The 124,337-nt window shown below is 42.3% G+C and overlaps 2 protein-coding genes across 4 annotated transcripts; one reads left to right on the forward strand and one right to left on the reverse strand.

The window, feature by feature from the left end:
* Positions 1–10,130: 10,130 nt before the first annotated feature.
* On the reverse strand, positions 10,131–30,067 carry si:ch1073-456m8.1 (leucine-rich repeat flightless-interacting protein 2). Of its 2 annotated transcripts, XM_017450159.3 has the most exons (6): positions 29,825–30,063; positions 27,700–27,780; positions 24,718–24,750; positions 22,535–22,696; positions 17,886–17,969; positions 10,131–13,699 (listed from the first exon to the last, which is right to left on the reverse strand). In XM_017450159.3, the coding sequence occupies exons 1-6, from the start codon at positions 29,918–29,920 to the stop codon at positions 13,202–13,204; spliced, it is 954 nt and encodes a 317-aa protein (XP_017305648.2). In that variant the 5' UTR covers positions 29,921–30,063; the 3' UTR covers positions 10,131–13,201. The 2 variants fall into 2 exon arrangements, with proteins under 2 accessions (XP_017305648.2, XP_053530177.1); XM_053674202.1 differs by lacking the exon at positions 27,700–27,780 and having other exon boundaries at positions 29,825–30,067.
* Positions 30,068–32,883: 2,816 nt separating this feature from the next.
* On the forward strand, positions 32,884–113,783 carry iars1 (isoleucyl-tRNA synthetase 1). 2 transcript variants are annotated; one of them, XM_053674201.1, is made up of 34 exons: positions 32,884–33,032; positions 34,085–34,208; positions 34,770–34,926; positions 37,969–38,088; positions 40,307–40,389; positions 40,605–40,722; positions 41,365–41,512; positions 44,824–44,911; positions 48,229–48,289; positions 49,822–49,917; positions 51,187–51,309; positions 52,899–52,990; positions 57,222–57,320; positions 62,229–62,355; positions 63,796–63,869; positions 67,524–67,718; positions 69,080–69,166; positions 69,334–69,417; positions 73,468–73,612; positions 74,717–74,837; positions 75,977–76,068; positions 76,853–76,930; positions 77,092–77,213; positions 80,854–80,956; positions 81,119–81,202; positions 86,948–87,122; positions 93,382–93,494; positions 95,004–95,099; positions 96,560–96,736; positions 97,356–97,476; positions 97,819–97,941; positions 103,569–103,712; positions 106,231–106,383; positions 113,114–113,783. In XM_053674201.1, exons 2-34 carry the CDS (start codon positions 34,090–34,092, stop codon positions 113,191–113,193), a joined length of 3,798 nt encoding a protein of 1,265 aa, XP_053530176.1. In that variant the 5' UTR covers positions 32,884–33,032; positions 34,085–34,089; the 3' UTR covers positions 113,194–113,783. The 2 variants fall into 2 exon arrangements, with proteins under 2 accessions (XP_053530176.1, XP_017305645.1); XM_017450156.3 differs by having other exon boundaries at positions 32,885–33,032; positions 97,816–97,941.
* Positions 113,784–124,337: the final 10,554 nt, after the last annotated feature.

Here is a 124,337-nt window from a genome sequence, read left to right on the forward strand (position 1 = left end):
ATGGATTAGTTGTAGGTGTACTTGATCGGTTGTGGGTGTACTGGATCAGTTGTGGGTGTACTGGATCAGTTGTGGGTGTACTTGAACAGTTGTGGGTGTACTGGATCAGTCGTGGGTGTACTGGATCAGTTGTGGGTGTACTGGATCAGTTGTGGGTGTACTGGATCGGTCGTGGGTGTACTGGATCGGTCGTGGGTATACTTGATCAGTTGTGGGTGTACTGGATCAGTCGTGGGTGTACTGGATCAGTCGTGGGTGTACTGGATCAGTCGTGGGTGTACTGGATCAGTTGTAGGTGTACTTGATCAGTTGTGGGTGTACTGGATCAGTCGTGGGTGTACTGGATCAGTTGTGGGTGTACTGGATCAGGTTTTTGTATACTAGTTCAGTTGTAGTTGATCTGATACAGTAGTTACTGTACTGTAGATGTAGGTGTGTGTGTGTGTATGTGTGTGTGTGTGTGTGTGTGTGTGTGTGTGTGTGTTTTAACAATGTTAGTTTATTTAAAATCTGTCCAGTGACCATTCAAAACCAGCTCAGTGATCAACGAAACCTGTCCAGTTCCAAAGCTCACCATATATTTCAAACATATCACATATTTATAATGAAACAGTTTTAATACTATAGGTTTCCTAAACAGTAATTTAATTGTTGTCATTCAATTTCATATTATTATTTACAGGTGTCTTAGGTTTTGAGCAAATATGATCAACCAGTACAACGGTGTCAGTGTGCCTTGACATAATTTCTACAAGTCTCTGGAACGGTACTGGAGGGATTCTTTCCAAAGATATATACACTGATGATGGTGAGCACTTTTTTAATACATCAGTCCAAAACCTCCCATAGGTGTTCAGTTGGGTTGAGATCTGCTGACTGCGAAGGCCATAGCATAGCATAGACATCGGATTTATATTCTCCTACATCAGACCATTCAGTGTATGGGGTAGAGTTATTCTGGAAGAATAAAAACCATGGACAGAAATTTTTCATCATAGGTAAAGGTGTGCAGTCAGAAGAACTTTTGATTTGCAGTGACTTTTCACTCTAAGGAGATAAGTGGACTCAAACCATGCAAAATGCCCTCTGCAGTATAACAGAACCAGTAAATCCCTGCACTCTAGGGGTCAAGCATTCAAGCCTGTACGGTTCTCTTGGTGTAGCCACACATGCACTCACCCACTTGTTGAGACGAATACATGGATTAAAATGTTTGCAGCCATGGGCTCTGCATCATTGGTCTGAGGGGCTTGCAGCTTGATACTACTACTACTACTAGTAGTAATAGCCCTGATCTCAGTTGTGATAAAGTGCTTAGAAAGGCTGGTCAGAGATTTCAGCACTTCTCCATTACCTGACACCATGGAGCCATTGCAATTCACATACCGTTACGATCGATCTACCGATGACGCCATTACACACCTCCTACACACAACCCTGATCCATCTGGACACCAAGAAGGGAAATTATATTAAAATGCTGTTTGTTGACTACAGCTCAGCATTTAACCCTATAATTCCCTCCAAACTCACCACCAAGTTGGAGGACCTGGGACTCTGTGTCAGTGAATCTCCAACTTCCTCACAGGCAGACCACAAGCAGTATGGGTGGGCAGACGTCTCACCCTCCCTCACCCAGGGTTGTGTCCGGAACCTGCTGCTGTACTCATTGTACACTTATGACTGTGTGGCCACGTCCAACTATACCACTATTGTCAAGTTTGCTGATGATACTTTTGTGTTGGGAACTGATCTCTGATAATGACGAGAAGGTCTGAGCTCTCTGACCTGCAGGCTATTTACAGCAAGTGGTGCTGGACCAAGGCCAGGAAGATAGTAAAAGACCTCAGCCGTCCAAACAATGGATGCTTACACTTCCTGAAGGCCAACACAGAGAGAATGATGAGCAGTGTCTTCCCACCAGGAGAACACCTAGGACTAGACCTTGGATTTGTTTGCACAACACCCACACCACCTACATTCCTCTTAATATACATGTATTACCCTCATATTTATAAATATTTATTATATAGTTAGCAATTTATTGCACAGCATTGTAAAAGTATATAAAATTGCACATATCTGCACTTTATTCCAAATATAGTCCAGATTGTTGGTGCCATCTATCTTTTAGATCCTTTCTATTATATTTTTGTATTTTTCCTTTTTCTAATTGTATACAAGTAAATTCCTGGTTATGTCAATTCTACTTTTATGTCATGGACAGCCGTAAAAAGCATTCCACTGCATGTCGAACTGTGTATGGTTTTGTGTGTGACCAATAAAAGTAAGCATAATTAAATTTGATGGCTGCAACACGTCTCAAAAAAGACGTGGGACCGGGGCAACAAAAAGCTGGAAAAGTAAGTGTCAGTAAAAAGAAACAGCTGGAGGTTAATTGGGAACAGGTCAGTAATATGTTTTGGTATAAAAAGAGAATCTTAGAGAGGCAGAGTCTCTCAGAAGTAAAGATGGGCAGAGGTTCACCAATCTGCGAAAAACTGCGTCTACAATTTGTGGAACAATTTCAGAATAATGTTCCTCAACGTAAAATTGTGAAGACTATGAATATCTCATCATCTACAGTACATAATAACATCAATATATTCAGAGAATCTGGAGAAATCTCTGTGTACAAGGGACAAGGGTGAAAATCAGTCTTGCATGCCCGTGATCTTCGGGCCCTCAGACGGCACTGCATTAAAAACAGGTGTGATTCTGTAATGGAAATCACTGCATGGGCTCAGAAACACCTCCAGAACTCACTGTCTGTGAACGCAGTTCGCCGTGTCATCCACAAATGCTGGTTAAAGTTCTGTCATGCAAAGAAGAAGCCGTGTGTGAACATGATCCAGAAACACCGCCGTCTTCTCTGGGCCAAAGCTCATTGAAAATGGACCGAGGCAAAGTGAAAACTGTTCTGTGGTCAGACGAATCGAAATTTGAAATTCTTTTTGGAAACCATGGACACCGCGTCCTCTAAACTATAGAGGAGTAAAGAGGAGAGGGACCATCCGGCTTTTTATCAGCACTCAGTTCAAAAGCCTGCATCTCTGATGGTATGGGGTGCATTGGTGCCTATGGAATGGGCAGCTTGTACATCTGGAAAGGCACCATCCATGCTGAACGGTATATACAGGTTTTAGAGCAACATATTCTTCCATCCAGATTCCATCCCATCTTTACTTCTGAGAGACTCTGCCTCTCTAAGATACTCTTTTTATACCCAATCATCTTACTGACCTGTTGCCAAGTAACCTCCAGATGTTTCTTTTTACTAACGCTTACTTTTCCAGCCTATGTTGCCCCCGTCCCAACTTTTTTGAGACGTGTTGCTGCCATCAAATTCAAAATTACCAAATTTTTTCCTTAAAACGGAACATTTCCTCAATTTAAACATTTAATATGTTTTCTATGTTCTATTGTGAATAACATATGGGTTTTTATGAGATTTGCAAATCGCCGCGTTCTGTTTTTATTGACATTTTACACAGTGTCCCAGCTTTTTTTGAATCGGGGTTGTACTATAATGAATAAGGTATGCATGTATGTACACATATTGCTATTACACGTTAGTTTAAAAAACAAAACCCGTCTTACCCTTCATTATATCATCACATTTCAACTGCAGAATTAAGGTCAATAAACCCCGAAGGATTTTGATAAAGCCTGAAAACAGAATGGCCCAGCGGTGTGAAGTGTTTGCTGAGCATCTCCTGTGCTGTGGCTCCACCTAGTGTTAACAGTTCCTGCTGGTTTGACCTGTGCCAAGCTGGGCAACCGTGCTAAATCTACATGTGCTGCAAATGAAAGTGAATCATAAATTACTGCATGTGATTGTCATGGAACTGAAAGACAAACCTGCACACCTAAGGTAAAAAAAAAAAAGAGGTTTTATTCAATTACATTTGTATTCAATTTTATTTATGTAGTTCTTCATATTTTTATTTATATAGTGCTTTTAATAATGAACAAAGCAGCTTTACAGAAATCTTCATACATATTTCTTTCTTTTTCTTTTTTTTCCGCGTTAAGCATGCCAATCCTAGTTTATTGGTGTTTTTTCATGTTTTTATCCAGGCATAAATTTCATGAGTTTTCAGTCTGAGCCATGTTGTAAAACAGCCGAGTCCCCATCTGATGTCTGGAATAGAGGCTATTATTTCCTAATACAATAAATATACTTTGGGGGAAACTAAGGAACTGTTAGTGGAATTAGGGACACTTGCACGCCTGTAATTCAAGTTCCCTTTCCTCATGAAGCCTCAGCAATCAAGCAAGGGATACTGAACATTTTCTTTTACTTACCAGTCCATCCATTAATTAATATAATAGAAATATGTTTTGATGTTATTTGTGATTAACATTATAGCAGGTGGCAGCATGGTTTAGTGAAAGTCTGCAGTGGGAGGGTGGGATTTGGGGGATGAGCTGGAAGGGTGATGCATGATGTGACACACCTCTATTTCGGAAGTCTACCAGAAGCAATCTGTCTGCCAACTTACAGAAAAATGCATCCAATCTGATTGGGAGAAACTTCATCAGACAGCAAGAAAATGACCAAAAACACACTGCCAACACAACAAGGTGTGGGGGTGGGGGTGAGATTTTAGACTGGCCAAGTCAATCACCAGACCTTAGCCCAGTTGAGCATGCAGAGGAGACTGAAGGGAGAAACCTCCCAAAAACAAACAACACCTGATACAAGCCTGGAAAAGTATCACAAAAGATGAATGAAAGAGTTTGGTGATGTCAGTGGGGTGCTGGTTTGGTACAAACAATGGATATGCAACCAAATATTATGTGTTATTTACTTTCATTTACTTTTAGGCCGTCTGTCCCTATACCTTTGCTCACCTAAAAACCGGGTGATGTGCCTGTTCTAAGTTGTTTAACACATCTAGATGTAAATATCAGGACATGAAAGCTGAAAGCTCTTGTCTCGTATTCGTCTTTTGATCTCAAGCTCAAATGTCATCAGTGTATGCCAAAAACAAACGCCTTGTTGTTCCAATACTTTCGGATGGAACTTTATATTTATATTTGTACTGTTTCAAAGCACTGCGGTTGGAGTCTTTAATCAATATATATTGCTTTAAGGTCTTTAACACTGCATTCTACATTATTACATCATAAATCAAGTTGCTGGCGAGTCATATTGTATCAAATGTCTTTCTGTCAGAAATGATATTGGAATGTCGTTGGGTGCACGGTGGTTTAGTGGTTAGCACGTTGGCCTCACACTGCGTGTGCGGAGTTTGCGTGTTCTCCCCGTGCTGCGCGGGTTTCCTCCGGGTACTCCGGTTTCCTCCCCCAGTCCTACATGCATAGTAGGCTTATTGGCGTGTCTAAAATGTCTGTAGTGTGTGAATGTGTGTGTGATTGTGCCTTAAGAAGGATTAGCGCCCTGTCCAGGGTGTACCCCGCCTTGTGCCCCATGCTCCCTGGGATAGACTCCAGGTTCCCCCGTGACCCTGAGAGATAAGCGCTATAGAAAATGGATGGATGGATGGAATGTTCTTTTATTAAGATGTGCATTTTACAGTCACCAAAATTACAACCTGATGTTGACTGAAATACCCTCATATTCGAAATAGAACCGTAGCCTGCTCTCATCACACATCACCTTCAGGACAGATACATCTATTAACACACACACACACACACAATTTATGTTCAGGATTTTAGCATTAAAACATGCTACTCATGCTACACAGATGCTATTCCGATCCAAACAGCTCAGATCCCATACCTTGCTTGACAGGATCTTTCCAAAGGTGGAGACGGTGTCGTAAAGGACCACGTTGTCAATGGACCTGTCCAAATTTTGAATAAAAACTATTTCCCGCTCTGCTGTTCTGCACTGACGGGTCCCTCTGGGTCCACATAATGTGCGCAGGCCATCCCATAATCATATCAGAATTGAACTTTGCAAAGCTTGCCCAGCTGAGGGAGTCACAGTTCATTGACTTCATTAAAAAGGCTGTTAGTGTCTGCTGCAATATACATAACAGTACTATATATACAGTACCCTTCAGAATTATTGACACCGTTTATAAAAAAAAAAAGACCATATATTATTGTATATAATAAACATTACACACAATAATTCAAATTTTGCACTGGAACAATAGGAGAAAGTAATTATGTTTGTTTTAATAGAAAATTAATTATCACTAAAACTGCTTTTTTAAAAAAAATTGTAGTATTCCATCCATCCATCTTCTATACCGCTTATCCTTTTCAGCATCACGGGGAACCTGGAGCCTATCCCATGGGGCACAAGGCGGGGTACACCCTGGACAGGGTGCCAATCCATCGCAGGGCACAATCACATACACACTCACACACCCATTCATACACTACGGACACTTTGGACACGCCAATCAGACTACCATGCATGTGTTTGGACTGGAGGAGTTGAACCCCGGACCCTGTAGGTGTGGGGCGAACGTGCTAACCACTAAGCCACCGTGCGCCCCCATTGTAGTATCGTCTCGCAAAAATATATATTATAATATTCTTTTGTCATCTATTACCGCTGGAAAAAATCAAAGAATATTCAACGTTCTTGAACGATATTAAAAACATACATAAGCATAAGTACACTGTTACATCCAGAGATGTATTCTTTATCGTTAGGGTCCATCAGAAGAGTCGTGTTTTCTTTAATGGTGTTTTTGTGTGGGTTTTATTTCTGTGTTTCCCTCTCTGTTTCTCCTTTGGCTCCTCCTACTCAATCGGTCTGGCGTGTAGCTGATTTCCCCAGCTGTACCTGCTTACCAGTCAAGAGTGAGCCAGCATAAAATCAGAGAAGAAACGGCCAAAGTTGGAGAAATGTTCCACCAAGAGCGTGTATCCCCAGAGCGCTATTATATTAATTTTTTATTGATTGTTGTGAGTGTCTCTAACATTTTATTCCTGTAGTTTAAGTGTGGAGGTTAATGCTATATCCATCCATCCATCCATCCATCCATCTTCTATACCGCTGATCCTTTTCAGGGTCACGGGGAACCTGGAGTCTATCCCAGGGAGCATGGGCACAAGGCGGGGTACACCCTGGACAGGGTAGGTTAATGCTATAATTTATTTTTATTAGTCCTTTCTATTTTTTGTTTTGTTTTGTTTTATTGCTGTGGCTGTTAATACCAAGTTTAGTTACCTAATAGTTGTTGTTTATTTGGAAGTTATAGGGAGGCGGGTGCCATTAAAAAAAACAAACTGTTTTCTCCTGTTTTGGGGTTAGGAAGGGAGTTGGGGTACAATTGTTTTACTTTTCTTTGGTAGTTTAATTATCGGGTTAAATTCCCCAGTAAGACTGTTCTTGTTATTTTGGCTTTGCTCTCTTCTGAATCCATTACGTGCCTTTAATTTTTTAATTGCAATGATTTGTCTTTGTTCCATGACGTAAATAAAAATTGTCACGGTAATTCGTTTGCTTGTGGTGCTGCGTCAGGGCTCAGTCCAATGCTCTTAAACCTTGTTGTGTCTGGCTATCCCCCTAGATTTACGGGGGGGGGGCGTAACCAACTGGGGGCTCGTCCGGGATTTAGTTCAATCATTTTGTGGATTATTTATTTATTTTTTGACAGCCTGACTTGTCATAGTTATCATAAGCTTCTTGGCAGCTTTGAACTTGTGTGGGTGAGGAAGTGTACACTTTATAATTGAGTATGGAATTTGACTTGGACAGAGTTTACTGTCTCTGACAGTGGAAGAGATTGACAGATGTAGAAAAAAAAAGATCTGATTGTGAGTTGCAGTTTCCTGTCAACAAGCAGGCAAAGAAACAACGCATCAAAGATGAGTTGTACCGAGAGCTTGTCCGAGCAGGTATGCTGAAAGGAGGCGATTCGAGTTCTGATCCTTTCGATTGCGCTTCATTTAAACGAATTAGATCTCGAACTCTAGGAGCATGAAACTCGGCTGTTGAAGTTGAGAGCTCTGGAAAGTGAGGCTCGAGATGTTAAGCTTCGAAAGCTACATACACTCCACAGTAGGCCAGTTCCATTGTCTAGGTCTCGTCCTCCGGTGTTTTTGCACCACTAGAGACAAATTCTGATGTGGGTAGGTATGTAAAATCGGTCCCTCCCTTAGTGACGGTGAAGTGGACGCATACTTTATTGCGTTTGAGCGTATCGCCACAAAATTGAACTGGCCAAGGGATTCGTGGGCTCTTTTGGTGCAGAGCGATATTGCCGGAAAAGCTCATCGGTGTTGCCAGTTGAGAGTTCGTTAGATTATGACACCGTTAAGTCTGCATATGAATCGCTCCCTGAAGCGTACAGGCAAAAGTTCCAAGCTGTGATTTGGAATGCTTCCCAATCACCACAGAAACTGTTCAACTGTTCATTCCTGGACCCTACTGAAAACCGGAATTGACTTGAAATACATTTATATCCTACTATCGTATAAGACGTTTTGAGGGTGTCCACTGCACATCATGTTGGATCAATAGCAACCGATTCTGATTTTATTCACAGCATTCCTTTATTGATTCGAACACAGTATTACAGCCGTTCCTATTATATCAAATTCTCATGATTTAAAAAGTCTGGCTGTGTCTGCTAAACAGACTAGAGGCTAGTGATATATATTTATATATATAATATATATATATATATATATATATATATATATATATATATATATATATATATATAAACAATCTTTCACTCCCATTGAGTATATGGATTAGTTGCTATTTAAAACTAACTGACTGCTATAGTTTGCCCATACCTTGAGGAGGGGGGGGGGGGGGGGGGGGGGGGACGACTGTTTGAGCTCAACAAACACATTACTCACTCATCTGAGTGATTCAGCTGTGAAAGCACACACACACACATTGCTAAGCGGTGTGAAGTCAGCTCAAGGACTCTGCCAGATACACAGGAAATAGATCACATGTTGACACCCAGAGCGCGCACCTACATATACACACATACACACACACACACACACACACACACACACACACACATTCTAAACAACGCTTAATTTTTAAAGGGAACGTTTCTTAAATTCTCCAGCAGAAGTTTGTCCTGGATGACATCACACTATAAAAACAAACTGTTCATTAAATAATTCTCCAGCCCAAAAAAGGCCTGACGTGTAATCCCCAGTAATTTGTCCAATCATGATCAGGAGCGTGCTGGCGTTTGGTTATTCGGCTGTTTTGTTTAACAGTTCTGAATATTTTTGGCTGTAGGTTACCAAAACAGGCCCCGACAGGCAATAGATCTAGTTCTCTGAGAACTAATCTGAGAAGCCAGCGAGCCGTCGTTATGCCGATCATGTGAGTTTGTCAGATATCATTTTTACAACTTTAAAAAATGATGTCGTAACTGTAGCTTCACACGCATCGCGAATAGGAATAGGATCCACTGCGACCCAGAGAGTGCTCAGAACTGTGAATCTTAAAAAATAAAGCTTCTTTAATGGGTCTCAACAGCACCATAGGTTCAGCAAAGAACCACCTTCTCGTCAAGAACCATTTTTCATTGTACAGGGTACCCGAGTTAAGCTATATGCTTCTTTGGAGATTAAACTCGTTTATTCATTATTCTTCATGGCTCATTATAGGCTCTTCAGAGCAGTGTATGGGTTCTTCAATGTATCATCCCTTAACAGGATATAGTGAACCCTATAAGGTTCTTTGAGGGTTCTTTGAGGTTCTCCTGGCATGTCTTTGGTTTCTTAAAGCACGGACTCATTTTTTTAATTAAAAGATCGAATGCTGACATAGTTTCTTGTGGCACTGCCATCAAGGACCATTTCTGGGTTTACCCAAAATAGGTGGTGAATAAATGGTTCTCTAGGAACTTAAGTTATTTTTTGTGTGACTTAAAAGGGTTCTCCTGTGGCATCAGTCTGAAAAACCCTTTCCGGTTCTAACCGGACCCTTTATTTTTAACGGTGTCTGCGTGAGTGTGTATGAACGTGAGTGAATGAATGAATATGTCCAGCGTGTAACAAATCCCAGATCTGACGAGCAATGAACGTAGCTTTCCAGCAAGCATTAGATTGCTCATAACTATCCTGTTTGTATTGAAACTGAACTTGATGAGCGATTGCAAGTAAACGGGTTTGTTTACGCTTAAAAATGCTGACCAATAAGGAAAGATTGCATGCTGTTTGTAGTATTTTTTAAAATTTTTATTTCAAATAGTGGTTTTATCATAAATCATGATAAAAGGATCAGCAAGTTATTGTGATTGAATAATAATCAACACGTCTGTCTTCTTGAGTAATGACGACCAGCAGAGAACGATACATGCAAGTAAAGACAGGATACAGAATACAAATTATTATTAAAATATATAGCAATAATCACTCGTTTAACAACAGTGAACGATGATTATTGGAAGGCTAATGACGAATATGCTTATGAGCTCGGGTGAATTCTGTATATGGCTCCGACCATGCTGTGGGAGCTCGGTGGTTGTGCTGAAAGTCCATGAGGCTGTGAGTTCAAATCCAAGCACCGAAGGTTCGAGTACACTTCCGTCTGAACAGGATTCTAGTGCCTTCAGAGCATTAAAGTTTCGCTCCGAGAAACATCCTGGTCGGAAATCTTACAGCATACACCCCGTCTTTAAACGCACTCCACGTCAAAGTTCGTAAGCTCCTCCTACTGTTCTGAAAGACTTATCAAAGTTCATCCCATAAGCAGTTTTATAAAATGCGCCAATAGAACCAAAATAAATAAATAAATCTTCCAAAAGGAATAAATGGAAATCGAACGATTCATATGAAATATCAGGACCTCGGCATGGCCGTAAAAATTCCACACACCAGTTTTTGCACTGCTTTTAGAAGACTATTATATAGCGATCCAGGCCTTTTTGTATTTACAAACAGCAGCTCCAAACAGCTCTTCACTGTAGATCTACATTAACGACTTCTCACCGACTCTGACACAGGAAAGAACTCGAATATACGAACTATATGACTTTTAGTGCAGCTTTAACTGTGCGTGCATGTTTCTTCATTTACGAGCGCCGACGTTTAAGCGGGAAATGACAGGCTACGTGTCGTGAGGCTCACCGAAATCGGTGTCCCTTCTCGTGTCAGACTTGCAAAGATAACGGTTTTACAAAATATGAAACGAATAGACGATGTGATCTGTAAAATAATGATGGTTTTAGATAATGTTTGATTCCGATTCCACACACACACGCGCGTGCGCGCGCTGCCACTGAGGAGATAAACTGATGTAAGCTAATGACGTATGAGGGAATCGATCTTGCGTGGCTACATTGAGAACAGTTTTCTGGAAATCCGTGTCTGTATCCACTCTGAGGAAAATACAAAACGCTTTTCGGGAATTGCATCAAGTATCAAGGCAGGAAAGCTGTGTGATATTGTGATCTTCAACGCAATATTATTATCGTGGATTCAAAATCTACCGTAGTCACTACCCCTGCTCTCCTTTCAGGAGGAATCTGCAGGTAGAAGTTTTCAGTAGTGTCCACTACAGCCACCAACTCCAGTTGGCGATCGTGAAAACCCCTGACAGATGCTCGTTAGTCTTTCAAAACAGATGTACGACTCGTTACTCGTTATATGGGACGCTGAATATATATATATATATATATATATATATTTTTTTTTCCATGTACAGAATAATCTCAGGAATGCAAAAACTTTTGACAGTTTGATACACATTTACATCTAGGGTGTATTCTCTCCTCACCTCACCGCGCCCGGTGTTCCTGGAACAGGTTCCGGATCCAGCACGAGCCTGATCAGGATGAACTGCTTACTGAAGATGAATGAGGTGCAACACCGCTATTCGATTGTGTTCAGTGCCGCTACTTTTTAATCCGAGTAGTGTGATGAACTGTTTTGGCATGGCACGCATGATTTTTCGTTTCTTGGTGTCAGCTGGCTAGTTAGAGATACTCGAGATAGACGATCATCTCCGAGTTATTTTCATCCTTTCCTTTTTATTTTATTTATTTATTTTTTTATTTATTCTGCCATGTTTCAACGTCAGCTTTCCACCTGACCTGCTCAGCACGGGGTTCAGTCTGATGGGCTGTATCTGGAGGTCGCTCACATTTCTGATGCCGCATCGAAGGAACGTTCATAAATACAGCGACTCGCAGTGAGAAAGTGACGCCGGAGACCGTTCACTTCCAGTGAAAGATTGCGAATTCCGCTGACCTGAGCGAAGGCGACCATTGGTGACCTAGATGTGGGCGTGTCCAGCGATGCGAAAAAGTTGCAACGTTTTATGCAAATTTGGAGCAACTCGGTGCAGGAGGAACGAGGACAGTGGAGCGCACGTGTTCCGCCATGCTGTCTACGGGTCCGAATTGTTTCGCGGACCCAGACTGCGGATAAATGTCAAAGAGCACACGCTGCTTCTCCGTCATCTCGTGGGATACAACGTATATACGCACTCGTGAATTTTATATACAAAATTGACTTGTTGTCAAAAGTGGAATGCTAGTTGTGCCACCTACTGATAAATGTTACTATGGCAACCAGTAGTATGAACACCTACAGGTGACTTTATAGTACAGGGACTGGCAACCCGCAGCCATAAAATCGCTATACGTCTGAGCGTACCTTTACACTCCTGAGATAAAGTATGTCCAATTAAGAAGGCAGTGTCAAGACGGCTGTCTTTTAAGATTCTTAAATAATGGACAAATCTGAACGCAGCATCAGATTCTTCTACATGATGATTGTGTTCACCAAATGAAACGTTCCACGAACAATAAAAAAGCGGACGGGAATGCTGCTCGCATACAAGATGGTGGTGATATTGAAAACCATGACCACGGCAGAAGTAATTATTGTGATCTGGATATTTCATATTTGCACATCTACTTGACAGTGATCAATGATAATTCATTGATCATGAAGGTTAGGTTTGAGGGGGTCCGGGGTCACTCCTCATCCAAATTCTTGAGAATGAGGTTCTAGTCATCTTTTTATTTCTGGTATCCAGCCCAAAAAGCTCTGATATATACTTCCCAGTGATATGTCGGGTTGTGATTTAAAAAAAAATATTTAAAAATAGAAACAGCCAGCCTTATACAGCAACATGTGCCAGTAAAAACGATAGGCACATACAGAGTGAATAGGAATATTAACGAATACAGTTTCACTAAAAGATTTCAGAAATCATGGAAAACTTGGCAGGAATTCATACTAAAATCAGTCTTGGACGGACTCCGCGTTTCTGCTCTTTAAGACAGAACGCAGGCGTCTGGATCTCTTACATTTCTGGCCTCATTGCTAGTCTTCAGTTCACGCTCCCCATCTTCTTGCAAAACTGCATCTAATGGCGCATCAGGAGTTGAAGATCCAGGTGAGAAATCTGATGGTGCATCTTCATAGCCACTGCTCTCGTCATAATCTTCGCCATCCTGAGCGTTTTGGCTGCTTGCCTCCGGCGTAGCCTGCTCAGAACCAACCACACGTGCTTCTTTGACCTCTTCTCCGTCCACCGGAGTTCCTTCGGCGGCATCGGGTTTGATTAGACCCGTGGCTATTTTTCTGTTCTTGAAAAGCAGATATGCTGTAGAAGCAAGATTGGCGAAAGCGTTTGTAGGGCCTGTCGGTTGTGAAGCCGTGTCTACTGGTTTCGGTGCCTCTTCAGATACGGGTCCATCCACTTCGACGGCAGGATTATCGGCTTCTTTCTGGTCTTGTGTTATACTTTCAGCTGAAACTGAAATTTTCTCCTGGTGACAGAAAAGAAAAGTGATGATCGAAAAGAAAATCCAGCACACAGTAGTTACACAATGAAGCTTATACTAACGTTCTAGCCGGACTGCGGCCTTTAATATTCTACGGGATTTCAATAATTTAGATAAACTACTGAAGGCTAAGAGTGACGAGCAAACTTGCTCCTTGTAGTGTAAAATATTAAAAATGTTTGTTCATTAAACATTCAACAAAAAAGATTAAAAACACATACACCTCAGCTTTGTCCTGTGGGTGTGGCTTCATTGTACCGAGCTTGAGTCAAACAGTACTGAGTGTATTGAAAGGATTGTCGGTATGACTATCAGACTTATTTTGATTTTGAAGCGTTAAGTCTGTATTATCCAAATTAAGTTATTCACTGAATGAGACTGGAGCGTATCCTGTTTCAGTAAGTGCAATCTTTAGGCTAGAGACAGACCACCTACAGCAATCTTTAGGACGTCCATTAGGGCTGCACAATTAATCGAATATCGATCTCCATGATGATTCTGACCGCCCACGATCACATGATCACGATCGACTGCGATATTGACGTTAAAGTCCGTCCTCCTCATGGAAAACTCCGCTGCAGATCAAATCGAGCGCCTCCTAAACTTACAGCCAATCGCCATAGAGCGGCGCGGGGATGACGTCACTTTATAACGCCGAAACACGGAAACGAGTTATCGCACTGCCAGCTCTGCTTCGTACTCCAGCGCGTGCGCGAGGGGAAACCATGACGCTAACAAGCTGCTAAACGGGATTACAGACGTTGTCTAAACGTCATCACGCCGGGAAAAAGTCTTTGCAGATAAACTGGTTCAGGTTTGCTGTGCACAACCCCCCCCCCCCAAAAAAAAAAAAAAAAAACGTGGATGAAGATTCGTATTCTGGAAAATGTTTTTATATTTTAAATAAAGTTTGGAAAAGTTGTGGGAAGCTCGGTGATGATGATGTTGAAGTGACCGTGGTGTAGTTCGTTTATAGCGCACGGTTAGTTGTTTTATTTCTGGCGATTGTATTTAGGCTTCAAACTTTTGTTGATCACAGAACGTTTTTTTTTTTTTTTTTTTTTTGCAATAATCCAAAAGCCTATGTGAAAATCCTATTGGGTTTCCCATCGAGGGAACCGGTGCGACGATGACGTCGTCCCTGCGTCAGCGCTCTATTGGGTGATCAGTCTGCGTCTGTCCTCCTGTAAACACTGTTACTGCCTTCTCTCCATTCGCCTGAACTGTTTTCATTTGGTTGCATATTGTAATAATTGACACATTTTAATTCAGTTGAGGGCATTTTTATTTTTTTACTTATCCTATATGTTGGATAGAATTTTATTTATATTTTGCTTCTACGAGATGATGCACTTTAAGGACCAGTCTAATTTGATGTAAGGATTTGTACATTAGCAGGAATGTAGCACGATGTGGAGGTGAAAGCGGCGGTCTGTTGATTTAAATGTGAAAGTGCAGTAAAAATGTCGTCCCTAAAAATCGATCGATAATCGAGATCTCAGTATTGATCGAGATAATCGTGATGATCATTATGACCACAACTGTGCAGCCCTAGTGTCCATGTGGTTCCATCCACAGCAATCTCACAGCAAACTTCAGGCTCTCCATGTGGGCCATTGCCAGCAGCAGTGAGTGATTCGCAGATAAAGTTAAATCTCAGTCAGCAATCTCTTCTCACATCAGGTTTCCCGCACTAGGTTAGCGTCCATTTGAAAGATTACACATTCCTCCTTTTGAAAGCATGAGCTTATAGACACCCACGATTGGTGGTGTCTCCATTTAGTTGTCCAGAAATGTATACCTTCTTCTTCAGTGTGTGTGTGCAATCTAAGAGCCCTAGACAACCGTCAAAAGGAGAACTGGAACCACTACTGGTACCTCAAAGGCCGTGGACTCACCTCTTGGTGGATTTGGTCAGGAGGCCAGACTTACATACTTGTAGTGGTAGAATTGTTCTCTAAAGGATGTTGTACAATCCCTCTCTGATCCCCAGGTCTCTCCACAACCTACCAGATGGGCAGGTGAAAAGACTCCAAATGCTCATGTAACTTGTTCTTTACATTTATTTTCCTTTTGCGTTTTTCATTCTGACTGATACGAGGCACTGTTTTAACGGTGTTAAAATGCTACATTAAAAGTGCTAATTGTTGTTAGGGATGTGAAAGTCAGTTGAAATCGTAACAGGAAAAACTCAAAGCATGCTCTCTGAGGCATAACACAGTAGTGAGATTTACCAGATCTATATTTATCACATAACAGGAACTTGTGTAACATTGTACATCAACATTTGATTATAGCTCCCTGAGTGGGCGGTGCAGTCTGACTGCTGTTTCATTGACGCTTCGTCTTCCAGCTAGGGCTTCTGAATACTGGCTGAATTCTGCATCGACATTACAGAAACTCAAAATCCAAACAAAGACAGCCATTTGCCATGATGTTACATCCTAAAAAAAAAAACCTTGTGTCTACTAGAATCTCCGAATGCTACCGTAAGAGGAGGAGCTTTCTGCATCGATGGGCAATATGAGACACCTCGACACCTTGTTCTGACTGGTTGGATGTTGGTGGTCCAACAGAATGTGAGATGAACTTACCGTGGCACTTGAAGGTTCGTTAACCCTTTAGAATTTTCTACATAAATATGACCTAAAACATCATGCGATTTTCACACAAGTCCTAAAATTATATAAAGGGAACCTGATTAGATGAATCCAACAAAAAATATTATACTTGGATATTTATTGAGGGGAAAATGATCCAATATTACATCTTACATCTGTGAGTGGGAAAAGTATGTGAACCTTTGCTTTCGGTATCTGGTGTGATTCCCTTGTGCAGCGATAACAGTAACTGTTAACCAGTCCTGCACAAGCCACCATGTTTTCACAGATGGGACAAGGTTCTTATACTGGAATGCAGTGTTTACCTTTCTCCAAACATAACGCTTCTCATTTAAACCAAAAAGTTCTATTTTATCTCAAACATCCACAAAAGATTTTTCCACTAGCCTTCTGGCTTGTCCAGGTGATCTTCAGCAAATGCAGATGGCAGCAATGTAATTTTTGGAGAGCAGGGGCTTTCTCCTCGCAACCCTGCCATGCACACCGCTGTTGTTCAGTGTTCTCCTGGGGGTGGACTCATGAACAGTAACCAATGTGAAAGAGGCCTTTAGTTGCTTAGAAGTTACCCTGAGTTCGTTAGTGACCTCGTAGACTCTTACACCTCCTGCTCTTGGAGTGATGTTTGTTGGTAGACCGCTCCTGGGAGGGTAATAACGGTCGTGAATTTCCTCCATTTGAACACATTCTGTCTGACTGTAGATTGGTGGAGTCCAAACTCTTTAGAAAGGGTTTTGTGACCTTTTCCACCCTGATGATCATCACGACCTCTTTTTCTGTGATCCTCAGAAATCTCCTTTGTTTGTGCCATGATACACGTGTTGTGAAGATCAGACTCTGATGCATCGCTGTACTTTAAATAAAACAGCACACCTGCTCGTCATCCCATTGATTGAAATCACCTGACTCTAATCTCACCTTCAAATTAACTGCTAATCCTGGAGGTTCTTATACTTTTGCTTCTCACAGAAATGTAATACTGGATCATTTTCCTCGATAAATAAATGACCAAGTATAATATTTGTCTCGTTTGTTTAATTGGGTTCTCCATGTCTACTTGTAGGTCTCGCGTGAAAATCTGATGTTTTAGGTGAAATTTATGTCGAAAATTCAGACTTTCGAGCACCACTGTAAACTCGCAGCTTATTATTTCAGTCATTCATCTTCAAGCTTATTAGTCTGTAACTACTAAATTGTAATAAACATGTCATTCTAATGAAACTAAAGCTATGTAGTAACTAAGGAATGTAAGTCTAGAACAACTGATGGACCAGTAAACTTTAGGGTTCGCTAATGATTTGTTTTCTTAATATTCTATATGAATTTTTGTAATCGTTTTCATTTTTCTGGTAATACTCCAGAAACTTCAATGTGCGTTGTCTATATATAACGTTTGTAACATACCATGGAACATGAAACGACACTTTGAAAAAAAACCGACCGTACTCCTTTTCTGTCATTAAAATAACTCCTTCACAGAGCCCTAAAATGTCATGCGAGCAGGCTGGCTTGCATACTGCTGTGTCTCATTGACGAGCATAGCATTCTCTCACCTCCTTTAACTGCTCCAACTTCTGCATCAGCAATGCAACAGTGTCCTCCAACTTCCTTCTCTTCTCCCTCTCTTGCTCCAGCTCCTGCAGGCAAACGGCGACAGAGAGAGACGGTATAGAGATAGGGACTTATCCATTGATCCAAACTTCATTTGTTTGCTAAATACAGTTCATAATCCAGCTCTTTTGACTCTACTATATTTGCTCATATTTACAACTGGAACAGTTGTATACATTGAAAGATCATCTACAACAGTCAAAACAGAGGTCAAAACAGATTCAATACTTTCTTGAATTTGGGACATTACCTCCTAATTGGTCCAGATTATCACAAGACCTTGTTTTCCCCATTCGTACGCTCCCTCAACTCGGATTTCCTATTCCTGAACTCGGAATGATCTCAATTCAACTCGCCTCAAAACCGTAGCCCTTCTTACCTTTTTAGATAACATATTACTTTGTTAAATCTATAACATTATACATTTTTGAAGAGGATAAACATTGAGGCGTTCGTGGTTTTTCCCCACTTTGTAGCTTGAATGCACAAAAGGTATAAAATGAAGTAATTCCAAGCTCCAAATTCCCACTTCCTAGATAATTCAAAGTCCAGGAGTCTAGCCCTGCATAGTCCAATGTGATGTACGTCATCTAGTAAGCCAGCCTCTGTTTAGACAAGGAGCTCTTTTTCGTATTGAATGCTGGTGGGGGTATGGCGGCTGGGGTGTGGTCAAGCACTGCGTTTGTGAATGGAGGGCAGAGTTCAAACGTGTGGTTTGGAGGAGCATGCACCTGTGGGTAATTGTACTAATAAGTGTTCTGTGCTGGAGTGAGCGGCGGGGGAGGAAATAAAAGCAGGGAGTGACACAAGATGTTCCAAACTTGCCTCCAGCTTCCTCATTTCCACTCAAACCAAAGAGTGTCACATCGAACAATGCAATGGATTTACACTCTTTGGTTACATTACCTTGGGTAGAAATCATAGACTCAACCACAAGGTCATCCCAGAGACACCAGGCAAGCAAAGCATGCAAAGCTTATCACTGGTGCATGTAGTTCTCAGACTCTCTGAACTCTAGGGCTAGGTGTGTGTGTTGGGGGATGGTGTGGTAAAGATTCTTTTGGTAAAGACTGCAGCACAAGGAAGAACTCTTGAGGAGCTGTGAACGATTTTTTTTTTTTTTTAGGAATAATTAACAGTTTAGAAAGGTTGTAATAAGTTTATAAGCCTCCAGAGAGATGCCATCCATGGTGCTGTGACGAGCTGCACTTCCTGCCATGTACACCTTTTATTGTAGATAGGAACTTCCTGTCTAGAAGACCCTGAAGAAAAGTTTTAGGATTCGGGTAATGCACTGCATCCAGTCGTTGAAGAGCACAACATTCGTGGACCTGCTTCCACCTAATGTCCATATAGCAGGGTCTCTGGCATTCAGGAGTGTTGGATAACTAGGTGAAAGTGCTCTGTTCGCAAATCAGTTCCATGAATCATTCTTTTGGAACAGCAGATCTGCACAGATGTTTTTATAAAGCAGTAGTAAAAACATATTGCCTGCTATGTCAAGGCCATGAGCAGGACTCATGGGAGCAGAGCACAGGAAGTATCGGTGGTAAAGGAGGAAAGGCTGATGATGTATTTTTACCTTTTAAATCGGAGATGAGAGCAACTCAGGCATGTCTCTTTCATACTTCTCTTTGTGAGCACTGGTGTAATGGGATTTAAATTCAAATCTTTCATCATGGAGTTCGTTCCCAAACGAACCAAACACATAGGTGCCCCCCCTTGAGCTCTGTAAAAGGATCATGTTTCCCATATTGATTGGAAAACATGATTTTCATTGTCAATGTTTTTCTTTTTCTTTGCTCATTTTAGTGAACGTTCACATCAGCGTGCACACGCACTCTCACTTAAAGCAGGATGAATCAAAATCCTACTACGCTGCAATCACGACGGGGATCGGCAGGTCTTTTAGAACTAGCGACCTCTCCTGGTTGGGGTTAATATTAACATCCTAATCTGAAAACGATCTTTCCATGACCCACTTTTAAAATGTATTAAAATCGATCATCGGAGTATATGGTCCAGCGGGCCGTATTTAAAGACGTTGCCGCTAGTTGACCATCCCTGCATTAGCGCCTTTGCATTCGTTGGGCAACATGCACCTAGATATGATGCTTCAGATATGACTATCGGATCTGACGGATTGTGATGCGTCACGTTTGCTATAACGTGTTCAAGCTGTCCTGTTCTCTAGTGTGACGTCCCTTGCACTAGATCACAATGGGCACTGTGTGAAAAAGTGCATTCGCTGTTCTGAGTTGTGTAGCACTATCCAGCTCCACTCAGACTACCAGCAGTATAAGAGTGGCCATCTTTGCTAGTTTAGAGCCTGTCGCAAAGGTCAACCCGGACCCTTTACAGTCAGGGCGGGTCTACATTGCAGTTCACAAGACCGTATGACCACTTATTATGATCGGTTCTCGCTCTAGGATGTGGCTGTAAACATAGCTTCCTCACACTCTGCTGATGATGAAGTGGAAGGGTGACTAATCAGTGGACTGTAAGGTGTGTTCCGCTGGAGGATATTTGTCTTTGAGTTGCGGTTTTGGCTCCTGAATCATCAATTTCAACTGAGCCATGTGTGCTACCAAGGCATTCATTTACTTAGAAAGAGACGCATTGTTTTCTGGGCAACTTGTTGTGCGAAGTGCGCATTTTCAAGTAGTGCGATACTTAAGCGTCCATGACTCTGAATCAGAATCTAAATCTGACAGCTAAGCTTGATACGTCGGCATCGGCATAGCCGCACACTCGGGACAGGTGACGTCCAAGTCCGGTAGTGGATCCTTAACATGGATAATGCAGAGGCAGTGTGCATGTAGCCGGTGCTGACTTCGGCTTCCAGGGGATTCAGACGCCAGGTGCGCAAGAACAAATCTTGCTGTATGACTCGGTTAACCACTTAGTGCTTCATGAAAGAGCATGGAGTTATAAGGAGAGAAAACCGACTCCAGCCCCAATGTTGCATATTAGCAGATAAGATAGCAGGCTCAGAAATTAAGCGTGTGGTATAGCACAGGAAAACCACTCAACTAAATAAGCAGTGCTTAGGCCTCATAGGCCTGCTGGTCGGTAGGCGTCGGAGGATACGTAATACCATGTAAGAACCCGACCTGGCTGGGAGAAAGGAATGTAAATGGAGGGAAACCCAACTCTTGTATTAACAGTATTTTGAGTTCGCTGAATCCAAGATCAGTAGTGAATGGGATGTGGGAGGAAATCACTCAAACCTGACAAACATACAGTCAAAGACACACTGGATGGTTAGATCGCAGCCCTGGTCAAAATGTTTACCCAGAATGGTGCGAAGAACAAAAAACTACAACCGGTGTGTGGAGGGTCTGCAGGCTGAAGCACCCTGTTGGAGAGAGATCAGAGGAGAATGACCTGACTGGTTTGAGCTGACAGGAAGTCTAACGTAACTCAAATAAGCACTCTTTACTACCGTGGTGAGCAGAAAAGCATCTCCGAATGCACAACACAACAAACCTTGAGGTGCATGGGCTACAACAGCAGAAGGTGGATGTGCTACCACAGCAGGTTCCACTCCTGTCAGCCAACAACAAGAATCTGTGGGGCACACACTCACCGAACTGGACAGTTCAAGACCGGGCGATATTTTTTTCCTAATGTTCTTGGCTGTCAGGAGAGGTTGTTGTGGCCTATCCACCGCAAGGCTTGATGTTTTGTGCATACTGAACTGTGTTTCTGCTCACCACAATTGTAAAGAGTGATTTACGAGTTACTATATCCTTCCTGCCAGCTCAAACCAATCTGACCATTTTCCTCTGACCTCTCTTATCAACAAGGCGTTTCCATCCACAGAACTGTCGCACCACTCTGTGTAAACTCAAGAGACTGTTGTGTGTGAAAATCCCAGGAGAGCAGCAGTTTCTGAAATACTCAAACCAGCCCATCAGGCACCAACATCCACGATCCAATCCTACTTTTTCTTCATTCTGTTTGATGTGAACATTACCTGGAGCTCTTGACCTGTATCTGGATGACATTTTTAAAATGTATTTATTTTTGCATTGTGCTGCTTCAGCACGATTGGCTGTTTTAGAGAACTGCATGAATGTGTACGGGTGTTCCTAATAAAGTGGCTGGCGAGTGCATGTTCTAACTGCCTTACTGCTGTTTTTTTTTTTTTTGAAAGAAAAACTTGTCTAGGATGTTGTCTATGAGGAAGTACCCAACTTGGCAGGGAGAATGTGAGAAAGCGAGTGCTACAAGCAACGATACAAACGTGTCCTGCGGTCTGCATTGACTTGACTTTAGTTTGAGTTTCTGTTTGTGTTGATGCGAGTAGTGAAAAGAACCAGTTGCAAAATTGTAAACATGCATCAACATGTCATTCCAGGACCGTGTCAAGTCCGGTATCCCTACTACAAAGCCTTCATGTTCTCACCCCTGCCCCTCTCCCAACCTAAATCTTCAAGGTTTGATTACCAAGAACATCATCATAATAATGTTTTTTTTTTGCACACCCAAATACATCCATTTGTGACCAGAAGTGTTGTGGTGTGAAAGTGTGAAATAGACCCATCCTTCTACACGTTCACTTAGAAAAACATGTTGGCGTACGTACCATGCTGATTTGATGAGCCTCCCTCTTGGTCTCGGAGAGCGCCTCCTCAGCTCCTTCCAGGGCATCCTGGAGACAATCTACCTGGAAAAGCAACACCCCCTGCTGCAGCTCGACGCTCTGGAGCTCTGCTAAACACATCTCGTAGTTCTGCTGTAGCTCCACCTGGAGAAAATAAAATTGGCGGCGATTTGTTGTCCTGTTTCGAAGTCCGATATGATCGCGTGCTAGGATTTCCTAACTTGATATAGCATGTGATAATCATGTGCAAACACATACAACATACTGTATGTAAAGTTTCTGATTGTTAAATCAGATTTAAAAGTCACGATTATTATTTTAGCATATTTAATGCATTATTAAACAAATGACCATTAGAATGGACCTCAGACTGCTGATGATTTAACAAGAACCACTAGGTTTCTACTAAAAGCTCCTGGTTTGAAGGACACGATAGAATAGATACCATAATGTTAGCTTAATCACTAATAAACCTAGCTAACTGTAATAAGCTAGACATCAAACTTCTCTGGCTACTCAATGTCACTTACTACCGGTGAGGTAATGCTAGCGTTAAGCGTGCTAAGTTACCTGGCCGTATCTGTCCTTCAGGTAATGTTGCTCAGCTGTACATGGCAGGGGTTGACGGGTCAATAAGTAAGAGTTTGGTAGGTGTAATTAACAGTTTGATAATAGTTGGCTTTTGACAGAGCTGTTACCAGCCTCTTTGCTTTTGTCTACCAACCAGAGAAAGAAAAGACACCCTATTGACTTTCACAAAGCAACTCTTTACTTGATGTGCATGTTTAAATGCAACATATTCCACTTTCTATATGTTTGATGGTGGAGCGACAGACTACTAGCGTAGTACACACCATATACTGGACTGCAAGACTCGCATCACTATACCACCCTTTTACTGCACTTTTACTACTGTTGAAATGCATGCATATTATTATTATTATTATTATTATTATTATTATTATTATTATTATTATTTTATTTATTTTAATAAACACAAAAAAAGCATCAAGTTAACTAAATGCATTTCCCGTGTCCTTTCCCCTTCAGTGAACTGGCTCTTCCACCAGCCGAGTTTTATTTATGTTAGGTCTGACCGCTGCGTTAGCTGAAAAATCATAAAATCGTAGTTTTCGGGTGTCTCCTGTAAGGGTAATCTGTACATTTTGGCACCTCTGCTTTTGGAGTGAATTACACTGTAGTTTCCAGGTGTCATGTAATCAGAGAAGGAACTCTGAAATACAGTTCCCAGCAGCCACTGCATCACAGTCACATGACCACCTGCACCTGAATCGACCCAGTGTCACAAACGACTCGTTAAATGATCCGTTCTAAAGGATTCGTTCCAAACTCCTCCTTTCAGAGAGCATACTCTGCTCTGATTGGTCAGATGTCCCGGTCTGTTGTGATTGGTCTATCGCTGTCAGCGTGTGTCGGAAAGGAAACGCCCACTACCGTAACGAGTTCCAGCTCCGTCTCTTCGCGCGCAGCCGATGAAGACCAGACGCGGCGTTTTTTTGTTATAAACCGACGTATGTTTGTACAGGAAGTAAGTCTGGAATCACTAACGACTCGATTCAGCTGTTCAGAATTGATTCCTTCTTTCAGGAGTCAGTAACTCGCGTTTGTCGTGTCGTGTTTTTACATTCACATACAGTTCTATAACACATTACATGAAAGGTAACATCTGAAAAACCATAATAGGTGCGCTTTAAGCTTCCACCCTTGGTGTCTTCCGGACTACTCGCATGCTGTACTCGCGCAGCAGACTGAGCGCAGATCTCACAAAACACACGTCCTTTTCATTTTCATGACTACGAGAAACACAAGAGGTGCAAACCAAGTGTTAGTTCAAAGTGCAAACGTTTCAGCTCTCTCAGTCACACTCTGAAATGCTTGCCACTTTACACTGGTACGTTCTGTTGCACCTTGAACAGTTTCTGTTTATCTTTCCATTTGATAGGCATTTGCTTTTCCTGCCATGTTTCTCCAGTGCTGAATACTTGCTACGGTCTGTATTTTAAAAGGTACTATAACGTACAAGTCACACATGGATACTTTTCCATCATCCTAGCATTTAAAGGCTGTTTACCCTGAAGCACGCAGGCTATGTTAGGAAACACTTCATGAATTATTCAGGTTAAGTAGAAGTGCAATATAAATACCATGGACGTGGTCTCTGCGGGCTCATCTTCACTCTGATGCAAAAAAAAAAAAAAAAAAAAAGGAAATGTAAGAATTAATTAACAGGTATGAATACAACAGGCTGAACAAGACAAATTATTATATATAATGAAAACACAATATACAACTGTAAGAAATCAGACGACACCTGCTTTCACTATATTGGGTTGTTCTTTATTTATGACTTATTTTGCCTAATTATGTAATTACCTCCATTACAGTCAGCCTCCGCCTCTTATGTCACTGTGCCCTGTGCAGCTATTCTGAAGTGATTACGCCTACTCGGGGGATTTTGAAAAGTGAACGCTCGTGGTAGTTTTTTGAGGTCATTCCTAACGGAAATGTTGGAAAAAGAATCATTTCAAAGACGTTTGCGATTTAAGAGACCAACCGATGGAGACTTCGCTGTCAAGATTCACTGTGGTGAACTGGGGTTTAAGCTACGTCCACGTCAATCCGGATCAATTTGAAAACGTATCTTTTTCTGGTGAATGGTCTGCACTTATATTAGCGGTTCTACAAAGCGCTTTATACTGGTTCTCATTCTCACACACACACACCAATGGTAGCAGAGCGCTAGCTTGCCATCGGGAGCAACTTGGAGTTCAGTGTCTCGCCCAAGGACGCTTCGGCATGTGGAGTCACGTGGGCCGGGAATCGAACCGCCAACCCTACGATTAGTAGACGACCCGCTCGACCACCTGATCCACAGCCGCCCGGTTTGTTTTCTATGTTTTGGCTTTGGATTTCTCTCCGGCGAAAACGGAGCTTTTTCGATAAACGCTCTCCCAAGAGGACAGATCTGAAAACGCTGTTTTTGCGTGAGAAAACGGCGATATTCAAAAACGATGAGGTATCTGAGTGACGTGACCCGTTCGACTCGAAACGAACAAGCTGCTGGGCGATGTTGTACTGCGGTTGTTGTGCCTGCGCTCCAGTCCGACGGCTTTGTTACAGATTAACGTCGCTTTGTAAAACCTTCCCGTTGCGTTTTGAAATAAACGCCGGACGGAAATGAAGCACGCCCAAAGCTGCTTACGTTTTTACGCATGCGCAGCACACGCTCTCGGGAAGGATGTGTTCATATCCGACACACTTCTGGTGTTATTACGATTTCGACACATTAAATTATTGTTTCTAAACGATTTATTATGTTAAATTATCCAATAAATATGTTTGAAAAGGAAACTATTTCACATGAGTGACCAACACAATGTTTTTAAATTATTGTCCATTATCATGTTGTGGACTGCGCTGCTGACGTCATCATCCAACTCTGAACTCTCCTCAAAGTGAATATCATTACTGCTTCCTCAGTGATGGCGTTACACTACCAGTGTCATGATGTTTATATTGGCTGTGAAATATGGACTGAGGTTATTCTATAATTCTCTGGGTCTGCATCGTCTCTGAGGCTCCGAGTTAGGGTTAGCTAGCTGGATGCTGTCACCAATCACAGTAGGGATGAGCGATGCTAACCTAGACACTCACCTGAGATGATAACATTACTTTAGCATACCGCTCGCGGTAATGATAGACATTCCCATGACCTTTTTGAGAGTTAACGATAACGTAGCATTACAGCTATTCACCATGATGTAATACAGAGAGTGGGTTAACGGTAACTACATTCAGCAAGTGTTTTGGACAAGGCAAGCTGTAGTAATTAGAATCAGGAGGATGGTTTAGGGCCGTGTTTCTTCATATATTCGGGGAATGTTAATGCTGGGTAACAGGTGCAGATAGTCAGTTTTGCACATAGAAATACACAGAGGCCATTTTGAGTGCTGTGCCTAAGCTGCTTTGAAAGAGATTCAAACTCAAATCCAATGTTTGTACGTTGATGGTGGATGACGGACGTGGGCATATCTGGTGTTACCGGGTCGGATGGAATCACGGACTGGGAAAACCTTTTTGATACGTCGGCAAACAGCCAAAAATGGGCCAAAACTAGGTTCTTCTACCTATTGCGTACTTTGAGATAACGTCTACTTTATAGGCTCGCCTGAGCCTCATGCAAAGATCATGTTTGGTAAGGAGCTAGCTTGGTATCGCTATCTTGAACGTGCTAAGTTAAGTTAAGTGTGCTTTAGTCACACAGTGAGCATAGTTAACTTCTGGATAGTTAGTTGTCATAACTGGAGGCTACAGACTGGAGATTGCTGAGGACGGTACCGCTTGAAGTACCATGAAATAGTTTTGGCCCTCAATTCCACATGGACGTTCTCGCTGTGGTTGCTGGGACTACGGTTGCAGCGATGGCCTCGGGACTGTAATTACAACGTGCAGTTTTACGCTCGGGTCTCCGTTAGTGAACAGTGGATTAGTTCAACAAACAGACTTCATATAAAAACCATAATGACCTTTCTTTTACTTTCACACTATCCGTTGTTACCCAGATGAGGACGGGTTCCCTTCTGAGTCCGGTTCCTCTCAAGGGTTCTTCCTCATATCGTCTTGGGGACTTTTTCCTCGCCACCGGCTTGCTCAATAGGGATAAATTCACACGCTGAAAATCTGTATCCTGTGTTTATATGTTTCCGTAAAGCTGCTTTCAGACAATGTCCATCGACAGGAAGGAATCCGCTGAATTAATCGACAACCGTTTCAGCACGGATTTAAAAAAAGGTCCAAATTTGAATACGTGAAAGGTTTTCCCAGGCTGCCACACACACAGAGTTGAACTGAATTATTTTTATATCATACAGCATTAAACTATGCTCTGTAAACCACTCTTCCATCTAAAACAGCGTGACCTAGTATCCATTCGGTTTGCTCTCATGACAGATACTGCAGAAACACGTCCAAGCCCGCTGTTGCACAACAGCAGTCACATAGTCAACACCCAATCATGACTCACACTAAACATGTCGCAGGAATTACACCCGATCTCTGATGGACAGCGGACATGAAGGCATAAAACGTGGTCATTTCAGCTACAATTCGACACCGATATCCGTTACCTGACTTCCTCTTGTGTCTCCCCTCCTGAGCGATCCATATCTGCTGTCTCTGCGAGTTAAGCGCTTGGGTGACTCTTCAGCCTGACACACAAACAACACAGAAATGCACATGAGAGTCACAACAGTAACACGGTATACTGCAATAGACTGTCAGGAGACTCAGATCACTTGCATCCAAAGCCTCATGATAAAGAACGAGCCAATCACCACACCTTAACCCAATCGAGCAGCATGTCACCTCCTTGAAGGGAGACCCCCCCGCCCCCGCCCCACAAAAAAACAACAAGAACTGAAAGAAGGTGCAGTACAAGCCCGGAAAAGCGTCACAAAAGAAGAATGTGACAGTGTGGTGATGTCAGTGGGTCGTCGGCTTGATGCGTTTAATGCATGCAAAGGATATGCAACCAAATATGAAGCGTTATTTACTTTAAGACTATCTGTTCTGTTTCTGTATATTTTCAGTGGTCTGCCACCAAAGACGTCACGCTTTAAGTTGTTTAACACGTTCCAGATTTAGCCCCACCCCCCTTTTTTTTCTAATATAATAACCTCCACTCTTCTGAGAAGGCTTTCCACTAGATTTTGGAGCATGACTGTGGGGATTTGTGCTTATTCAGCCACAAGAGCATTAGTGAGGCCAGGTGCTGATGTCGGTCGAGGACTGGGGAGCAGTCAGTGTTTCAGTTCATCCCAAAAGTATTCAGTGGGGTTGAGGTCAGGGCTCTGTGCAGGACACTTCAGTTCTCCCAGTCCAACTTTAGCAGATCATGTCTTCATGGACCTCACGTTGTGCACACTGTCATGCTGGAACAGTTCTGGGCTAAGTTCGAGTAAAAGGAAATCGTAATGCTACAGCATCCTATACAAATGCATGCTTCAAACTTTGTGGCGAGAGTTTGGGGAAGACGCACACGTGTGTGTTATGGTGAAGTGTCCACACTGTTCTGCTGTGTTTAGGTTTGTTGCATTATCTTGTACTCCAGTGGTTTCCATCCATCCATTTTCGATACCACCATCTTCTATCCAACAGGGTCGTGGGGGAAACTGGAGCCTATCCCAGGGAGCATGGGACACAAGGCGGGGTACACCCTGGACGGGGTGCCAATCCATCACAGGGCACACTCACATACACATACACATTCACACACCCATTCATACACTACGGACCTGCTAATCAGCCTACCATGCATGTCTTTGGATTGAGGTCAGAAACCCCCGCAGCACGGGGAGAACATGCAAACTCCGCACACACACGGGGTCGTGCCAGGAATCGAACCCCCAACCCTGGAGGTGTGAGGAAAATGTGCAAACCCTACTCTAATGGTTTAGTGACAGAAAGTTGCATTGAGTTGAATCTATGTAGATATGACTGGCTAAAGGAAAAATCAGACTTATAGTACTTGCTCTTTGGTGTGGCCTGTGTGTAAAAATGTAAATGAGTTAAACCCTTGTTTATGCATTGGCTGTTTGATGAAAGCCTGTGAGAGCTGAAGATCTTGTTGTGCTAATGAGCTGCTGACGTCATGACGCAATCGAGCGTCACCTGGAAACGCCTCAACGCCTGAGTAACTTTTCATCTCCCTGGAAAATACTGGCCAGCTAATCGTTCTGGTGTTCTTCTATTGACTCAGGGAGTCTTGTAGGAAAGAAAAATGACGCATTTTTCTTAGGAATGAAATCTCACACATGCTCGAATTTTCTGTGTAAATACAGTACAGTCCTACTAATATCCCAGCACTAAACCTGGGCGCGTTCAACTCTAGTCCTTGTGTTTAACACTTTAGGAACACATTAGGAACGCAGTAGTACTCTAACCCCTGGCTTCAGCATCCGTTAGTTGGTAAATAACAGAAACTAGGCATCTTTAAACAACGGGTATTTTTTAAAATTTATTTTTAATTAAGCGTTATTTTATTGCTTCGTTTTTAACAGGAGACGGATTCTGATTGGTGAGAAGGAACAATAACATCGTCACGCGCGCACACACACAAAAAGATTTCATAACCAACCAAACTCGCGATCATTTACCCCAGCCTTATTGAGAAACGGTCTAAAATCGGTTTACGGCTAGATTAGTCTATCTTAAACAAACGGAAAACAATGAGTATTTCTTTAAACAGCTAACCTCTATTATGTGTCGAAGAGACTCTTCTTCGCTCATCGCGCGCGAGACGATTCGTTTCCTCGGTGAGGCGGATTTCTCCACTGTGTCCGAGTGCATGATGGAAACAAAACGAACTACTTTACACCACGTTTTAATCAAATAGACCCTAGAAATGAACAGCGAAAAGTGTTCCCCAGCAGTTTTAGTGGGTGTTTGACAGAAGGGGGTGGCTATAGACTCGACTCCGGTTATAGGAGGGACTGGAGCAAACATAGTGAGGGGCGCGTCTCGATTCAATTGATCATTTACATCCCTTCCACCTTCTCTCCTCGCTGTAGCTTGTAGTGATGTGTCGTTCATTTTGAACGGATCTTTAATATGACTCGGGAACAACGAGTTGTCTCAGTGATTCATTCATTGCATTTTTGACCACGCGTGTTCTGTAACGTCCCCATAGGTTCTGTACAGGAAACTGAAACGATTCGTTTACGTCTCGAGTCTTCGGGTCCGAGTCGTTCGTTTTCATCACGTCACAGCCCCACTGCATTCAGCCTATGGGGCGGTCACGGGGTGAACGAACGACTCGATCCCGAAGACTCGAGGCGTAAACTAATCTTCAGACAGACGTGACAAAAGAAAGAATGACTCGGATCGGGAGGTGAGGCGGACTAACAGACTGCATAGTGTAAGGATCCGGCTAGATCCTCATGGGTTGCTCAGGAAAGTTAATATAACTCAGCCGGACACAGAGTGAAAGTGCTGTTCTCTGTTTATTATACGAAGGATACCATAGGCTTACGCATGGTTACAAGTCAGTCATTAGAGAGGATTACCCGAGTGAAACGTCCCAAAAATGGTACCTTACATGAGACGCATGTCAACACACAATGTCAGGGTCACAGAGAGAGAGAGAGCAGGGTATCGACGACGCCCCCTGACCCCACATGACATCCTCATAGCTGATCATTACAATAGCCTGAAGATCCAGCTAAGCAATTAATCATTTCTGTTTCTCATAATTTGGCCTCAGCTGCATTAGCCTGTAGTTTATTTTTTATTCCAAATGTGATCAACATTTGTGTAAGTACTAGATGTGCTGGGGAATTACATGTTTTCACTCCTACTGGCTGAAAAGGGGACTGCATCTCCAAAATGAATCACATTTTCATGTCTGTCTTTCAGAAGGACAAAGCTATTGTGAAAAGAAAGTTAATTTTGAACATGCAGTTCCATTTTCAGCCAGTAGGGGTGAAAAGAGCAGTTGTGAAATATGTCCGCTGTCTACCTCTACTGAATGACACTGGTTTCATGTCTCTGTCTCCCAGAAGAACAAAGCTATTGCATAAAGAAAGTTAATGTTGGACATACAATACCGTTTTCCACCAGTAGGGGTAAAAAAGGAGGTTGTGAAAGATATCCACATACTCCTCTACTGAATGACACTGGTCTCTATCTCCCTGATGAACAAAGCTATTTCAAAAAGAAAGTTAATGTTGGACATGCAGTTCCCTTTTCCACCAGTAGGAGTAAAAAGAGAGGTTGTGAAAGTTGTCCTTGTTGAAGTTGAGGTTGTGAAAGTGCAAAACAAAACACAAATATGAAAACAAAATAACAAATTATAAACACATGATCAAATCAGACGAAACGGAAAAGGTAGGTATATTTTGCGAATGGATTACTTACCGCTGACTGGACGACACATCTGTCGATCAAGATATACAGGAAGTAAGAAATTATAAACAACTTTTGTTTCTTGCACATTAATGGTCTTCTTTTTAAACCATTTTTGTCCATAGCGAAACTATAAAATGTTAGAAAATAAAAGTTTATGTTGAAATGAGAAAATGGAATTTATTAAGCGCTACTTTGATGAAGGACATTCATATGCTGTGATTTTGGATATGCTGTTAACATACCATGAAATACAGATTAGCTCATGCTCTCTAAAAACACACCTAAAGTATGCAGGTCTGTTTAGAGGAAAAAATGATTCCCCATTAAATGAAGCAAGGAATTCTATAAGGTCAGAGCTGCATGGTTCACGCGGTTAGCGCTTCAGCAGGAACACAAGTTGCATGTAAAACGTGATGGTGTTATGCGGCTGCTGCAAGATCTTAATCGACAGGAAACAGATCAGAGGACACGCCGTAGAATTGTTACATTTTTATTTTAACCGCAGTACGGACAGAACATATAAACACATGCGCACACGGATCGACTTTCCAGTACTGGCGCAGCACCACAGCCTGATGTACTTCCTGTACATCTTGATTGACAGATGTGTCGTCCAATCAGCGGTAAATAATCAATTCACAAAATATACCTACCTTTTCCGTTTTGTCTGATTTGTTAATGTGATTTCGGATTTACTCATATGTTTTCTGATTTGTTAATGTGTTTTCATGTTTTCTGATTTGTTCATGGGATTTTCAGATAACGTGTGTATATAATGTTATTTTGTTTTCATATGTGAGTTTTTTTTGTTTCGCGCTTCTCGGCCACCATACTCTACGCCCTTTAACAAAAACACTATTGCCAAAACGAAGAAAACGTGCACTTTCCCCACGGTCCCTTACTCGCAGCTCCTCCATGAGCGAGCCTAGCCGGTTTAACTCGCACTGCGACGGCTTTTTCGGTCCAGTGCTCATTATATCGAGCGAAAAATAATGAAAAGTGAGCTTGTGAAACATTATTAGCTTTGCCCTTTTAGCAGTAATACTGTTCAGATTTTTTTGGGGCCATTTTTTTTTATCGCCATGTACCACTGAATATGCGACAAATATCGAAACGAAAACTAATTTAACTCCACTTGAATGAACTGGCCTTGCTGTTCCAATACTTTAGGAGGGTGTGTATCTCCCTCTAGCCACTCTTTAATAGATTCAGCGACTCTAAACAAGGTTCACAACACCGCCAAGAGAATATCAGGGCTAGCAGGAGATATTAGTTCAGTATTCTCCAGCATGGCAGATTATAACACTTAATAATATAATATATTTCTCTCTGGATCTCTTACACACACTGTAACGACATTAAGACTGTAAACAGTTCCTCTCATAAAACATCCCTCTTCTCTGAACTGTGCAGATTGAAGCGCAGCTTTAATGTTATGAGTTTATACTTCCGTTTCCGGTCACGCTTTCTCTTCAGTTGCATCATTTCCGCATTGTGAATCGTGCTGCTTCTTCTTCTTCTGCTTCTTCTGCACTCCCGGCTTCGACCGCCGCGTGTAAGTAACATTTCTGGAAAGACTGGTGTTTGTGTCGCGGTTATGAGTTCAGAATGTCTTCTCTTGTTCACTATAACTTGAGAAATTACAGCGGCGGTGAAATGTGACCGAGCTGAAGGAGGACTTTAATCCTAAAGCTCAACTTTCAGTCAGAGAGTAAGAGCAAGCTAATGCTAATGCTAACGCTGTGTTAGACAGCGTCATATGAACCACGTCACTGAAAGCTTTAATAAATAATAATAATAATAATAATAATAATAATCTGTAATAACATAAAATATTAACTCAATAAAAACATCTGTTAAAATTTAATTAAATTTTTAGTTCCAAGTGATTTAACTTGTATATAGTTTACATTTTTGTGTGTATATATAATATATACTAGATAATTTTAATTTATATACCACATACATTTCGTAGTTTATTTTTTTTAAATATAAAATGTTAGCTAGTTTTGATTTATATATAATTACATTTTTGTGTATGTATTCTAGATTATTTTAATTGATATATATAAATTAAAAACTAATATATTTTATATATATAAACTTTTAAACTATCTAATATATTATAGTTTTAATTATACATGTGTATATTAGTTTAAATTCTTATATATAATATATATTATATAGTTTTGATTTGTGTGTGTGTGTGTGTGTATATATTTGTTTTTTCATTGAAAGTCTACACAATACGTTTCACATCTAATTCACAATTTTATGCTTTTTTTTTTTTATTATAGCCAAGTACATCGACAAAAACAGACCCCCTAAACACCAAGACAGTAATTAAGCTTGAATTAAACAATTAAGTCATTAAAATGATGTAAATTCATGCACCATCTGTGGGATAATTTTTAAAAAAATGTATTTCTACTAAAAACACGTACGAGCACGTGGTGATGCACGCAAGTCACGTGAAAAATTCCCCCAACCTGTTTGCGCAAGAAGCACTCCCAAAATGTCCAATAATGCCCTTTGATTCGGTGCGATAACTAATAAGTTGGAGTATTTGCGCACTTTCACGTGCACTCCGTTGTTGCTATGTTGTAGGCGCCATGGTGGAACCCGTGCCCGAGTCAATCCACTTTCCCTCAGCGGAGGAGCGCATTCTCCAATTGTGGACCGAAAACGACTGCTTCCAGGAGTGCTTGAAACAATCCAAAAACAGGCCCAGGTGAGAGAAAACACTGCAGCTCTCTGATTGCTTTAATAGTCTTATGTGTTGTCACTGGGAACGCCATCTTGGTTTTGTCCGTTAGGGTTGTCACGATACCATAAACACATCGTGCGATACTATACCAGCTGAAGTATCCCGATACCAGGTAGTGTCAGGGTACCACGCACTGTTGTGATAATTCACAATTCAAATCTGCAGAATGAACTAAATTTACGCAAATACATCCATTTAAATGACAAACCGAATTTCCCTAGAGCAATGGGGATGCACTTGGAAATTGTCTTCAGAAAACTAATGAACACAATATTAGGAATAAATAACTGACTTAAATATTAGCGAAAATGGTATCGACTGCTGCGCATACATTACTTATGGTACTACTGTATTGACGATAAATAATACAGTGGCATCGGTGGTAATTTAACGCTTTAGTATCACCATACTCCCGTAGTACCGGTATACCGTACGACCCTATCGTTCATATCCGTCGCACACGTGGGTGATTGGCTCGTGTTGGATTGTGATTGACGGATAACTGGTGTGCGTGTATGCTCGCAGGTACACATTCTACGATGGCCCGCCCTTTGCTACTGGTCTCCCGCATTACGGCCACATTCTGGCTGGCACGATAAAGGATATCGTCACAAGGTTCGCTCACCAGAGCGGTTTCCACGTGGACAGGAGGTTTGGCTGGGATTGCCACGGCTTGCCTGTGGTAAGAACACAAAATCCGTTGTGTATTTGTGACACCTGATGGTATCCAGGGTTTTCATCTCGGACAACGAGCCAGTAGCGCTAATATGCGTCAGTAATTCACTGTGACGGTTTTGATTGTAATCATTTCAGATCAGGCTCAGGCGGTAGGTGTGATGTACCATAGAAACGATTCCGATGATCATATCGTTCCAGTTTGATTTGTCAAAAATAAAACACAACAGGACATGCTGTTGTGAGAAAATAATTGATGATGGAGTGCTGTGATGCTGCCTGATGTGAATGTGTTACCGGGGTTACCCTGGAGTTCATTATTTTCAAATAACAGCATGTCCCGAAGCTTAAAATTTTTTATTTTTTTTAAATCTGCGACAGTGATTTACAAACTATAACAATTTCTCCATAATTCCTATCTATTTATAGTTGTTTTCGTTATTGAATATCATCTGAACAAGTTACTTCCTAGTATCACTTATGTTATAGCAGCTATAAACAGTTGTACCCCCCCACCAGCATAATTATTTTTTCCATTGAAGTTAATAAGGCTTATGTTACTAGGAAACTGGTATTTACATCTAGACGTGGTAAGCAACATAAAAGACAGCCCACACGAATTGTATCAGACCACACACTTTTTTTTTTTTTTTTTTTTTTTTTTCTTTTTTTTTTTTAGGTGGACAAAAGTATAGGAACAGATAAGTCTTGAAGTAAATTTAAAGTAATTGACGTTTAATATTTGGTTGCATATCCCTTGCTTGAAATAACTGCATCAAGCCTGCGACTCATCGACATCACCAAACTGTCGGTTTCTTCTTTTGTGATGCGTTTTCAGGCTTTTACTGCAGCTTCTTTCAGGGGTTGGTTGTTTTGGAGGGTTTCTCCACTGCTCTTCAGGAGGTGAAATGCATGCTCAACTGGGTTAAGGTCTGGTGATTGACTTGGCCAGTATAAAACCTTCCACTTCCCTCCCGATGAGTTGGCAGGGTGTTTTGGGTCTTTGTCGTGCTGCATGATAAAGTTCCTTCCAATAATATTGAATGCATTTCTTTGTAAGTTGGCAGACAATGTGTTTTTGTAGACTTCGGAATTCTTTCTGCCGCTACGGTCATGAGTCACATCAATAAAGATTAGTGAACCTGTTCCAGAACCAGTCGTGCAAGCCCAAGCAATGACACTACCTCCACCATGTTTCACAGATCAGCTTGTGTGTTTCGGATCATGAGCAGATCCTCCACACTTTGGTCTTTCCATCACTTTGGTAGATGTTCATCCTGGTTCCAGAACTTTTTTGACGCATCTCTGTATTTCTTTGCCTATTCCGATCGGACTTTCCAGAGCCATTTACTGTGTAAGCGGTCAACCTGACGAATAGACACACCCGGGGAAACAAGAAACACCTGTCAGTCACGTGTTCCAGTATTTTTGTTCACCTACAAATTGGGTGGTCGGATACAGAATGTTTCATGTTGTATGTCGTTTAACGCGTCACCATATAAATAAAAGCCGAAATTCTAAACTCTCTTTCTGTATTCATCTTTTGAACTAAACCCTTTCAACTTGGCTTTGTGCGTCTGGGGGAACAAGTTTTATAGGTCTAAAGGGTGGAGATGTTAAACGTACAGTTGATCTACTCCAAGCTATTCACGACAGGTTTTCTACGTTTTCTATAACACGACGATGCAAACGATCTTTAGCAAAGTCGAAATAATGTCGAATAATAATAATAATACAGAAATAATGTTATGGTGCGTGGTACATTTTGATTAAAAATGATTCGATGTCGTAAAATTGATAAAGGCAACTTGTGCGTCTGCCGCGAAACGTAAAGAGTCTCTGCAGAGCAAACGTGGGTGTTTGGTACGTTGAGGAATGTGTACGTGTATCCACCCTAGGGAGCTGTCAGCAGGAGCATTGAAGAATGTTTGTGTGTGTATATACAATACACAGCCCAGCCCCATGACATGCAAAAGCGCTAGTGAAAACCTATACAGTGTAAAATATTGCCGTTGATTTGGTATGATTAGACTGCAACAACCAGCCGATTTGATCTGAGAGCACACTCGATTGACATCCCTCTGTCTGAGACCCCCAGCCTTCAACAGCACTCCAGCACAAGAGGCAAGAATCAGGACTTTACACGTACCAACCTACCCGGTTCTAAAGTATCACAGAAGGCGAGGCTCGCTAGATTCTGTTTTGCTCAGTAGGTTGCGCAGGCTTTGGAGACTCGCGGATAATGCTATGCAAGCTTTACCCAAGATTAGCCCCTCCCACTTTGTATCAAAAGAGGGAAAATTCTGCTAGTGAAAATAATAATAATAATAATAATAATATTTGGTAAGTTATCCATACTTTGTACTGCATTGATGGTGAGTCTTGAGATTTGTGTGTGTGTTTGTGAAAAAATCCCAGGAGATACTCAAACCAGTCCATCTGCTACCAACAGCCATACCCTGGTTAACGTCACGGAGATCACGTTTTTTCTTTTTTTTTTCTCCACCCCGCCCGTTCTTTGCTGTGAATCTCTTGATCTGTATCTGTATGACATCTGTATTGCATTGTGCTGCTGCCACATGATCGGCTGATTAGATAACCGCATGAATGTACAGGTGTTTTTCATACATAACGACGCTTGGATAAAAAGCACACGTGTCCTCCTTTAAGAAACGATCAATAGTAAGCGTTGACAAGTTGCTACAGTGTAAGAGGAATGGGGGGGAAAAAATAATTCACGACGTGCTATTCTAGCTAAATATCACTTGAGGGTGATAACAGGTCCCCGCATCACAGCACCCCGTCGTTGATCATTCTGGGATTATTATAACAGCACGCCTCGTCGTGTTTTATTCCTTATTTTAACCCGTTTGTAATTAGCTTTACCGCAGCCCGCTGATCGATGTCATGTCGTTCACTCCCCACCGAGTAATACGTTTTCTCATCTAAGCGTCGTTAATTAAGGACTTTATTAGCTTATTTCTGCACAGGCTGCTTGTTTACGAATTTGAATACTTTTTCAGGTCTCTAACGTGACCCTGTTTTTTAGGAATATGAGATTGATAAGTCACTGGGAATTAAAGGACCAGAGGATGTTGCTAAGATGGGGATTGCAGAGTACAACAAGCAGTGCAGGAGTATCGTGATGAGATATGCCAAGGAGTGGGAGGTAAGTGTGTGTGTGTGTGTGTGAGAGGGTGTATGATCTTCAGTTCAGTTGCTCAGTGAATTAGAGATGTGCACTTGAATATAATTAGATGACGCGACTCAAATTGCAACAAAGAAAGCACCGCGCTGGTTTAATGTGCACATTCATGGGGATAGTTATAGAAATGCTGAGAGCAGGACTGGAATCATTTGCTAATTTCTCAATCGAATAATCCCACACTTGACTTTTATGGTTTTGGGAAGCCATTTTTATCTGCTTATAGCTTTATTGTTCTGTATAATACTAAGCAACAGCGTCGGTGTTCCTTAGCGTCGATTATTTGTTCTCAGAACAAGAAATCTCCCACAAAACTAAAAACAGGAGACGACGCAGTTACCCCCAGCTGCAATACTTTTCCCCAGCAACACCACAGTCACTGTCTGGTTTTCTACCAGAGTACAAAAATGTCGAGTATCTAAAGTCTAACCATTACAAAATGTAAAAGGTAGGTATAGCGCTAGTACAAGATGAGCTGAAAACCCCAAAACAGGCTCTGTTGGCGAGATTTAATGAGTTCAATCAAGTTTCCCCGAATTTGTCATTTTAATCAGTTAAAAAGAATCTGTGTAGAATAATAAATGACGTAAATTTTAAAAAAATGTCATCATGTCAAAACTACCGAAAGCTGCCGAAGCACGTCTGAATATGCACGATTATGCAATTTGGAAATTTCCTGTTATTCCAAATAGCTAGCTAACTGCGCTAGTGAATTAGCTGTCCTTTGTCACATATGTCCAAAATGAGCTCTTGACGTGTTGTGCAGGTTTTTTGCAGCTACGTTGTGGGTCACTGGCCATTTTCAGTACTTTGGTGGGCGTGGCTTTCAGCGTTCAGGGTATTCCCGTCACCTTAACTACGTTATCGACTCATCGTACGATAGACGGACGTGACCTCGATCGTTTTTCCCGGTCTCGGTATCACCCATCGTGTTTACGTGCGCGTTCGTTTATATAAGAACGAACGTCGCCGACATTTTAGCCGGTCGAGCCGCTTCTGTCCTCTCGTCTGCTCCAGGGCGCGTCGATTTAAAATCCCAACTTTGTCTATTCGTCGAATTTAAGATCGACTAGCACGGGTTTTAATTAAAAGGTACCGTCGAAACGCGAGATATTAACAACAATGTTTCCTGAAGATGAAAAATCAAGAAAGAGCGGTTGTAGTGTTTCAAATAATCCAGTCGTCGTCAATAACGTCGGGGATCGAGCCGCTCGAACGGAACAGCGGTAAGCTGAAGCGCTTTACACACGTGAGATTAATCAGGTGTATATACACACACGACGTAAACATAACTCTTCTGCACCAAATGACACGAATGCACACGTGAGCTTGAACGTAAGGAAGGCGCTAGGTGGAAGAGTGAATACACTCTTTCCATAACAACGCACTACCGGTAAATCACACACGCCGGATAACTAAAGCATAAAGAATTCGCAATATTGTATTACAGTCGGTTTTTTTTACGTTTCGTTTAGATTTTTTTTTCGATTCCCAGTCGAATGTTTAAATATTCTTAAGAATTAAAAGCGCGTTTCTCTTTCAAAGGTTGCACTTGTATTATACAGTGGCATAAAATGATCTTAAAATGGCTATCGTTTATCGCAGTTATTTCTGAGACGCTAAATCGTCCGAGGAAAGTAGTTGTCGTGATGGGCGTAGCTCAGGGGTACTTTGGGAAGTTTGCTCTATAATCAGCCATATAAACGGATTATCGTGTTAAACATCATATTATTGTGACGTAACTTTTGCCGAGGTGATTGATCTCGGATCCCCCGAACAGCTTGTAATTTCTCACCGACTCGAAGACTTAACGCAGGAAGTGAGGGTGAAATCGCTTGACCGACCTCATTAAAGAGCCCAGGAGACAGGCGTTTATTTTTTCCATGGATGATGTAATCGATAATAAGCTGTAGTCCATTACACAGGCAGCTCCTTTTTGTTTGCAGTGTAAGGTGTGGAAATGATGTTTCGTGACGGCGTAGGTGGCTCTGGTTTTCTTTGGTTATATGCCGGTTATTTTCTGAACTCCAGACCAACCAAATCGAATGTATTAACGATCATAATAAAGTGTAGCACTCTTTCATTAACTACCCAAACTAAAATGTGCTGTTGCTCTCTGCGTTGAAATCGAGCCCGTTAACACTGGCTGAGATGCAGAGTAACCGTGGCTCGTGTGATTCAGGTTTCAGTGACGAGGATGGGCCGTTGGATCGACTTTAAGAACGATTACAAGACCCTCTACCCATGGTTCATGGAGACTGTATGGTAAGTCTTCAAGATCAACCTATATGTGTGTGTGTCTATATATAATATACTGTATGTATTGAGTATTTTTTCTTTTTTTTTCTTTGACCTTCTTCTAGATGCTCATAGATGCCTTGTGTTGTGCAGCATTTTATTAGCAAGCACATGCCAAATTTTTCATATGTACCAACATCTGTAGCATTTACACATCGTTTATTGCTGTGTGTCCTTTCCAGGTGGGTGTTTAAGCAGCTGTATGATAAAGGTCTGGTGTACAGAGGAGTGAAGGTCATGCCGTTCTCCACAGCCTGTAACACGCCACTCTCCAACTTTGAATCCCACCAGAACTACAAGGTGCGAATCAGACACGGAGGTTTTAATTCAAGCTTAGACTCCTCTTGAATCTTATAGTTTGGTCGGAATACGAGCACATTTTAAAGATCTGATTCCAATTCCATTGAAAGACATTAAAATGGAAATTGTGTACTGTGACAGTGCCTTCTGCGTTCGATTCAGTGCCGACTGCGTTCGATTCAGTGCCTTCTGCGTTCGATTCAGTGCCTTCTGCGTTCGATTCAGTGCCGACTGCGTTCGATTCAGTGCCGACTGCGTGCGAGTCAGTGCCGACTGCGTGCGAGTCAGTGCCCACTGCGTCCGAGTCAGTGCCCACTGCGTCCGAGTCAGTGCCCGCTGCTCGGCTGTTGATGCAGTAGTGTGAGTATAATCCGTGCATGCTACATCTGCCATGTTGGCGTCGTCACATGACCGACAGCTTCAGTGTTGGGACAGGGTTCAGTTTGATCAGTAGAACCTTGAAAAGAAACTGGTCAAATAAACTGTGCTGCAAAATGACGAATGCACGTTTTTCAACATTTTAGCACGTCTAGAAACATCATCGTAGGTCTTCAAAATGAGAAGCTGCATCAACCTACGACGGCTGTATTCCAAGCGTCGTCCCATAACTGACCGCACCGTTTCCCTCCTTCTTTCTAACAGGACGTTCAGGATCCATCCGTCATTGTGAACTTCCCTTTGCTGGAGGACGAGAGCGTGTGCATGATCGCATGGACCACCACACCGTGGACTCTGCCGAGCAACCTGGCACTGTGCGTAAACCCTGAGCTCATCTACGTCAAGGTGAAAGGTCAGTGTCAGTCACCGGTGTCGGCTGTAACGCGTTCACAGTGAGAGAATACTCGAGAGAAGTTCTGCCTGGATGAACAAAAACCTACAGAAATTGTACTGTGGGTTATATAGACTTGCTGCTCTGGGTGGAAATAATTCTACTGGGTGTCGAAAAAGTCTCCATATAGTCTCACAGTCTCCTTTCGGATGTGTTAATAAGTTTGGCGAGTGTTGTGCGTGATGTGTGTGCAGTGTTTCCTGTTAAAATCCAGCTTCCTGATCCAGACATGAGAACGATTTCAATCTGTTCATTTGTTAGAGGCGTTGTTAAAGGAGATATACACACATACATACATACATACATACATACATACATACATACACACGCTCACTCTCTCTCTCTCTCTGCTGTAGTCTTGCTTCCCTGCGGTTGCTTATATGTACATCGCAAGTGGTGTTTATCTCCCCTTTTGAGACATCCAGTGATTCATTAATTCTGTATACAATTTAAAGCGGTTTATTTATTAATTTTTAAATCTCACACTCCATTACAGTAGGTTCGTTTTTTAATAACGCAACTCTCAAGGGTGCCGCAAAGGTGCCAACATTTACGCTTTGGCTGTAGCATCTTTGTTGCTTGATAGACCTGAAAACTCTGCGTTTATAATTTGAGCTAAAGCAGTAGTCAGACGAATGAAATTCACTCAACAGAAAAGCCAAATCGCTGAAGGACAAAGGAAGTGAAATTCAATTCAGTTCCTTAAAAACAAACAGTGAACATATTCAAATCGATCCTATAGGTGACCGGAAGCCAGCGTAGAGACGCCGTGACCTTTGAAATACTGTCTCCTTTTCATATCGAAGTAAGAAGTCTATAGCGGCAGCATTTTGGACAGGTTGCAGGCGTGAAAGCGTTGGTGTTCGATACGCACTGTATGTACTGAGATCAGTTCAACGAGTCAAATCTCCCCGATGCCGAACGCATGTTATAAAAAGCCGGCGCGTATGAGAACTTCAGCTGAAGTCCACAGCGTTCTTTGGCAAAGATTTGGGTCGAGACCATTCTCAAATCAGGTCACTTCCCAAAAAAAACCCCCTCTTTGTTCACATATAAAAATAGTCCCTGTTCTGCTTTTCTAGTCATCACTTTGCTCCCACAGTAAACGGTTGACCTAGTTTACCAGGCTGAGAGCTGTAACGTGCGTCCGTCAGCAGGGGGCGCTGTTATCCTGAGCGACAGAGCCGAGCCATGCTGCATCAGAGCGATGCCCAGAATACTAATGCAGACACAGGGCTTCATCTTCCTCCTAGACTCCTCAACGCCTGACAGTACCCATTTATTTTTTTATGACAGGTTGACCCCCCCCCCCTCCACAATGTACTAGCCCAGGCAGAGAAACAGGATGGTGTACGTACTGACTCATTTCCAGTTTTTGGATCTCGCGTTTGCGAATCGCAAAGTCACTTTTTGATGCGAAATCACTGAAAACTAGAGCTCATGTAATATGTAATATGATATAATGTATATGATGATCTAAATCCGGAAATGGAAATGAAAGCTGCTCGTAGAATGGTGTATATAAAGGGTTGATGGAATTAAATTGAGAGTATTTTGTTAACCACAAAATTGCTACCTACTTTGATCAATGCTGTTAGTCAGGTCAGGCCTGCGCAGTCATCCTTCACCCAGTGCCATCTTTTATTGATGCACTTCCTCTCCCTTCCCTCAATTTCTCCCTCTCTCTTTCGCTCGCTCGCTCGCTCACTCACCGTCCTTCCCGATGTCTCCTCCAGCTCTTCCGTTTATTCCTAGCTGATCATGTGCTCATGCCTTTGCTCACTGCTGCAATTCCTATTTTTAGTTTCCGCGTTAGACCCGGATCCCACCTGGTCATCTCATGTGTCTCAAGCGACAGCCAGCATTCGGTGTCGTCCCTCACTTCCAGTTGTTCCAATACAGGATGATTGCATCCTAAATTCTGTTTAGCAGTGATACTGATGGGGGCAGATCCTGCTATAGACCATAATGACTAATAAAAAATAAACAATGTACTCCAAGTCGTTTGGTTAACAGAACAACTAAGACGATGTAGATGGCAACGATAGAACTGAGGTTTGTGCTTTGTTTCATGAAAGAGAAGGGAGGGCTTAGCCCCTATATCCCATTTATACCAGCCAGCCATGCGGTACTGGGAGAGGTTTGGGTCATCACACGTGGAATGGCACGCCAGCCTCCAGAAATGAGACGACCAGGACTAAATGGAGTGTAGGTAATAGAATGGTACCTGTGCTTTAGACTGCAGCTGCGGTCACCAGTCTGACTCCCGGAGATCTCCTGGAGAACTCTGCAGGGTGGATGAGCATTCCCAGTCGCAATGGTTCATTCAAGAACTTGTTTGGTGATCGTGGAGGTTCTTCCTGCCAAGTCTTAACAGCATAATCGATATATTTTTTTGGATCGCTTTAGTTATTGAATCGAATATGTTGCTTTAAGGTAAAGTGTCAACGTTTTAGGACAACATATCATGTAACTGTGTCCCATTTGCAGACAAAGCAGATACAGACATCACACTGATGGACATCACGCGCCTGCTAGCAGTCCGGGTGGCAAAGGCCAGCACATGCTGCCTCTCGAATACCTTGAAAGCAGTCACGGCGTCCTTTTGGACAACCGCATCAAGAGTGCTCAAAGCCCTGTTCTGTTCATGAGTCATCCTCACTTGTGTAACGTTAATCTGATTTACAGACTGGAGAAGAATATTGTCCTTTCCACCCACAGAGCAGGATAGTTATGTTCTCTCGGATGGCTGCGGTATTGTCAGGATCTGAACGTCCAACGGTAATTCCAGTGAGTTATGACTTTAAGTGCAGCACGATTAATGCACATCATTACCCAGAAGGAACACTGTCGGCTCTGTCCCGTGTGTGTTGTGGCGTGAAAACATTTATGATGTCGGGGGTTGTGTGGACGGCTTTGCCGTGGAAACGCAAAGGGTTTCCGGAAATGTAAAAGACCGATTTCAAATGGAATTTTGACGCCAAAGTGTTCTCCAGAACGGCTCGTCGAACGTCGCGTCTACTTTGTTTGATCTAATTAGCACCCGATTTCAGGGTCGCGAAAATTTGTAAGAAATGACACTAGCCCATTACTGTTATAAACTGAGATTAGTTGCTGTAGGGTCTCTTTCTGCTCCGATTTGATTTATTCTCTTTACTCCTCATTCATACTCCAGCATAAATTTTAAGTCTGCGATTATTTAGCCTGTGTTTGACTTTGCTCGCTAAGCTTCCTGCACCTGCAATTCATTCTCTTCTTGTTTTCCTTTTTAGACAATACCACGGATAAAGTGTACATCATGATGGAGGCCAGGCTCGGGGCGCTGTTCAAATCTGAGAGTGAATACGCCATCCTGGAAAAGTAAGGGTCCGAAACTTAAGTGTTAGGGACACAAATAAGGCTCTTGGCAGTAAATGCAAGATTAATCCTGACTAGGCAAGTTCAGTTTTTTTTTTTTTTTTCTTCCCCCTTCCATGAGTTATATACTCATTTATCACAGTTCACAATATTATTACAATTACAGTGTTGGTGTTATTTCTCAGTGAGTGTGATTTATACTCTAACAGAGCAGACTCGGATAGATCCAAATAAAGTCCAAAATAATGTGTCTTTCACCCGTGAATGGTAATTTAATGGCAGGTAATCAGGGTTGGGTTAAGCGTAATAGAGGTGGACCGATACCTATAGCGAAGCTGGGCGGTACCTGCCGATAACCGATTCATCAACCGATAACTGACTGAAAACATAACACTCAAATAGAATATTGCTGAACTTTACAAAAGTACTCGCTACTGACTGTACCATGAAAATGTACTGTACTTTTTAAAATGAAATAATTATTAATGTATATGAACCATTTAATAAATGTTAAAGTAAATAAAAGCTAAACATCCAAACAGAACCAAAACGTTATACTGCATATAGCAAATGAAACTAGAGACATCCAAAATGAATCAAAAAACACTTCAAATAACACAACGAAATTTGTCCATGATGGTTTTTTATTTCACCACAGGAGGCCGCTCTCGTACGGAGACCGTACGGGACGCAACCATCGGTGGGGATTTTTGCTGATAAACGATAATTTCGGCATTCAGTCATTGGTGCTGATTAATCGGTCGACCTCTAAAGCGTCACCACTAGCCAGGGTTGATAACCACCAATAATCAGTGCTACAAATCTAACAAGGTGTGAACTAGTAAAATTCCCATGAAATTATTCAGGAAGCTCTTGTGTGAACTGAAGCCGCTGCATTACGGGGGGAAAAAACGCCGGCGTGTTAATGACCGATCGTCTCATGATGGGGTTACGTCTTTTGAGACAGCCGATTCACAGTAAAAGAACAAGTGAAATGGAAGAAAATAGGTGGAATCGCCACCATGCCGAAATCAATTCCGCCGTATGTGGGATTTGTTTGTATGACATTCTGTGTAACGAGACGTGCGTGGCGAACACGAAGGCCTGCATCCTGATCAAATACCGTTTGAAATCTATACACCGTTTCTCGGTGGTGTATAATTTTCTACCTTGCTACTCTTTCATCACCAAATGAATCCAAAGTGAAATGATCTTCGATTTAATCCCCTCTGGCATTGAACCAGGGACAAATCAAAGTCCTTTTCAGATAGAGTGCTATCTCTTTGACGGGCTTCTGACAGAATTCTGCTTTCGCAGCACGTACAGTAGGATCAGTCCCGCAGGATTTTTTCACACCAGATCGTCCGTCGATAATGAAAACCCCGTCCTGTTTGCTCTCAATTCCTATGGAAATATCTTAGCGAAAATGTGCCGATAGTCAGGAAAAGGTCGTTCACGCACGTTCTTCTAAACATCACGCAGGTCTGACCATTCTCCAAGTTTGATAGACGATGAACTAAAGTATAAAATAGAAATATCAGTCCCGATGGTTTAATCAGTTTATGTTTAATCAACCATTGTGGTTACATTTAAATCAGCTCATTATTAAATGTGTTTCTGTGGTGTTTGATTTTTACTGAGCAATGCGTTCGCTTCGAGGTGTTGGACCATTCCTCGTTTACTGGGACCGAGGAATGCACAGAGTCGAAGGAAATTCGTTTCATGTTCATTCGTAGTCGGACTTACTGTATTCCACATTGTATTTAGTTTTAAACGAACGTATGTGCAGTCCCTCTGGAAGTATTGCAATAGCAAGGTCAACTGGGAAGACATTTGGGTTTGAGATAAAAAGAAAAAAAAAAAAAGAATGACGCAATGAATCAGAATTTCAGCTTGATGTGTGCGTCTAGAACTTGTTACCTTTTGTTTGAAGCCACCTATTTTTCCCCCAAATGATCAAAAAATATTGGAACACATGACTGGCAGATGTTTCTTGTTGCCCAGATGTGTCCCGTCAGATTGATTGTTTAAACAGTTAAATGGCTTTGAACGTCTACTTTTGGTTTGAGACCTGGATTTTCACCTGTAAAGACTGCATTTGTTGTCGAAAAGGATAAACCGACATGAAGACCAGCGAGCTGTCTATGGGAGAAAAGCATGCCATTTCGAAGCTGAGATAAGAGGGAAAATTGTTCAATTGTACAAGCATTGGGCATGGCTAATACAACTATTGGAACGTCCTGAAAGAGAAAGAAATCATTTGTGTACGAACAACCAGACATTGAATGGGTAGGCCGAGGAAAACATCAGTAGTCGATGGTAGAAGCATCGTGAGAGATGTGAAGAAACCCAAAGCCGCGAAAGTTCTGGACCCAAGATCGGCCTCTACCGAAGCGATGGAAAGACAAAAAGTGTGGAGAAAGAAAGGATCTGCTCATGATCCAAAACATGCGAGCTCATCGGCCAAGCACTGTAGAAGTAGTGTCGTGGCTCGGGCTTGTACGGCTGCTTCTGGAACAGGTTCACTGATCTTTATTGATGATGTAACTCCTCACGAGAGCAGCAGAATGAATTCAGAAGTTTACAGAAGCATTTCGTCTGCCGATTTACAGACAAACGCATCCAAATTAATTGGGAGGAACTTCATCATGCAGCAAGACAATGATCCAGAACACACTGCCAACACAACAAAGGACTTCGTCGGGGCGTAAACGCAGAAGGTTTTGGACTGCTCAAAGTAATTCACCAGATGTCAAACCAACTGAGCAGCATTCCCTGATCTATTGTTTTTTGGATACTTTTGGAGGGGGCTGAGTGTATATACTATATATACCCTACCGACCTCAATGAATAACTGGCTGTGAGGAGATGTCGTCGCTGTTTCGGATTAAACACACCAACTCTTTTTATCTGGAGGGAAGATGGCTGCCATGTAACTGGACTTATCCTGCTGTGTGTCGATGCTTTTGGAAGAATATAAGCCAAGTTTAACGGCCAAAAGGGAAATGTACATAATGATCCTCATACCCTGACTGTAGTTGATTTAGTCAAGAGTCAAATTTTGCTTTGTCGGTTTTGCCGCGTAGGTTTAAGGTTGATCCGGCCGAGCTAGCATTACCATTAGCACTGTGCCTGGTAGATGAATATGAGCTATTCTTCAAAACAATGAATATACCTTTTCCCTCTAATTTATGGCAGTGCATTTTATTCCAGTTGGGCTCATTGTCCTGAAAATCTAGTAAAGTCTGTATTATAATCGTGCAGTAATTGTGCAGCTCCAGCCTTGCACTCATTTAAAAGCTCTCATTTGTCTTTTTCAGGTTTCCTGGCAAGAGTCTGAAGGGAAAACAATACAAACCTCTTTTTGAATACTTCATCAAGGTGAGCCTTATGAAAACGTTCGACTTTTTGATGATGCTTCAGCAGAAGCGTATGGTTAAACGCATACCGCGTGTATACACTGTACGTGTCTTGTTGATTGTCCACATCCGGGGAAAAAAATGTGACGCGTACTTTTCCAGCCCTTTGTTGCCCCCGTCCCAACTTTTTTGAGACGTTTGGCGGCCATCGAATTCAACATTACCTTGATTTTTTATTTTTTTTGTCCTTAAAACGGTACATTTCCTCAGTTTAAACATTTGATAGGTTTTCTATGTTCTGTCGTGAATAACGTGCGTTTATATGATTTTCAAATCATCGCGTTCTGTTTTTATTGACATTTTACACAGCGTCCCGGCTTTTTTGGAATTGGGGTTGTAGTACTACTCATGTAAATAGTGAGAGTAGTATGAAATGATGTCGGGGGGGAAAAAATGGGCTAGGGTGGTGGCGTTGTTGTTGTGTTTTATTTATTTATTTATTTAATTGTTTATTTATTTAATTAGTTTTACTCGTAGTCGAGTAAAATTGTTGACTTGTCTACCCACCTCTGCTCCCAGGCTTGGTGGGAATCACTTGGCTTCCTTCCGCACATGCCAAAACCTTCAGACCAAATCATATCGTGACGTATGACGCAGTATTTTCGATATATTCTGCCGTCAAGCAGCCATCTGTCTCTTTATTATTTTTGCCTCGTACACATTCCTCACTACATGTGTACACAATATGGAGCTGTCCGCTTAGCAGCTTGTGAACATGGCCTGAGGTGTAGATTTCCAAAGCTGGTGATCACCTCTTCTCGTTCTCGTCTACCTCAGCGAGTGTGTTTCTTGTATATTACGAGCAGTGCTCACTGATCACGCGGACGCCGTTCGACATTCCCCGAGTCACTGTGCGGCGATGCTGAATTCGACGCGCCGCCATTTCTTCGGCTGGAAGATTTAGACTCGGTTTCATAACTGAATGCATGTAGCCCAAGCTCTCAGGAGCTGTGGATGGCGCTACTCAACCCGCAGCGCTGAATGTTCTCTTTCGCACTATGCCACAGTGCACCGTATTGTATCCACGGGTTTAACGGGAGATTTGGGTAGACTCTCGGCTCACCCGTGCCCTAACGCTCCGGTGTGCATTCTGGCTGTATAGTGACTCACCATATGCCTGCAGCTGATGCACGTGTCTCGTCGCTAGGCAACCAAATAATCTGTTAGTAATCGTATCGATGGCTCAATCGGATAGAAAAGCCTCCGTGTAAACGCGTCAATCGATCCGACATATGGTTATTTGTATATAATTATAAATGCATAATTTCAGTTAATTTAATAAACTGTTCAAAGTGGCAATAAGAAAATATAGTTGGGGGCTTGGGGCCCGGAGTACAGATTAGCCAGGGTCCCAGAAACCCTTGCGGCGCCCCTTGACATGAACTTTTGAACTATTTAGCGTTGTTCCTTGTTTACTTCCCGTTGTTGTACATATATAAAAGTATACCACTTCATGCACGGCATCTTCTTTGTTCTGTTTTTTTTCCCCTCCAGTGTAAAGAGAACGGAGCCTTTTCTATCGTGCTGGATAACTACGTCCGTGAGGAGGAGGGTACAGGAGTGGTTCATCAGGCGCCCTACTTTGGAGCTGTAAGTTTGTGTCTCAAGGGCACAATTAGACACTTTGAATGTCTGTGATGTGCTGGGTGTAGCTTGTTTCAGTATGTTACTTCAGAGAGGGATTTACATTGGAAAAGAAAGATCTGCATCGTTATGGGTAGAAACACACCAGTCTGCTGACACGACAAGAAAGGCCGTAAAACACGAATAAACAACGGCGGCGCTTTTCCCAGACGGAGTAGTTTATTTCGGCATTAGCGGAAAAAGAATTAGCATCCAACTTCATCCCCTTCAAGTGTCCGTGTATAAACACATCCATACATCTGTATAACTAGTTGAATTGTTTGAATGGTGATTCCTAAGGTGGTGCTTTGGATGAACCAACTTGGAGGTGTATATAATACTAGTTGACTCCCGTGGAGCTAATAATGCTCATGATGCTAATTAGCCAACACCGGAGGTTATAGTTTAAAATCTCCTGAGGGCTCGTTAGCAAGAAAAACAGGACCGTGAAAGCTCTCTTGACCATTCTCATCGGTTAGTATGATTTAAAGTGATGTATAAATTGGCTTTCAAGCAGTTGACTGGCCGAGTGATCGGAAACACGCGGCGGTCAGGCTGAAACGCTAACACCACTATAACAGTGGTCTTATATAGCGCTTTTTTTAACATTAGCGGTTCTACAACGCGCTTTACACTGGTTCTCATTCACACACTCACACCAATGGTAGAAGAGCTGCCATGCAAGGCGCTAGCTTGCCATCGGGAGCAACTTGGGGTTCATCGTCTTGCCCAAGGACACTTCGTCACGTGGTGTCACGTGGGCCGGGAATAAATAACAACGATGACCGCCACTATAACCAGAGTATTTGTGTAGCATCGCTCGGAATAAGAGAAAGGAGTGAAATCATTTAAACGTTATTGAACTCTAGACCACTAGACAATACTAATCCTGACTAATTTTGGCTTGCCTAGCACTCATTTATAGTGCAGGAAGATAATGTGGGAACTGGCAGATCAGTGTGTGAAAACACACCACCTTTCTGATCTGCAGGGAAAATGGCTGCCCACATAGCAGTTTGCATTCCGAGGTTCAGAAACGTGTCGAAACTTTCCGCGTGGGTTTGGGACATACGGCAAAAGCGCGTTGTCCTCTTTGTGTGGGGAAATGTTTCTGTTTACTTGTGTTCAGCGGGGAAACCCATCCGAGATCGCAAAACCGCTATACTTTACTCACTTGTCTTTAGAAATGTATAAACGTAAGATAACGTGTACCAACAGTTGCGTCTGCCTTTATAGGACGATTACCGTGTGTGTATGGAGTATAATATCATCCAGCGCGACTCGGCACCCATCTGCCCTGTGGATTCGTCAGGCTGTTTCACCCCAGAGGTCACACACTTCTCCGGCCAGTACGTGAAGGTACGTACACGTGTGTGTGTGTGTGTGTGTGTGTGTGTGTGTCAGAGTGTCAGGAAGGTAAAGTAAAGGTGTCAGTGTCACAATAATACAGAATGAAGACACTAAGGTTTTAAATCTGTTGTCTTTAGACATGCTTTACTTTTTTGCACAGCCTTCCTAACGCATCCTTATATTCTGCAGTTGATGACTTTTATTTTATAATTTTTGAATATAATTTTATATAATTAGTTTGGTGTAATTTTATGTAATTATATAATTTTTTTTATTGAAAGAGGGCTAAAGCCCCTTTGTAGTCCAGTGCTAATTCCTGTTCCTTTTGTGGTTATTAACGAGAAAAAAGAAATGCTAAATGAGACCCTTGTTCGTCCTGAGCAGTTAAACTGCCCACTGTTCTTCAGAAAAATCCTCCAGGTCCGGCACATTCTTCACTTTTCCAGTCATCCGATGCGGCTGTACGATGTTGAGATCCATCTTTTCACACTGAGGACGACCGAGGGACTCGTACACGACTATTACATAAGGTCCAAACATTCACTGATGCTCAAGAAGGCAACACGCTACATTAAGAGCCAGGGGGGTGTAAACTTTTGAACAGGATGATCGGTCTAAAGTATTGTTTTGTTTAAAGATTTTTTTTTTCTTTTTCGTTTAGTACTGCCCTTAGATAGATCTACATGCATCACAAAAGACAAAGTACTAACGATTTACCTCGATCATCCTGTTCAAAAGTTTACACCCCCCGGCTCTTAACGTACATCGCGTCGCCTTAATGAGAATCGGTGAACGTTTGCAGTAGTTGCCTCAAGTCAGTAGTCTCTCGGACCAATAAGAACATTTTGCGGTGTTTTCACTGGCAGTGGAATATGGTGGTTTTCTGTATGTTTGTTACTCTTGCCTAGAGAATAAAAAAAACTTGAGTTGTGTTTAATAGAATACAGACAGTGTTAATACAGTTGAAAGATGGCTTCTAGGAGTTTCCTCGCTGCATGTCGCCTGCACAAATTTTCATCGGCTCCTGTCACGCTGACACGCACATTAATCCAAACAGTCTCTCTCCCACACACACACACACACACACACACACACACACACACACACACCCTGCATGAGTGTCTAAAATCTGCTGAAATCCAGGCAGTGCAGAAATCCTAAGTGCCTTTTATTTATTTTCAGATAAAGAATAAACAAGAGAATAAACCACACCGAGAATAAACAAGTAATTTAACAGTGTGAAAGGGGGCGAATGAAATTCTTCTAAAAGTAGACTTTAACATCCATTCAGCGTGTTACTGTGTGTATTACTGCAGCCAGCTGCTGTTATAGAAGTCCAGATAATGCTCGTGATATTCCCAGAAATTTGTATTGTGACTGATCGCAATATTTATATATCCTGATATCCCTTTGGTCATGATTTGGAATAATCCTTCAGTCCGTCCTGCCGTGAAAGGTTTGCGGTGATCCGTCCTCGCGTTCGATTGGTCAAAACCCCACCATCGCACAGCAAAGCGCCGTCGTATATATCGAAACCTTTTTATTCTCTTCTTTTCTGCACCGTTCACGGTTAAATGTTTGCTCTTTGCCCCTTTCAGGACGCAGATAAAAACATCATCAAGTGGCTGAAAGAGAAGGGGCGGCTGGTCAACGTGAGCTCTTTTAAACACAACTACCCTTTCTGCTGGAGGTGAGTGAGGGGGGATTAATCGTCTATATTGATTCAATTTCCAGCCTTAATAGAACGTTTATAAACAAACACGTATAGCAACGAATAATTCACGGGTTTATGGACCGCTAGGCGGTTATTATCTCTGATGATACCAGAGATATAATTCCTGTGTGAGCAAATGAAATGTGACCATGACGACGAGAACAGGCTAATTAACAGTAATTACGCCTGCGGAATGGCAATAAGAAAATAAGAGTGTGGATTTTGTATGGACACGTTGTAACAATGGTCACAAAGCAGCCTTATAGAAATCTTTTTAGAATTGTTCCCGCCCACTTTTCTGCAACTTCACTGCAAGGCGGTCCGGTTAAATCCTCTGCCTTAGGAATTTTGCTGAAAATCGAAGAAACACTTTAGAATTTCCGTGGGTGGTCGGTGGTCGTTTCTTGACGTAGTCCTTCCGAATTTGGAGAAGCGCAGCCGTATCCTCGTCCGTCCGTAACATCCCTCTCGCGGCAGTAGCAGCCCTGTTGAGCAGCGCCGTTTGTATGCGAACCCGCGAACGGAAAAATCAGCCGGGCTCCGAAGCGATCTGTGTTCGTAGTGCACGTTTTTGCCGTATCTGAAAGCAAACCCTACTCGGATTACCTCCCAAGATGGTCCAGGTCCGGTTCGCTTTAAAAGGGTCTGAGGTCGTTTGGAGTGTTCACTCATGGATCAGACCGCTGAGAAAAGGTGAAAACACACCCAGGTGGTAGGTTCGCCGCGGTCCGAATCCGAGTGCGATTGTTCCCGGTGCTGGGATGAGTCTTTGATTGTAGCAGCAGTTCTCAGGAACAAGTCTGCAGTATCCAGGTGGGATTATCCACTGGGTTTGGGAAGTGCCCATCTTTAGGATGTCTATGCAGGACCATGCTCAATAGCAGAGAGCGAGTCACAAGGGCAGAAACTCCATGCAGAAGTAGAGCATGTGGAGGAATCGTGCAGGTCCGGAGGGCAAGAAGAGTCCAGCCTCAGTGGAAACCTTGAACTTAACTTTTATTAAAAGGCGCAGTGGCGGCTTAGCAGTTAAGGTCGGGGGTTCAAGCCCCAGCACTGCCAAGCTGCCACTGTTGGGCCTTTTGAGCAAGGCCCTTAACCCTCTCTGCTCCAGGGGGCGCTGTATCATGGCTGACCTCAACTTCCTAACATGCTGGGATATACGAAGAAAAGAATTTCACTGTGCTGTACTGTACTGTATATGAGACCAATAAAGTCTCATTATCATTATTAGCAGTCGGCTTAGCATCGGGTCTCTCAAATAACAACGAGGAACGAACTCCAAGTTGATTCAAAATGGTTCTGAATATGAATATATATATATATATATATATATATATATATATATATATATATATATATATATATTTTTTTTTTTGTTCAGTGCAATTTCATCTGCAGATTTCTTCTATCGATGCTATTCATTAACATTGACATTTGCAGTCGACGTGTTAATCTAATGCGCATTACGAAGCAGGAAAGGATTCCAGTGCAGAGAAGTACAGAGCAGACACAGCAAGTTGGGCGGAGGGGTTCGGAAGTTAGCCAGATAGAACGATGAGTATATGAGTTTGCTGTTTTCATATCATGCAAGCATGGTAAAAGCGAAAGAATGCTTTAAGCTCCTGTGGATGGCCTCGCGTGGATGCCTAAAAGATTTGCAGACATCTTATACACAAGACCCTTAGTCTCTCCAGACCTGGGCTCAGTAGATCTGTGCTTAAGAACTGCTGCTGTGATCATAAAGACTATGATGCTCATACATAACGTCTTTGCAACACACTCAGTACTGTTTGAATTTATACTATACTATAAAATCCCAGAGTATGGGTTCCCTTTAGAGTCTGGTTTCTTCCTCACGTCGTCCGTGCCCAGATTTCTGTAAATCTGCTTCGTGACGATTGTTGAAAAGGCCAAAGAACTGAAATCGAATTGTATCGAAGTAACGGACCCGACGAAGGAGATCCCGATAATGAAGATGATCTTGTACATGGAGGAACGTTCTTGTCAGCCCAATGGATTACAGTCACACCCGTCGTACGGGGGGGGGGAAACGTCCCCACAGCGAAAAAGCGGCGAAAGAAAGAGCACCGAAGCACCTGAAACACCGTCTATTCGGTAAAAGCTCTTCCAAATAGGTTCTAAAACATTTTTTTTTAATACTACGTTCATCATTCAATTTCCAGGCAGTTCATCTCTACTTCATCAAATCTAAATGTTTCCCAGAAGTCTGTGCAAAAGTCTCCCTGTGTGACCTTGCTGTTTCAAGCATCATTAAATCAGTACCACATGCTGCATAAAGAAAAGAATCGACGTCCTCGGCTGCCTCAGCACTCAGAATAAGCCTCGCCCTAAACTTGTCTTAAGCACTTAATCACCTCTTCTTCGCTATCGATTAACGTGTCTGATATTAGACTCTGCATCCTCATTCATTTGCCAGTCGCTGTTTAAGTTGAGGACGAACTGCAGCTCAGGAGAACAGATGCTGCTTTTGTAGCATTTTGGGAACGTGGCCGGGTGTGATGAGCATTTTATCCTGATCTAATTCATTTCATCTCAGTTCTCCAGAATCCTCTGTTTTCCGTCCGGTATTTTCGGGCACGTTCGCACCTATTAGTCCATTTTCCGAGTCCAAGTCAAAGCAAAATGTACACTATTTATTTTTGTATTTTATTTATTTATTTCCGGTGTTTGTTTTGATTTCACACCGCAGATTGACGCGTGTGTATGTGTGTGAAGCTGAAAGTGTACTCGTAAAACTCTTTCTTACGTTGTTCAGGAATATGGCAAATGGGGGAGGAAAAAGTAAACGAACCCTTGTCAGATGCATGTAAATATCACCCGAGCGCAGAGAACACGGCGCCAGCACTAAATAAACGATCCGATAATTATCTAAATAACCAGTGTAAAACATTCTGTTTATCACTTCCAACTTGTTTTTTGTCTTTTAATTCGGTGGTTTTCAAAGTGGGGGCTGCGGCCCTCTTGGGGGCCACCAGGGGGCGCCTGGGGGGCCTCAACAATTTGGTGTGAAAAATAAATAAATGTATGTTTTCTCTTTCTCACTCTCGGACAACCACACACACACACACACACACACAATTCCTAAATTGTAATATTATGTAAAGATGTAATTATTAATAAAAAAAAATTAAAAAAAAGGGAGATATATTCAGAAGTCTGTATTTTTAATGTGTTTTAAAGACATCTTGTAAAAGGGGGGCCTCGGTCAAATGTTAATGCCATTTGGGGGGCCTTGCCCTGGAAAAGTTTGGGAACCCCTGTTTTAATTCATTGATCCAAATATCAGGAGCATTTTGCATTTCTGCAGAGTTCCAGTGGCTTTGCATATGCAAAATGAATCTGTCTGGATAAACACCGTTCTCTATTTTGTTTGTTGGCAGAAACGCCACGATTTGCATATTCATTAGTCTATTTTGCTCGTGTGTGCTCATCTAGTAGATGACAAATTTACAATGTGCTGAATCGTTTATTTAGATTAATCCAAAAAAAAAAAAAAGCACAAATAAAATACAATAAAAAGAATTATTACTGTTAATTTGGTTCAGTTGTATTATGAATCATGTATTCATCTGTATTTGAATTAAAATGTCATGTTTATAAGTGCAGGAGGTTGCGAAAATCCATCTTCCCTCCATTTGAAGGGTTTACAGAACTGACCCAGAACGTCTGAAACATGCGGCCCTACTTTTTCTCGTTTGTTTGTTTGTTTGTTTGTTTGTTTTATTGATTTGAAACAGACCATTTCAAATTGAACCCTGATTTTTTTTTTTTTTTTTTTTTTTTTGCACACCCTCCATTGAAACATCCGGCCATTTTATAACCCATAAAGGCCTGTCCTGACCTCTTCACACTTCATTTGTGTCTGCGGTGTAGTTGAGTTTTCACCAAGGTTTCATCCCATTAACAGAAATTCAAACCACAGTGCCCTCTGATGTCTCCACCCCCTTCTGCTATACAGAGAGCCGAGTGTGACTGCTGAGCGCGAACGTTCTCTAGTGTTCCACATTCGATCTTTCCGTGGTGTGAACACACCGCCTACGCTAAAAGTACACAGAATATGCCACTTATGTCATGATGCAACTAAAAATATCCTTTCCGCACTGTGTATTAAATAACCTGCTGCAGATGTTGTTTCAATTAGCTACAATTACTGAATTTAAAAAATGTATATATATTTTTCGGACAGGTCTGACACACCGCTGATCTACAAGGCTGTGCCCAGCTGGTTTGTGAGAGTCGAAAACATGGTGGATAAACTTCTGGAAAACAATGACAAGTGTTACTGGTGAGAGTCTAAGACTATAATTTACATACTATACTATTACATTATTTGCCATTACTGTGGAGTATTATTACCTCAGTATTTAAAAAAAAAAAAAAGACATCTTTTAATCCTTCATTCAGCGGAGATTACAATTCTCTTTAGCAAGTTAATCCCTGGCCAAGATCAAGACCAGACCAAGTAAACAAACTAATACAAGCATGCGCACATTTGTAAATTCTAGCCTCAATATTAATTGCACATGATATACCGTAATACCTGTATTGTGTGTGTGTGTGTGTGTGTGTGTGTGTGTGTGTGTTTTGTTTTTTTGTTTTTGTTTTTCTCTCTCTTAATGTTAGAAGAAAAAAATCCCAAATATTTCTTAATGGAAACTTGGGCATAGAGGATAATTAAGAATGTGTAACAATAGAGAATAGAAATTAAGACAGACAGACACTTTGATGAAATGTATAACACACAAATTATTTTAATTTATTATAGTGAAACCACTTCTTTTAAATAACAAATGTACATCTTTTATTGTAAGAAGGTGTTTCACATGATCAGTGCATGTGCAGTAATAATGGTTTAAAGTTACTGAACTGAGATTGGACACAGCATTCTGAACTTGATTGATTTTCCAACTTGTTTGATGACTTTTGGCTTTCACTTGTACTTGTAATACATTTTCTGTTGTAAAGTAATGAAAAATCTGCCTATACAATTTAACAGGCAAATACATAACATAATGCTTGTGAAAGCTACAGTACTGGATACATATAGCAATAATACTTGATAGTGTAAATATATAGCAGGAAATCCAAAAACATATAGAAGCTATGTGTGTGTATATGTATGTGTGTGTGTATGTATATATATATATATATATATATATATATATATATATATATATATATATATATATATATATATATATATATATATACGCACACAGTATTTCACAAAAGTGAGTACACCCCTCACATTTTTGTAAATATTTGATATGTTTTCATGTGACAGCACTGAAGAAATGACACTTTGCTACAATGTAAAGTAGTGAGTGTACAGCTTGTGTAACAGTGTAAATTTGCTTCCCCTCAAAATAACTCAACACACAGACATTAATGTCTAAACCGCTGGCAACAAAAGTGAGTACACCCCTAAGTGAAAATGTCCGAATTGGGTCCAATTAGCTATTTTCTCTCCCCGGTGTCATGTGACTTGTTAGTGTTACAAGGTCTGAGGTGTGTTAAATTTGGTGTCAGCGCTCTCACACTCCCTCATACTGGTCACTGGAAGTTCAACATGGCACCTCATGGCAAAGAACTCTCTGAGGATCTGAAACAAAGAATTGTTGCTCTACATAAAGATGGCCTAGGCTATAAGAAGATTGCCGAGACCCTGACACTGAGCTGCAGCACGGGGGCCAAGACCATACAGCGGTTTAACAGGACAGGTTCCACTCAGAACAGGACTCGCCATGGTCGACCAAAGAAGTTGAGTGCACGTGCTCAGCGTCATATCCAGGGGTTGTGTTTGGGAAATAGACGTATGAGTGCTGCCAGCATTGCTGCAGAGGTTGAAGGGGTGGGGGGTCAGCCTGTCAGTGCTCAGACCATACGTTGTACGCTGCATCAAATTGGTCTGCATGGCTGTCGTCCCAGAAGGAAGCCTCTTCTAAAGATGATGCACGAGAAAGCCCACAAACAGTTTGCTGAAGACGAGCAGACTAAGGACATGGATTACTGGAACCAGATGGTGTCAAGCGTGTGTGGTGGCAACCAGGTGAGGAGCACAAAGACAAGTGTGTCTTGCCTACAGTCAAGCATGGTGGTGGGCGTGTCATGGTCTGGGGCTGCATGAGTGCTGCCGGCACTGGGGAGCTACAGTTCATTGAGGGAACCATGAATGCCAACATGTACAGTGACAACTAAAATTGGTGAGGAATTATTTTTGTTGGTGTTTGTTTTGTTTTAATTTAGACCGCTTGTAACATTCTTAGTACTAATACAAATTGTAGTATTGTTCTTAAGTACTTTTCCGGTATCCAGTCCAAGTCAAGTGGATCCAACTTTAGTTTTAAGCGCCTTTAGGAATAGAAGAATGTCTCCTGCCTGCACTACTGCGTAATATGTCTTGAGAATATTGTACAGACGTAAAATGACGCATCGTTTAAGCATAATTTGAACATGCTAAGTGACTGGAAAATAGACTTCACATTTATGCTTTAGGTGCTGGCCGCATACTTTATTTCCCACGAGTCTGCATTCAGGCCATTTTGCTCGAATGTGGCTGTCGCTCTGAAATTAATCACCCGCGAGGACGGCGAGATAGAGGACGAGGACACGTAGAGCATGGTAATGATTAGATTGTTCTGCAGGTTTGGACCTAGCCGTTTATATTCACTGACTGTAGCTGAATCACGCTCCAGTGCTTTACGGTTCAGTTCAAATAAAGTGGTTCATACAATGCATTTTTGGTTTGAGGTTTGTTTTACAGTGGATGCTGATGTGGCTTATTTAAAGCGGAGCCATGGGACCATAATGGCGTAACCATGTGGGTAATTTAAGCCAGTGGAACAGTATCACATCAGCTTAGCATGAGAAGACCACAACGCTCCTCGCACCAGACAGCAGTTAGTGACCAGTCGTTTATACTGAGCAATAGGAATGTAATCGAATGTGACTACCATGTTTGGAATGAACAGATGATGTGGAAGGTGGGAATCAGGACTGGGATCCTGGAGCCATTGCACAAGCAGGAGGCTTTTACTTTCCTGCAGGCACAAGCAAGATAGTCTCATAGTCCGCTCACGGAAACAACGAAGAAACAACGAGCAAGTTCATTAACATGATGCATTCACAGCGTTCATTCATTCATCCTTAGTATCTGCCTGGTCAGGGTACTTTAAATCAGGCTGTTAGTTTGTTTATATTTTGAGAAATAACCCACTTAAATTTGCTAAAAAAAAAATGTTTCAGGCATGTACAGCAAAAAAAAGAGTACACTTGTGAGATGGATTGTAAACAAACAGTCCCTCACGTGTTTAGTTGAAACCAATTTGAGAGATGTAGCTGAGTATTCGAGTTCAAATTCACACACCATACTGACAGTGCTGCAATTTCTGCTTACGGTGTTTCAAGGGGAATAGTGTTGGGGTTCATATTTAATGAGGATTTTTTAAAAAGCAGCCTTCATATTTAGGCCACGCCCACTTCAGGTTTAAGACCGTGTTTCCAGGGTAATAGTGATAGGGTTTATATATAATAGGAGGAAAAACAGCCTTCATATTTAGGCCACACCCACTTCAGGTTTAAGACCACGTTTCCAGGGTAATAGTCATAGAGTTTATATATAATGTACAAAAAAAACCCCAGTCTTCATGTTTAGGCCACGCCCACTTCAGGTTTAAGACCAACTGCAGATATTCGGCACACTAAACAGATGCAGAGAGTAGCATGCCCACCCCTAGTCAGTACTATGTGAGCACATGCAGATTTCATTAAAATTTTCTTGTGTAACTGGTAAATTCTTTATATTTAGACACAGACTTTCTTACTGTGCAGACCGAGTCAGCATGGCCAGTGCTGTAATTAAAGTTTCTCCAGTGAGTGTGCAGCACAGTGCTGGAGAACATGCTGCTCAGTTCAGGCTCTGTGTGGGGGTGGGAGATTTCCCCTAGCCTGAGCGGAGATCCAACACTTTCATTACGACTGTGTAGTGCTGCAAGGGAATTCTAAAACGTATACATATATGTATAAAATTTAAAATGACTTGCGACTGTTTATGTCTCCGGGTACTCCGGTTTCCTCCCCCAGTCCAAAGACCTACGTTGTGGGCTGATTGGCATTTCCAGATTGTCCGGTGTGTGAGTGTGTGTGTGATTGTGCCTCCGTCCAGGGTGTCCCCCGCCTCGTACCCCGAGTCCCCTGGGATAGGCTCCAGGCTCCCCCACGACCCTGTGTAGGATAAGCAGTACTGAAAATGGATGGATGGATGAACTGTTTATGCATAAACACACACACATGACAGTTTTATAATATGTGATTTAATATCGATCTTAAATATAGATTTTTCTACCTTTTTTTTTTTTTTTTTTAATCTTACTGATCTATTTCTGATTGCTGTTCCTCAGCAGGTGCTGATTCTATATTCTTCAGAGTGGGTGCATCAACAGATAAGAACAATCAAGTAAAGCGCCCTCTTTCCCTTGGGTGTTAAATAGCCCCCCGTATCCAGCACAAGAGAGCACACTTAACATTCTACATATAGTCCGGACGGGCACAGCGAGAGAGGGACCATGAAAAAATCATTAAATTGATCTATTGCCTGCCTAAATAGATGCGTTTTTACAAATGGGAATGAAGAGCTTTTTGCTCAGCGGGTGAGAATTACACTTAAGTGTGTGTGTGTGTGTGTGTGTGTGTGTGTGTGTGTTTGTGTGTGTGTGTGTGTTCATTAGGGTCAGTATCATCATGCTCCTGAAGAATGCACAAGGAGAGTTCCTTTGAGTAAAACGCTCTGTTTATATATTTATTCATCGTCGTCATCTAAAAGATTTCCTTGTTTTTTTTTCGGTTGTTCAGTCTGTTTTGAAGAGGGCCTATCAGGCATTGTCTCTAGATTTCCATGATTTTAAATGTGTTTAATATTTGATTCATTTGGCAGGTACTTTTATCCAAACAATCCAAGCATAAAACATAGCAGTTGAAGGTTGTCTGGGATTCAAACTCACAACCTTCCAGCCAGCATCACGCTACCATGCCCACTGAACATTGTGCTATACAAAGACTCGTATGATCTATTCTGTTTTACTGTCCGAGTAATATCTCCGTCTTGGTCTCTGAATCCCTGCTGCGTTTATCATCTTAAAGATGAGCAAGACATTATGTTAAGATAATGTTTCTTTCTTTCTTTCTTTCTTTACAGGGTTCCCGAGTTTGTGGGAGAGAAGCGTTTTGGCAACTGGCTGAGAGATGCTCGAGACTGGGCCATCTCCCGTAACCGTTACTGGGGGACGCCAATTCCTATGTGGGTCAGCGATGACTTTGAGGAGGTCTGTGACGAGCGATTCATTTAAATAAACACTTTATTAGGACATACCCCTTTTGCCATCAGTAAGGAGATGTTAGGGTCGTTATAAGATGATCTTCACAACTGTTATGCATGTAAGTCCTGTAAAAAGGACCAACCTCGATTCTGAAGTTTCCACCAGAACAAGCTGTTCATCCTCAATATTAAAGCATCATGGGGCACGGTTAGACATTCGCCCCGCTTCACCCTCTCGTTCTGTCGCCTTCTCTGTCTGACGAGGCCACGCACAAAATTTGAACGATTCTGACGCCAAACATCTTAGTGGTTAGCACGTTCGCCCCACACCTCCAGTGTCCGGGGTTCGATTCTCACCGTGGCCCTGTGTGTGTGTGTGGAGTTTGCATGTTCTCCCCGTGCTGCGGGGGTTTCCTCCGGGTACTCCGGTTTCCTCCCCCAGTCCAAAGACATGCATGGTAGGCGGATTGGCGTTTCTAAAGTGTCCGTAGTGTATGAATGGGTGTTTGAGTGTGTGTGTGATTGTGCCCGGTGATGGACTGGCACCCTGTCCAGGGTGTACCCCGCCTTGTGCCCCATGCTCCCTGGGATAGACTCCAGGTTTCCCAGTGACCCTGAAAAGGATCAGCGGTATAGAAGATGGATGGATGGACGCCAAACATAAGTCGAAATCTTTATTGGCGTGTTTAAGATTTTGAATGACTCCAATGGCCGTTCCAGCATACCGGCTCTTCGTGAACTCGGAATTGGGTTGTTGGCGTCTTCGCAGGCTGAGTTGGGCCTTTGGAAAATAAGGACAACGACCTGCTTCCTGAAAATAGCGTAATGAGTTGTTTCCAAGCGCCAATCTCTGGAGTGTTTCCGGACTCCCAGAGCGTTCGCTAGGCCGGAAAGTGGAGCTCTATCGTTCTCTAGCGCTAACTGGGCCATTTTACCTGAACAGGGACAACAGCCCAACCTTAACACTTCAGAAGAGGGCTAGCACACTTTTAGAGTGTATAAACTTCCTTTTCTATTTGGAGTCGTAATGTGTCCTGGTTTCAGATTCACTTTCAGCAACTGTATTTTCTTCCTCATATGAGCTTTAGGTAAAACATCCTGTAATTAAGAATACAGATTCATTTATAAGGACCAGAGCAGCTATTTATTACATTGTGTGAATATACAGATTTAGTATTAAATCCGGGCTTGGCTTTGCTTCTGCTCATGTACTTTGGCAAGAAAAAAATAGATCAGTTTCCTACGTCTACAAGGACAGAATTGGAAGTGTGAATCCTGCGCCGGTGGAAAATAAGCTTATTAGTGTTACCCATGAAAATATACACCTTATCACCCAGATATTTTAGGAAGTGTATTTTTACAGTCTAACACGTGTGTGTGTGTGTGTGTTACTGTTACTGTCAGATATAGAGTGACTGTAAATGAAGAGCTTTGTGCCTCTGCTCAGGTGGTGTGTGTGGGCTCCATTGCTGAGCTGGAGCAGTTGACGGGAGTGAAGGTTGCAGATCTGCACAGAGAAACGTAAGTCACATGATCGTCTTCCTTCCTGAATACAAATACAGCTCGTTAAAGGAATCATTTGACCGAAAACGAACGTTCGCAATGTTCCCCTAAGCCGAGACAGATTTGCTTCTTTACCTTTCTTTATGGGACTAATGTAAGGTCTAAATTGTGACACACTCCCTCAGAGTGCAAAATAACTGCATAAAGTAATTAGGATATCATGCCCGGTAAGGAATAAAACATGACGGGGCATTCTGTTGTAGGAAACGCTGGGGTGAGAAGCACATCATCGGGTTTATTTGTTTATAGTAACAGTTGTTGTGGAACATCTGCAAAACAAGTTACTTCCTTATCACTTATGTTATAGCAGCTATAGACCTGCCGACCTTTACATCATTTTTGTATGTAAGTATTCAACCCCCGTGCTCCGAGTTTACACAGATGAAACGAGGACACTATTACCTTATCATTGGCATCCACCTGTGAATCATTAAAGTCACTGTCACATTTTCTGCGTTAAAAAAACCCCCATTATTGAAATACTGGAGCTTAAGCTCAGTGTGTCAGATCACTTCTGAGAATTCTCATCGGTGTGGATCTCGTGTGGTGGAACGGAACCAATAAAGCTGGACCCTTGCTTCTTCTCACTCACGGCTGGTGTCTTTTTTTCTATCTCCAACTGGGCTCAGAGGTAGATGTGAGTATTGGCTTCTATGTTGAATTTTAAGTGTTTTTGGGTAATAGGCTAAATTTGAGACAGCAGCTCATTGGTCAAGCTGTGAATCTGAAGAAAAATGAAGACCAAAGAGCATTCTACAGAAGTTGGGGGGGGAGTCATACAAATGCGTAGAATAGTGAAAGGATACACAATAATATCCAAGTGTTTGAATATCCCAGGGAGCACGGTTGGATCAATAATCGGGAAGTGGAAGCGGCATCACACCACCCAGGCACTGGCGAGAAAAGGCCGCCCCTCAAAACGCGGCGCTCAAACAAGCAGGAGACATGTGAGAGAAGACACAGAGAGGCCAACAGTCACGTTGAAGCAGCTACAGAGTTCAGCGGCTGGGAGTGGCGTAATGGTGCACCGGTCAACCATATCAAGAGCACTGCATCACACTGGCTTGTGTGGGACTTTGTCAAGAAAGAGGTTGTTATTCAAAAAAGTACCATTTGAGAGCATGTCTGGAGTTTGCCAGAAAGCATGAGAGTGACCCAACTGATAAGGGGCGGAAAAAAGTTTTGTGTTCAGGTCAGACTAAAATGGAGCCTCCTGGCCAAAACTCAAAGCACTGTGTGTGGTGAAAACCTAAAGCTTTCCATGCCTCAAGACTCACCATCCCGACAGTGAAGTATAGTGGTGGCAGCATCATGCTGTGTGGATGCTTCTGGTCAGCAGGGACTGGGCATCTTGTTAGAATTGAAGGAAGAAGTGATGGAGCAAAATATAGAGGAATACTGCAAGAGGAAACGGGGAAAAACTGCTTGGGAGGAAATTCACCTTTCAGCAGAACAATGATCTCGAGGACAAGGCCAAAGCGACTTTGGAGTGGCTCAAGAACAAAAATGTCCTACAGTGGCCCGGTCAAAGTCCTGATCACAGTCCCGTGTAGGATCCGTGGGACTGTTTGAAAATTGCAGTCTGTAAGCATCACCCAAACAACCCGAATGGAAGAATGGGCCAAAGTCACTCCAGCACTGTGTGCAAAGCTGGTACATGCCTATCCCAAAAACCTGAAGCTGTTATTGCAGCTAAAGGCGACTCTACCAAATATTAATGCGCGGAGGTCGAATACTTATGCAAGCAAATTATTTCACTTTTATTATTTTTCAGATAAAATCTTGCCCGACATAAATCCAGTGTCGCCTTACACTAATTGAGTTTCAGTGTTGTAAAATAAAATGTCAAGCAGAATGAATTTGTAGTCCATTTGTAATTCAGTTGGTCAGGGGTCCGAATACTTTTGCGAGCTACCGTGTGTATGCGTGCGTAATATGTACATACTGCATGTATATTAGGAATGCGACAGGAACGTTCGGTCAGAGCCGAGGAAAAGTGCTGCTGCTCATTTCTTTTGGTTAAGGTGCAGACACTAGACGATAAAACACGTGGGTACGTGCTATTATAAGAAGGTAATCAGCGACAGGGTGGTGTTTTGGGGGCTCCGACATGAAGCGGAGTAACTGAAAACGTTTGCATGGACAGCGACAGCAGTAATCCAGTTATCGAGCTTACTCTGAGTAAGACAATATTGTGATTAAGGTGTTTACATGAGTCGCTTTTAGAATACTCCTTTCATGTTCCCGTTTTGCATGTTCTAGAACATAGTGCGATTAACGCGATTACATCACCTCGACGTTCCTTCCAGAATTTCACGTATCGATGTACAGTTGGTCTTCGTTATGGTACCGCGTACAGTTTGGGGTGTTTTTCCATTTTTAATTACGAAAGCCTCAAGTACGGTTAATTATTTGTCGTGCTGTACGTGCAAATAGACGACTGCTTGAAGCCGTGGGCCGCGTCCCAAACCGCGTACTTGCCTACTATATAGTAGCCGAGATGCATGTATGTCACCTACTATACAGTAGGTAAGTACGCGGTTTGGGACACGGCCGTGCTCTCTTGTTTGCCGTCAAACGGTCGAGCGCTGCCGTGTGTGATTGTGTCCTGTTGCACAATGCGGTGAAAACTCTCACACGTTACGACGTCACGACGTTAACAGTGTGATTAAGGCGTGTACACGTCTGTAACGCACGTCGATAATGCGACTAAAACAGGAATACTCCACACGACTTAATTCCATCTGCATTTACTCCGAGTGTGACTTTAGTCGGCTTAAGGTCATCAATAATCTCTGTTTACATGCTAGTTTCTTAATCAGAATATCGTCTTAATCGGGTCGATATCGGATTATCGGCGTCCATGTAAACGCACTGAAACCTCAGCAGTTTGTTAACACTAAGATTTTCCGATTTATTAAGGAATGACGTTTTATTTATTTATTTTATCGGTTTATAGCTGCGTTTAGTTTTGACTCTGGAACGTCTGCTATTCAAGTTCGTTTCTGTTACGAGTTAAGTTATAAAAGCTGTAAACATTTTATTCGATGAATAACAGCTTATTTCTTATTAATCTCCCTCGACCTTACTAAGATGGGGAAAAAAAACCCCATCCTTGTCATGTTACAGAGGAACTGCAAAAGCGTAAAGCCCTCTGTCCCTCCGTCCTACCAGGAAAAATCTGTTTACACGGAGCATCGGCCATACACGTCCCTGTACGAGCTGTTGCTATAGAAACTCTAACGTGCTAGAATGAGCACGTTGCTATAGACCCATGATTTTAATCACAATCTGCACTTCTGTCAGAGCTGCTATAGAAAACTCCAAACCTTCTGACCGATCATAACGGAGGACTTAACCGAGCTCTGGTGTAATATCCTTCGTATTATTGTTACTCATTTATTACGTAATTCCCGCCCCTGTTCTTTCTTCTGTTCTACTGATGGAGCTCCTGGTACACGAGGTGAGGGAAAGCCAGATTAAAGACGCAGGTCTAGCAGCCGTTTTTAAATGCTGTGAATGAATCGCACACCTTGTGCGCAAATTTCAAATAGCTGCGTTCTTATTGCATTCTCACGATTTTCTCCTGCTCCTGTTTGTGTGTTTTGACAGCGTGGACGGTTTAACTATCCCGTCCCGCCGTGGGAAAGGCGAGCTCAGGAGGATCCCGGAGGTCTTCGACTGCTGGTTCGAGAGCGGAAGCATGCCCTACGCTCAAGTGCACTACCCTTTTGAGAACAGGCGCGAGTTTGAGGACACTTTTCCTGCAGACTTCATCGCAGAGGGGATCGACCAGACCAGAGGATGGTGCGGGGTCACACACCAGCTCTATAACACGCCGCGTCACGGCAATCCGTTTGACCTTCACACTCGATTATACAGCGGCTAACCGGCGAACGCTCCGATCGCATTTCCGTATTCGATTAAGGCAGAGTGGCGTTTCTGATCCGCATAGGTTTTCATCAGTGTGTGCGGGTGAATCATGTAAACATCTCTGTGTAAAGATCCTTTTAATAAGCTAAAACGGGAACTAAAATATACTGTACTTTATTAGACCAAAAACTTGTCTTTTTTTGGACACAAGCATCAGAACAAAGTGACGTGAAATGTTCACAGAACTGAGGAATAAAGTTTTAGTCATGCAGTAAGATTCTTCACAAGGGGGAGCTAGCGTAGCAGCACGACGGAACACGGGAGTTTGCCGTTATGACTTGGGAAGGAAGATGATGTGACCGGATGCTAGATAAAAGAATCCGATCCGGTGAAGAGGCCTGCATAAACACTGAACTCTAGCGGTAGTGTGAACAAGATGAGAAGTCCTGCAAAACACTACTGCAGTTACGTATCGATATAGTGCCATTTGGAATCAGTCATCATGTGACTCTTATAAGAAGCGTATAAAGCATGGCAGTGGGAAAAGCAAGACTGGCGTATTTAGCGGAAAAATGAACGATTTGTAGCATTGTAGAGCTGGATTAAGGAGGAGACCTAGACTAAGAATCTTTCTTTGTTTAATTACAGAGAATAATGACCGGTAGTGTACGTCGAAACGAATCCAAAAAGTAACACTTATACAACAAAGAACAAATTAACATAGAGACATCCAAAAGGAATCAAAAAACACTTCAAATTACACAACAAAATTTGTCAGCGATTCTCTTTATTTCGCCTCTAGAGGCCGCTCTCATAGTGTAGAATGACTGCGGACCTTTCTAGGCCGCTCCCGCAACGGACACAAGTTACCGGTGACCTCTGACCTACGTCTCCTTACAGGGACACCTCCTAATAATGTCATGTTACTGTCGTCTTATAGATGATGTTGAGACAGAACAGAACCTGGGTGATATTTATTAATTAGTGCGCCAGAGATTCATGGATTTCATTTCATGGGAACAAGCTGATTTTTAATTGCGTTTGTGCGTTTGTGTCGTGAAAACATCATAAATAGTAATACACGGTTAATTATAGACGTTTATCATCAGTGCATGCTGATTTGTCCTCCTCGGAAATGCCAGTCCGTTAATTCTGCTCCAGTTCCCACGTTTGAAGCGTTCCTGATATCGTGATCGTATTTTAAAGACATCTAATGGGAGATCACGTTGTTATAAAAACCAGCTTCTTTCCGCCTTTCCTCACACCAGCTTTAACATGAGAATGTTGTTTTTAAGGTTCTACACGTTGCTCGTGCTCTCGACCGCCCTCTTCGGTAAGCCTCCGTTCAAGAACGTGATCGTCAACGGCCTGGTCCTCGCAAGGTAACCGTCTCTCGTTTCTGGCAGTCTGTTCTCAGTGTGTAACTGTATCCACGGACGGGTTTTATTTTAGCCAATGGAACGTCCTGGAGGCGGAACCGTAGCGCCGATGACCCGGAAGCGCTCGGCTCGGTTGTGGTGTCTGTTAACGATGCGCGTTTTCTCCACAGCGACGGCCAGAAGATGAGCAAACGAAAGAAGAACTACCCGGACCCCGGTGTGATCGTGCAGAACTACGGCGCCGACGCGCTTAGGTAAGGATCCAGCAAATTCAGTGTGACGCCGAAACAAAGCGAAACATTTTTAATCAAAGCCTCGGAAGCTCCACCGGCGGGAGCCATATGGATAATGAATAAAGCAGCGTTGCATCTGTGCATGCGAGTCAGTTAGTTCCAGGAGACGCCTGATTGATCATCGCCGGCTCCGGTTCACTTCAGCCTGTTGGTTTTGCTGTTTTGCTTCCACGTACGTTTATTCATCTGGTGCTTCGGGTTCCAGAGTGAGTACTAGTTAAGTGCAGTTTAAGCACAAACCTTGAATTCTACTTCAGGACCATAAAATGTGTACCCTTATCAGAAACTAAGGGTTCTCTGAATGCGCAGAGTAGAAAGCCTCTTGTGTTCTGTTGCACACATAACATTCGCCTGCTTTTCCCGATAAGATATTCAGCTTTTTGTTTAAAACTTGGTTGTTTAAAAAAAAAAAAAAAAAAACCCCACTGCTGTGACGAATCTTCCTGTGTACTCAAATTTCCTTGAAATGATGAAACACGTTTCATCAAAGAAAAGCAGCTCTTGACTTCCCGCAGACTGCGGTAGCTCTGTTCATAAGTATTGGACCTTTTCTCAGATAGTTTCATGTGATATAAAGTTATAGTAATAACATAACGCATGCAGCGAGCGCGGAAGAGGCACAGCCGAAACTGCAGGTTCCAGGTAAAGAAGGACTGAAAGGAGACGACGTAAACATTTGTGCCTTCATTGCCATGTAAACTTATGGAAGCGAGAGAGAAAGGATTGTAGAAAGGAGGGAGGGAGGGAGGGAGAAAGAGACCAGCAGAGGGAGAAGGATTGAAAGAGAGTGCAAGAAGGGGAGAAAGAGAGCAGGAGAGAGAGAATGAGAAAAAGGAGGGGGGAGGGGGTGTGAAGGTGAGCGAGGAGAGACAAAGTAAGGGAGAAGCAGAGAGGAAGGGGAGAGCAAGGGAGAAACAGGAGAGGAGCGAGAAGGAGAAAAAGGAGAGAACGCGAATAAAGGAGAAAGGGAAGGAGAGTGAAGGACTGGGAGAAAGGGATGGTGAGAGAGAAGGGGGGGGAGAGAGGGGAGGAGGAGGAAAGAGAGAAAGACGTGGGAAATGGGAGAGCAGGAAGAGGAGGAGAGAAAGAGGGAAGAAGAGATGGAGAGAAAGAGAAGGAGATGGACTAGGGGAGAAAGGGAGAGTTATAAGGGGAGAGAAGGAAGGTGAGAGAAGGGAAGAAGAAAAAGAAAGAGAAGGGAAGAAAGATGGAAGCGGGGGGCGGGGCTTTCCCCAAGTATGCTGTTTTTGTTCACATTAATCCATTCTCTCTTCAGAAGACTGTTATGCTGATAAATTGCACAAGGCCACATTTATTCCAGAATCTTCTCCCATCTCTGTCCCGTCTGTCCTCACCAGCACCTCTGTCCCGTCTGTCCCCACCAGCGCGTCTGTCCCGCCTGTCCCCACCAGCGCGTCTGTCCCGTCTGTCCCCACCAGCGCGTCTGTCCCGTCTGTCCTCACCAGCACCTCTGTCCCGTCTGTCCTCACCAGCGCGTCTGTCCCCACCAGCGCGTCTGTCCCGCCTGTCCCCACCAGCGCGTCTGTCCCGTCTGTCCTCACCAGCACCTCTGTCCCGTCTGTCCTCACCAGCACCTCTGTCCCGTCTGTCCTCACCAGCGCGTCTGTCCCGTCTGTCCTCACCAGCACCTCTGTCCCGTCTGTCCTCACCAGCGCGTCTGTCCCCACCAGCGCGTCTGTCCCGCCTGTCCCCACCAGCGCCTCTGTCCCGTCTGTCCCCACCAGCGCCTCTGTCCCGTCTGTCCCCACCAGCGCCTCTGTCCCGTCTGTCCCCACCAGCGCCTCTGTCCCGTCTGTCCCCACCAGCGCGTCTGTCCCGTCTGTCCCCACCAGCGCCTCTGTCCCGTCTGTCCCCACCAGCGCATCTGTCCCGTCTGTCCTCACCAGCGCGTCTGTCCTCACCAGCGCGTCTGTCCCGTCTGTCCTCACCAGCGCGTCTGTCCTCACCAGCACCTCTGTCCCGTCTGTCCTCACCAGCGCATCTGTCCCATCTGTCCTCACCAGCGCGTCTGTCCCCACCAGCGCCTCTGTCCCGTCTGTCCTCACCAGCGCGTCTGTCCCGTCTGTCCCCACCAGCGCCTCTGTCCCGTCTGTCCTCACCAGCGCCTCTGTCCCGTCTGTCCCCACCAGCGCCTCTGTCCCGTCTGTCCCCACCAGCGCCTCTGTCCCGTCTGTCCCCACCAGCGCCTCTGTCCCGTCTGTCCCCACCAGCGCCTCTGTCCTCACCAGCGCGTCTGTCCCATCTGTCCCGTCTGTCCTCACCAGCGCGTCTGTCCTCACCAGCGCGTCTGTCCCGTCTGTCCTCACCAGCGCGTCTGTCCCGTCTGTCCTCACCAGCGTTTCCGCTTTGCTACCTGACGCACAACACAGTAAGATGAAGTGTCCTTGCGGTGTTGCTGAACTCTCTGCTTTGATCACTGTAAGTTGAAAATGGCATCGTAGTTCATGGGAATGATTCCCTTTTCCTGGGTTTGATGCACTGCTGTCTTCCTCGATCAATACTCACTGACTTGTCAGTCATAAATCACAGGATGTTTTCCAGGAATGAATTCAGTGCAGTTCAGTAGAAGACTGAAGGGACAGAGTTAGTTCTAGTTTACCAATCAGGCTGGTAGGGAGGGGATGGGATTTTCAGACAGAACATAAATTAGAACTTGCAGAAATAAATTAGTGACTGAACTGTCTGTAAATGTTTGTGTGCCTCTGTTACTTTGTGCATTCCATACTTTTTTATACCCTTTCTCAGTCAGTGGAGAAGGTGTGGTCTGTGTGCTGTAGCCCTTGTAAGGACGCGTGGCCTCTGTGCTTTAGCCCCAGGGAAGGAGGTGTGGCCTCTGCGCTTTAGCCCGGGGGAAGGGGGTGTGGCCTCTGCGCTTTAGCCCGGGGGAAGGGGGTGTGGCCTCTGCGCTTTAGCCCGGGGGAAGGGGGTGTGGCCTCTGCGCTTTAGCCCGAGGGAAGGGGGTGTGGCCTCTGCGCTTTAGCCCGAGGGAAGGGGGTGTGGCCTCTGCGCTGTAGCCCGAGGGAAGGGGGTGTGGCCTCTGCGCTGTAGCCCCTGGGAAGGAGGTGTGGCCTCTGTGCTGTAGCCCCTGGGAAGGGGGTGTGGCCTCTGCGCTGTAGCCCCTGGGAAGGAGGTGTGGCCTCTGCGCTGTAGCCCCTGGGAAGGAGGTGTGGCCTCTGCGCTGTAGCCCCTGGGAAGGAGGTGTGGCCTCTGTGCTGTAGCCCCTGGGAAGGAGGTGTGGCCTCTCGACCAACAAATTCATTAGTTTACAGGAACAGTTTCGTCTGCCAATTTACAGAGAAACACATCCAGTGTAATTGGGAAGAACTTTATCATTGCAAGCGAGGGAAATGCAACCAAATATTAAGTGTTATTTATCTTAAATTACTTATCTGCACCTACACTTTTGCTCACCTAAAAATTTGATGGTGTGGTACAAAAGGTTCTGTTTCGAGTTCTTTAACACATCTAGATGTAAATACCAGGAAATAAAAGCTGAAATCCTACTCTCTCGCCCCATATCCATCTTTTGATCTCAAACCCGAATGTCCTTGGTGTGTAGCACAAACAAATGTGCTGTTCCGATAGTTTTGGAGTGGACTGGGACAGATGCAGCTAAAGCAGTTAGGGTTTTCTTGATGGGGCTGTCTTGGAATCTGTTTTTTTCTTTTCTTGTGACCAACACTGACAGTTTAAGGTAAAAGGCCTGCAAGTGCCACTTCATAGGAAACCGGTTTTACACAAATACACTGTGGAAAAAATGCTTGACAACAGTTTTCCTATATTAAGAACACAAAAGCAATCAGGCGAGGAGCATAATCACGTAGTTGTTGCTGTTGTTGTTGCTGTTGTTGTTATTATTATATATAATTACATCTCATTTGAAAATGGTCAAACCCTATGAAATTGCTCGACTAAAGCCAAAAAATCTGCTCCTGATCTCTATCTCTATAAAAGGCTTGCAATCGAAACGATTTTTTCCTCTCTTTGTAGGCTGTACCTAATCAACTCTCCGGTGGTCCGAGCAGAAAACCTGCGCTTTAAAGAAGAGGGAGTGAGGGACGTACTCAAAGACGTTTTCCTGCCCTGGTACAACGCTTACCGCTTCCTCGTGCAAAATGTCCTGAGGCTTCATAAGGTAGAATTATCGTGCTGAATTTTAATTTTTAAACCTCAACGCCACTACTGTGTTCAGAGCGGTCCTTCAACTGTGGTCATGTGGTCCGAAGATGAAGGGCAGTTAACACACAGTGTGCAAGTGTGTCTAGCTGTCCAAACAAACTAGTAGCCTACTTTCAACCGGTACGATCCTGTCCAGGAAGTTACGAGCATGAAGCTGTAATCGTATCGCTCCACACAGCCTGTTGGTGTTAATATTATTGATATAATTTTGCTCCTAACCAAATATAAACTGCAGATATGTATCAGGGCTGCACAATTAATCGAATATCGATCTCCATGATGATTTTGACCGCCCACGATCACATGATCACGATCGACTGCGGTATTGACTTTTAAAGTCCGTCCTCCGCTCATAGAAAACTCCGCTGCAGATCAAATCGAGCCCTTCCTAAACTCACAGCCAATCGCCATAGAGCGGCGCGGGGATGACATCGTTTTGTAACGCCAAAACACGGAAACGAGTTAGCATTTTAGCGCTTCCGGTTCCATCCCGGTTGTACATTAGCTGGAATGTAGCACAACATGGAGGTGAAAGCAGCGGTCTGTTGATTTTAAATGCGAAATATGTTGTGCCTAAAATCAATGAATAATCTCAATATCGATCACAATAATCGGGATTATCATCTTGGCCATAATCGTGTGTGTGTATATATATCAGGTATTCACTGCTGGTCAGTGGTGGCTCAGCGGTTAAGACGTTGGGCTACTGATTGGAAGGCCGTGAGTTGAAACCCCAGTGCCGCCCAGCCACCACTGTTGAGCCCTTGAGTAAAGCCCCTTAACCCTCAGCTTCTCAGATATATAAATGTAAGGGCGTCTGTGAAATGCCACAAATGTAATGTAAAATAAGACTGCAAATCAAACGGATAACCTCATTCATAACTGGATAACTTTAGTGCTTTGCACTACTGAGTGGATCGTGAAGTTTTGAATAGTCAGCAATACCAGTGTTTTGCGTGGATTATTGCGGTGTATGTTAAACTGTCGAGGACAGCGGAAGACACAGACTGTCCTCGCTTAACAGCAGCTAACTCGACCTGTTTTCGTCTTTGCCGTTTAGGAAGAGGACATGACGTTCCTGTATAATGAGAACACGGCCAAGCTGAGCGACAACATCATGGACAAATGGATCCAGTCCTTCACGCAGTCGCTCATTCAGTTCTTTAAAGCTGAGATGGATGGTGAGGAAACCTCAGAGAACGCAAGTAGATCGGTTCACGTGCGGCACGCGCCGGAGAAGCCGTGCTCTGTTCTTCTCTACGCGCTCGTGTCGAACGATTAGCGTTTCAAAGCGTCCCTTCTTTACGTCCTCGAGCGTCATTTATTCGACAGTAAACTTCTTTTGTTGTGTGTGTCTGTTTTATACTGCAAATGGGAGAATACTTGGTAAATGGTCTGCACTTATAGAGCGCTTTTTTAACCTTTTGAGAAACAGTTTAAAACGCTTTGCACAACCGCATTCACACACACACTCAAACAGCAGAGGTAACAGAGCTGCCATGCAAGGCGTTAGCTTGCCATCGGGAGCAACTTGGGGTCCAGCGTCTTTACCAAGGACACTTCGGTATACTTAAAGCTGCAGTCCCCAGAATTTTTGATAAAGATTTTTTAAAAATGATGCCGGAGTCAGAGAAGAAGAGAGAAATTTTCTGCGCGGCTGTAAGTTGCCGTGACAATTCTGTATCATGGGTATCCGGTTTGATTTTGTTTGATGTATTTGTACACATAAACCCCAGCTGTGCGCCTACACATCAACTGGCAGGAGCCATAGCCAATCAGAGCAGAGAGATAGTGTGAGAGTGTAAACAAACTCGACAGTGAGCGAAACGGTGCGTTCAAGTCATGTCGGAAAGATCGTATTCACGAGTCGAACGCCACCACAAAGTCGTAATTCCGAGCGGGGAAACTCGGGTTTTCTTTAAGCGCCAAGTATCCGAGTCGGAGGCGTGTCGGTAAGAAAACATGGTGGAATCAGCAGATGCAGCGTCTGTAGTTGATGGTAAATTTGTTGAAGTTGACCGTTTACACCATAACAAGCTAACCGCCTGCACAAAATACACTAGCACTGTACAATTACAATATAATGTGTAACGGTAACTTTACAGTGGCTTTATAAATTGATTCAAAACACTTAAAAAATAAATAAATAAAAAAGCAAAACACACCTGATGCACATTCTTTGTTCTTCTATTTTCTAGAAGTAGAGTTTAAAAAAAAAAAAAAAAAAAAAAGCCTTGCTGTGTTGTTTTTTTTTTTTGTAGTTAATTGTGTGTGTGTGTGTGTGTGTGTGTGTGCGCGCGTGTGTGTTCTTGTGTCTCAGCCTACAGGTTGTACACCGTTGTGCCGAAGCTGGTGAAGTTTGTGGACATGCTGACTAATTGGTACGTGAGGACGAACCGCAGGCGTCTGAAGGTAGGCTGAAGTGTGACTCTCACTCCAGAGCAAGCTATTCCTGCCCACTCTGTTTGATTTCAGGGCGCGTTGTTATGCAACACCTCTATTAGAAGTCTGAAGCTTTCCTGAGTGATGGATTCACTTCTATATGTTACACGGTCACGGGCATTAGTTTGCGACACTGGAGCGGTTTTAATGCTTGTAGGTTGTTTTGATGGGTTGTTTTTTTTTGGGGGGGGGTCCATGTAGAGAGGTGTGAAGACATAAAGCAGAGAATTCTGATTGAATTATTAGATTGTGTTTTTCTCTTTGTAGCTTTGAAGGTAATCGTATTTTGCTTTGCATTAAGGATGCGTAAGCCATTTTAGTAGAAGGCTTAGCGAACGAGCACATTACAAATCGGTTAAGGTGACCGTTCTAGCATGTCGTCTGTAGTCATAATTTGTAGTCTGGAAATTACAGAAGGTATTTAGAAGTCCTAAATATAGACAAAGACAACCCGATTAAACAAGTGATCGACCAACGAAGACCGCTCCAAGAGCAGGACGTGTAATAGTCCACGATGGAGTATAATATTTTTGCCACATCTGTTGAATCTTTGTCTACTTTGAGGACTTGTGTGAAAATGTGATGATGTTTTAGGTCATAGTTCTGCTGAAAAATAGGAAAGTCTGATGGGTGCACAAACTTTAATCACCTCTGTAAATTGAAGCATGTATATGGTTGAACATGAGCAGAGAGCAGCACTATATTCTATTAGCATGACTTTTTAATAATTAGCATGTTCCCTTTTCTCTGTCAGGGTGAGAGCGGTTCTGAAGACTGTGTCTGGGCTCTGGAGACCCTCTTTAGTGTGCTGTTCTCCATGTGCAGACTGATGGTGAGTGGTGTGTGTGTGTGTGTGTGCGCAGCTCAGTCTTAATTTAGCTTCACACTGTGCTCAGTCTCGCGGCCTTGCGGTGACGTGTGAGGCGACTCGTGGAAAAAAAGGAAGTGAGCTGAATCCGTTTGTAGTAGTATGAATGTCTGTGCCCTCCTTAGGCTCCCTTCACGCCGTTCATCACTGAGCTGATGTACCAAAACCTGCGTCACCTGATCGACCCCGCATCCGTAGAGGAGAAAGACACAGCCAGCATTCACTACATGATGCTCCCTCACGTCAGGTACGGTGTCTCACACCGACGCTGAGAATTTTCTATCCATCCATCCATAGTGCTGTGAAAATGAATTTCTTCTGTTTTTGTGTACATCTCGTACTAAATAGTTTTAGACCACATAAAACAAAGGCGACCTGAGTAAACACACAATATAGGTTTTATTCATTAATGTTTTTTATTGAAGCAAAAAAAAAAACAAAAAAAAAAGGTTGTCCAACACCTATCACCCGTGTGAAAAACTATTTGCCCCCTTAAATTTTATATCTGTTTATGCTACCTTTCACCTTCCACCACCACGCTTGACCATAGGTATGATGATGTTTTTGTGAAATTCTGTATTTGGTTCACGCCAGATGTAACAGTTCCGCTTTCGACTCATCAATCCACAGAACATTCTCCCAAAAGGTTTGAGGATCATCAAGGTGTTTTTTGGAAAAATTCAGACAAGCTTCAATGTTCTTCTGGGTTATCAGTGGTTTTCTCCTCACCACTCTTCCATGGATGACATTTTTGCCCAGTGTCTTTCTGATAGTGGAGTCATGAACTTTGACCTTTATTGATGCAAGAGGTCCTTTAATGTTCTCCTTGTCTCTTTTGTGACTTCTTGGATGAGTCGTCGCTGTGCTCTTGGAGGAATTTTGGAAGGTCGGTCACTTCTGGGAAGGTTCACTACTGTGCCGAGTTTTTCCAGTTGGAGATAACGGCTCTCGCTGTGGTTCTTTGGAGTCCGAGAGCCTTTGAAACAGCTTTGTAACCCTTCCCAGACTGATGTATTTCAATCACCTTCTTCCTCATCATTTCTGGAATTTCTTTCAACTTTGGCATAGTGTTCATCAACTTCATGCTGTTGAAAAGTTCTATTTAAGTGTTGATGTGATTGAACAGGGTTTGCAGTAATCAGGCCCGGTTGTGTCTCGTCCAGCTGAACCCCGTTATCAATGCAGTTTCATATGTTTGGGGAATTAGTAACTACGGGGGCAAATACACTTTCACACAGGCCCAGTTGGTATTGTATAACGTTTTTGCTTCAATAAATAACATTATCATTTAAATACTGTGTTTGTGTTTACTCGGGTTGCCTTTGTTTTATCTTAGATTCAGTTTTAATTTCTGAAACAATTTAGTATGAGAGATACACACAAACAGAAGATATCAGGAAGGGGGCAAATACTTTTTCACAGCACTGTATCTATCTAGTATGCAGTGTGACAGATACAGTAATACACACAGGGCTTCTAGTTGTAGCTACTTTGCAGCCCCCGTCTCTGGAGGCCTTCATGACAATAATGAATAATTTATCTATTTATTAACAATACTAAATATGATATTGTTTACTGTTGAATTGTGTATTTAGGTATTTTAATTCATGCATTATTATATATATATATATATATATATATATATATATATATATAATGTGTGTGTGTGTATATATATATATATATATATATATATATATATATATATATATATATATATATATATATATATATGTGTGTATATATATATATATATATATGTGTGTGTGTGTGTGTATATATATGTATATATATCATTGCATTTTATTTATTAATATACTAAGTTTTTTTTTTTACATCTAGTCCACAAGACACAATAATAACTGAATTTACACACATGAACCAGTTCAGAAGTTTACACACCCTTGATTATTAATCCCGTGTGTCGTCACCTGGATGATCAGCGACTGTGTTTATGTTCTGTGAGAGTTCTTCACGAGTCCCTTGTTCGTCCTGAGCAGTTAATCTGCCCACTGTTCTTCAGAAAAATCCTCCAGGTCCGGCACATTCTTTACTTTTCCAGCATCATCTGCATATTTGACCCCCTTTCCTTTTAACAGTGACTATATGATGTAGAGATCTGTATTTTCACACCGAGGACGGCGGAGGGACTCGTACATGACTATTAGAAAAGGTGCAAACATTCACCGATGCTCAAGAAGGCAACACGATACTTTAAGCGCCGGGGGTGTAAACTTTTGATCAGGATGATATCGATTAAACACGTGGATGTTGACCTGCCTGTCGCACCTCCTCCAGTGCCCATAGGTTTACCGCCCTTCCTTCAGCCGTGCAGCCAAAACCATACAGGCGTCCCCAGTGTCTAAGGCTGTGACGAGCCCCACTGGCACCTTTTTAAATTTTTTATTCAGATCCAGACTTCTTTACATCACGTCATGCACTCAGGAAATGAACATTTTAATGAAGAATCCGATCGTCCTTGCAGATCTCTGGACCAGTTTCAAATGTCCGTTCTCATTCGCCTTTATTCTCTGTTCTTTTCTTATTTTTCCTCTTCTTTTTTTTTTTTTCATGTGCGAGCTGAAAAACACTGAGTCAGTCGGGTTTTCTTTTCTGAGGTAAAGCTGAATAATGATGTATAAGACGACTTTATTTGCACACACTTGCCTTCTGTCAGGAAATGGGAAGGATAATTGTTTAGGGATGGGAGGATGGAACATTTTCTCTCTCGCTCTCCCTGCTGCACCATGACTTATGAAGCTGAACTCTGCCGAGGCTTTGTTAGGAAACTGCGCTGAGGTGTCGATCCCTCGACAGTCAGGTTATAAAACGAGACACTGAATAACTCCCTTTATTCGCCAGAAGCGGCATCGGCGCTTCTTCATTTGAAACGGATCTCCTATGATTTAAAAATAAAAAAATAAAAAGGGTCCTGGTCTTGCTGAAATTGGATCTGCGAGTGTGACATTGTATTAAATGACACTCGGTGAGGTCCTCTGAGGTCAGAGCGAAGCAGACTATTAGCATGCATATCCAGAAGCCCATGATGCACTTAGGAAATAAACTTTTGCTGTGAAGGATTAGATTGTCCTTGCACATCCCTGGGCCGCTTCCAGATGTACTTTTCTCATCTGTGTGTAAGTGCTTTTACTTCAATACCTCTAATGGACGCAAGTTTGTACGCCGGCGCGTCTTCCCGAAAGACCTCACAAACTTACGAAGTGGTCCGCGTTAGAGTACCACTAGTGTTGTTGAGGATTAATAGCCTTTGCAGTGGTGATCCAACAACAGTGGTCAGGACTGAATTCAGGGTCTCTTTAAATGGGGTTGTTTTGTTGTGGTTTTTTTTTTTGTGATTGTTGAGGCCAAAAACTGTGCGATTCCAAAAATCTGCGAAAAACTACCGTCATTACATTATAGCAGCCAGTGCTATCTTCCAGGATGACTCCTCCCCCACGTACAGGGTACCAGAGTTAACGAGTATGAAGATGAGAGAAATCATATGCTGTGACATTCACGGTCACCCGATCTCAGCCTACTTACGGAAGGTGTAGACAGCGTTCTCCACCACTGTCATCAAAAGACCAATTAAAGGAAATTTCTTTCACAAGATTTTACATTTCTGGAATTTTTGGCAGACGCCGTTATCCAGAGCAACTTACATGCATCTCATTTATACAACTGAGCAGTTGAGGGTTAAGGGCCTTGCCCAAGGGCTCAACAGTGGTAGCTTGGCAGTGCTGGTGCTTGAAGTCCTGACATTCTGATCAGTAACCCCGAGCTTTTATCCACTGCCCCAAGATTGGTGTTCCTTTTCCTTTTGATTCATCATATGACTCGTTTAAAAGAAGTGTCTTCACTAACCGAACCTTTGTCCTGACCTTAAGGGAGTCGCTGATCGACAAGCACATCGAGAGCGCCGTATGCCAAATGCAGTCCGTCATCGAGCTGGGTCGAGTGATCCGAGACAGGAAAACTCTCCCTGTCAAGGTGCGTCCTTATTAATCACCGCTCTGTCTTTCTCTATAGTGCGGCTTTAAAATAAGAATCCTGTCGAATTCACTGTAGTGACCTCTATCTTTCTGTCTTTCCATCCTGTATCGCACAAGCCCAAATTCAGAGATGTTCCGATGAGATGTTTTGTATTTTTAGTATCCCCTCAGGGAGGTGGTGGTCATCCATCAGGACCCCGAGGCTCTCGAAGACATTCGGTCCCTGCAGAAATACATCCTAGAGGTAATTTGGTGCACACGTTACACCGCTCTCATACATTTCATACATGCTTTTATGTTCTACTATTTATAAATTCGTGATCCTGAAATGTTTGTCAGGGTGGTATTTATCAGTTGTGTAGTAGTATTAGCAACTGCGGCGCAAGCTAGCAAAAAAAAAAAAAAAACTAAATAAAACAATGGAATTTGTTGAAACATGATGAAATAATTCCGTTTATGGTGTGTGTAGGTTTCAGATATACAGGGTTGTTTGGAGTTGGGGGGGGGGGGGGGGGGGGGACAGCTTGGTTTAACCCTACCGAGCGCTGCTGTGCTGCTGCTCTTAGACGTAATATTTGCGTTTATATTAATAGCATTTGGCAGACGCACTTATCCAGAGCAACTTAGATTTATCTCATTTATCCCACTGGTTAGTTGAGAGTTAAGGGCATTGCTCAAGGGCTCAGCAGTGGTAGCTTGGTAGTGCTGGGATTTGGACTCTCGACCATCCAGTCAGAAACCTTGGCCACTGCGGTCTTACCACCACTCATACCGATAGAACTGTAACATTTATAACAGTAACAGATTTCACCGATTTTTATCTTTACTTCAGTCACAATGAATAGTTCTGGATATGGAGCCTTCAGGTCTCCTTCCAGTGTCGATCTGATGGCAGGTGTGGAGAGGTTCGCTGCCGGGAGTGTAAATAAGATATTAAGGGAACAGTATACCACAAACATCGTTTTTAATGCTACAGATTTACAATCAGAAGGCATATTAGCGCTTTTTTTTTTTTTAAACGTTAATAAACGTCTTCTATTTAATATATACTCACCATCCACTTTAATAGGAACACCTGTGCCCATGCTCATTCATCCAGTTATCAAACGAGCCGATCATGTGGCGCGTGTGTAGTGCGTAGAGTTCATAAAGATACAGATCGAGAGCTAGAGTTGATGTTCACATCTGAATGGGGAAAATGTGAGCTCGGTGATTTTGACTGCATGATCGATGTTGGTGATGAAGCATAGACCTCGGTTTGAGTATAAGATGTAGGGGGGAAAAAACCAAAACATCTAACGAGCAGAAGTTCTGAAGGTAGTAAGGCCTTTTTGAGGAGAGCGGATGGGCCAAGGAGAATGGACAGACTGGTTTGAACTGACAGGGAGGCTACAGTAACTCAAATAAGCACTTTTTATAACTGTGGTGAGCCGAAAAAGCATCTCAGAAAGCGCAACACGTCGAAACCTAGCGCTTGGATGATCTACGACAGCAAAAGACCACGCCGGGTTCCTCTCCTGTCAGCCAGGAGCAGTTATCCGAGGCTACATCGGGCTCAAGATCGCAGCTGAAGATTGATCTGTGTTTCCCCCCTGTCTTTGAGTCCCCAGTTTCATTAATGTCAAAGACACTGAGATCACATGATCATGGTTCATGTTCATTAGAGAACCTGACTGGAGTATTAGTACTTTCTATTCAACTCACAACGTTAGCAGAAGAGGAAGGATGTCATGGCTCTCACTGCAATTATGATTCTGCTTGCAGGCATCAGAGTGCTGTAAATTTGTTTACAAATAGGTCCTTTAATAACACGCCATTACTTTTCATTTTACTGTTGACAGCAAAACAAATGATTTGAAACCAGTGACGACGTACAGTACTGGGATCCTGTAGAGCAATGTGTATACAAATCCACACTCGAATAGATCGTGTATATTATTGAGAACGTTGATTTCAGACTTTTAAGCGCTAGTGCAGTCGTACACGCAATTTCGACAAACTATTAGAACCCGGGTCTAGCTACTTTTGCCGGCATCTACTAGACAGTCTAGTTTGTTTGTCCCAGTGTACGAGTGTGCCGTGGTCTGAGGGAACACGCGAGAGAGTTGTATCGGTGTGAGGTCAACATGATCGAGTGAACACACACAACCTGCAGTCCTTCATCTCCTCGCACAAGTGGCGAGAATGATAGTGGAGGTGGAACTCTGGAACTAAAAATAGCAGCGTTGTGACTTCGTGCATTGCCACACGCCTGCTATTGATCTGCTCCGAAACCTCAGTGCGTTTGTGCATGTGCTCAGTGTATAACCCACAGAGCCACTGGATGTTCAGTAGTCTTGTCTGTACTGAAAATGATCATACGGTGTGTAAGAGATAAAGCCCAACAACGTGTTTGTCGCTGTGGTTGCTTTAGAGCTGGGATTACCTTTCTGATCTGCGTTAAAGGTGCCCCGATATCCTAGCCCCATGTATGCGACCGACTCTTTCTCTTTTTCCGCAGAACACAGACACGATCAAACATGGCTCAATTACTTGCCTTACTTCAGAAGATAATAAACGATAATCAACGATGCGTCTTATCGACGTCGTCGAGAAAATAAGCGCCGACTTGTGTGTACTTTTCCTCTGAACTGCTGGTTCCAGTTACAAACTGACAGGAAATGCGTGTTCTTTTCTTTGATAATTCATACCGTGTATCGTACACAATCGTCCTGCCTCTTTTGGAGAGTGCCTCTAAAGGTTTAAGAGCTCAGAAGCCTAGCGGATCTGCACGTCGGGGTGGGTAAAGGATCCGGTGGTGTTTCATCAGGAGGAGAAAACCTCTGTCGGTATAGGGAGGGTAAGTCGAGATCAGCGAACTCATTTTTGCTAACATTAGCGGTACTTGTTGCTAAGATGAACTTCACGGTTGCCCCATAATGCAGGTAGGTAGCTAGCTAACACTGCAATGAGGCAGCATGACCGGGAGGATCTGCTGCACTGCTGTTTGTTAAAGATGAATTGTACGTAGTGAAGTGTATTAGGACAGATGATTGTCAGAATATATTAAGAGATCATGAATCTTCTTAATGAAACAGAGACACAGTAACAATCGATGCAAGTGAAGCGCAACGGTTAAAGGGATCGTTCGCGCAAAAATGAAAATTCTGTTATCAGTTATAAGACTGTCATTCATCTCCAGAACACAAATGCAGACATTTGTAATGGAAGTCTGGGCGATTTCTGTCCCTCTGTTTACAGTCCGTGTAACCGAAACGTTCAAACTCCAACAAATTCATAGAGACATCGTAAAAGTAGGGCGCACGGTGGCTTAGTGGTTAGCACTCAGTGGTTCGCCTCACACCTCCAGGGTCGGGGGTTCGATTCCCGCCGTGTGTGTGCGGAGTTTGCATGTTCTCCCCGTGCTGCGGGGGTTTCCTCCGGGTACTCCGGTTTCCTCCCCCAGTCCAAAGACATGCATGGTAGGTTGATTGGCGTGTCTAAAGTGCCCGTGGTGTGTGAGTGTGTGTGTGATTGTGCCCTGTGATGGATTGGCACCCTGTCCAGGGTGTACCCCGCCTTGTGCCCCATGCTCCCTGGGATAGACTCCAGGTTTCCCAGTGACCCTGAAAAGGATAAGCGGTATAGAAGATGGATGGGATCGTAAAAGTAATCCATGTGACTCCAGTGGTTTAATCCCAAAGCATCCATGCTAGGCAATCAGAAACTAGTACTTTCCATGAGCATTGTATTCAATATCCATATAATCAATATAATATCGAATATGCATGATCTTGCTGTCATGGCCACTTCAAAAGATCATCGCTCTCCTGCTTCCCCTGCAGTGTTTCGCGCTGCCTTTCAGAAGGCAGTATACGAACAGCTGTCTAGTGAGGCTGAGCATTTCTAAACTTTTCTGTAGGAATGACTGATGTTTGCAGACAGTTCAGCACAGTTGTTCGCCACAGCATGAATGAGCAAGCGTGTAGAGCTGCTGGAGGTTATTGATGCCAGGATCTCCTCAGTAGGGGCAATATGTAGATGTGACCTTTGTTCAGACTCTCAGAGCAACTCTCACATGACGCTCATGGCCATAGCCAAACTTCCAAACAGTGTACTGAATGTAATCACATGTAGACATGTGCCAATATTCTATCACATTCATTTTCAAGTTTTTACACCTGTATTTAGGCATCAAATACTACACGGTTCCCTGTATCCATCCATCCATCCAAAAAGTTAGTGAGGATTATGACCATCTCTACACACGGCTTGAAACTCGTCTCAGAAGTTCTGTCCGGTTAGCATTTGACTTACAATGAATTCTATAAATATCCTCTCAGAAATCCTGTCAGGTTTTTTCATTTTAGCGAAGCATTACGAGTGAATATTATCACCCTGTTCTGAGCATGACTCAGAAATCCTGTCAGGCTAGCTTATGTAAGCTAGCTGGCTAGTGCTACAACCTATAATTTGTTGGAATTTATAACTGTGACTTAAAAATCCTCTCAGAAATAATGCCAGGTGAAGTTATGTTGGTTAGCTGGCTAGCATTAGAACTGTGGATTGAGAATTTATGGGTGTAGATGACTCTGGCTAACGAGTGGCTCAGTGGTTAGCACGGTTGCCTCATACCTCTGTGTTGGAGGTTCAAATCCCGCCTCCACCCTGCGCGCATGTTCTTCGTGCTTCGGAGTTTTCCTTTAGGTTTCCTCCAGTTTCCTCCCCGGTATATTTCCAGTTTGTCCTTGGTGTGTGAATGGGTGTGCGATTGTACCCTGCGATGGGTTGGCAACCCGTCCAGGGTGTCCCCCGAGTTCCCAGAGATAGGCTCCAGGCTCCCCAATTCTGCGTGATGTATCTGAATAGCTAGCTGTGATTTGACGTGTTGGATTATCGACATTATTTTGGCTAAGGGGAAACGTATAGTACATTTAAAAAAAATAAATAAATAAATTTTTTTGCCGAACTGTTCCTTTAAGTGCGCCTTTTGCTGTTAGCCCAACGTGTTTCTCCACTTTATACGATTGCCGATGGATGCTTTGTTTGTCTCCCTAAGATATAGGAATAGACAACTGTTCAGTAACACATGCAGTCATTATCAGCCATGTTTTATTTACGTAACACGGGCGGCTCAGTCTCGATTTCTACATCGGAATGACGGGGCAGCAATAGGAGCTGTTATGGCTTTCCGGTTAGGGCTACAAAGACCCGGTCTCGATATTTATGCTTGGCTGCTCGACTCGGAACAGCGCGTATACGGCGGAAGTAGTTTGGCGATGGCGCATGACTGGATCGGGGCGTCTCTGTATTGGTGAAGTCTGATCCCATGCGCTAAATCCCGCTGCATCGCATTAAACAACCTTAATTCGTATAATATTGAAGTCTTGGCTGCTTTGAATGTGTCTTTCATACTTCAGATCATCAATCACAGATGTAAATATGCTTCATGTTGTCTTGGAAGATGTCATTTACACTGCGCTAAGGGAAGCAGCTTGCACAGTGATTTGAGAGTTCTGGAGGCCACACTATGGAACAGTAACTTCACTTTCTTTACTAGATTGAATTAAAGCATTTCTTACCTTAGCTTTGTGCAAAGTACAGTCTCTTGTCATTTAATAAGACTGCTACATTTGTTATGGTTTCCTGCTTCTCCCCGGTAGCTCACCACTTTTTTTTTTATATATATATAATAGTGTACTGCATCCATTATATATGGCATATATTAGTGTATGTTGTGTATTGCATCCTTGTTCGGAGTGATATCGACGTGCTTTGTTAAGGGCAAACATTTTAACGTGTAAACATTTTAATGCGTGTGCTTACTGCATCAGCGAAATCAGTCCGCGCACTTATTTCTCTAATGTTTTGTTCAATAACGATCAATAAGTGAAAGCCAATATACTGTAAGACAATAAGACGAAGCCATACTGCCGCCGCAGTCTCGCTTCACCTGCTGCGTATTAACGCGCTGAATCATGCTTCTGACGGGCGCTTTCTCCGTTTGCAGGAGCTGAATGTGCGCCAGCTCACCCTCTCGGCAGATAAGGATAAATACGCCATCCGGCTGCGGGCCGAGCCCGACCACATGGTGCTCGGAAAGAGGCTGAAAGGAGCGTTCAAACCCGTCATGGCCGCCATCAAGGAACTGAAAAGCGAACAGCTAGAGGCCTTCCAAAAAACAGGTAGGTACTGTCGCTATGATAACAGTAAACCTGTGCATCCTCAGTGCTGTAATCACACAGAGCTTTTCGAGTCTCGTTTGTGATCTCAACGTCCATTTCATAGCAGTTGATCAATCACTACCAAGTGAAATAAAAAGCTAAGTATTTACAGCTAATGTAGTATAAACGGGCGGGCGACCAATTAAAGTAAAAATGTTCATTAGTCTAAACTGACAAACTCCGTTCTTGTTAGCAGATATTTCCTCAGCTGCTGCTTACATCGCAGTGCGAAATCTCCCAGAGGTGTTCCGGTTGAGATCTGCTGATTAGGAAGGCCATAGCATATTATTTACATTATTTTTCTACTCACCACAACATTCAGTGAGCCCTCATGTGCCGTGGGTGGGGACGGAGTCATCCTGGAAGAGGCCACTCCCATCGGGATAGAAACGTTTCGTCATCGGATATGTTTCGTGACCCTCAGAGGGGAGACACACCATAACAGAGCCATTGTTTTTCCTTTAACTTGTCACCCATCTGTAGGGAATGCATCAATAATAACGCGTTTTTTTTGTATGTCGCTAAGAAGTCTATACGACGCGTAAATGCACTCGCTTGCTTTGTTTGGCAAATCCTTGTGAAACTAAAATCTCTCTGAATATCCTGTTCACACGCCATTATCTTCGCCCGTTCGTGTCGTAAAGCGGTGTACTCGGGCGTACATAAATCAATTAAACTAAATGAAATAGAACATAATAAAACACGATCATTATTTCCACTGTTAGCGTCTGATGTCAGTCTGATACCAATGTGCAGACTTTAACCAAGAGATTTTTTTTTGTTTTTCGAAAAGTCTGTGAGCCCTGACATGTTTTGTGTCCAAAGGTTTTTGTTTTGTTTATTTTGTTGGGTTTAAAAAAAAAAAAAAAAAGAAAAAAGTTTTGCACTGAAGCTACGAGGCTAATGAAGCAAGCAGCAACCCTAAATCATAACCCGACCATCTCCTTAAGAGTTTAAGAAAAAAGTTTAAAAAGTCTTTTCTTCGCTGTTTGTTTGTTTTTGTTTTTTTTCTCTTTCCATCCCCTTTTTTTTCCTCCACTTCCTTTTGTAGGAGTGGCATTGATGACTTGTATCCAAATTTGCCTACTTATACTATACACAAGTATATATACAACTATATACAAACTCCTCTTTGCATTGAAGATTTTCTTCATTCATTATTCCTTATATAATTTGTACTATATAATTTAATTTATCGGTGTTTACATGTTCTCTCCATGCCTCGGGGTTTCCTCTCGCGCTCCAAAGACATGAGTTGTAGGCTGATTGGTATCTCTAAATTGTTCGTAGCGTGCACGATTGTGCCCTGCGATGGATCGGCGCCCCGTCCAGGGTGACCCCCGCCTCGTGCCCCGAATCCCCTGGGATCGGCTCCCCGCGACCCTGTCTAGGATACAGAAAATGGATGGAATTGAATTGATCATTCCCTTGATTTATTTTTTTCCACACTTCATTTACATCTCTCTAAAATGCGTGCTTGAATTCAGCGAAGCAAGCCGTGACGAAGCTCCTCCTCCATCGCGCAAGGAGCTGTGGGCGATAGTAGCTGAAAAAGTATCCGCGGGTCCACACACAGAAATAGTAGACCGTCCGTGTACCTTTGGGATACTCATTTCAGCGTACTATGATTTGGGACGCACTAATTCTCATCTCGGTTACTGTTTAGTACGGATAGTGTGCGAATTGGGACGCAGGGGTAGGCTGACAATTACTTTACTTTATATATCGCTCGCAAGATCCTTATTGTCCTCCAAAGAGGAGGAGTTCCAGTTTTAAAAAAAATTATAAAAAAAAAAATTTAGAAGCCATCTTGTTTCGGGAAATTTTTTCTATGTTTAAAATGATTCCTTTATTTTACAAAAAACATTTTTCAGATGCCAGTTTTGGCATGTATTGTGCACAGTGCTCAATGTGTAGCTGTAAGACTTTCTTATTTGTAAGTAACATTCGTCTTGTAGCTCCAGTGCAAAGCTAACAAGGGGCAGCTGTTTAAACAGACATGAATATTGGGTTAGGCACCCACATTAGACTATTTGATGTTAGCAGATGTTTTTAGGCAAATTGTTTTGGGCTTTTGAAGAAGCACGTCACCACCACCACTGGTTTTAAGACAATACGAGGTGAGATAAATAGATAAAGAAGTGAGGTGGGGCTGTTTTTTTTTTTTTTTTTCCCTTTTCCCTAGCACAGATTGTAGATCTGTGCATCATTGATAATCTTGACTAACTCTAGCATAATAGTAGCCCTAGCCCAACCCTAACTCTAGCACAATAGTAGCCCTAGCCCAACCCTAACTCTAGCACAATAGTAGCCCTAGCCCAACCCTAACTCTAGCACAATAGTAGCCCTAGCCCAACCCTAACTCTGGCATAATAGTAGCCCTAGCCCAACCCTAACACTGGCATAATAGTAGCCCTAGCCCAACCCTAACACTGGCATAATAGTAGCCCTAGCCCAACCCTAACACTGGCATAATAGTAGCCCTAGCCCAACCCTAACTCTAGCATAATAGTAGCCCTAGCCCAACCCTAACTCTAGCATAATAGTAGCCCTAGCCCAACCCTAACTCTAGCATAATAGTAGCCCTAGCCCAACCCTAACTCTAGCATAATAGTAGCCCTAGCCCAACCCTAACTCTAGCACAATAGTAGCCCTAGCCCAACCCTAACACTAGCATAATAGTAGCCCTAGCCCAACCCTAACACTAGCATAATAGTAGCCCTAGCCCAACCCTAACTCTAGCACAATAGTAGCCCTAGCCCAACCCTAACTCTAGCATAATAGTAGCCCTAGCCCAACCCTAACTCTAGCACAATAGTAGCCCTAGCCCAACCCTAACTCTAGCACAATAGTAGCCCTAGCCCAACCCTAACTCTAGCATAATAGTAGCCCTAGCCCAACCCTAACTCTAGCATAATAGTAGCCCTAGCCCAACCCTAACTCTAGCACAATAGTAGCCCTAGCCCAACCCTAACTCTAGCATAATAGTAGCCCTAGTCCAACCCTAACTCTAGCACAATAGTAGCCCTAGCCCAACCCTAACTCTAGCATAATAGTAGCCCTAGCCCAACCCTAACTCTAGCATAATAGTAGCCCTAGCCCAACCCTAACACTGGCATAATAGTAGCCCTAGCCCAACCCTAACTCTAGCATAATAGTAGCCCTAGCCCAACCCTAACACTGGCATAATAGTAGCCCTAGCCCAACCCTAACACTGGCATAATAGTAGCCCTAGCCCAACCCTAACACTAGCATAATAGTAGCCCTAGCCCAACCCTAACACTAGCATAATAGTAGCCCTAGCCCAACACTGGCATAACAGTAAACCTAGCCCAACCCTAACACTCGCTTAATTGAGTGAAATGCCCCTTAGATTTGCTTCTCTGCCATATTCATAACACATCATCAGCAGTAATTGAGAAGGAGCGTGTGGAATACAGGTGCAGGTGTGATGAACATGAACAAGGTGGATTATTTACTCTCATCTAAATGTCTTTGGGGGAGAAAGTAAAAGTAGAAACGTGTATCGTCAATGCACCAAATACACAAAAAGTTTATGATGTTTGTTCGCTTGAAATGAAAGAGTTGAAAGGGTTCGCAATCTTTGGTATTCTGAGTAAACGCAGCATTAAACCCAAAGTATGGAAGTATATGATCTAAAGCTTTTCTCATCCCTCATACTGTAGATTCACTGTTGATTTATTGCTAGATATTAGATTTTAGCGCTCCCGTGTAATATCATGAAAAGCCATGATCGAGGATCGAGTCCAAACCTCCTTTACCAGGACTGACAGGTACAGAGAAGTATTTCTTAATAATAGCACACTAGTAATAGTAAAGCAGCAACCTTTCCTTTTAGCCCTTTTGGCTTGCATCCTCGCATTTTTAACGATTTTGCCTGAGAGGCAACGTTGTACTCAGGGGTCAGATGGGAATTGCATCAGTTTGTGATTGATATTTCAAGTAGGAAGCAGTTTTCTGGGTTTTCAAGCTGAACGCTATGAAAAATCCCTATCCAAAGTGGGCGGTAGTTTTTAATAAGCCGTGTGTAACCTACAGTTCTGCTTCTTTTGGCCCCCGAGCGTCAGCGCGAAAGAGCAAAGAAGAGCAAAGCCAAGCGTAGAGATCTACGATTAGCGTGAGGATCTGATTGCAGTGTTTCAACACGCCTGCTTCAAAAGCACTTTCACACCTCTTTTACAGAACACGGGCGCTTTAATCAGGAACAACGTGGGACGAGGCTATGAAATGTGACACGAGCGGGTCAGAGTAGGATAAGAGCATTGATCTGAAGAACAAAGAAGTGAAGAACTAAAAGCTGACTTATCGTGTAGTTTCCAGCCTGGTTTTAACCGTCGAATGAAAAACGCAGAAATTTTCTGTTCCGTAAACGTTGAGTCAGTGATGGAGGACGGTGTGTTTTTGGGGCTTATTCAGTAGAAAATATTATGAAGTGTATCAGATGGAACGTTAACTGGTCCGGGAGAAATGAGTATAATATATAAGCAGTTCTTTTAGGTTTATATTTTTAGATTTCTCCTGATTTTTTTTTTTTTTTTTTTTTTTTTTTTTTGAGATTTTTTTTTAAAAGATATTTTAAATACATGCTATGGTGACCGTTTACGTAAAGATGCAGTGGGGGGGGGGATAAGTACTGAACGCATCAAAAAAAAAAAAGGTTATTCACATGAAATTTTCACCAGACTTTGGTATTAACTCAAGAAATCCACACATATAAAGAAATCCAAACATTAAAGTCCATAAATGAAGTTATGTATATCAAAGAGGAATGACACGGGAAAGAAGTATTGAACACGCTAACTGAAATGTATTTAATACTTAGTGGAGGAGCCTTTGTGTGTAATGACGCTTCAAGACGCTTCCTGTATGAAGAAATTAATGTTCCGCAGTATTCAGGTGTGATTTTGGTCCGTTCTTCTAAACATATTGTCTTTAAATCTTGTTCAGTTGGATTCGAGTCAGGTGATTGACCGGGCCATTCTAACACCTTGATTTTTCTCCGAACCCAATTGAGAGTTTCCTTTACTGTATGTTTTGGATCGTTGTCCTGCTGGAAGTCCACCCACATCTCATCTTCATCATCCTGGTGGATGCAGCAGATTCTCCTCAAGAATCTCCCGGTACAGGGCTCCATTCATCATCATTCCTTCAATTATATGAAGTCTGCCAGTACCATGTGATGAAGAACAGCCATGACCATGATGCTTCACCTCCACACTTCACTGTTGGTGTAGTGTTTTTAGGGAGATGTGCAGTGACATTTCTTCTCCAAACATGGTGTGTAGTATGACAGCCAAAAAGTTCAATTTTGCTCTCGTCTGTCCAGACTACACTCTCACAGTATTTCATAGGCTTGTCCAAATGAGTTGTAACAAACTTTAAATAAGCTTCGACATGCCTTTTCTTTAGTAATGGAGTCTTGCGTGTGAGCGTGAGCAGTGGAGTGCACTGCCTATTGTTTTCTCTGTGACGATGGCACATGCTGCCTCCAAGTGTTTCTGGAGCTCTTTCCGAGTGGTCCTTGGCTCTTGGGCTACTCTTCTGATTATTCTTCTGACTCCCTGGTCAGAAGTCTTGTGAGGAGCTCCTGTGCGTGGTCGGTTGATGACGGAGTGATGTTGCTTCCACTTGCGGATAATGACCCCAGTGGTGTTTACTGGAGGATTCAGAAGTGTTAAAATACGTCTGTATCCGATTCCATCAATATGTTTCGCAACAATAAGGTTGTGAAGGTCTTGGGAGAACTCTTTGCTTTTACCCATCATGAGATGTTTCTTGTGTGACACCTTGGTAACGAAAAGCCTTTTTATAGACCATCGATTTACTCACCCAGCTGATATTCATTTGCACAGATAGGAGGCATAATTACTTACCGATTTCAGCTGGTTCCTTTCCTTACCTTGCCACACCTTAGCGTGTTCGATACTTTTTTCCCGTGTCATTCCACTTTATTACACATAACTATTTATGGACTTTAATATTGTGAATTGTTTTATATTTCCAGATTTCTTGAGTTAATACTGATGTCTGGCGAAAATTGGAATAACCTCATTGGAACTATATTCACTGAAAAACATGTTCAATACTTATTTCCCCCACTGTATATTGGATTTTTTTTTTTTAATAACCTACTTCAAAATGACATTCACAGGTTTTTCTATAATCACACCTAACTCTAAAAGTTTCTCTCGTCTCCCAGGCTCCATCATAGTGGACGGACACGAGCTGCACGAGGAAGATTTGCGGCTGATGTACACCTTCGATCAGAAATCGGGCACGGCAGCACAATATGAAGCCCATTCAGATGGGCAGGTAATGTGCAGTCTCCCTGACTTTTAACAACCCAGTGGATCCTGTTTAAGCAAACCTATAGAAATTTGTTTCAACTCAGTGATATTTTTACGTTTAAATGGGAATTTTACCTGAATGCTATAGTTCCAGTTTGAACTAATAATGGGAAGTTCAGTTGAGTTTACAGACGTGATTCTTTCAAACTGTCCATTTCAATGAATCGAGCATTTGATTCAGTTTCATCCAGGAAACAGTCAATCTCCAGGCTGCACCACATGACATTACTGTCCATGTATGATAAGTGAGAACGTCGAAGTCATGGAGTTAATTAACAAGCGTCCCAATGGTTTTTTCAGTTGGGTTTTCAGTTCCCTCAGACAAACATGGCCAACAATGATATTGAGTTCACATGTTTAGTTAGCCGATCGTGTCATTTATGTTTCGACCTGTAAGTATTATTATCCCGGTTTGGCCGTTTCGATTTCACTAGTCAGGGCTCCGTGCTGGAGCAACCTAACAGACTGCCATTAAAAAAATAATAAAATAAATAATAATAATAAAAAAACACACACAGAAAGGAAGTCATTAAGTCGCAGTTTTATCATGGTAATCATTTTAAAATTCATAACCCAACACAGTTTGATTTAGAAGTATTCTTTGGAGATTTGGTTCAATTGGAAAGATTTGTTTGAGAGTCAGTTATTACTACTTTGAACTAAAAGTTGTGAAATTGTTTGTTTAAAATTGAGGTAAGGACATTGTTTGTGGGCTACAAATCTCTTGATAACTCCAGTCCAAAACTGCAGAAGCAAACTTTGTCCACCGAACAGAGAGCCTATGGCTGGAAGACTACATTAAGCAGAAGATTGGAAATTTTTAACCTTCAGTTCAAGCGCACTGATGCTCCATCCCAGTTCGCCTACTATCCGTCCCAAATAGTGTCCGAGATTAGAATTAGTGTGTCCAGAATCGTAGCATGTTGAAACGAGTATCCCAGTGTGTGGATCCGTGGACTGTTCTTCAGCTAATATTACCTATAACTCCTTACGCAATGGAGGAGGGGTTATGCGGCGGTTTGCTTCGCCGAATTCAACCTGCGAACTTGGCGGACGAGTGTAACGCCGGTGATGCGAATTTTAGATAGCTGCAAATGAAATATGGAAGAATAAATCAAGGGAATAGCAAATCCAGTTATACAGTATGAATTCTATAAGGAGTAACGAACGAAGAAAAGCCGACATGCAACGCAGAGTTTGTTTACGGTGACGGTGTGCGTCACTAGGCAACAACGTTCTCTTGTCCCAGTACTTGCTATACGTTCAAACGTATGAACTTTTTCCTTCACCAAAAGAGTATGCACTTTTAGTGCATAGTATAAGTAGGTGAATTGGGATGAACGCCACCAGTAAGTGTAAAGTAAAATATTTTCTAAAGTCTAAAATGCAGGTGTAGTGTAGCATTCAACATGTCGGTGTTATTGATTCCATTTGTGTAGTAATATTGGATTTTTCTCCCCCCCCCCCGCTCTAGCTGTTGGTTCTCTTAGACATCACTCCTGATCAGTCAATGGTGGATGAAGGCGTGGCTCGAGAAGTTATAAACCGCATTCAGAAACTGCGCAAGAAGGTAAGAATGCACAACGATGATTCCCCATTAAATCCATCGCTAGCAGTGTTTAACCTCGGAAAGACCCCATGTCAATTTAGAACGTTACGTATAAATGAAGGGAACAATCGTTCGAACGTCTCGAAACGAATTTGTCGCGCTCATCTTTATTCCTCTGGCATCACTCCACCCAGTGTTTGTTTGCCTTTTTCGTCCCTCTTGGGGTCTGGCTCATTTGCCTTTCCCAGGCTTGGAGAACTGCTATTTGGGGAAGAAAAAAAGGAACAACACTTTTTCCACTCCAGAATTACATGTGCATGGAGCAGAGCAGACTTAATAAGCTTAATTACCCAGTCCACTCGGAGACATATGCTGCTTTTTGATGTGTTATGGAAATCAGGAAAGTAAGACGGATTTCCTTCTGCCCTCCTTCCCCCTTCCTTAATAAACAAACTTTTTTTTTTTCCATTCCGGCCTGTTGCCTGGTGCGTGCCATATATGTTATGTACATGTGAAGGGGAAGGGGGTCTCTGGCAACGGTCCAAGCCTGAATTCCTTTCTTATTGAAACTCTGAAAAACAGGAGGAATTTTCCATGGGAGGGAATTAGAGTTTTTGTTATCCTTTCCTTAAAGGAGGCAGTGACTGGTGGGGGTCGAGTGTTGCAGAATGTTTGAGGAAAAAGAAAACTCTGTGTGTTTTTGGTCTTCTCGCCAACTGTAGCATATGAAGAAGGAAAGACGAGAAGAAAATTCCAAAAAGGTTCCAAAAAACGCACGCCATCGTTCTGGCTTGGGTAGAAATAGCATGCAGTTATTTAAGCTGAAAGAAAGTGAATTAAAAGTGCTTTCTCAATAAAGTTTCCTAAAAAAATACAAGCTGTAAGAAAGAAAATTTCAATAATATTGTGTTCAAGATGTAGAGTTTAAGAACCAATTACATACTACGTCTGTTTCGCTCTTTCTTTGCTTTATTTATAAATAGTACTTACACTGTGTAGGAATTAGAATTTTAAAATCAAATAATGGTGTTTTTTTTTATTTATTTTTTTATTTATTTTTATTTATTATTATTTTTTTTACAAAAACACTCCATTTTAGTATCATATCGTGAACATTTATTTTGATGCTAGTATGGATGCTATTCTCTCTCGCATTCTCTCTCTCTTTGAATTCAAAGCTAAAAATGACATGAATGTATCAGCTGCAATATTTGAATAATTAAAAGCAAGGTTTCGTCTTTCTCCTCACCAAATGAGGCAGGACTTTGCTGCTTGTGACCAGAAGGATTCATGTTCAAATCCCAGTGATACTGCAGGCCCACTGTTGGGCTATTGAGCAACACAGACTCTATACATGGAATGGATTCAGATCTTCAGCTGTTGTTGTTAATAATAATAATAATAATAATAGCAAATGTTTCCAATATGATGGAGCTGATAGGGTTATTAGGGTTCGAGTGATGTTTTCTGTCTTCCTCAAGGGTCATCTGGTCCCATCCGACGAGATCACAGTGTACTACAGCTCCGAGCCTGCAGGTGATTACCTAGACAAAGTGATCCAGGCTCATTCAGACTTCATCTTTGCCACTACGAAGGCTCCACTAAAGCTTTATCCTGTTCCCAAAACCGCCAGCGTGATCGTCCAAGAGAAAACTCAGGTAAACTTTCTTACATTTAGTCAGCCAGTGTTTTGATATTTACACTGTATGGCCAAAGGTTTGTGGACAACTGACCATCACACCCATATATGCTTGTTGAACATGCCATTCTAGAGTCAGTCCTCATTTGCTGTTATAACAACCTCCACTCTTCTGGGTAGGATTTCCACTAGATTTTGGAGCGTGTAGGGCTGTAGGGATTTGTCCATTCAGCCACATGAGCATTAGTTAGGTCAGGCACTGATGTCGGGAGAAGAGACCTTGGGTGTAGTCGGCATTCCAGTTCATCCCAAAGATGTTCAGTGGGGTTGAGTTCAGGACTCTGGAGTTCTTCCACTCCAACCTGGGCAAACCATGTCATCATTGACGTCGTTTTGTGTACAGAGGCTTCGTCATGCTGGAACATATTTGGTCTCCTTAGTTCCAGTGAAGGGAAATCGTAATGCTACAGTATACAAAGACAGCCTATACAACTGTGCGCTCCCATCTTTGTAGCAACAGTTTGGCGAAAGCCTACATATGGCTGTGATGGTCAGGTGTCCTCATACATTTGGCCATATAGTGTATACGGTGATGTTTTTGACACTGATTATTGAGTATATGATGTGTTTGGGTGTAGTTGAAGGGTTCCGACCTGGATTTGACCATCATTAAGGGAGCAGAAGTCTCCAGAGCACCCTTCACTGGCCCTGCATGCGCTTACGTCAACCTCCGAGTCAATCTCAACAATAAACAACAAGGTAACTAGATATACAATGTGTCAGCCCGATTTACACTGTACACCAATGGATGGAGATATTTGCGTGGTGGATGATTCAGCAGTGACGCCACTGTATGGTGTGTGGAGTTGGTGGGATTGTTTTCCATGTCCAGTGGTCATCCATGGCATTTAAGAAAACATTTTAAATGCTCTCATAAATGTTTCATCTTCAAAATCTCAAATGTTTTATAAATGTTGTTGTAATAAATATGCACCTAAGAGTTTTAATTCCGATCATGTTACCCGGTGTTCATAATTTGTCATTGTCTCTACATGGCTAGTATAAGGCTAACATGTTTTATTTACCCCTCTCCCTCAGAAGGAATGGTTCTGTTGGAAAATCCCAAGGGAGACAACAAACTGGACGTAGAGAAGCTTAAGATGGTTTGCCGCACCATTTTCAACCTCAACAACACTCCTTTGGCCATTTTCAACGAGGCTACTGGTAAGACAGGATTGTTTACTGTAGCAAAACATCATTATTTACCTTCAACATGCATGCAATAGCACGCAACACAAGCCATGCACATATGAGATCTTTCTCACATTGAACATGAACTGTAAAGCGTGACTGGATGAGTGTATTGGAGCATACTGTAAGCGTATCGCACTCTCTTATTACACATAAATATCGGGTCTAATATTATTCAGAGTAGTCCTTTAGTGTGTCAGATTTGATTGTAGCCGGAGGCATCGTCAGTCTTGGCTGATTTGTTGAACGCAGTCGGTGATTTTGAAAGGAATAACAATAATCCATGTTCTTCCATGGAAATATTGGTTTGAATGTTAAGAAATTTCAAGCACATTATTTATTTTTTTTTTAAACCAGTAAAGTGATTGAAACTGAAACAGTAGCATCCCCTGATGCTGAGCGGGAAAACGAGGCGTGTAAATGTCTATATGAGTTCCAGTTTACATGAACATGATAGGAGCAGAGCATAAGGACAGATAATGTACTCTACACGGCTCTGTAGCATCTAAACCCATACACTGATAGCTTAGCTGTGCCTCCCATTGGCTAGCGACACCAAACTAGCCTAGTTAGAGAAGTCACAAACAGTGACAACACCCGAGGCAAGTTTTATGATAAATCCAACTTTTTTCTGATCATGGCATATCTTGACAGCTACCTGTTACTTCAGCACGTAGGCTACTAGCTGAACTGGAAAAAATGCATGGAAGAGAATCCGGGCTCAGCCCCTGATGATTAACAGTCCAGCTAACGCCCCTGGTTATTTCCTCTAATTATCAAGAAAGAAAGAACGTTAATAGATAGAAATACCAACAGAAGAAAGAATAAATTAGGGGGGGGGGGACCCCAGAATGGAATGTTGAAAAAAAAGGCAGGACGGATAGAAACGAGAAAACTAATGAGGAATAAAGAAATAAGCAAAACGCAGAGAAGAAGAAAGAACTTTTTCAATCCGAATGAAACGGTGTGAATCGTGAGAGAGAAAGAAACATGAAGAAAAGAAAGAAAACAAAATAATGACTGAGGAAAAACCATTTTGATTTCTGAATAAGAAAGGAACGAGAAAATAATTAGCAAGGAAGAAAGAACGATGTTTTTTAATGAGACATGAAAAAAGGAACAGTGTGAAGATTTTGCACACAATTGATGCTGCTTGTTTATAACACTCATGCACATGTGTGACTCATCATTACACCAACAATGTTCTTCTCAGGGCTTTTCATCTAGGACATCACATGCGCTGAGATGGAGAAAGTACATATAAATGATACTGAGCTTCTGGAGCACACAGTTATTGTAACACTGTTTAATACCAATTTCAAACAGCTCCATCGTGATTTAAAACCATTTACAGGTGATGTGAATAACAATAATTCTCATTACAGTGGCACCTGTAATGGGTGGGATTATATTAGCAAGCAAGTGAACAGTCAGTTCTTGAAGTTGATGTGTTGGAAGCAGGAAAAATGGGCAAGCGTAAGGATCTTAATGACTTTGACAAGGAGCAAATTGTGATGGCTAGACGACCGGGTCGGGGCGTTTCCAAAACAGCAGGTCTTTTGGGGTGTTCCCGGTATGCAGTGGTTAGTACCTACCGAAAGTGGTGTAAGGAAGGACAACCGTGAATAGGCAACAGGGTCATGGGTGCTCAAGGCTCACTGATGCGTGTGGGAGGCGAAGGCTAACCCGTGTGGTCCGATCCCACAGAAGACCTACTGTAGGTGTACTGTATTTATCAGAACACACAGTACAGCACAGCTTGCTGAGTATGGGGCTGCCTAGCTGTAGGCCGGGCAGAGTGCCCATGCTGACCCCTGTCCACCACCGAAAGCACCTACAATGGGCACGTGAGCATCAGAACTGGACCACGGAGCAATGGAAGAAGGTGACCTGGTCTGATGAATCACGTTTTCTTTTACATCATGTGGACGGCCGGGTGTGTGTGCACCGCTTACCTGTGGAAGAGATGGCACCAGGATGCACTATGGGAAGAAGGCGAGCAGTGTGATGCTCTGGGCAATGTTCTGCTAGGAAAGCTTGGTATTCAAGTGGATGTTACTTTGGCACGTACCTCCTACCTAGACATTGTTGTAGACCCTTTAGTACACCCCTTCATGGCAACGCTATTCCCTAATGTGACCTGTCTCACTGCAGAAATTGTTCAGGAACGGTTTGAGGAACATGATAAAGAGTTCAAGGAGTTGACTTGGCCTCCAAACATCCCAGATCTCAATCCAATCGAGCATCTGTGGGGTGTCCCGAACAAAGAAGTCCGATCCATGGAGACCTCCTCGCAACTTACAGGACTTAAAGGATCTGCTGCTAACGTCTTGGTGCCAGATACCACAGCACACCTTCAGAGGTCTTGTGGAGTCCATGCAGCGACAGGTCAGAGCTGTTTTGGCAGCACAAGGTGGATGTACACAGTATCAGGCGGGTGGTCTGTCCGTAATGTTATGGCTGCTCGGTGTAATGTGCCTGCTGCACTACACACATCAGCCGAGGTGCTGTTTATTTTCAGAATCAGAAACATGCAGTTACGTGTAAATGCTGATGAAACGGAGCAGTCCAGCGTAGCGCTGTCTACGAACTGTCCTGCTTTCTGCATGTAGCCACGTCGAGGTTAAACACGTCAAGAGAAAAGAAGGACACTGGCTTTTACCTGAAATGCAAGATTAGGACACGACATCTAAAACATACGCCCGTGATTGGTGACTTTTTGCCAAGGACACAAACATGACGTGTGCTGTTAGAACGAGAGAAACAATATGCTTTCCTTATCTCGGACCATGTTGTCTGAATTCACGCACTTAGCTAGCTAGCTAGCTGCTAGGTATATTATATTAGCGTCCACTTTTTTAGGTTTCCAGGCAACTAAAACATGGGACCGGGCAGCACAATAAAGCAGTCGCTTGCTCAGTGGGCTAGCTAATAACGTTATCCTTTGTCCACCCTTGTTCTGATGCATTCATCATCGAAAGCTTTTATTTTAATGATAATGTTGTTCATTTATGTTGTGGGCATCATGGTGGTGCAGTGGGGTATATTTTTATTTATATATTTCATATACATACGGTAAAGCGTTTTGTAATGTCGGAAAAGTGCTATGTAAATTGTAATTCTTATGAATGTACTCCTGTGGATTGAGTGCAGTTCTCTCTACTTTTCACTTGTTTGTGTTTTTAAAGCTTGACATCTGTTTGTGTGTCTTACACTCTGGTTGTTTACGTGGCCCCTAGTGAGGGACGGGTACCTGCCAAAGAGGTTCTGCTCCACTGAACAGAGCGCTCTCGCTCTCGCGCTCTCTCTCTCTCTCTCTCTCTCTCTCTCTGTGTGTGTGTGTGAGAGAGATAAGGGAATGTAAGGTCTCGGGAGACACCGAAGATCCAATCTGTCTCTGCTCTATCTTCCAAAATATAACATATCCTTAAAACTCTTAGAGAAGGGCATTAGATACTAATACAGTAGTTTAGCACATTGTATAGTGAACTTGCACAAAATGTCCTATCACATTTACATAAAACAGCTGAGTAAAACCATTTCAAAGCAAAATGTAATGGGGTTTTTCCCCCCTCAGCATCTGTTTAGTGGATTTTACAATTGGGCATTGCATTATTTGACAATTTACCTTTAATTTACGTTTTCGTGCTCGAATGTATGCATACTGTTCTGCCTGTCCATTTGATTTGAGACAACTGCTGCAGAGGACGTTCATAAAAACGTGAAATAAACCCATCTTTGAATGCGTATCATGGGCAGCGTTGATGCTCCTGAGATCAAATTAGTCCCATTAGAAAGATGGCAATCCCATCGTTCTGTTCACTGAGCAAGAAGTCAGTAACAATCAAGGCATAATCGTTCATTTAATAACTTGGTATTGCAGTTATTTTATTAACACCCGTACACCTGCTCATTCATGCAGTCATGCAATAAGCCAGTCATGTGGCAGCAGAACAATGCATAAAATCATGCAGATCGAGAGCTTCAGAATGAAGATGTTGCTGCCTCGTGATTGGCCGCTTGAAAAGCTGCAAGTGTATAGGTGTTCCTATTAAAGTGGACGGTGAGCGTGATGCCATAAACTGCAATAACCAGGCAGTTATTGTGCTGTGGAACAATGCCCAAAATTTATGACCTAGCTCACACCCATTCCCATGATTAAACATTAAGCATTAAACCATGACCTAAGATCTGTTTGCTTTTAGTGCTCTCATAGTAACACACACGTCCAAACATGCTGTGTGTAATAAATCTCTCACTGATGGTTGGTCCATTGACAGGCGCTGAAGATGGTTATTAATCATAGTGCAGGCTCATGTACCTGGCCTGGACGTTTGAACAGCGCTGCGTTTTCCTGTCCTGATGTTGTTTTGCTCATAAAAGAAAAGAGGAAAAAAAAAAACAACCCCAAACTGATTAAAATGAAGCAGAACTCCTGCTGCCAGCACAACAGATGGAAGACTGCGACGACGGCGACACAGGAGAGGCATTAATGAGAGGAGTGGAAGATGAGGAAAGAAACTACTGTTGATGAGCTCAATGAAAGTCTATTAACACTTAATTAGAACTAGAGATGTACCAATAATCAGTTAAATGATGTACCGCAACGTTCAGCATTGAAAATATTCCCATTTCCGCACTAGATGCGAGTTCAGTTTATCAGTGATTAGTATTTAGTAATCATATCTTCATCAAATGCCAGCAATGGAGCTGTAATCTTTGTCAAAAAAGATTGGTTACAGTTGCATTCTGGGTGTAAACTGTGGATCAGTTGGCTATGGTCGTGGTGTTGGCGAGAATTAGAGTCTGATTGGTTGTGCACCAGGTTGGGGATGCTGCAGGGATCCGAATCGATTGGATAATCGATTGATTGCACTACTATTGTGGGCAGGAACAATAGTCTTATTACTTACGATGGCGTTTAGGCGCAGGAGCTGCCGTCTGCTTGGGATTGTGAATTCACACTGTAGGAAGAGAGATTTCAGACAGTACAGCCCCTTATTCTAGGCCAAATCTGGACCGCAGGTATTGCTTTGTAAACTCTGAAAAGTCCAACAATAGAGACCAGTGCAGCACAAATCTTCCAAATAAGTACAATTATCACCTCGTACCTCAATACACTAATCAGGCTTGAATACAGACTTTTACTAAAGTGAGGTGCATAGGCAGTACTGGCAGATTTGAGAGAACAACATGTTAGCCAAAGTGGTATAGCTGTATCGAGACCAAAAATTCTATATGAAGTCCCTGTAGTGAGAGACGCAGGGCAAACCTGACCCCTACCTTAGCAGTTGAAGTACTTGAGTAGCCACTCATTTTGCTCGTTGAGTACTCGAGAACAAATTGCTTAACCTTGGTTCAAATCCCAGAGATACCCGAGAAGCTGTTGTTGGGCCCTTGAGCAAGGCCCTTAACCCGTAAGCGCTCAGTTATAGACCTAGATTGGATTCTACTATAGTGTAGATTGCCTTGGGTACAATCATTGACCAAATGAATAACCGTTAAGAGAGAGAGTGAGTTGAGTGAATGATGGCAGGTCCTATTAAAAAGCAATTGCGATGCGAATAACTCCAATTCACCGCGATTGTGTTTGTTTACAGAGCTGAAGAACAGCAGTGATCTACTGGCTCTGAGTGGGAAGACTCTGTGTGTGACGTCAGGAGCTCGTCCTACGGAAAAAACCAGCTCCGAGACTCTGCTGTGTCCTTACATCAACCTACAACTCATCAATGCATGTCCTGCAGGTACATCGCCCTTTTTTATTTAATTATCTCGTGTGATTAGTCATGCTGCTGCTCAGTCAGACCCTAGCAACAAGGACAAATCTCTGTACTGCTATAGCACAGTAAAGCAAGAACCAAATAGACCTTGAATAAGTATTCATTCTTTTCTTTTTTGCACAATATAAAACCAGTGAGACTGAGATTACAGTAAGATCGTGCGTGGGTATTCAGTAACCGCTTGAGTATTCCAGTGTTCGAATACTGACATCGCTATTCAGGTATTCATCACGCCCTACGTCCACATGAAGTCAGGTAGTAAACAAAATAAGAGTTAATAAACACAACCCATGTCTGGTGTGCAAGGTGGAGGTGTGCATCTGGATTTAAAGGCGGTTTTTAATCATGTAGATAGAGCAGGCAGACATGTATGAAGCTTGTTAGAGAGCGAGCGGAATAATACGTTTGGGATCATTTTCAATACGACTCCATTAACGTATTAAATTAAATCGGCGAATCTGCGCCTGCTCTATTTTCCACCAGCTGCTGCTCTTCCACGGAGCATTCATTTCACTGGTTATATGTGTGCTAATATCTGTACTGACCAGTTGATGCATCAGATTATTAGAAATATACACTCACGGCCCACTTTATTAGGAACACCTGCTCATTGATGCGGTTATCCAGTCATGTGGCAGCAGCACAGTGCACAGGTGTTCCTATTAAAGTGGCCGGTGACTGTATATTTGATCACTATATATGCGATCACTATATATGCTCTCAAAAAATAAGTTGTGTATCAAGTGAGATTTTCACAGATCCTTTAACGTGGTTATAGCTTTTTGAACTCTGTGGCAGTTAGAGCTTTAAGGAAGTTTGTACCAGAGCATGCACCGTTACTGTAGGGCTACAGGCTGAAATATTGCGCTCTCTGAATGTTAAAATAGGCAGACGGCACATTCCTAATCTACAGTCTGGCTCTATAAAATAACGCTAAATATGAAAAGGAAATACCTGTTTAGAAAATACACTAAGGAGTTCAAAATCACAGAAATGGAGCAATAAGGTCATGGTATGTTACTGGTACTAGCTTTGTCAAAATACCATTCAAAGGTTTTTTTCCCGTACTTTAGAGTTGTATTTCCCATGTAATTCCTTTTTCCACTTCCACTTCCTCTTCCACTTCCTCTTCCACTTCCTATTTCCGACTTCATCTTTTTCTTCCTCTTCCACTTCCTGCGTCCTCTTCCACTTCCTATTTCCGACTTCATCTTTTACTTCCACTTCCTGCGTCCTCTTCCACTTCCTATTTCCGACTTCATCTTTTACTTCCTCTTCCACTTCCTGCGTCCTCTTCCACTTCCTATTTCCGACTTCATCTTTTACTTCCTCTTCCACTTCCTGCGTCCTCTTCCACTTCCTATTTCCGACTTCATCTTTTACTTCCACTTCCTGCGTCCTCTTCCACTTCCTATTTCCGACTTCATCTTTTTCTTGCTGCTTCCTCTTCTACTTCCTCTTTTACTTCCACTTCCTATTTCCGATTTCATCTTTACTTCCTCTTCCACTTCCTATTTCCGACTTCATCTTTTACTTCCACTTCCTGCTTCCTCTTCCACTTCCTATTTCCGACTTCATCTTTTTCCTGCTGCTTCCTCTTGTACTTCCTCTTTTACTTCCACTTCCTATTTCCGATTTCATCTTTACTTCCTCTTCCACTTCCTTCCTCCTCTTCCAATTCCTGCTTCCTCTTTTACTTCCCGCCTCCTCTTCTTCCACTTCCTATTTCCGAGTTAATCTTTTTCTTCCTCTTCCTGCTTCCTCTTCTACTTCTTCTTTTACCTCCTCTTCCACTTTCTTCTTCCATGTAATGCACTCCTCTAAATTCTGTGTGCTTGAAGAATATGTGTGTGTATGTATGTATGTATGTATGTATGTATGTATGTATGTATGTATGTATGTATGTATGTATGTATGTATGTATGTATGTATGTATGTATGTATGTATGTATGTATGTATGTATATACACACACACATCACTTTTTTGTACAAGTCACATTGATGTTGTCTGAGATGTTTGTATTGCCTTCAGACGGACACCCCTTGCTGGTGTGGTCTATTCTGACCTGTTAATATTGCCGTGTTTAGTATTATTTCTAGAACAAAAACAGATCTGTAAATTTATATACAGCATTGTGGATTTTTCATGCTAATCTTATTCAATTGCATTAATGGGTGTTATGTTTGTCAGACACTGGGCACTTTTTAGAATCTAAAAGTACAAATGAAATGCCGTCATCAGTAAACGTTTCGGTTATCGCGCAGCTCTGGTTCCAGGATGGCATATTTCGTTTCTATTTTTATTTTTTAAATAATACTGGCCCAAGTGTAGGTCATTGTCAGGTTATTACACCGCAGAGGTGCACTAGTATTCAGTGCCAGGCGCTACAAGTGTGTGTTATGGAATTAATCTGATCATTTCATTCGGTGTGTCATTTGCCGTATTAATAGTTTAATACTAAGACTTTCACCCTCACACAGAGTGCCAGAGGGGTGACGTTGGCACGTTGCTGCTCGCTAATCCTGCGGGTCAAAATAACCTCCAGCCCACGGCCCTGATCACCGAAGTCGCTAAAGTGTTCGGTCTCCGAGGAAGGAAGATTAAACTCTGTATGGACGAGGAGCTCAAAGAAGGTACAGGAAGTTTTCTCTATACACCCTGTAGAGCATCATAGAGACGGCTAAACGTTCTGCGAACACAAATGATGTGGATGATAACGTCGTTCCCCATGCTATTAGTGGTTGAAATGAGAGTAAGGAGCACTGTTACTGCATGGTGCTTAATGATCTAATAATCCAGTTTATTAAACACTTCCTTTTGAGGACTTTCCAGGCATTTTAGTACACAATGAAACGTTTACATTTTTGGCCAAACCAGACCTGTGTGGATTTAAGTGTGTCCAAGACAGAAGGCATCACTTGTCTTATAAGGCTTTGAAGGTACCTGTGAGTAAACAGTTTGAGGCAGGATATACAGTATAGAGGACAGAGGCTTACGTGTGTGCTGCATTCAGAATCTGGCCAGGTGAAACCGCCTCAGATGGTAGCATTATGTTCAAACAGTCGATATGGACGGTAGAGATAGGACACACACTATACATGTGTAGACCTGCTCATTCATGCAATTATCCAATCAGTAGACAAAATCATGCAGATGGTTCAGCCATGATACGGCACCCATGGAGCCGACCGGGTTAAGGGTTAACAGTAGCAGCTCGGTGTGCTTGGGCTTGAATCCTCAACCTTCTGATGAGTAACCCAGAGCCTGTAACTACTGAGCCACCACTCACCATGGTGAGCAGAAACGAATCGTCATATTTATATCTTGAGGCTACAGTGAGCGCAGACGTACCCAAACTGGACATTTGGCGATCGGAAAAAGACCACGTGACGTTAATCCAATCTTCAGCGTTCCAGTTTCAGTAAACCTGTGCGCATTTTCACAATATCTGATACATATTGTGATATTCAGAAAACAAAATAAAGTTAACAAGGGCCAGTCGGTGTACTGACGGTACCTCTGATACACATCGTCATACCGACCAGCCGAGTCTAGGCTGCCTGCATGTGCGGCATCTCTGGTCAGTGTTTGCTTCCCCAAGATAAAGTCAGTCAAGCAGTATATGTTTCTTTATTTCGGAACAGGTATTTCATGTGTGCTTCTTGGAGGAGGCGGTCCCATAATTCTGTTCACTGAATGGAAATACATGAAGGTTTGAACGGCCTACAGTACTGTCACCCTGATAACTCTATCATGAAGATATTGTACACGGGGCAGGTTTTCGAATACGAGTATTCAGATAACCTCTTCAGGCGTTGAGACGGCACTTTTACACGCTGTACTGTCACCTTCTTTAAATCACTTCACTTCAAAGCCTTCAGGGTGATTCTGTCCTGCCTTCTGTTTGGTCAGTTTCGAACATGATCGTATTCGCTAGGGCTGAAGGTCGTGCCAATAGACCTTAAATAAATATTTTGGCCATTTATTTTTATTCCTGAACTTTCCACAGACAAAATGCACTAGGTCCAAGCTGATTTATGTATAGGCCTTGTTGCGGTCATAAGTTTATATATGCCTTTTAGAATCTGCAAGATGTTAATTATTTATTTATTTTCAAATAATAGGGTTCATCATTTTATTTTATTGTTTATTTAGTTCTGCCCTGAATAAGCTATTTCACATAATAGATATTTACATCTAGTCCACAATTCGCAATAATAACTGAATTTACACAAATGAACCAGTTCAGAAGTTTACACACCCTTGATTATTAATCCCGTGTGTCGTCACCTGGATGATCCGCGACTGTGTTTGTTTTTGTGAGAGTTCTTCACGAGTCCCTTGTTCGTCCTGAGCAGTTAAACTGTCCACTGTTCTTCAGAAAAATCCTCCAGGACGTTCCTCCTGCACGTTCTTTACTTCTCCAGCATCTTCTGCTTATTTGACCCCTTTCCAACAGCGACTGTATGATGTTCAGATCCGTCTTTTCACACTGAGGATGACTGAGGAACTCGTACACAATGAGGCAACGCACTACATTAAGAGCCAGGGGGTGTAAACTTTTGAACAGGATCAGTGTAAGTTTTGTTTAAAGATCTTTTTTTTTTTCCATGTAGTACTGATGCTACATAAGATATTTACATGTTTCATAGAAGACTAAATAATAACTCTTTACACTGATAATCCTGTTCAAAAGTTTACACCCCCCTGGCTCTTAATGTATCGTGTTGCCTTCTTGAGCACCGGTGAACGTTTGCACCTTTTGTAATAGTCGTATACGAGTCCCTCCGCCGTCCTCAGTCTGAAAAGACGGATCTGAACACTGTAAAGCCGCTGTCGGAAAGGACTCGAATATGCAGATGCTGGAAAAGTAAAGAACGCGCAGAACCTGGAGGATTTTTCCGAAGAACAAAATGCAAATATTCTGATCCCTCTTTTTTTTTTTTTTTTTTTTTTTTCTTTTTTTCTTCCTTCTTCCTTCCCCAATTATTAATATTTTGCAGATTCTGTAAGGCGTATATAAACTTATGACCTCAACTGTATGTAGAGGAACTCGATGGTAAATGTAATCATCTTAATAATGGTGGGTTGTGATTTCTACCACTGTAGCAAACTTTCTAAAATATCATGGACCCGCTGGCTGCACGTCACAGACCCGTGGGGGTCTCCACCTCTCAAATCCGGACATAATCATTGTATCAGAAACCTGGAAGTAATGTAGATGATTATATATGGTCTGGTTCTGGTTTGAAATGTTGGACTTGCCTTTATTTTTTGCAAAATGTTTGTTTGTTTGTTTTTTATGAGATGAATGTTATTTGAAGCAGGTATGTGAATTCATCAGATTTTACAGAAAGGATTTTTAGGAGAGATAGACTTCATTGTTAACTGTAGAGACCAAACATATATCTTCACCTCATCAACTGCATTGGGTGTCCATTTAATTTCTTTTTTTCCTTTCATCCTAGACCGTGACCTGCATCATTATAGTGATTTTATGCGGTTTCGGAAATCCTTGTGCAGTGCCTTTCGAAAGATTCGTCTAGCTTACAAATGACACTCGCATATATTGCAGCCAGTATTCTCCATAAACCAAATACACTCTTAAAGATAACCACAGTTTTATTTAAAATAAACAAAAGAACAATACTGGCTGGAACAATCCGGGCGTCGTTTGTAATCCAGATGAGACTGACGACCTTTAAGGGGGTTGAATATTGTAAACAAGGCACTGTATACATTCCTAGCACACAGTCCCCGTGTCTGAAAAACGCTCTCTTTTTTTCTATCAACTGCACAAGTGCATTATGGGTGTTCTGCATCTTCATCATCATTTGGACACTACTTTGGAAAATCGTTGAATTTAAAGAGTGGGGTGATTCATTTACATTATGAGTTTAGTCATTAAGTGTTAAAAGGCATAACACTAATCTAGTGCACTATATAACGAAGAGGGTGTGGTGTCACATGTACTTAGTGTTAATTGTAGTCATCCCTTGATGATTAGCGTCTTATGTTGACTTAATCAGTATACTCCTCCACATCTTAAGTAACTAAAAATGTACTCTTGTTGCATTACATTAACGGGGAGAATGATCTTGTTTGTGTAATATTATTTCCCAATATTTTTTCAAACCGACGAAATGATGGTTGTTATTACGACAATAAAAACAGACATGAAGGAGAGAGTGCGTGACCTTGAAGCGCTCAGTGCGTGCGGACGATTAGTGCGACACGTGAGGGCTGAGCGAGCACAATGGCTCCTACTTTCCAAGTATTGTGAGGGATTTTCTCCATAATCTGCTGAATTACAGTGTCTCCTGGGGGGGGTGATGAGCTTTAAGATGCCTCCTAATTACTTGGGCAGTCTAATAAGTATCTTGTTTGTTTATCTTATGCTTAGCTTTTTCTGGTCTTATTTACTCGGGCATCTTTAAGCAGTTCTGTAGATTAATGGTGAATCCGACAATGTGTTGTTTTTCTCTAGCACTTTTTTTTTTTTTTTTTTTTTTGTTAGAAGTATTATTTATTTCTTATTTTACTTTTGTAATTTGTAAAAACATTTTAGTTATGTAATAATATTATATATATTTTTCTGCTTTCATATTTAACGGTTTAAGTATTCGGCAGCACTTGAGTTTTCACCCCTCTTTTATCTAAAATGAAAGAACGACAAATCCATAAACAAGTATAAAATATTCCCTTTTTTAATTCCCCCCTTTTTTATTTATTTATTTATTTTTATTTTTATTTTTTTTAATAACAGCATCTGAGTGCTCTGAGAGTCAGCATTCCGTCCACAGCCATGTAATAATGAAGTATGCGTTTTATTTTTTTGGCGTCTCGCTGAAAGTGGGTCACTTCCCTGAAGCTTTTTTTTTTTTTCGTGTAGCCAGTCAAAGCTGACCTGGAGATCCAGTTGCAATCAAAATGACTCAACCAACCCCCAGTGCAAATCAGGTTCCCTGTCGAAACGTTCAGACGTTCAGCTGTTTGCGATGAACAAAAGCGATTTGAAATAGTTCGACACAACGAATGCTTCAAGTGGTTTTTCCCCAGAATTCAACTGAAAATACAATCTGTAATGACTCCTCCAGTTTCAAAATGATTCACCCCCTGAATAGAATCCCTCACAACAGCACAAATATGCAAAGCAGGTGTTGTCTCAAGCACAGCTGATGCATATAATCAAGGGCTTCATTAGTTGCACCAGGTGTTGCACTTGCTTGTGTTTGGTTTGTTCATTTTCAAACAGCTGAAAGTCTGTACATTTTTGACAATAAACCTGATTTGCGATAGGGGGTTGAGTCATTTTGATCACAGATGTAAATATGACTCTTTGCCTGCTCAAAGACTCCATATGCTAATCCTAGTTCTTTCTTTCTAACTGAAGATGTCTGCCTTCTTGACTGCTAATGTTTAGGCTTTACTAAATAATAAAAAAAATAGTAGATAGATTGGCAATCATTTGGCTAAAAAAAAAAAAAAAGAAAAGAAATCTTGTCCCACTTGCTGCACACGTGCGAGCACGAACATTTGTCCTCCGACACTGTGAGACACTGTTATCGATAAAAACGGACAAAAAGACATCTCGACACCTTTTGGGGGGGAAAAAACAATGAGGCAGAAGAAGCCAGTTGTAGTGTCAGCACTGCGCTCAGGAAAGCAGAGTGTAGAGCGCAGTGGACTCCCGGGGGAATTCTTTCCAATCTCGCCCACTCCTGCAGTAAAACTTCTCCGTCCACGTCCGTTATATGAACTTAGCAGATCAGTCCATACAGATCCGCGCTGAGTTTTTTTTTTTTTTTGTGATTGTTGCGGCCGAAAATGCTTGATTTTGTTGTGGCTTTTTTTTTTTCTTCACAATTTGCGATGCAATTTGAGGAGTTTATTTGTGCTTTTTTTTTTTTTTTTTTTTTTTGGCGGAAAACTACTCGAATTGGCGGAATCGCGATCGAATGAAATTGTTTTGCGGAGATGTCTGTCGGTAAATGAGACCTTTTAAGCCGTGTTCATGTCCGACGCACGTGAACCGAAGAGGGCTTTGGCTGAATGCATGCTGTGATTACGTCACACCGTGCGTCTCGGCTCAAATCCGCCGTACTTTCGAACGATCGCGAGCGCCTCCGGGTATTCCGGAGTTTCCGTGATTTTTTGCGTTCATTTCTGCGAGCGCAAAATCCCAGAAGGACTGACTTGGTACTCGCACACTTGTGATTTAAACCACAGCGACTCTGACCAGAATAAAGCAGTCACTGAAGCTTTACGAGTAAGCGATTGAACACGTCTCACTTCACACCAAAATCGGTGTGTTGGTGCCTCTGCATCTCCGTGTTTATCATCACGGCTTGTCTATTTCCTGTGAAGTGCACATCTGACCACTTGCTTCCTCCCGCATGAGCGTAAAAACCACCCACTTTTAGTAATGTTCCACGTTTAGGCATCTAAAGATTTTTAAAACGGTGTAATATGATCTGCAGATTTATTGCTTCGCACATTAATTGCACTGATTTTTATTTATAAATATAAATAAATAACTCTTGGGTGATCCAGAATATGAAGGTGGATTTATACATGCGAACTCATTCTAATGATAAGAGATCTGTATCGAATTCTTTACAGACTTATTCTACTCTTTCATGTGCACAGCCAATCAAAAGTTAGGCCACGCCTTACTCTTAGTAGGTTTTCTTCCTTTTACTTTGATCTCAGAATAACCGTGAAGACATTAACACTATGAAATAACGCTCATGGAATTATGCAGCACCCAAGAGAAGATTTACGTTTTTAAAAGTTCTTTAAAAAGCCTCGCACACTCTTGGCATCTTTTCAAGCAGCTTCACGAGGAGGCGCTACTCAGAATCTGTGCGATAAATACACTGAGCTCCACACTGCTTTTAAATGAAAATGACTTGCTTGGGGGAATGTTGTTGTTGTTGTTGTTGAGTAAAACCTACTCATTAAAAATAGATTTATACATAGATATTGAATTCAGTCTTTACATTTGTCTTAGAAATACCTTTCAAAGCCTTTATCAGCACGTCTTTCATACAGTGTAAGTATTCACTCTGTTCATGAACACTCGGTACTGAACCCAAAGAGATCCTTTTCAGGCAGTTTTCATTATTCTCAGTGGAACGAACATGTCCTGGATGATCACCTGCAATTGTCTAACTTTCACTTTTGGCCAAACTATTGCTGTAACCATTAAAGCTCTGAATGCCTGATATTTGCGAACAATCATAGTTCAGTTTAAACAGCTGTTTGTTTTGGATGCCTATTGCAGAACAATTCTCTCTCTCTCTCTATATATATATATATATATATATATATAAATAGATTTTTTTCCTTTATTTATTTCAGAATTCACCGAGACGTCTCTGAAGAGTCTGAACACGAAGACTTTGTATGTACAAGTTCTTCCAACAACCGCTGAAGCATAGCCATGTTTTAAGGATAAAGGGGTTTTCATTCTGTTACCACCAATCAGATCATGCAATAATTCCATGTACTTCTCATTCTGTCATACCTAAACCTCTGCTCTATTCTATATATTCTCCATATCTCCATTATAAAAGGCTTTTGGTGTCGGAGCACTTAGTAAATGAAAAGGGAAACGTGCCGGAATACTGGCGTTTGTCTTTTTATAAATTGGTTCTGAACTAATAAAGACGGCATTTTCCCTCGGCATTTACAAAAGACAATTCAAAATGCGCGTCATTGCGTATTATTCTATCTCGGTTGTGTTTTACGCAAGGTTTGAATTAGAAGAATAGGAAATTAAGCGTATGGCTCTTACTCATAACTACACACCGAGTCTCTGTTTATCTGTGTGGAAGTTCTTGACATCTAAAGAGGGATCATTTGGGAGTTTCATGTACTGTACCTCATAATCAGAATTTTCTCTAATTTCGGTTATCTATAAAAAAATATTTTAAAAATTCTAATTTTGCTGTATAACTGAAACGACTGTATGTGTGTCATGTAACGCAATCCCTTCTTTAAAAATAAAGCATGGAGGTTTTGGGGTCAACTTGCCGATTGACATGTTCACTAGAGTATTTCTAGTAAGTCACCTCTCGGTGTACATGCATGTGATCTGTATGAATGTACGTCTAAGGTATAAGTCAAGTGTGTGTTGGGAAAATCGCACACGATGCTGAGAACCGGGCTGCTGGTATATTGTTAATAGGACATCTAGAAGTTTTTCTTTCAAATCTATAGAATTATGTTTCTGCCACAGGTAATGAACGTAACTTTTACAGAAACACAAGACTATACAATGAGAGAAGAACGACATTCTGAAACCGAACACCGTGAACTCGGCGGCGGAAATTGAACATCGTCTTCAAATAAGCAGCGTTCACTGTTGACGGTGTTCTAAGCTTCCTGTTCACTCATCATGGTTCATGAATGCGCTGCCAGAGGTTTCGTTGAACTTTTCAAAATTTTTTCATTTACACTCATCAAGTTTGTGTTCACCCTGCCGGCACGGACCTCTTGTGGGCGGGGCTTAACAGCGATTTACTCTCATCGTTTAGTGAGATTTCGATCGACAGCTCCCTGACTAGGAAGTAGAGACTTCAGTGGCGCTAATTGGACATGGTTCTCTGTATAGTTATAGTGTCTGTACTTTGTAGGGGAAATGACTGACTTACGTCGTCGTCCTCCTCCTCGTCAGCTGCACACTCGAGCTGTCGATCCAAATCTCACTCCCCAATGAGAGTAAATCGCTGTTAAGCCCCGCCCATTTGTGAGATTTGTACGGTAAATTGCGGCACTTAACCGAAACGTTTGAATGGTTAAACGAAACCTCTGGCAGCGCATTCGTTAACCATGATTAGCGAGAAATAGACTTCGAGAACTGTTCACAAAGAATGCTGTTTGTTTGTTTGTTTGTTTGTTTGTTTCTTGAAATGTTTTGTTCAATACAATCGGAACAAATTTGATTCCATTAAAATCTGATATCAGATTTCTTTAAAACAGCACAAGCTACTTTTTAAAGACGTGAACATCAGAGAAAGTGTTTTTGTTTTTTTTGGATAAATGACCAAATGCTAAAAGTGATTGTCCACTTTAATAACAATAACGGCCCTAATGACAAAATAATCATCCCTGAACTCTAACTCTCGAGCAGTCTGGTGTGAGCAATCATGTTAAGAGTGAGAAAAAGAAGTTCGGATCAGATAAACATCTAGGGGGCACGGTTGCTTAGTAGTTAGCTTGTTTGGCTCGCACCTCCAGGGCCGTGGGTTCAATCCCCGCCTCTGCCCTGTGCTCGCAGAGTTTACACATTTGCGCTTCGGGGTTTCCTCCGAGTCCTCTGGTTTCCTCTCCCAGTCCAAAGACGTGCAAAGTAGGCTGATTCGGCATTTCCAAATTGTCCATAGTGTGTGAATGAGTGTGATTGTGTGTGTGCAAGTGTGCCCTGGGATGGGTTGGCACCCTAACTAGGGTGTCCCCCGCCTTGTGCCCCGAGTCTGCTGGGATAGGCTCCAGGCTCCCCGCGCCCCTGTGTAGGATACGCAGTACAGAAAAAGGATGGATGGATACAAATACATCACAAGTCCTTTGTACTGAAAAGTGTATAGCAACACAACCACCTACCGTCATTCAGAAATGAAACAAACACTCAGAGAACCAGAGTGGAAGAACGTTGATGAGCTTCATAATGTGCTCAGAGGAAAGTTAGCGTCACTATTAATATCTCAGCACACGTTGTCCTGTTGGTTTTATTATTCTGATGTAGGAGAATGCAAACTTTAGCCTTCAACACTCTCTCTCTCTCTCTCTCTCTCTCTCTCTCTCTATATATATATATATATATATATATATATATATATATATATATATATATATATATATAGATAGATAGATAGATAGATAGATAGATAGATATAATATAGTTAGAGATAGATAGATAGAGATGTGTGTGTATATAGATAGATATAGTGGTGTGTGTGTGTATGTATATGTGTATATATATATATATAGATAGATAGAGATGTGTGTATATAGATAGATATAGTGGTGTGTGTGTATATATGTGTGTGTGTGTATGTATATGTATATATATATATATATATATATATATATATATATATATATATATATATACACACACACACACATGGATGTGTGTAGATATATAGATAGATAGATATAATATAGATAGAGATATAGAGAGATGTGTGTGTGTATAGATAGATATAGTGATGTGTGTGGATAGATAGAGAGATGTGTGTGTATATAGATTGATATATTAATGAGAGAGGCTGGAAAAATATGGGGTAGTACACGAAGTTTTTCGAGAAGCGGGGCATTTCAGATGTCTTACTTCACTTGCACAAGCGATGGCGAACTTTTCTCTGAAACATCCTGTTGTTCTGGGAACTTTGTGTACTATTTCAGTGTCCCTGTACATTTATAACTGAAGTGCACTGCAGCTACTGCCTGGAGATATATATATATATATATATATATATATATATATATATATATATATATATATATATATATATATATATATATATATATATATATATATATATACACACACACACACACAACCTACAATAAAGTTTTCTGTAGGACTCTTTTTCAATACTACAGCACCACCATTAAAAAACACACCACACACCTGTAGCATGGTCACAAATACAGTCACGTAAGAAAATAAGTACACCCCATGGAAATTGTTGGCGCTTTTTTTTTTTGTTTGTTTGGTTTTTTTTTTTACATATTTGGACATTTAGCAAACATCTTTGAAGCAGTGCCTGTTAATAAAGGTGATGTTCTTGAACAAAACCACAAGGAAAATGAGCTTTTTCAGTCATTTAATCAACAGAAATATCAGTAGATGTGATATTCTTATGTGGAAAAACTATGCACACCCTTGGCCTCGGAGGCTAGTATTGCCTGCTTTAGCAGAAGTAACTTCATGTAGGCGTTTTGCATAATTGTCCACCAGGCTTGTTGGAACTTTTTACCCCTCTTCCATGCGATATTCTTTCAGTTGTAAGATGTTTGAGGGTTTTCTTGCATGTACTGCTCATTTGAAATCCCCCAAAACATTTCAATGGGATTCAAATCCGGGCTTTGACTCGGCCATTCCATAACCCTCCATATCTTCTTTTTTTTATATATATATATATATATATATATATATATATATATATATATATATATATATATATATATATATATATATATAAATGTTTTTATGCTTGTACCAGTCTGTGGTGTTCTTCCGTCTGTAGTAATTGCCTATTTATGAGCATCCTCAGCTCATAGATTTTAAATATGTATCACTTAAGTATGAGTCTAAATCTGAGTGCAGCATTTTTATTCCTTTCATCCTTCATAGTGGTACAGCACCAGTGTTATTGAGCAGTTTGTCCTGTTGTACAGTTGGGGGCGCTGTTACAGAGCTGCAGAAAGCCTGCTCCTGAGTCTTTGGGGTTGCGGCATCTTTTTGTTTTTATGTGTTTTTAAAAATACATTCTGTTTTTATGCCCTTCAAATTTATGAAAATCGTACAATACTGTCACTCAGCTGTGTGTGTGTGTGTGTGTGTGTGTGTGTGTGTGTGTGTGTCCCCTCTCAGCCTCTATTCATCACCTGGTAAATCTCACAGAGGGGGTGTGTGTGTGTGTGTGTGTGTGTGTGTATACACCAAACCTCGTCTCTCTGTGTGAACATCCGTGTGTAGCGATGACTCGGCCTTTCCCTGTGTGAATATTAAACACACCTTCGGCCATCTGCTCCCTCCACACACACATATACACACGCACACATACATGCACACACTCCCTCTGAAGTTGTTGGAGCAGGGCAGAGTGCAGCAATGCAGCCATCTGTCTCGCACACACTCATCTCATCACACTTCTACTGTTCAGGCTTCAGATGTAATTAAGCCGTTATTGAGAGAAAGAAGGGATGATGGCAATTAAGACTGAGCCGTCTCTCTCTGATCTTATTGTCCGTGCGTATTAAATGCCTGACGTCTTTATGAAGCGTTGGCTTTGAGGATTCTTTGTGTATACGGTCATCTCTAAACATTTTTGCCGCCCTTCAGAAACATGTTCCAGATTGAATAATGAATCTGTTTTATGCTAAACCGTATGGAGCCACGACGCGGGTTTAACAATTGTTTGGCAACTCTACAGTTTTGTAAATCCTGCTCTACAGAGAATAAAACAACCGAGACACTTCCTGTAATGTCTAACAAGGTTGGAGACACTTGTAGAGGGATCTTGGTCCATTCCTTCATGCAGAACTTCTATTTTTATTTTCACACAAATGGACTGTTGGTTTCAGTGCAGGATTTCAACAGGGATTGCGGTGTTCATTGCAGACCACCGAATCTGTGACCCTGCAACTAATTCGGTGATGGTTTAGATGTATAATTGGGGTTATTATCTTGTTGAAATATGTCCATACAGCGTTAACCGCCTGGCAGTGGAAATCAGGTTTTAAGCTAAAAGATCTTCATACATAGTGGACTTCAAGATGCAAACTTCTCATGAGCTTGTGAAGCACATCACTGATCCACCACCGGATTTTGTGCCTTTCTATGAATGCAGCACAGCCCCCCCCCCCCCCCCCCCCTTTTTTTTTGCCAAACATACTGTACCATGTGTCATACAATTGGTCTGATTTTGATCTTATCTGACCACAAAACCTGATGACAGTAAAGCATCAACTGTTAAGCAGTAATGGCTGAGTGTTCAAGGCTCTGGGCTTCTGATCAGAATGTAATTATAAGGACCACAACGCCCTTAACCCTCAATTGATCAACTGTATCCTGTCTTACATGAAAAAAACAACCCAAGCCCAATCATGTCAGCCGATCGTCCAAACACGGGAGAATCAGCATGCCCTCCCACGGAAGAGGTTCCAGTGCCACCTGAACCAACTGTGTGAAGACGCAGGGAGAAAGAGAGAGACCGAAGGGTAGGACTCGGAACTGATGTGTATTGTCTTGAGGAATCTTCTGTATTGCAGGCAATAGAAATATGAAAATACACATACTTCAAATCCACCGAGGTGAACCACGTTCTAGGGGCAATACCATGTCGGACATCTACCACACGTAACGTGCGGAAAGGAAGATGTTTGAGGCTCTTGTTCGAGCGTCTGAGGTCCCATTCTTCTTCTGAACAAGGAAATATTTTAAGTGGAATCCCCCGGGGTGGGTCTGGGGGTCTACTATTCTCCAGCAGCTTTTATACCTCCACTGATAGGGCAAGGGCCTGACAAAGGTCCTGGACCACCGTGGGGTAAACTTGGATACTCAGTCTGGGTCTGTGACGGAACTGAAGACAATAGCCCTTCTCGAGTGTGTCGAGGAGCAACTTGTTGTCTGTAATATCTCTCCGATGATGTAACTGAGAGTTTGAAAAGTGGCCTGTGACAGACTCTGAACCTCTAGCGATGGTTATCTCTGGGGGTTCTCTTGCGTTCTAGAGCCTCCTGAGCAGCCGAACCAAAAACCTGACCTGACCTGGTAACTGGTGAAGGTTGTTACAGCATACTTCTGGAATCTTGGTCTGAGCAAGCCACAAGGTGGGTACCGTAGTTCAGTGTAGATTTCAGCATAACCGAGACTCAGTTGCTTCATTCGCCTCACACCTTTAGTGTCCGGGATTCGATTCCCACCGTGGCCCTGTGTGTGGAGTCTGCGTGTTCTCCCCGTGCTGCGGGGGTTTCCTCCGGGTACTCCGGTTTCCTCCCCCAGTCCAAAGACATGCATGGTAGGCTGAAAAAAAGAAAGAAAAAAACGTCTTGGTAAGTATTAACACTTGGAATATAGTCAATATACAGTATCCAGTATTTCTTACAATGTAGTATAAGATTAGTAAACCTGTTTCAAGCCATTCGGACTCACTTCAAGCTTGAAATAGTCTTTTTGATGATGAATTTTTGATCATTTTAAATAGTTACTCGTATGAAGAAGCAAAATTATCTGCCAATAGACTAAGAAAACTACAAGCCTGAAATGAGTAATAATGTCCAGAAATGGGTTTAATTATCTTTTATTTGTTTTTTTTGTTTTTTGTAATCTTATCATACAAAGTACTAGATAAACTAAAATATTCAAGATATTTTCACTTGATAAGATGACTTTTTATTTATTTTTTTTTTTTTTGAAGTGCAGTGTTCTAACATTATCCATGTATAAAGTAGACATCTTGTGAACATGTTGTCAATGCACTCAGTTTAAAATAAATAAATAAAAGAAGTAGCATAAATCATAGACGTTGATGAATCGTAAACTGATGCTTCTCACATGACAAGGTGAAGACGTTCAAGCGTACAGTGAGGGGGCATAAGCGTTCGGACAGTTGTATTTGTTATTTCATTTGCTTCTAGTGCATAGATCCACTTCAGATTTACACACAATGTCTCTTGACTTTCATAAATATGGACTTGCTTTTTTCTCAGTATGTATTCGTTGGCATAAACGAACATATGGGTAATAAATTAAATTGATAAAGAGAAAAGTATTCGGTATTACCCGTCTTGGGTAAGACGTAATTAGCTTTCTGCAGCATGGTGGCTCAATTTTTACCCATTCCTCCTGGCAAACCATTCAGTTCCACAAGGTTATCAGGGTTCCTCTTGATGCACTTGCAATTTCAAAACCCTCCGTAATTTTTCAACGGGATTCAGGTCAGGACATCGGGTAGGTCCCGCAAGGCCTTTTTGGGTAATGTTGGCTGTATGTTTGGGTTCGTTGTCTCGTTGAAACCCCAGATTTCGTCTCTTGGCTGATGAGATTAAATTCTCCTCTAATATCTCCCAGCACATCACTCCATTCCTGATTTCTTTGATGACGTGCAATGCCCCAGTACCGTCAGTAGAGAAGCAGCACCATATCACGATGCCTCCGGCTCTGTACGTCGCTCTGGCTGTGATGTTCTCGGGATCATCTGCACAACCGTTCTTTTTCCAAATTTCAGAACGTCACAAGAGCGAGCCATTTACGTCGAATCGGTTTTGTTAGCACGATCAACACCCCCCCGTTTTGAATGTAGCGTTAATATCCTCTGTTTAACATGGCCACACTGGCCTGCCTCAGTGTGGTGAATAATTATGCACAGAAAGTTCTCTGCGCCACAATCGAGGCTGTTTTAATATTTCATTCTGAACAGTTCTTTTGAATGAAAGCAGTAAATTCTGTGCCGTTGGACAGAAACGACAGAGCGTGGTAAACAGGCTGCCGGTTATGAATTATTATCCATGCTGCTGGATTGTTTGTGGAAAATCATGAGGGGGGCGGGGGGGGGGGACAATAACTGGATTAGAAAGCCTGTAAAAGTTATTTTTCTTCCATCTTTCTTTCTTCTTGACTACCACATCATTCACACATTTTATATTTATTCCGTTCGGCAACTGAGCCAAGCAAGAGAGGATCCAAGACAGAACCCAGTCCAAGCAACTAGATGAACAGTGGAGTGTTGGCAGCAAAACCGTTGCACGTTAGTAGTCCCAACCTTGTGGTCAGTGGAATAGAACCACCTTAAATAAAATACCACCTTAAATACTGTCAACACCATCCGGTACTGGTTGCTAGTTTGTTAGGTCAACCCACTGTGTAGCTATATTTATAGGCCCTTTCAATCCTTTTCTTTAATATGCAATTACAGAGTTGCCCATCTATTGCTCTGCACCATCATTAGGGTGGCGGATCATTCTCAGCACAGCAGTGACACTATGTTGTGGGTATCAGGAACGGCAGCATTGCTAGCATTTTTGAAAACTGCGACTTACTGATTTTACTTACTTAATAAAGTTAATCCACTACAGATTGCTAATTGCTACTTTAAAATTGTAATCTGATTACTGCAGGTAAAAAGTCATCAGATTACTCATTACTTTCACGTTGCTTTCAGAAGTGAAACTCGTAGCTCTTTCAGTAATTTTAGCACGCGTCACTGTATGATATGATGAGAGACGGTCGGATTTATCGTAAAACTTGCCTCGGGTGTTGTCACTGTAGAACCTCTAGACCGATAAAATATAAAACTTTTCTAACTAGGCTAGTTTGGTGTCGCTAGCCAAGGGGAGGCACAGCTAAGCTATCAGTGTATGGGTTTAGCTGCTACAGAGACATGCAGAGTGCGTTATCCGTCCTTATGCTCTGCTCCTATCATGTAAACAGGAACTCTTATAGACATGTACACACCTCAGCATCAGGGGACGTTACTGTTTCAGTTTCAACCCATTTGCTGGTTTATTATAAAATACCTGCGTACAGTATGTCCATTTTTCCTCACACTGACTGTGAGCTAGCGTTTGGCTGAATTGAGATCCGTCAGCCAATAAGACACGAGCGTTTCCACAGGGTGTATTTTCCTGTAAACCCTGTCTGATCGGTCTGGTCTCCGTTCACTGAAGATATAAAATTACAGATGGTCTTCTTTGACTGACCTTCAGTTACGTAGTGACAAACCGCTCCAAGTGGAGAATTATTTGGGGCTAAAGGAAATATCTTCGGGGCAAAACGTGATTTATTTTAAAAATACATTTTACTTGATATTGTTTTCTTAAAAAAAAATAAATTTGTAATGGAAATAACGTCATTTTACTGACATCAGTAACTGTAATCGAATCACATACATTTAAAATGTAATGCGTTACATTACTGCGTCATCAGGAAAAGTCATTAGAATACAGTAACGCGTTACTTTGTAACGCTTTACACCCAACTCTGCTTACTGCACACTTGAGGTGACCAGCGAGCTCAGTTGGTTTTCACACTGTGCACATCTGCTGCGCTCTGAATCCGAGTGCGAGTGTTCCTGGCCCCCGCCGCAGCATTGGTCTGGTTCTAGACTCACTTGATTCTATCCAACCCTGGGGCATTTGCATTCATCTTACATCATCACAAACACACAGAGAGAGCACAACATGACTCACCATATATTTTGTTGTTGTTGTTGTTATTTTGGTGTTATTATACACAGCAGTGGATCTCTTCTGTGTCCCATAACGTTCCTCTGCTACTCATGGTACGCACGTGTTGTGGAAACTAATGGACTAAAACGCATGTCCAGGTTACTTCTCGAAAAAGTGTGTGCCTGAGCACAATTTGCGTTGCAATGGGAATCATGGCTCATTTCCAGTGCGACCGTACTCGGCCCACCAGGTAGTCTCGGGTTCGGTACCGCGTTGCGCGTCCTGGTCCGTATGACCGCTTTCACATTACCAATTTTGCAAACCGTGCTCTGTTTCGGACTAAACCGCCAGCGTGAAAACGCCTTAGCGTGATAGCAGCGAGTGTGTCGCGTGTTTGTGAGGGCGTACAGTAAGGTGAACACAAATGCACCGGGGTTCGATAGAATTAATTGAGTCTGAAACCAGACCAACGTTGCGGGGGCGACGGGATTCGGATCCGTACCACGGCGATCGCGCCCGGTGTGAAAACCACCTTATCCTCATGATCGTGGGGTTGAGTGCCACGCTCGCCAACAGACACAGCCACTGGGATTGCACAAGCTGCATAAAATGGGAGGGGTGCGTAGGGAAGGGCATCCAGCGTAAAACCTGTTTCAAATCAAATATGCGTGATTTTATAACTAGATTTAAATGAATGGAGACGGATGATTCGCCGTGGCGACCCCTAACTTTATCTGCATCTGCCTTGTCGTCCCACCATCTAGTTAACCCTAACCCTAGGTCCTCAGACATGCTTGTATCCAACGTTTGCGTCTTTAGATTTGCACAGAAGCTCCAAGTCTAATGTAGCTAACAGTAATAGAAGTCTAGCTCACTGAAAACGTTTTCAATAAATACGTGTCACGTACTTTAGGCTTGCGGAATCGCATTTTTAATTGGGCGTAAATTGAGTTGAACCTTTTCCATTGCATACAGGACATGCGGAAATTATACAGACCCTAGACAGCGCTGCATTAATAATAATATCTGCTTACGTAAAGGCTAGAAAACAATAGGAGGGACTTATCGGAGTGGATTTTGCTTGCTGAGGTATTTGGATTAACTAACATGCCTCCGCAGTGGTCCGTGTCGTTAAAAGTGCTTCAGATGTAACAGTGAAGTGTTTAGGCAGTCAACACAAGTGAAAATACTATCACAAAGGCAGGGTGCATCACACACACACGCACACATTCCCCGACTCCCTGTGGAACATAGCTGACAAAGCTGTCGGGTGTGTACACCAAGCGTCTCTCTAGAAAATGAGTACCAGGTAAGGGGAGGAATAATTAATGATTTCTGAGAAGACAAACCTGAAACGTCTCACTTAAATAACACCTGCTCATGATAAACACGGTTCAAGGCCTCGTTCCGCAGACAGTCAGAAAAGATGCAGACAAGAGGTACTGCCGTATACAGCATACTTTTCACACATACAACTTATGCCTATGACATACTTTGGCGCGTTTACTTTAAGAAACCTAAGAACATTTTCTTACTGTAGGAAAGTTTTTATGAACTATCTTTATAAACTTGCCCGTGCTGATCACATTACGTCAATAAGGTCATCCAGGTCGAAGGCGTTTTATACCGCTGCGGAGCTGAATTCTTGAATCTGGCGGTGTTGATTAATTGTTTATAACGGCAG

Source organism: Ictalurus punctatus, chromosome 21 (genome assembly GCF_001660625.3).
Source record: "Ictalurus punctatus breed USDA103 chromosome 21, Coco_2.0, whole genome shotgun sequence".
Lineage (NCBI taxonomy): Eukaryota > Metazoa > Chordata > Actinopteri > Siluriformes > Ictaluridae > Ictalurus > Ictalurus punctatus.

Excerpts from the sequence above, each read along its gene's own strand:
- si:ch1073-456m8.1 (XM_017450159.3), bottom strand. The coding sequence starts at position 29,920 with ATGCACTCGGACACAGTGGAGAAATCCGCCTCACCGAGGAAACGAATC. Across the intron at positions 24,751-27,699 it reads GAGACACAAGAGGAAGTCAG|AGTGAAGATGAGCCCGCAGA; the intron begins GTAACGGATATC and ends TTTTTGCATCAG. Across the intron at positions 13,700-17,885 it reads AGTTGGAGCAGTTAAAGGAG|GAGAAAATTTCAGTTTCAGC; the intron begins GTGAGAGAATGC and ends TTCTGTCACCAG.
- iars1 (XM_017450156.3), top strand. The coding sequence starts at position 34,090 with ATGGTGGAACCCGTGCCCGAGTCAATCCACTTTCCCTCAGCGGAGGAG. Across the intron at positions 34,927-37,968 it reads ATTGCCACGGCTTGCCTGTG|GAATATGAGATTGATAAGTC; the intron begins GTAAGAACACAA and ends CCTGTTTTTTAG. Across the intron at positions 69,418-73,467 it reads TACGGCGCCGACGCGCTTAG|GCTGTACCTAATCAACTCTC; the intron begins GTAAGGATCCAG and ends CTCTCTTTGTAG.